The sequence below is a fragment of the Tympanuchus pallidicinctus genome, unplaced genomic scaffold (assembly GCF_026119805.1).
Source record: "Tympanuchus pallidicinctus isolate F22 unplaced genomic scaffold, pur_lepc_1.0 scaffold4, whole genome shotgun sequence".
NCBI classification, from domain to species: domain Eukaryota; kingdom Metazoa; phylum Chordata; class Aves; order Galliformes; family Phasianidae; genus Tympanuchus; species Tympanuchus pallidicinctus.
Window position 1 is genome coordinate 1,379,611 of NW_026294758.1, and position 144,179 is coordinate 1,523,789.

A 144,179-nucleotide genomic window follows, 5' to 3' on the forward strand; every position below is an offset into this window, starting at 1 on the left:
GATGGTACTTGAAAAGTCATAGCAGTCAGGTGAAGTTCCTGGTGACTGGAAAAAAGGCATTTTCCCCCATTGTTACGAAGGGCAGAAAGGATGAACCAGGGAACTACAGACCTGTCAGCCTCACATCTGTGCTGGGGAAGATCATGGAATCGATCCCTCCTGAAGCTATGCTAATGTGCATGGAAGGATGATGTCCCTCTAGTGATGGTGTTTCGTATCTTCATCAATTACACTAGCAGTGGGATTGAGTACAATATCAGCAAGTTTGTGGATGACACCAAGTTATGGCATGCCTGAAGGATGGGATGCCATCCAGAGAGACTCGGGTAAGTTAGAGCAAAGCCAAGGGCAAGGTCTTGCACCTGGGTCAGAGCAATACCCACTCTGAAGAGAAGCTGTGAGATGAAAGGAGAGATTACAGCAACTTGCGCTTGCTACAGAGAAAGCCAAACGTATCCTGGGCTGCATCCACAGAAGTGTGGCCAGCAGATTGAAGGAGGAGATCCTGCCCCTCCACTCTGCACTGATGAGACCACTGATGATACAGTAATCCAGATGTGGAACCCTCAGTACAGGAGAAAAATGGGTATCCATAAGAAGGGCACAAAAATTATACAAGGGATGAAATGCTTTCTCTATGAGGAGAGGCTGAGAGAGCTCAGGCTGTTCATCCTGTAGAAAGGAGGGCTCTGGTGAGACTTGAGAGCAGCTTTTTTGGTATCTAAAGAGGAGAGAAAGGGAGAGACTCTTTTGCAGTGTAGGTTGTGATAGGATTCTATAATTCTGTGATTCTATGTATGCTTTGGACTTCGTGTGCTTCTGTGTGGAGCCAGTGGTTGGACCTGGTGATCCTTATGGGTCTTTTCTAACTTGGTATGTTCTATGGTTCTGTGGATCTACTGATTCTGACAGATTCTTCAAGAGTTAATTGTAGCAAACCATAAGTCTAAGGTGCTGCAGCAAAAGAATACTTGCATTTCAAGACCTCTTCCTCATCATATTTCCCTCTTCATCTGTTTTAGCTTTTATTTTTTCCTTGGGTCTTAATTCTTAGTCAGCTGTAGCCTTTTCTGTGCTCAAAGACATTCTATAGGAGAAAAGTAGATGATAAAAATGCATGTCTCACTTAAGTGATTCTCAAGGACACTTATCTTAAGATTATCTAAGTAACTTATCAATTAAACTCAATGTTAATTTTCTGAGTTCTAAAAAACTTTTAAGAATTCTGTGTGGGTGTAATATGGCCATTGAGATGACCAAAGGAGGACAGCACTCTGTCCATGAGAGTAGAATGGGAATAGAGAATAGTACTGAGAATGGTACTTTGCAGTGTTCTTCACCTTGCTGCTCACAAGAAATGTTTTCAGTGAAACTGTGAACAAACACAAGTTTTGGTTTGTATGATTTTCCTCTCTATATCCTACAAAAGCTATTCTTGCATCTTCTCCTCCCTGATCCTCAGACCCTGATCTGAGGGTCTGAGATGAGTGCATCTGAAGCCTCTCCTTGACGTTTGACTGCCTGGGAATGGGCCCGAGTCTAAGAAGACAGCTATGCAGCTTGCTTCCAGGAGGTTTGAGAAGTCCTGGTCAGGGATCTCACTATTCGTTCTCTTAGAGCAGGCTTTTGGGCTGAGCTCTCACCTTTGTTTTCCACCTGAGCTGTGTTGCAGGGACGCTGTGCCCTCACATTGTTTTTCTTATGTGGGCCTGATGGTGCTGTACCTTTGTTGATGAGTCATTGCCTCTATTGTCCTTTTGGTGCTCAGCTGTGGTTTGTCTTCCTTGCAGAACAGCCTGACCTTGCTGCTTCTGGACACTCAGGTACAAACCTATCAACAAGAATGAATCAGTTTAAAGCAGCGAATATTGTCTAAGGAAAGCAGAAGCGCTTATTAATGCATTATTCTCAAGCACACAGCCAGGCAGAGCAAAAGGGCAGAAGAGTGAGATCTTATTATTTTTCTGAGTTCTCTGTTAGCACCTGGCAAGCCGAACATTTCTATTTTGAAAGATTTTAATTTCTTTTTTTTTTTTAATGCAGCTTTTTTTTTTTTTTTTTTTTTTGACACTGGAAGAATGGTTTGGAGAGCTAACTATTGTATAAAACATACAGGGAGCTTCAGGGAAGACTTTTGTGTTGAATTTGTCATTTTTCCTCCAGATTCTAGAAGGTGGGGAAGAACCATTATTCGTGGAATATGCAAACTGAAATGTCATCCTTCATTTGAATGTAATCTTTGACATTTCCCTTTTAACGAGACTGTGGTTGGATATTAGCACAAGTTGACAAAGGTCTGCAATAATTAATATGTATGAGAAAAGATGCTAACAAAACAAAAAAGGAAATAGCTTGTAAATATTAAAATCAAAAGGGACTTTGATATAAATGTTGATGACAACACCTGCTTACAGATGGGAAAAATGAATAAAAAGCAGAGAAGGAAAGAGTAAAACTGTATTTGTCTTAACCTTTTAATTCAAAGTGTAAGCAGCCTTGAGTTCTACCCATAATACATTTTCATTTAGTCATCAAAATTGATAGCTACAGGTATTAAGCAAGAGGGCAAAAGAAACTTTTTTTTTTTTTTAAAGCCCCTGTATTTGAGAGTTTTTGTTGAAGGTTTGGTTTGATGACACAGAGGAGCAATTACATACACTGCTCCAACATGCACATTCAGCATTGGGTTACCAGAAAGCTGAGATGCCTGGTGACTGGCAGTCTCACATCCTGTTAGTACTCTGTCATGATACCCTGGTAGGGGAAAATCTTCTGGAAGGGAGGGAGGACCACTTGTTCTAACCTCTTAACTTGATGGCCACACTTAACTATAGATACTGTTTTCTTGATCAAATGTGGAATGGATGCCAGAGTGTCCATCCCGTCAGCTTTGTACAGACATCATGGGCTCTAAATCCTTCTTTTTATAGCCACCTCTTCATTTTTTCCAGCTCAAATTATATGTACATACGTGCATATTCCTTTGCACATCTGATGAAAATCAGATATTTTTGCATCTGAATTCGTCAGTGGATCACATGGTTAGTTTCACTTAGCCACAATGCATTATTGTCTTCTGGAATACTAATGGGGGAATAAGAATTATTTGAAAAATAATAGAGTCCGTCTAGGCATGTAGTTTACTGAACATGGGGTCTTCTTTTGATCTGCAGTAGGCTTTACAGGTCAGCTGAGGTTTGCCCTGTACCTGTGATCTCACTTACAGATATGTGCAGAGAGATGATGGTGGTGGAATGACTGGGAAATAAATACAGTTTTTCATGTTCTCTGGATAACATTCTCTGTGAAGGTGGACACTAGACCTATTTGTGAATGAAGTTGATGTCAATTTTACATAATGAGTCAAGCCAACAAGTGTTTGATTATCTGACTGTATCATTGACTTACAGGAAAAATAACTTTTTGACAATCCTCAGATAATCTAAAACCAGATTTCGTTCTGACCTTCAAAAATTATACAATACTAATAAAACCATAAGGTTCAGTAAGTAACTCTTCTCGTAATCAGAAGTAATTTCCAATTCAATATAAGCCCTCTGTTCATTTTTAATTTTGTAAGTATCCTGCAAGCTTTAAGTTGATAAAGCATCAATATTCCTCTGTTTTTGAGCAGTTTTGTACTTGGCACATTTCACAGATGCAGCCTCTACATTTCCCTGTGGAAACTCAAATGTGACTAGCAAATTTATGTATGGAATAAAGTTCCAGATCAGCTTAATCAGTGCAGAGAGAATAAAAGAGCAGTATGTAAAGACTGAGTGACAAAGCTCACAGGCGCTGTGTTACTGAATGGTTGATGTGGATGAGAAGTATTTTGAAGGTCAGTTATCTGTGGTAGGAATGATTTCAAGGGGGAAATACAGGTATCAAAGGCTCTCTTAACAAGAAGGCTGGATAAGGTAAATGGTTTCAGACTAAAAGAGGGGAGATTTAGATTGAATTTAAGGAGAAAATCTTTTACAATAAGGGTAATGAAGCAGTGGAACAGGTTTCCCAGAGAGTTAGTGGATGTCCAATTCCTGGAGACATTCAAAGCCAGACTCTGGGCAACCTGATGGAGCTGTGGATGGTGGATGTCCTTGCTGATTGCAGGGGAGTTGGACTGGATGACTTTTCTTTCAACTTGAACGATTTAATGATTCCATGATTCTTTATTCATGCATTTAAAACACCCAGCTTAAAAAGCAAATGATCAATCTTGAGGACTGAAGCATTCATTAACTTGGTTATGCTTGTAATCATTTGAAAAGCTTTGGATGTTGTTAGGTAATATACATGCTCATATTGTCTTGGAAGAAGGGGGTTTTCAAACTACACTATTTTATAGCGAGTGATAATGAGATAATGAAATTAAGTTTATCATTATTCTGTTTTCTGCTGTTTCATTTCTGCTGAGGTCTCATTCATCTTAGGGATACCACTGCATCAAGTGATTTACACTTTCTTTGTGTCTGACAAATTCTGTAATAGCATTCCATGGTGCAGAAGTGTACCATGGGGATGTATCATTTTCTTTCCGTCCTCCACGAAAATAACTGCCCACAGTTGCAAAAACTCCATCTGTTGTAGAGAACAGAGCCAAACAATTGCACAGTTTACAACTTGGCTCTAGTGGAATTACCTGGGTTTTTTTTGTTTTGTTTTTGTTTTTTTTTCCAGTTGTGGTTCCCTTTTGAAAAACCACTCTTTTCCTTTCTTTCTTTCTTCCTTTTCTTCCTGACTGTAGATTTCACCTTCCTAACTCAGCTAAATTACAGCTTTACTTACAAAGAGTAAGTAAAACAGTGAGCAACAGAGAATGGATCATTGAAGGATTAGTGTTACCTTTCAAATGCAAAACAATTTTTTCTTATTATTCCTTTTGGATCAGAGATCTTTGGTAATACAAAGAAGAGCATGTGCAAGTCAGGCAGGCTGGTGCACTGATACAGAGAAAGGATAAGAGATTCTATATGATTTATCAGATATTACATTTTTTACTCTTTTCTTTCCTGAGTGCAAATTCCCACCTTCCCAACCTGCTAGAAGCAATCATAGTTTATGGACATCAGTGTGGACCAAAGGTCTCTTACTATCTTTTTTTTTTTGAAGAAGAAGAAGAAAAAAATCCTCCCAAATTTAAAGGAAAAAATTAAACTATTATGAGAAGTGAAATGGCTGATGCAGTCTACATACTCTTCTTCGTTGTTGCTGTTGCAGTATTCAGATACCCTTACTGATGATCCATAGCATTTAACTAAGGCCATATAGAATTATTTCATCAATTGAAAAGCTGTTTCTCACTGAAAAAGAAAAAAAAAGAAAAGAGATAGAGTGATAGGTAAGAGGTAATTATTTTCAGATTCCTCTTTTGGCTGCAACATGTGACCAAAGGCTTGTATCAGGTGACAACCATGGGCTGACGTTCTCTGAGATGCACGTCTTGCATGTCCTGAGTGTAAGTTTTGGCTCAGCAGCTGAGGAGAACTCTGGAGATTTCAGTCTGAAGTCACATCCTGCATACTCACTTTTTCAGTCAAAACTGATCTGTGTCTACCTAAAATTCAAGTTTCCTTTTCTTCAAAAAAGCTAATTTATCCACAAAGTCTTTTCTCCACCAAAGCAATTTAGAAACTCCTCTTCAGTTGCTAGAGGTTTCCTTTCACTTCACTCTGCCCCTCTAAGCAAAGATGAACTATGAGGAACAGTTTTAATTACTAGAGTTTCCATAAAAACTACAGCAGATAAAGGACCATTTTGTCTGACAACCCTTCTGCTGCCATCTGTTGCATGGCAAAATATAAAAACATATAAAAAACCAAAATATAACAGGATACTGGAGGAAAGATTCAACCCAATGTCTACTTCTGGCATCCTGCGCCAACAAAATAAAATAGGAGGCATTACTTTTGGAACATCCTTGTGCATTGTGTGTATGCATATATCTGTATGAGCTGTTATTTGTTTACTAATAAGCTGTTTTAGGACAGGCAGGCCCACTGCCTTCCAGGCATTATTTGCTCCTTATTCTTCAGGCTTTGCAATTCCTCTCTGAGGGTTTGTGGTGCATTTCCTGACAGTGTGGAAGTTAAAATACTGACCTTCAAGGTTATCTCATCTCTGGGATGCTTTTTAGACTTAAGCTAATGCCAGTAGGTTGATTATAAATCTTGGCTCCGGGAATACCTAAGACTAATGCTTTTTTATTTCATGAATAGTACTCCTTACTGATGCAACACCTTATAGATTCTTTTGGATCACAGATGATAAATACACTGTCTGCTGAGTATGTGTGTGTCCCGGTTTCACCTGGGACAGAGTTGATTTTTTTCCTTCAAAATGTCTGGTATGATGCTACATGTTGGCTTGTTGGCTTTGGGAATAAAAGCAATTTTGACAACGCAGCAATGTTTTTGTTATTGCTGAGTAGAGCTGTAGGGAGCCAAGGTCATCACAACTTATACTGCCCTACCGCTGCAGAATGCTGAGGGGGCACAAGGAGCTGGGAGTGGGCATAATAAGGACAGCTGACCCAAACTGGCAAAAGGGATAATCCACAACATATGATGTAATGCAGAAAAAAAACAACCCAAACCCTTAAAATCAGTGGGTAGTTGGCAGGGGGTGGGAAAACAGCAGCTGCCTGGGGACTGCATGGACATTGGTTAGTGGGTGTTGAGCAATTGCACTGCACTTCACTCGTTTTGGAAACAGATAATACATTCTTGTAATTACTACTATTTTCCTTTACTTTTCCTATTCTGCATTAGTATCTCTCATTTTAGAAACCTATTATATTATTATAATTACTATTATTTTGGTTTTTGTCTTCCTTTTCTGTATTATTAAGTAGGTTTTATCTCAACATACAAGTTGTAACTTCTTGTTTTTTTTTCCAGTTCTCTCCCCATCCCAGTGTGGGTGAGGAGTGAGCAAACATATGGTGCTCAGCTGCCTGCTGAGTTTAAATGTACACTGGCACAGGCTGCCCAAGGAGGCTGTGGATGCTCCATCCCTGCAGGGCATTCAAGGCCAGGCTGGATGTGGCTCTGGGCAGCCTGGGCTGCTGGTTGGTGACCTGCACACAGCAGGGGGTTGGAACTGGATGAGCACTGTGCTCCTGTGCAACCCAGGCCATTCTGATTCTTTGTTCAGAGATAAAACTGGGAGTTTTGGGAATGCGAGTTATTTGGATTGGTTGATTTGCTGGGTAAGTGGGAGGCAGTGGGGCACTGAGGTGACTTACTGAGTCAGAGTTACCCTGAGTTACTGAGTTAGAGAGATAGGGCTCACTGGAAAGCAATTTAGTGGTTTGACACTGCAGGCAGACAGCAACTCTGGCAAGGAGCAGGACAAATCAGTTGTTTCTCAAGTTACTGATGTGACAAACCTCCATCTTGTATTTTTTCCTCAGTGGAAGAAGTGCCAGACACAAGAAGGCTTTCAACACATACCACTTATTTCATTAAAACAAATCAGAATGAGGTGGCTTTCAAATAAATTCAGTTTTGCTGCCTGAGATGTAAGTCTTCCAGCTGTTCCTTTGCAGGATAGGTGCTTCTACTTCCTGGTCAGCAAGTTTAAATGAACCAACTCCATATCGTGTCCTCCCAAAGGAAGGACTCACTCTCTTGACCTGCGTTGCTCAGTGGCAGACATGCTTTGGCTTTCTGCATGTCCCCACACTGAAGGCACACTGTGGGGCTCCTGCATGGTGGAACACACTCCTCTGCCACTCTGTTCGAGGACAAGAGGAACACCACAGCTGTTGTTGTGTTAAATGTCAGAGGCTTGGATAAGCAAGCTGCTGTAAACAGTGGGCTTATAGCACTGTAGTTTGAACCTGACATTTTCCCCATCTTTTTCTTGAAACATGGCTGATGTTTCCCATGCATTCTTCTAAAAAGCTACTTGTGAAACACTGTCAGCCAGTTTGTGGGCATTTGTACCTCTGGGATTCCAGCACAGGCATGTATTGCTTTACAACTGGAGTCCCAAGTTTTGCTAATTTTAAATACTGTTAACCCAATTTCAGGACAGCTGACCTGTTTTTATGTCACTTTTTGTACCTATGATGTGCTGTTTCTTTTCCTTTTACCTTTTCATCTCAGCCTTCACTGGAGACAGATTTCTCCATTGCACTGAATTTTCTTTGTTAAGCGCCTCCTTTCCAGCTTTGCTGCTTTGCATTTGGATTTGGGCTTATTTGCATTTTTTTGTTTTACTTCTAGATCAGAGGTTTATTATTAGTTAGTAGCTTCCACTTTTGTTGTCAGCCTGTTTTTACCAAATGGCTTCCTTTCACTTGTTTATTTCAGGAATCTCCAGAGGTTATACAACTTTCCTTGGACTAAAAGTACACAGAAAACTGAGTGGACTCGAAGAGAAACAAATTTATGATTACTGTGGGAAATAAAACCTATGATCATTAAAAGGGAAAAAAAAAGTCTTGTACGACTTAGTGAAATATGGTGTCTTTAAAGATAGGCCTGCTAATAGTTGTCTCCACCAGAAAGTTGATTGGTGTCTTATCTCAAATGTAATAGCAGTCACAGTACAATGATTACCTTGCTCGGCACAGATGAAAATCAGCAGAAGGGTTTTCATCCAGAGCACTTTGTGTATACAGAGACAATGACAAAAGTTAGTGAGATACAGAACAATCTGTATTGTTAACTTGCTAAGGAGCTTAAGAAGTAACTGATTTTTATTTATTTGTTTGTTGGCTATCCTGACTAGTTTTTAAGTATCCATGTTGGATGGGAGGTTATGTTTCTGGGTGGTCTGTGTGATAAATGGCAGACTGGACTCTCCTGATCACATGCCAAGGTTTTCCTTTAGATATAAGCAAGTACTTACAGTCAGATGCTGCACTCACTGAGAATTTCAAAGGGTTGAGCATCTCTGCTAAGTCTGTGACAACCCTTGGTATGAGATGGGTGACAAAGAAGGATAGGAAATGCTGATTTGTTGAAGCAGGTTTAGAAGCCAAAGAGACATTGTCTCTTAAGGGTATGAAAACAACTACTATTTTTATATCCAGGTGCAGTTGTAGGGCAAAGAACAGAAATCAAAAGGAAAATGGTTCTTCAGGCTGCCAATCATGCAAATGTTTTTATAGCCATCCCCCTCCACTTCAATAAACGGTTTTCCTGTCAGATCTCTCTCCTGAATGCACAGAAGTTCCCCTTTGATATTTTTCCCTATTCCTCTCAGTAGCTGAAAGAAGCTGGTCTTATTTCTCAGAAGGTTTCACTAGTACTCTTTAAAAGAAAAAAGAAAAAAGCAACTTTACATCTTGTGTACAATTGATCTCTTTTTCTTCATCTGCTGTTTTTTCACTTTAAAGAGACAAGATAATGTTTCAGTTGGAAATGGGAAGTGAGTGAAGTAAACCTACAGATTTTGCCCCCTCGTACTCTAACAGGGGACTCCTTAAGTGACAAACACATGAGGATACTGGAAGGCTGAGTGTCTGCATCCCATCTGCACGCTGGGAGTAAGAGCTCTTAGGGGGCAGTCTGACCAGTCTCTAGGTGGAAAGACAAGGTATCAGAACAGCATCCCTCTGGACTAATAGTGGGACAAACAGGTAAGCTGAGAGATGATTTCATATTTAGGTAAACTTGGAGTTTGCCAGTTAGATGCCTTTATCAGCTGAAAAATCTTTTGAGGTAAAGGCTCAAACAAGGGAGAACTGGATTATAAAATTCTTACTTACATCCCTGTTGAGCATTTGTTATTATTGTGCAATCTGTTTTTCCTAAAGCATATCTAGCTCTTTGGTTATCTGATGTTCATTTAATTTGAATGTGCTTTACTTGTTAAGAGTTTCCTTTTCCAAATCTGCATTTCTACTATGTGTTGAGGTGATAAGGAATATCTAGATTGTGGGATGCTTTTCATACAAGTGGAATGGCTGCTTTGGAGCCTTGCTGGATCAACAACACCTCTCAAATGTTAAAAAAATATTGCTCAATTGCTAAGTAATGAGCAGTGTGCATTTATACTGTAGCTGTATGTGGGGATAGCACCAACTCTAAATTTGTTGAATACTCTGAAACACAAGAGGAACATGGAAAATGTTGTCATGTATCTCCTATTAGCCTATGCAATTTGGTTTCAGTGAAAAAAGCAAAGCGATGAACTTTAAAAGGTTCATTTTTCCCTCAGTTTTACTTGTGGAGAGGATGAACGAAGCAATGCAGGTGTTAGGAACTGTTATGAATAAAACAGAAACAATATGCATTTTCTTGCTAGAGGCATTTAGGCAGTGAATATTATTTATTTTAAATTCAAAACAACACGAGGTTGTAATCAATGAGATTAATTAGAAAGTTTGGTATCTTTACTTTTTTTTATGTCTTTACTTGTCTTGTCATGAAACCATTTCAGTTTTGGCACCATAGATCTTAGATCTACAGCTAATTAATATATACACCAACATTATTCTCAAATTCTGGGCTGTGCTCTCTGTCTTGTAGTCTCAGCACAGACTTCTCTTGACCAAACTTAATTTCACTCTGATATCACTTTTCCATGGTCTTCTCTATCTTAGAGCCTTTATACAGTGCTATAAAATCAAAGATGTTCCGTTGCCCCAGGATTCAAACAAGATCAAAGCTGTAACATTATGTTTGTGTCTGTCAGGCTGCTAAAAATGCATCTTAAAAGATTTAATTTGCAGGAAATCACTTCCCTAATTGAGCTTCAGTATACATCCACAGAAGTTTTTTAAAGTGCTTTAATCTTTGCTGAGTGTGGTGCAAAGAATGGTGCTTTCATGGTTCTAACCTGATTGAGAGTATTTTCATAATGACTTTGCATTGTCAGTGATTGTCATATAAACATATCTGTAAAATATTAGTTAGCCATTTTTAACTTTATTCTCCTCACAAGTGTTATTACTGCTATAATACAACTCACCATTTGTATTTAAGCAGCCTAGAACATGCTCAAGCATAGTCATAGGTACACAAAGAAAGCTACTGAAACAGTGACCATTTTGGCTTTGTCTTGCAAATGTGCAGCTTAAGTGCATGAACTTCTTGATCTGAACTTCTGCCATGACCTACCATTGCTGCCACTTGTGCATTCTTAAAATCAATTCAATCATTTGTGCCCTAATAATGAGCACAACACATATTCAACCAAACAGATTCTGAGGGTACGGGAAATTTGGAACAAGTGCCTCACAACCTGACTCTTCCTCTGCTCCCCAGAAATGCAGGAAGCAGTGGCCATTTGTAACTGCATGCTGTAGTAGATTCATGTGTGTTCTGCCCTAGTAGATAGCTAAAACAATGCTATAATAACTGCCAGTATAAATACCAGGGTTTCTATTGCATAACTGTGTACAGGCTTTAGATATGTTATTCAAATTCCATCCTAGTTAGTTTAAATATGCTGTGGCTGAGGTTTATTTTCTTCTTCTGACACAGATACCGTTTTTCACCTATATGTAATAAAAGTTAAAATATACCATAAATGAATACCTGGTGACTGTTCAGAAGGCATGTAGAAATTTTCACAAAACGTAAGTTTTAAGACCTTTTTCTTTTTTTTTTTTGCTCTCCTGCAAGAGTTAGATCTTTGGATTGGACTGAAGATGACAAATCTGAGTGTAAAAATAACAAAACATTATTCTGGCGTGGTTTCTTGACACTCTGCAGATGCTATTTATATGAAATGCTGCTGATGTGGCCCAGCGTGCCAACAGTACTTACCGAAATCAGCCTCTTCAGCCCTACCATACAGAGCCAATGCAATGATTCCTTTGACTTTGGTTGAGGCACTTGGAATCATGGGTTAGCCTGAGCATTCGAGCTCTTGTCTGCTGCTTCCTGTCTGTACTTTGATGATGTTTTCTGTGCACGTCTGTATGAATTGTGTTGTCCTCCTGCTGTATCCAGGAAGGATAAAGAACTGGCAAACACTAAGACTCACAGGCATGGGAAGGCAGAGAGTAGAGTTTTATTCTTGGCTTTGCTGCAGTGAGTGGCTGTGTGATCTTCAGCAAGCTATTCTGGTGGGAAAGCTCTGCTGCTCCTTCAGACCCCCAGTTCCTTTCTTTGCCAGGCTCAGTCTTACTCCTTCATCCCTATTTTCTGCCTCCTCCTCATTCCTCTGAGATAAGTACCAGTTTGTAAAGCTTGCAGCAGACCCACCTTGTCCTCAGGCCATTGCATGCCATGTCTTGAACTGCATTACTACTGGCAAAGAGGAGCATTTCCATCAATCACAAAATGAAATGAAAATACATTAAAAATATGCAATATCCTTCTAGTAATTGCACCAGAACTCTGTCTGTGTGTGATTTGTCAGCAGCTGTTCTACAGCTACCTTATGTAGGCATCCTATTATCACAGACATCTCACTAAAGATAACTCATATTCAAATCCCACAGCATGCAGCAGGGTCATTGAAGCATGCTGCTGCTTGAATTTGAGTTAGTGATAGGTTAGTTTTTTATTGTCATAGAGATCCTTAAACTAAAAAGAGCTGAGGCAATAATTGAAACCTCACAAAGACATTTCACAAATCTTCTGACGTTAAGTCAAATCGTGGGGCACGATATCTGATAAGAAATTCACGTTCTTTTAAAGTACTATCTTTGTAATAAATCCAAGCAAAAATGTTTATTGTCAGACTGCTGGTGGTTGCACAAGACAATCTGCATCAGGGCCAACAGGTGCTTTTCAGCAAGCAGTATAACCACCAGTTTTTCTGATCTGTGTCTGTACTTGTAGTACATTCTCTGTCTCAGTGATTAGACATTTCTCAGGGCACTGCGGTGTCAGTTTCTTCTAAAACACAGCTTCTAAGACTCAGATGTTATACCTCAGAATTCCTCACATAATTTCTCCTTTTTTCATAAAAGTGTCAGTTGCAGTAAAGGAGGAAGGACAACAGCTGTCTCAGTCCTTCTTTGATGAAATGCCATTTGAGAGCCAGTTTTCTGAAATTTAACTTCTGAATGGTTATGTAAAAGGGGAGGGTGAGAGTGTATTTGCTCTTGATAAACAGTCATCTTAATAATGATAAGTCTGAATGTACCCAGTAAGTTTTACCTAATCCCTAGAGCTATACTGTTCAAATACTCTGTGTCAAATTGAGATAAAGTGACTGTCTTTTTGTGAATGTTCTTTTTATTAACACAGGAATTTATGTGCTTTCCCTGAAAGGAGAAAGGTTTGCTTCTGTGGCAGTCCTAAAAGATGTGAGCGTCACATATTGGAACCCAAGGACACCCTCAAACCGAAGTCACTTGTATTTCTTATGGAAATGTTGTGTCAGATAGTGAGACGAAGTTTTACTTTGAGTTTTGTTTTGCAGGTTATCTTTCATTTTTATTTCCAAGTATAAGTGATGAGTATAGTGCCAGGTTATCCAGTCTGTAAGCCAGCTTCAATTAAATGGATGTAATGTAGCAGAAGCTACTACTCTCATACTCATTCAAGGCCAAAGAGAGGGTAGTTATCTGTCTTTTTTTTTGCTTCCTGTGCTCCATCCCCTTTACCCATCTCTTCTTCCTATGTTGCGCTGGCTGAGTTTAATATCAGGCTCTGCTAAGGAAAAAACTGTGATAAAGACTTGGCAGTTAATAAGAGATGTACTGAAAAGGTATCTGCTGCAGGGAGGCAAAAAACACATGGGAGGCTGTACTCCTTGACAGTGAGAATGAGGTTCTTCACTGCATCTGTTTGCCTTGTGACTTTCGACAACTCAGGGCAGGGGGGCTGTGCCCCAGGGGAACGAAGCTGCTATATGAGGAGCAGCTTACTCTTCTTCAATGAGGGTGAAGGATTCTGCTCCTCACACCCATCTCTACATTAAAACATACAAATGGTGTAGACTTTTGTTTTGTTAAGCATTTTCAACTTTTTGAATAAAAAAATTACCAAACTCATACCCACAATCCTCCTCCATTTAAAAATACACTCGTGTGTGTCTGTATTACTTTGTTTCGTGCTACATCCACTAGGAGTATTTTGATCTAAACTTTTATCAGTTTGGTCCAACATAATCTCCTGTACATTAGTGTTGCTAAAATACCATCACTATGAGTATGGAATCATCACAGGATCACAGAATGGCCTGGGTTGCAAAGGAGCACAGTGCTCATCCAGGTCCAACCCCTGCTGTGTGCAGGTCGCCAACCAGCAGCCCAGGCTGCCCAGAGCCACATCCAGCCTGGCCTTGGATGCCTGCAGGGATGGGGCATCCACAGCCTCCTTGGGCAACCTGTTCCAGTGCCTCACCACCCTCTGGCTGAAAAACTTCCTCCTAAGAGCCAACCTAAACCTCCCATGTTTAAAACCATTCCCCTTGTCATGTCACCGTCCACCCTTGTAAACAGTCATACCCCCTACTGCTCATAAGCTCCCTTCAAATACTGGAAGGCTACTATGAGGTCTCCTCAGAGCCTTCAAATCAAGCTCCATCTTTGAGCTGGCTAGAAGTAAAAGTAGCAGCCTCTGGAGTGCTTTCAACTTCTTTTGGGCCCTCCCTCTATTCTCCAGTCCAAATGTATTCATGGCCTTTTTATACCATCTTTTCTCCATCTCCTCTTATGATTTGGGCAAAATAGCACTCTGAGTTTTTCCAGATATTAACATTAATTTCCTGCAGTCTTTCCATCCTTCAATGCTATTCCTAACTACAGAGAGAGGACTTTTCCTGTACGAAAGCTCTGCTAATGACTTGATCTAAAAAAAAAAAAAAAAAAAAGTATATCTGGGAAGTTTCAAGAGGAATAGAAAATACCTTAAGGTCAAAGAAAATATTTTCATCCTTGTAGTTACACAACCAGAGCTGCAGTTGTTTCTTGTCATGTTACACTTCAGCTGTGTTTAGATTCCCAAGTATCATAGCCTGGCAAGAGCTGGCCTGCGGACTAAAATGGTGAATTCTACAGGCCTGATGTCAACAGTCTACCATTTTGGGGAATTAGGGTGAGATGGTTTTTAAAAAGCACTAGTCTGCTTGATTCATGGTTGGAGTATATAGGTAATTTCTTGAGGAGCATTTGCATCTCCTACATCATCCAAACAGAATGCAGATTTTAAGGCCTGAGCTTGCTCTGTGGCATCAAACAATGGGTGTGGACGCAATTGGAAAATTCCCTTCCAAAGCCTACTACCCATCTGACATAATATGCTCATGTGCCTGCATCTTTACATCTTCTTGTTAGGGAATACTATTGAAGGCAACGTTCCTATAATAGGCATTTCTCTTATGCAGGCTTCAGGTGATATCCCTGGAGTACTTGAAACAAACTGCTAGGATTTCTGCAAGTGGAAGCCCAGATTTATGAGTTTAATTACTGTAGAGAGATGTTAGTATTTCTTTCAATATGAAGTGAAACCATAACATTTTGTGCTAGTTGCTCCCTCAGTCCAGTTTGTACTTGATCTTTTTAAGATTAATTCTCAGTAAGTGTTGTTGATTTTTTTTCTCTATTTCTTTTCCTTCCTTCCTTCCTTCCTTCCTTCCTTCCTTCCTTCCTTCCTTCCTTCCTTCCTTCCTTCCTTCCTTCCTTCCTTCCTTCCTTCCTTCCTTCCTTCCTTCCTTCTTTCCTTCCTTCCTCCCTCCCTCCCTCCCTCCCTCCCTCCCTCCCTCCCTCCCTCCCTCCCTCCCTCCCTCCCTCCCTCCCTCCCTCCCTCCCTCCCTCCCTTCCTTCCTTCCTTCCTTCCTTCCTTCCTTCCTTCCTTCCTTCCTTCCTTCCTTCCTTCCTTCCTTCCTTCCTTCCTTCCTTCCTTCCTTCCTTCCTTCCTTCCTTCCTTCCTTCCTTCCTTCCTTCCTTCCTTCCTTCCTTCCTTCCTTCCATTAGTAGAGAAAAAACTGATGTTGAAACTGCCTTTAGATGGAAAGTCATTACAAAACAGGCCCTCTCTACTATGACCTCTTATACATCGATATAGGCCACATTTCCTTTTCATTCATTTCATTGTTGAAATACTGAATGAAGGTGTCATTATTATTGTTATTATTTTTGATATTTCATTTTCCATTTCTAAAAGTGGACTAGAATACCATTATTTGTCAAGGAAACAGAAAAACAAAGGACTTGTAAGTCCTGGGTGCTTTGTGCATCAATATAAAAGCAGAGGATGGCCTCCTCTCAAGTGGTTTGGCACGTTTAGTCTACCGTGGAAATATTTCACCCCTCCTGTACTGTTTTTCCTTCTAAGTTATAATATATTCTATGATAAAATTGTTCTTGTTTACTCCTCCTGAAGCTCCTCGTTTCAATGAACAGACAACACCAACAGCTCCATTCGCTCTGGAGTATTTCCAATACAGAATTTTCCAAAGGAAATACTGAAGAGGACATGTACAGTTCTTCAGTATCATTTCTTATTGCTCCTAGCATTGATAGAACAGTCAACAGTTTTCTTTACTTTGCCCAAGTTCTACCACATTTACTTCCTGAAGAAGGCTGAGCTGAGCATCTTTCAGACATTATCTGCTGCTTTTTCTCTGACATCCAAGTGCAGTGTGATTGTATGTCTACTGGGTCTCATAATTAGGCAAAAATTACAGTGATTAAAAACTTCAAGTAAGGTCCTCACCTAAAGAAACCCGAGATAGGACATGGCACCAAAAGATTGATATGTGTTTTATTTCTGTTTTCAGAGGCCTGTCTTAGAGAAAGGGTCTTACTATCCCTGCCAGGCACTGTCCATGTACCTTGAGGAAGTCATTCTTGCCCAGGAGAGTTACTCAAGTATAATTCAAAAAAATGAGTGGATGCAACAAACAAGAGAACAAAGGTGAAACACCAGTGGAATAAAATTGGCTGGTAAAATTAATAAAGGTCAAAGCTCACCAGCTGCTTTCCTGCAGAGCCTATGATTCGCTTAACAATGGCTGGACTGAGTTTAAGAGCATCTGAAGAAATGCAATTACTGTTGCAATGGTTTCTGAGCATTTGGAACAGAATAGATTCCAACTGTGTTCACATCTTTTCTAGTAACTCACAGGCTATTACAATCCCATCTATTCAGAAGTATTTGTATTTTTGAACCAAATTTCTGCTGGCTGAAGAAGCAGCCATGTTTATAATTCAGAGGCACAATAACTCTGCTGTTCAAGGAAAAGCAGCTGTGCTTGAAAGCTTTACAGGAACCAGTGGTACTTTCTTTCTTTTCTTAAGAGATGTGTTTTGAAGCTGCCATGACTTGTGGTATTTTCTTCCTGTAAACTCATGGAAAAATGACTACCTTCAAGATGACAGTCTATTAAATAAAAAATAATGTTCACAGGGAGGCACGTCATTGAAAACATGCCCACACAAAAATAATGTGTTCCTCCTTCTGACAGCTTCTGTGGGAGGTGCGTTTGAATCAGGTTACGTATCTGTGTTGCTCTTCACTAATGTCAAATGGTTGTTTCTTTTTTATCAAGAAACATCATAATACAACAGGCACTATGAAATACTCCCGTACTTCTCAACTCTTGCAATGATTCAGAATTCAGATGCTAAACAACACTGTTTAATTCCATGCCAGATACTTCAAAGAAGTTGCCAGTACGGCTATTGATACCCACCTCAACATTAGGAAGATGGTGCCCAAATCTGTTTTATGCTGTACATATTTGATCTAACCAGTCATCTGTCAGCTATGAGCCCAGTGCCAGGCATTCCTCTCCCTGCCCCTGCATTTTGTTATCATGCACTTTAGAAAGCTGCATTCTGCCAATTTGATATTGTCAATAATGGCAAGGTGCTTGTGCTGTCATGTTGTTGTTAAATTAGGGTTGGCTCTGGTAACTTTTTAAAGACTTTTGTCACACATGATTTCAGTTTAGAAAGTAGAAGTGTTAATTCCTGCTGGATCTTCCTAAAACTCCATGCTCAAGTATAGCTGAGCTTCATTAACTCTGCTCTTCACCTCCTTCCTGTCCCTTGAACTCTGTTGTAGTTGCAGTTTTTAAAATAAATATAAAATAATGCCCAACAGCAAGAACAGTAGCACCTCAAATCTCCCCAGACTTGTTTATTTTGTAGAGTTTTTTCAATGATTCAGATAATAGGAACCTATTATATATACAGAATTGCAAGGAAGGAAAGGAAGATGCAGAAATATCCAGAATTTAGGACTTTCAGTTCTGGAGCTAAAGTTTTGTTCTCTAATTTCTGTCAAGCTGTAAATTTTAAAGCCAGACAGATAGTACTACATTTTGTAGTTAATGATAACCAAGTTTTCTGCCCTTTCTGGTCTAACTGCCCTTTGTTGCCCTCCTGACAAGGAGCTGCACCTGCTGCAGGCTTTTTAAAACAATGTGTGGATCCAAGAGAGAGCACAACAGAGACCTGAGAGAAGTTCTTTGGTATTCCATCTAATCTGGAACTATCGAGGGCTTGTGAGTGCAGGCTGTGAGAAGTAAAGGATCAAGCACACAGCTCTCATAAAGCAAAGCTGCAACTGTTAATTATTTTTTGTGGAGTTCCTTTCATGAGATAAGAAGATACATTAGCATTTTAATTTCTACTTTTATTGTTGTCTGATGCATGCAAGTAATTATTCTGCTTACTCACATGACAATTTCATCAAACAAATAAAAGAGAGAGGCACGATGCAAAAGAAGAGGGACTCCTTTAGAAAAAGGAAATGCTTTCAGAGCAGCTAAAATGTCACTCAGGTTGTAAAAAATTAAATGAAGGAAAGTTTTAGTAGAGAAATGTAAATCCCTGTTTTGAGTGCTCAGATAAGACATCAGTGTGCAGAAAACCAACAAAATGAATGCTTTGCAGATATGTAAATTTTAAACACATATAGAAGGATAATAATATGATAAGTAATTGCTACGTGTTGCAATATTGCCAGTGACTGTTGGGTCAAAGACAATGAAAAAAATTGATGATGCATATCACGTTGTAATAATGAATCTACTCATTAGCACATACTTTTGTGTGCTAGCTTGTCAGTAGAATAAGCAGTTCACAGCAGAATTGCCAGAGGCCTCCATGTTCAGAATTTGGTTTTGAATTACTAAATAAGATGTTCCCCAAGTGTTAATCCACATTAGTCACCTAAGTAATACCCTAGCAAAGGAGATTTACAAGGCAAGAATGTCTGAACTGTGAAGAACTTTGTTGTTTCGATCTTTGCTTGAAGGAAGTGCTTCCAAAGCAACTGCATCTTTGACAATCTGCAGTGAAAACCAAACCAGGAGTCTGTAAGCCAAATTTTAACAGGGCATGTAATAAACTTTCCATACTTATATTCATTTTCAGATGTGTGTTTTTATGTTTTTGATTTTGTTCTGTTGTACTATGCTTTCCACACTCCTGCATAGCGAAGATATGTGTGGCAAGATCAAGGTGGTTTTCTTGGAGGATCAGTGATTTCTAGGCAAGTGGAGATATAAAAGGGAAGCTGGTATTATCATATCATTGCTTTGGTTTACTATTAAATTTTATTCCTTTTACATAAATGGAGGCAATTGGGGATGAACAATTTAAATTGGTCTTTTAATTAGTTTTTGTAGGTAGTCTGTTCTCTGACACCTGTTACTTCAGGCTTGACTCACATCTGCAAGCTGAAGACTGGCTTCAGATGTCTGAATTAATTTTCATTAATTTTTAAGTGATTTCCTGAAGAAGTGAGTTTGAAGATTGAGCAATAGCTGTATTTTCTGTATCTGCTATTGCTGTAAAGATCAGAAAGGATGAGAAGCCTGAGACTTGAAAGTATACCAGCAGTGGACACTGTTTTTCCCTCAACAGAAGTGAGGATCATTCTTGCAAAGTAGGACCAGAAGTCAACATCAGCAGTGTTTTTTTCCATGGGGGCGAGGGAAAGATGATTTGGTGCCAATTTAAGAGAGATAGCAGTGAGAGAGGAGAAAAATTGTGGGTTCTTTTTTCTTTTTTGAATGGATTACCTGCGCTACATTTAAACCATCTGTGTCCTGTAGCTGTTTTTCTGTAGCAGAAACAAAGGAGAAAGGGTGAACACATATCTAAGTTCTCTGCAGATACCAGTCAGGACTAACTATAGTTGAAATAAAATAAAAAACATTTGCTGCTCTAGAATAGAAACAGCAAAAAGAAACATGTTGTTATGCTGGTACTTTGTTGTACTTGTCTCAAGGAAGCTTTGCCATTGACAGGCTGCAGGCAGAAGGTGACACGTGGCTTTGTGCTCCATAGCATATTGTGTCCCTTGAGGCACGCCAACACATGCTCACATTTGCATCATATGGTGACAGTATAAGGCCAGAAACCCGAATCACTGAGTAAGCAGAACAGTTTGTGTGCCATTGTAAATTGTGTCACAGCACAGGGCCTGGATGCACAGCTCTGTGGAGAATTTGGCTAGAATTATATATCTATATCTATAGCATTTCCAATTTGAGAAACTCTGCCTGAAAGTTTCCTAACAATTCTCTTTTGTTGGAGTTGTTATAATGTTTGCGATCCATTCTCTTCCTTTGCAATGCACACAATTGAAAAATGCCTAATCTGTATGCAATTCAGAGCTATTTCTTCTTTTCCTTCATCCAGGAGACACAGGGACATAGTTATTAATTAATGCAGTACAGTCCCTAAATCAAAGAAATATCCCTATGATCTTGGTCCTCACTCCTCCACTCTGACCCTTATGTTTCCAGTTACTCCCCTCTGAAAGCTTCCCACTCATGCAATAATTTCTAAATGGTGGTGCTACAAGTAGAGAACTCCCATTAATAACTGTTATATTCCTGTGCGTCCCTTCATGAGTACTGATTATTGACACTCTTATTAGTACCTGATATGAAGTCTTACTGCAAAAAAATCTGAATTGATAAATCTGGTCCCATAGAGTCCCTCTATGTCCTTTCTGAAAAGCTTCATGGTGTTTCTTCAAGATGAATTTGTGTTATTGATTATTGGCACTGAAATATAATACTGTGCACACATTGTTTTCTCCAGGTGTCGGGTTATTTCAATGCTCTGTGCCAAAATGAGGGCAATCTTTTCCATTTCAGACACACAAAAAGCTAAGCGCACAATCTACTCAAGAATTCCAAGAATTACTGGGAATACAAGTATTCTAACCACTTTTGTGTATTTTTCATTGTAGCTCCCAGACAGGCTGTATTTCTACAGTATACTTACAGAAAGGTCATGAGAGAGAAGTCAGCACCTTTTCTAAAGTAAGAGATATCCTCTGTCCATTTACAAAGCTTGCGAAGGCTTTGTTTTTTAATCTTTGTGGACACTGTCTTGTAGGCCAACATGCTTTCCCTCACTTGTGTTTTTTAGCTATTGTCAGGACTGCCAGAAAGGATTTGGCTAAGAGAATTAATGGAATGATATCTTGAGGTCTGTTTGATCCCTCTTTTCTGTGGTAGAAATCCTGTGCTTCCTACCCGCTAACCCTATCTAAGGCTAGTGAATCCATCCTACAGAAATCCATCACATAAAACTCTGTTATTTGTCCTGCAAGGAAGAGCTGGAACAAAGACATGCATTGGGTTATTAGTGAAAAAAAAAATTTTGGAAAATAAAAGAGCTTATTGACAGAGAGCTGTTGGAGAGGGTCCAGAGGAGAGCCACAAACATGACCAGGGGACTGGAGCACCTCCCCTGTGAGGACAGACTGAGGAGCTGGGCTTGTTCAGCCTGGAGAAAAGAAGGCTGCAGGGTGACCTCATTGCAGCCTTTAGTATCTAAAGGGAGCCTACAAACAGGAGGGGAATCAACTCTTAGAAAGGGTAGATAATAGCAGGACAAGGGGAAGTGGTTTGAAGTTGAGGGAGGGGAGATTTAGGCTGGATATCAGGGGGAAATTCTGTGCTGTGAGAGTGGTGAGGTGCTGGAACAGCTGCCCAGAGAGGCTGTGGTGCCCTGTCCATCCCTGGAGGTGTTCAAGGCCAGGTTGGATGGGGCCCTGGGCAGCCTGGTCTAACATTAAATGTGGAGGTTGGTGGCCCTGCATGTGGCAGGGGGCTGGAGCTTCATGATCCTTGAGGTCCCTTCCAACCCTGGCCATTGTGTGATTCTGTCATTCGGTCATTTAGGAACACATCTCATCCTTAATTAAGGGTCAATCGCATAAAAAAGTCTTAGTTGAATCTCTGCTCTCATATCTTCTTTCTAGTTCAGAAAGGTTAGGAACTTGCTAATTTCACTGGACTTACTTAGTAATCCTCTGTTCTGCTGCAATTTTTCTACTTGCAAATCCTCCAACAAATATCAAGTACTTTGACATGGAAGTTTTGAACTCAACACAGTTATTTGTGCATCACTGCTTCAGGCTTGGGTTTATGCCTACTGCTCTCATTGCAGATGTGAGATACTGTACACTCTGTGTGTCTTTTCAGAAGGAATGATGGGCAGAAAATGTGTAGCCATGCTGTAAAGACCAGTGTGTTGAAAAGAGACATGATAAATGTTTCTGTTTGTGGCTGTCAGGATGAAGAGAAAGATGGGGAAAGTATGGAGAGGACAAACATCTTTTTCACCTGTATATGATAACTTTTGGTAGATGTCAGAGGTGCAGCCAGCCTACTCTAGAGTCAGTACCTACTTTGTCTACAGCAATTACTATCAGGCAAGAGAAGAACTAAATACCCCTTAATACACACAGCTTAAAATCTGTGACTTTCCCCTACCAAAATCCAGCTTTATGTTACAATATATTTTTAAAATCTGGTCCCCCCTCAGTGACCTTTAAAAATAATTATACAAAATGTAATAGTATGTGCAATAATGCCTGATACATTAGTGCCATGTTTCCCACTGCACAAGTATGTCAAACATGTAAATAAACAAAATTACACAAGAGTTATTTTAATAGTGCTTCAAGCCTTTTACAGCAAGATTGGACTCCACAGGAGGCAGAAAAATATAGTAAGGACTGCTTCAACCCAGAACTCCTGTTCACTGGGATGTTTCTTCTGTTCTTTGTACTTGGAAACACATACAGGGATAGTTTTGCAGTTCTCTGCTGAGTTTAAATAATATTTTAAGGTGTATCTTAAAGGAGTATTAAATAATGGCACGCAATTTTTTTTCCCACTGAGCTGTAGGGGTGTTAGGTATCCCAAAGCTAGACAACTCTGTGTTATCAGAATGCCAGTTTGCTGTGGAATGACTTCACCTCCTGAATGAAACAACTTTAGCAATGAACAGAACCTGTCCCAAGCTTTCATTTCATTTCTAAAATATTTGGCAGCCATTACAAAAATCTGAAAACTGTATAATGATCTTTAGCAATCCTGTGTTGAGAAAGCATTTTTGTTTTGTTTTGTTTTTTGTTTTTCAGCTCACAGTAAATGATTTCACAGAAGGTGCAGAAATATTTGTGAATAAAATGCATCATATGAGTCTCTAGCTTACAGTTGTCAGTATGCAAAAACAATTCAGATCCGCTGTGGAAAATAATGGAAGTCCAGTAGTGTCAAAAACAAGTTTCAGTGGTCAAATCCCTCTCAATACTGGTGCAAACTGGGGCTATCTTGTTTAAAAGGGTTAGGAAGGAAATGAGGCATGAATATTACTTGCAGCAGGATGGATGTTGCTCTCCCTAGTCTCTGCCTTTCAAAACATGCTCTCAAGGAGTCTGTGCAGAGCTGTTGCCTCTGAAGACTAAGGAAAAAAACGTTGCTGAGTAATTCAGCCTTCTCCTTGTCCATAGTTACCAGACTGTCTCTATTATTCTCTGGAGCACTACATCCTCCTTGACTTTTCTGGTTTAAGTGCATGCAGAAGCCCTTCTTATTCTTCTTTTCTCCCCAGTCCAACTCCAGTTTCAGGTGGGCCTCCACCTTCCTCACCCCATCCCCACACAACCTACTAGCATCCCTGCATTCCTACCAGGGTACCTATCCCTACTTCCATGAAAATGCCTGCGCGTTTTCTTCTCACTCTCCAGTTAGACCAGGAGGCCCCAGTTCTCTTGCCTTCCTTTCCTGTACACAGAATCACAGACTCACAGAATCACCTGGGTTGGAAGGGACCTCAAGGATCATGCAGTTCCAACCCCCCTGCCTAGCAGGGCCACCAAACGTACACATTCAGATCAGGTTGCCCAGGACCCCGTCCAACCTGGCCTTGAACACGGCCAAGGACGGGGCATCCACAACCTCCCTGGGCAGCCCATTCCAGGGCCTAACCACTCTCCTTGTGAAGAACTTCCCCCTAACATCCAAGCTGGGAAATGTACAGCTGGGGACTAAGAGCTCTTGTTCCCTAAGGAAAACTTCCTTAGAGATCTGTCAGTTCTGCACCAGTGCCTTCCCCTTGAGGACAAATTTCCAGGGGGTTTTGCTGGCTAACTCCCTGGAAAGCTGGAAGTTGACTTTCTTAAAACATAGGGTCCTTATTTTACTCTTTGTCTGTTTGACATCCATCAGGAGTGTGAACTACACAATTGCATCACAGCTGTATCACTACATCCCAGGCAATCTCCAATCACTTCACAGGCGTTGATAAGCAACAGATCCCCCCTGCTTCAGTGACCTATATACTTCAGATTTTATGATGAGATTGATATTTATTTTTGCAATTGCAGGGAAGGCAGTAAGACCAACGCTTTCAAGAGCTTGCATTGGCTTTGGAACCACTTCTGGTATTCAGCCTCATGCATTCAATTGGGTGGGTATTTCAGACAGGATCCTAGTATCTTATGACAGTCGAGTATAGCTGTCAAAAAATTAGGCAGCCAAAATTTAAAGCCATTTCTAAAACAAACAAACAAACCTCGATTGACCAGTGTGGAAATATTAGGTGTTTCAGCAAAGTTTCTTCATACAGGCACACTGAACTTAGAATGAATACCACAAATGAACATAATGTATGCTTATACATGTAGTGGGATAGAAAATACATGGTGTCATGCAGCTCTCAATTTATGAAGAGATCTAGAAGAATTATTCATTTCTCTGATTTGTCAGTAATTTGCAATTAACCTCCTTTAAATTGAAATCAAATCTTTTGCAACTCATCTGGAAATACAAAGTATTTGCAGAAGAAGAAGTAGAAAACAGATTTTTGCCAGAAATACTGAGAATATTGAGTGCTACAAAAGCTATAACTGATCTAAAATTGATCCCCTTTTTTAAATTTTTTTTATTTTATTTTGGAGTACAGCAATACAAAGGGAGTAGAGAACAATTTCCTGCATACTTATGGACTGGATATAAATAACCCAGCTGCCAATGTTAAAGTTCAGTTTTTTCATCTCTGCTTTATTTTTCAAGGATCATAACTGGTTTTGTGTAAGTTGCCAGATGAAGTGTACAGAATTTGAAGAAGAAGAAATTAATATAGAAAGCGGATTCGACTTAGTTTCCATATCTCCAATACAGAAGAGTTTCTCTTTCCATAAAATCAGCATTTCTGAGTATTGTTCCTCTTTTTCTCTATTAATAATCCATCTAGATCTTCCCTGTTATTGTAATTTACCTAAAACATTCCCAAATCCATTTTGCTGAAGGAGAGTCTGCAGTGGAAAAGGAGCAAAATCCTAAGAGTTGATTTTTTTTTCCTCATGGTAAATACATGGTGGGCATAAGATTCTCTTTTGGAATATGAAGAAAAGTGTTGCACGAAAAATACTGATCAGCTGTCAGCTGAAAAGTGACACTAAGGATCCTATCTCGTTTTCTTTTAAATATTAAACACACAACTTTCAACTGCATGTAGTTATGTACAACACGCTATTGCTGCTAGCAAATAGAGCAAAAGGGAAAGGGGAAAAATGTGCTGTAGAAAGGAAGAAAACATTATGTGTATCATCCTTGATGAAGCAATACTTTTTTTGTTGCTGCTTTAAAATCTCATTGCTCTGATTATTCAACTAACATACTCAAGTGAAGTATTTTCCTCAAAAATCAGAAGAAAGACTTTTGTAGGATATAATTCATGAATAGTTTGCTGGGAGAATCTCTCCCTTTGTGCACTGACTGGTCATTGGACTTTGTGACTGTGCAGCTATCTCACCATCTTTGGAGAGGTGTTCCTGCCACACCATCAAAATGGAACGGGCAGGATGTTAAAAAGTAAAATAAAATAGGTGCACTGCATTTTATGGCCAAGCTTGTTAATATTCAGCTGCCTTTATTTGATTTACTGTCAGTGGAAGAGCAGGTAAGACTGCCAGGGCAGATAAGACTACTATGCTGCTATGTGTTACCTTTCTACTTCCTAATGTAATCTCAAAGCCCATATGCAGAAATAAAGAAACACTGAACAACCCATAGTATTTGAAATGCTTTCTTGTAGTGACTCACTATTTTGCCTCAGTAAACAAAATTATTTAGTAAATATTAGTGCCTTACGTCACAGTCTATTTTAATGCTGACACCAAATTCTACAGTGGGACTGGGGACAGAATGATGTCTTACCACAGAAAGAACTTGATTTCAGATTCCCTCTGAACTGCCTTTTGAAAATCCAGATGTATGAAATTGTTCTCCTTTCTTAACATGTTTTTTTTTTTTTTTTTCCCAAGGAAATCCATCAGATTTTTAAATATGTCTGCCTTTACTGGGAAAGCAATTGGGGATCCAAACGTCAGTCGGGATAACTCCTTTACTGAGGACTTGTTGAAATGTGTATGATCAGTATTCAAGGTTTTGAGGCCTTGGGTCTGGGAGTATCCAATAATCCCTGAATGTAATGATTGGATAAATCCCCAGCTTACATCTATGTCTGGCCAGAAACAAGCTTCTCTCAACATTATGGCCAAGCCCAATAGGCATTTTTACAACTCACTGCCAATTTCTGTTCTCACTTTCTTCCTTCTACACAGGTACTGCTAGCCATTCTCCAAAAATAACTTACTAAATACTCCATATGGCTAGGTCTGTCCCCTAGCATCTAAGAGCACATAATCATAGGATGGCTTGGGTTGAAAGGGACCCCCAGGATCAACCAGTTCCATCTCCCCTGAAACATGCAGGGCCACCATCACCCAGATCTGGTACTAGACCAGGTTGCCTAGGGCCCCATCTTACCCAGTTCTTAACACCTCCAGGGATGGAGCATCCACAGCCTCCCTGGGCAGCCTGTTCCAGCACCTTACCACTCTCTGTGAAGAACTTCCCGTTGACATCTAATCTAAACCTTCCTCCCTTGAGCTTAGCACCATTCTCCTTGTCCTATCACTGTCTACTCAAGTAAAAAGTTGATTCCCCTCCTTTTTGTAATCCCCTTTTAAATACTGGAAGGCTGCAGTGAGGTCTTCTCACAGCCTTCTCTTCTCCAGGCTGAACAAGCCCAGCTCCCTCAGCCTGTCTTCGTAGGGGAGGTGCTCCAGCCCTCTGACCATCTTTGTGCCCTTCCTCTGGACCCTCTCCAACAGCTATATTGGGTGCCCTAAATCTGGATGCAGTACCCCAGGTGGGGTCTCATGAAGGCAGAGTAGAGAGGTCCCTGCTGGCCACCCCCTTCTGATGCAGCCTAGGTCACCATAGGCCTTTTGAGCTGTAAGAGCACATTGGTGGCTCATGTTCAGTTTTTCACCCACCAGGACCTCCAGGCCCTTCTCTGCAGGGCTACTAGCAAGGAGTTCTTCTACATATCTGGGATTACTCCAACCCAAGTGCAAATCCTTGCATTTTGCTTTGTTGAACCTGACTATGCTGCATGTCTCTCTTTTGTGTCTTGAAATCTTGAAACCCTCTGGGCTGAGTTTCCTAATTGTCAGAATATAGAGTAGGGTTTCCTCAATTACTCTTACTGTGAACAAAATAATTCAATAGCGGTTACAAAGCTCTACAGACTAATGGCCGAGGAAATTGCTTGGGTCTTGGAAGCCTGGATTCTTGTCATTGTACTAATGAGTGTTTAAATTATATGCTATTAATAGCCCAGTTTCAGAGGACTGTCTAGGTTAGTGGCTAGAGCAGTGAGCTACAAGATGCATATTACAGTCATCAAGCAGAGGAAGATATTTGTTCTGCCTCTCGGATGAACGCTGAGCAGACAAAGCATGGTGCAGGCATCATCACATTGTATTCTTCCTTGCATTTTGTAGGGAGCAGTGATGAATACTTTGCCCCAGGAATCAGCTTGGATCTGGGAATGTATTCTGAGCACTGTGCGGTGTATTCTTCTGCTATGTGCCATGATGCTTCAGATGGAATCTCTTTGCCAGTGAGACCAGGTTGCCACATTTCTTCTCAATTTCCTAGTTAGATGACCAACTCTTTCAGTGTAATCCACAAAGCTTATATTTGTAACATACAGGGAAATATTATGGATCACCTTAGGTGCCTAGACAACAGAGAAATGTTGCAGCGCTAAGAAATACGGCATTTAATTAGATGGTTGGTGTGATGCAGAGTTAATAAGCCTCTAGTTCTTGTCTCAGAGGTTTAAGTGATTATCTGTGGAGTGGAATGGATATTCTGAAGAGAGAAATCTCACTAGGTAAACATTTCTTGTATTAAATAGTTTATGTTCCAGTGTAATAGAGTTTATCTTTTTGCACAATTACTGCAAAGATTTCCTCAAGTGACAGATAATTAAAAAATCATGATTAAAAAAATCCCATCTACAAGGAAACATTTTGGTTTAGGAGTAACTTACACCATGCAAGACACTGAGCTACAATGTAAAACAGGCAAATCTTAAAATAAGACAAGACATCCCAGGATCCATGTATTACATATTTCTATCATGAATGAGCACCTTTCAATTGAATTTTTGAAACCAAGTAAATACAGACTCATAGATATTCGAAGATAAGATTGTGAGGTGTTACTGAGCTACTAATTTAGATTCTTCTTCTATTAGCTTATCATACAGTGGTGGAGTGGGTAGGGATGGGCTGATTATTTACCATTTCAACATCTCATTTTCATTTCCATGGAAACTACAACAGATTCAAAGACCACAATAGAACAGATACTGAGACCACTTGATAGAAAAAAGTAGTGGCTACAAAACACATTTTTTCAACAGTCACCACCATTAGCTGTGCATTTTCACAATGAAAAAGAGCCTGCATACTGCACTTGTAAATATCTGCTTTGCCATCTAGAATGTAGCTTGTTTTCATGTCACTGTCACAACTGCTGAAACACACCATCCACTGCTGCAGTGTGACCACATCCACTATATGGTCTCCATCAATGTTCAGCAAACACCGATGGATGTTTATGGATGCAATTTTTTTTGCATGGAGGAATTCAGTTAGACACCTTTCCTTCATACACAAACCCATGTCAGACACCATGCTCTCAGACTGCTCCATCTTTCCTGCCATCTTTCACATGGCAACAGCATGGAATGGAATATTGGCAGTAAGGTTTAACATCTATTGCCATACCACCACCATCTTACCTTGTGTGCCAATGACACAAAATATGAAGCATTACTTTTGGAGCAGCCCTTGTGTGTTTATTTGTAGCTAAATGGAGCTAACCTGTTGTTAAACGTCTTAAAATTCATCAATGACCTTATCCTTTCATTATATTTCAGCAAGGTAAAACAAGTGGGACCCTCCTTACAGAAAAGGATGCAAAGGTTTTACTCCGTAGCACTGGAAATTTCTGGATTTATAGAAAATTGCTATCAGACAGTTCTATTTTCAGAGATTCCTAAGATGCTATATTGTGCCAGACAGCTTTATAAGCCCAAGTTAAAGATCCACTCTCTGTAAGAAACAGATATTGAGTTTTTTCCTTTGAATCTCTGTTTCATTTGTTCCCATCTAATCACAAACATATACAAGAACATGTTAATTCCTTAACCACATTTATTTAATGTCTTCATGCAGAAACATGAAGAAGGTAGAAAAATATAATAATATGCACAGTTCTTCAACATCTAGATGGAAATTTCTCAGCGTTGTACTTTAAAGTTCTCATTTAACATGTCTTTTAACCACCAGACTACTGCTATAGAGAAAGTGCTCTCCAATTATCTGTTGCCTCTGACAGCAACACCTACTCCCTCTTTCCATAACCAGTGTAATTCAAGTAATCTATTTTAATATGTTTATATTAATTTAGTGCTCTTACTACAATGCTACAAGAGAATGAAAGCCACTGTGAAAAATAGATGTCTTAATGCCTTCTGTGCAGTTTGCTAAACATATGTCCTGTTCCATAATCTGATGAAAAACACTGTCAAATTTATGTTATTCTAGAAAAAAAGGTTTATATCCATGGAAATGGCCCCTGTTTGCTTGCTCAGCACCATCCCACCACTTTGTTCAGATCTGGAATACATGCACCCTCCAGCCAAGTTCTAAGAGATAAAAGCTCGTACAGGAACTGAGAAAGTGTACTAGCTGTTAGTAGCATAGAACTTAGCTTAATTTTCAGAATTGCTATGCAGCTCATGTAATGATCATTCTGGCAAAATAAAGGAGCTAAAAAGTCCCAAAAGATCTGCCATGCTGTTTCTAACAGTCTGATATAAGTTGCTGATTGTGTATGCCATGTTCTTCACAAGTACAACAGAAAAGGCTCTGCCCACTTGACTCTACTGGTCTGTTACACATACATTTAGAAAAACTTGAATATTTAAAAGTCTCCTGAAAAGTAAATTGGGTTAATTCTTGCACAAGCTGAGGATAAATTGTGTTAGGGTGAGCTGGTCATTATTAATTATGAGTTCTTTGCTTGGACATTGTACATAAGCTTGGCTTAAACAAATGTTATGAAGTTGGAAACCTTAGGAAACTATTGCTTTAGTGCAGCAATAAATTAACAATTTTAGTATTCTCTTACAAAATTACCTGAGGAAGGAATATTGCTTGTCACTGCAGGTAGATCAGTTACAGCCAAAGATACACAAGTACAAATCACAAGATGAAGAATAACGATGAGAATAGTTTAATAGCTTTCAACTGAAGGCAATGTGGCTTTCTCTTAGTTGCTACACTGGACATTCCCTTTCAAGCAGGGCACATCATTGTCAAAGGCTGGGCAAGGATAAATTTTGGCTAGCAAGGCATGGAAAACACTTATGAAAATACGCAACACACACTCCTCACTTAGCTGTTCTGAGTCATCTTCTAAGTATTTGCTCTCTGTAATGCTAAATAATAGAGCCTAGGAGTAAAATACATGACACAGAAAAACAGAAGAGTCAGAGATTATCCCTCTGCTTACTGCCAAGTCCTTAGTGCTCTTTGCCTTCATGGTCTGATTATCTCCCAAGGGAGAAATACTCATCTAATCCTGCCCCTGGAGGGGCAGCTTGGTGCTCATGAAACTTATACATCTACAAAAACTGAGCTGAAGAGGAGGGATGTTGCAGCCCTCTCCTCTGTCTGCTGAGGACTCACATTGTTTGAGAAGTAGCAAGATCACTGGTAGAATTGTATTTAGAGAACATACATCTTACATCAGGCAAACCAACTTTTGTCACTCAGGACTTGGGCCAAAATGATATTTGTACTCCACAGGGATAAAATCTGTTCCTAGAGTGTGTCACTGTTATTTAATTACTGACATTCTTGTTGTGGCACATCAAATTTAGACAGTTTCTTTTGTCTGTATGCTGTTCTTTTCGCCAAAACATCGCATCTCATTTTTATAATTGTACTCTTCAATTCCCATGTGTCAGATTTTTACTTTTTTCCCCAAATATCTACTGTTACTTCCATTTTGGAAATGCAGTTTCTTTTTTCTCACTCTTTACCATTTTTTCCACCTCATATAGCTCATCTTTACAGTTTCTGTATACCGTCATCAAGGAGGGAAATTTAGGTTGGATGTCAGGGGAAGTTCTTTACTATAGAGTGGTGAGGTGCTGGAACAGCTGCCCAGAGAGGCTGTGATGCCCCGTCCACCCCTGGAGGTATTCAAGAGCAGGCTGGATGGGGCCCTGGGCAGCCTTATCTGGTATTAAATATGGAGATTGGTGGCCCTGCATGTGGCAGGGGGCTGGAGCTTTGTGATCCTTGAGGTCCCTTCTAACCCTGGCCATTCTGTTATGCTGTTATCGTAATGACTGTTGTCTTAATTTAATTTCTGTTTCTACTCTCATCACTTTTCCATTGCAGGCCAGAGACCAAGGAACAACACTCATCAATTTGCATTGCTTGTAACTAATTACAAAGGTTTTTTAATGAGCATAGTTGGCAGCATTGCTGTGCAAGTGCATGCATTGCCTCACAGCATGCATAGGTGCCAATCCTCCCTCCAGTGTGTGAACCGCGTGTGAATTCTCACAGGTTGAGCACTTCTAACTTTCTAGTCTGCTCACAGTGCTGAAGTCACTGTGGCACACACAGACACAAATGTACTGGCAGCATTTTTGCCTACAACACAGCAGCCATCTTTCTGCAAACGTAAGCCTTTGTGTTTCATGAGAAAAGCATGCCTCTGCACAAACTGAGTAATGCTTCTCACATTTTACTTGCTATAGATTTACCCTCCTAACCCAGCTTCTGCAATTAAAACTGCCACTGTCTTTTAGGACAGTTTTCAAAAACAAACATTCAGGCTAGATTTAAAAAAAGTGTATATGTTTATTATCTGGAAAGAGATCTTTGTGTGGAAAGACAGGAACATCTTCTGGCAGCTGCATTTGGTCTGTGCAAATTCCTGTGGAAATAAAAATGCTGTGCTTGAAACAGAGTCGAACAGGTTGGAAGGTGTGAGTAACACTGAGTGAATAATTTATTTTTCAGCTGTAGAATTGGGAATTAGGAAGTTTAGGTTATGATGAAACCATGTTCAGGAGTTTCTTTTCAGCAGATGGAGCTAGAAACTCTCAATAAAGTAATTACAAGTGGATTGTTGCAACAAAAGGAAAAGCATGAACATAGAACTTGACCGTACGTGGCATTATTCTGTTAGTCTAAGGCACACAGAACATTGCAAAGTCTGAACACCTTTCTGGCCTTACTGGGGAGTCTTGCCCCACAGGACATCAGAATGTGCTCCAAGAAGAGACATGCTCATGCAGTTCTTTTGGAACTTTTTTGCATTGGAAGAACAGCTATTCACTGGTGCAGGAAAATACATTATGGTCATTGGCTTCAGGTCTTACCTGTCAAACCACAAAAGCATGAGCACATTGTGAGGCATTTTTGTTTAACATCAAATTTAACAGCCTTGGTAGGCGAAGTAGAAACATTTTTGTTCTAGTTAACTCAAGCAGAGAAGAGAGCATGAAAAATGTGTAAAGTAGGAACACTGAATAACAGTTAATTATTAGAGAAACCGGAGCTGGACTTTAATGATTTACTTTTGTCAATACAACTTCAGATGATTTACCTCTGTGTTGTAACAGCTTGGAAACAGGTTGCTAGTTAGGGTAAAATCCTGTATCAGTCAGGGGAGAAACTGCTAACTGATGAACTTTGCGGGACTGCAGTTTTCAACCAGGCAGAAAAAAATGTGAGAGTTCATTGTAACTTGCATGGCAGACATCCTGATAGCATGGCACTTTTGTCCTTCATCATATTTCTAGACTCTGTAGAAATGTCTTAGCACATAGTTTTGTAGTCTTACCTACTTATGTTGATGCTGCTTTCGTTTGCATGGTAGCACCGATCAGTTTAATAGTAGATACCATCTACACTGTGCTTTCTGCAAAGTCACACTGATGAACAGGGCATTAGAAACCTGGTCCACATTCACCGAGTCAAAAATAATAATAATTAAAAAAAAAAAAAAAAAAAAAAAAAAAGTAGAACCAAATTACTACCTTCTGCAGAACTGGTCACTAGGGTTAGAAGATAGGAAAAATTCAAGAGGAACAACTGTGAAACTTCCTTTTAGCCACCATTACATATTGACTTTCTAAGTTTTCTTCGTCAGTTTAAAGAATAAGCTTCTGGTAAACAGAGCAAAAATAGGCTAGGTGGTTTTTGTGAATAAAAAAAGGCAAACATTTTACAATGTGGCATTTTTTATCATCAGTGCATCACTCAACATGTTATAAATAAAGAATGGATGTTTTATGTCAGATAACAAGTCTGTTCTCTTTTGTCTGTTATGAGCAAAATATGCTCATAATGTACAAATTACAAAAAAGCTTGATGAAGCTGAAAAAAGACTTGCCAAAGCTGAAGTGGCTCTACAGCATTAATAAAGAACACTTGCAAACAACTAAAAATTGGTTTAAATTAGCAGCAATGTAGCAGCTTCACAACTTGGGATGACAGCCCTGTCAGAGATATGATTTGGGCATGGGAAGGGCAGCAGGATTAAAAAAAAAAGGCAACTCAATGTTAACTCAGTGTTAATAAAAGGCAAATGAGCACGATGGCGTTAGCTTGTAGTGAATCATCCTTTTTCAACATATTCAATGGAAGAGAGTAAATGCTGAATTTTCACACATGGAGGTAACAGTAAAAACAGTTAGGGGTATTGCAAAGGATGAGGGCTGCTCTGAAAGGAATGCCTCCTGTTTTGTAATGTAGGCCCACAGCAGCATTAGATGGTGGTATGGCTGCAAAAGTTGAACCTACCCATCAATATGCTCTTACATTTTGTTGCTGTGTGACAGATGGCAGCACAGGGACAGTCTGCCAGAATGGCATGTGGCAGACATGGAAGTGTGTATGAAGGAAAGGTGTCTAATTGGATTCCTCCATGTAGAAAAAGTGGCACCCATTGACATTCATTGATGCTTGCTGAACATTTATGTGTCAGCACGGTGAGGTGGTGAGTAGTGTGTTCCAGGAATGTGCAACAGCAGTGTGAAAGAAAAAGCCATGTTCTGGATGGCCATGAACAGCTGCCACACCATGAAATGAAGAGCTTATCAGTCAGCTCATCTATGCAAATCAGTGGATTACAAACAGGGAACAGTGTACAGAGGTGAATATTGGCTTCAATGGGTTGGAAACCATGATTGCAACATTGGAATATCACAAAGTTTGCACCAGGTGGGACAGAAAGAACACTGTATCCAACTTTGTAAGGACTAACTGAAGCAATATGAGGATGAAAGTGACAGTTTCCTGGATCTCTTTATTAATGGTGATGAGACATGGCGGAGTCAAAATGAAATGAGCTGGAGTCAAAACGGCAGTGCATGGAGTGGAGACATGTGGATTCCCCATAGAAGAAAACATTCAAGATGCAGCCCTGACTGGGTAAAGTGTTGTGTACTGTATTTTAGGTCAGGAAAGGGGTGATCCTTATGGATTTTCTGGAACCCGGACAAACCATCAAGCCATGATACTAAACTGAAGACTCAAACTTTTGGCTAGGGCAGAGAAGAAGATAACATTTCTCTTGCAACATGATAGCGCCAAGCCCCACGGCATTGTGAAGATTGCAGAGCACACTGCCATTCTTGGCATGAGGTGTGTGAAGGCTAGCTAGATCTATGCACTTTGGAGAAGACTGGCTGGCTGAACAGAGGGATTCTGTCCTTAAAAATAAACTGTCTGCATTGCTGAGTAGTATGTGACAGAGAATTAGACAGTATGTTGCTCATAGCATTGTCTGACATTTGCACTGTCATACCTGAGGCAGTACCATTTAGCTACACGCCATATTTGTTCTGCAGTAAGGATGACAAAGTGGAAAACATATTCGTCCATATCTATGACTGGTGGTGATAGGTCTGCATGAGATGTAAGATTATAGAATCGTAAAAGAACTAGCTTTATTCAAACTGGTTCAACACTGATACATTTGAAATAGGAAGAATAGCTTGAGGAAAAACTTTTGGGACACACTTGTTAAGAGCTCCACCGAGTTGCAGAGATGGATTTTACACAGCTGAAATTCAAAAATTTACATCCTTAAAAATATCCTCTGAACATTAAAAGTGTCTAGCCTTTTCCTCAGGAACACATTTAATTTTTGGCTAAGTAATATGGAAATAGAGTGGATAAAGGAGAGAAGTGAAGAGAATTACATGTCCAAGAACAAAAATTTCATAAAAATTTAGGAAAGTTTCCTAACATTTCATATGCTTCATTGAATTTCATAAAACTGTCTATCACTTCAAATAGCTGCTTGGTTGCCAAGCTTATGAAACAATAGCCACACTTCTTTTATAACTACCTCCTTTCCCTTGCTTCTGTTTATTCTAAGAAATTTTGCACATTTCTTTGAGAGACGATTGCTACAAACAGAAGCACTACATAAACGGATATCTGAGCACAGCATATCTTAAGCTGTGTTATGAACACAGCTTAAAGGTTTTAGGTATGATGGTGACAATAAGCAAAGAGAATTTTGTGATGTGGGATCTGAATGCACTGCCGAATTTGTACAATCTTTCAGGGAATCAGAACTGCAGGACCAATCAAAAACCCCAGTAAACACAATCCAAGAAGCAATCTTACACTTCATATTCTGGTTTTGGAGGAGTACTGACTATAGGTACCTACACTGCATTTAAGATTTGAAAGCAATCATACATGGCAGGCATCTTCTAAAAGCAAAGCCTTTCGCATTTCATAGTAAAGTAATATTAAAAAAACATAGTAAGCAATCATATTATTAATTACACTAGAGGGAACTTTCCAAATATAACTTTCCAATATAACAACTTCGAAATATAACCACTGCAATATTTTGATGTTAAATGGAGTCGCTGATGATAAATACCAATGGAAAAATATTTATTATTCAAATAAGGGTAAATGAAATTTATTTAGGATATCAATTGCTACCTGAATAGAAATGACATTTAGATGAAAAGCTAATACTGGTTTGTACACTGCCGACTCTGCAAGGCACAATCTTATAATTGGATGAAAACACTCTCACTGGCCTTAAAAGACAACAATTTTTCTAGTACTGGAATCTGTAAAATTAAAACTCTCACAGTTGATAAGTGCTGCACACTTGAAGTCTCTGTTTTTGCACAGGTTATAGTAGAAATAGTGCATGTCAGAATCCCAGTAATTGTGCTGAGCCAAAGGTCTGTTACAAAACTGCAGTCAGATAAAACATAACACAGTAGTGCATGGGAATCAGGTTGAATCACAGCCCAAACCTCTGACTGACCAGCTGAGGCGAGCAATAAGTCAGCCAAGGGAGCACAGGTGAAGGTATTTCACCTGTGCTACCGGAAGGGGTGGATCCTGGCTCCACCTCTCCTAGATCCCATTTAAGTGCTGGCTGCCACTGAGGAAGGGATCTCTTCTAGAGATCACTCCTTGGGGAGGATGTTGTGAGCCTACAACATCGGTAAGCATTTTCTATTTATTGTCTTGTTGTGATAATCCTACTTAGCCTAAAACTCTGTACGCCGATTGATTTTACACCCCTGTACACTTACTGATTGTACGTATAGTCACCAGCTCAGCACCTGTGATGGCTGTGCAAGATAGTATTAGCACTGATGCCTTTAACTAGATGAGAAATGCCTTTTAGATGGTAGTATTTCCTGATAATGAGGAAGAAAAAAAAAAAAAAAAGAGTAGGAACATGAGAGGGAGTCATTCAGCTTGCACGATATCCAAATAGTTTCAAAACACCCAGAAAGCTTGGAGAAGTAACTTAGGGAAAAATACTTTTGTGAACCCCATTTCACATTTTCAACCTGTTTAACAGTAATAAAAATTTTGCTGGAAGAAAAAACAAATCTAATCTTTTAGGGGGAAAGGCGAGCAGCAATTATAGATATCTCTACAACTGCAACCCCAAGAATTAAAGCATCCCCTCTTGAAAATTTCCAATCCAGTGGCCTTGTCTTTAGAGTATAATGAACACCTTTTCTAAAGGTGAAGGTTTTGAACTACAGTGAATCTGCATTTTTGTTGCTAATACACTGAAGGAGAAGAAGAATATGCAGATAAGTGGGCTAGCATAAAAACAAAAGTAGAAACTGTAAAGCATTCTTCTTTATAGCATGTGACAATACAATCTGCATCGTATCATCATATCTCTTCTCCTGCTGCCATGGAATGCTTTCAAATGGTCTTTGAAATCAGAACAGGTCCAGTAAGGGTGAGATGCTCACAAGTACAAGATAGAAGTGGCAGGTGTATGTAGAGCCATCTGGTACTTGAAGCCCTGCCAGATGTTATGCAAAAGGTAACTTGCACACATGGCACATACACGTAGTTTCCATCTCACCATCTTGGCAGCAGCACTGTGCAACTGTTTTGCTGTTGTCTCACAAAGCACTTTTTTTTGCTGCAGTCTGAAGGATCTTGCAATATCATATTCCTATTTGTGCTAGCTCCGTTTCTCTTACTGTGACTCTGCTTTCACTAAGGGCACCTTTATGTGTATGTATATGCTCAGCCATATACCAGCTTGTTTTTTGCCATCTAAACGAGGCTGTTTGCTTTAGTGATTTGCATTCTAGAAAACCCTAGACCTTCTGATTTCAAGATACTGAAGAATAGAATTTCCTAGTTTTTTTTCTTATTCTTTTTTTCCCTTTATAGTATTTTTACATTCTTTGACTTTTTCTACAAGTACAGAATTTTTAATAATTTTAACAGGGGCCTGGCAGGTGTACAAGCAACAGGATAGCAGCCAAAATAGCTTTCTAATACATTTTGTTGTAGCCTATGAATAGCTGCCACCTCAAATATTTCACAGTATTTCTTCTTCTCAAAAACACAATTCTTCCTGCATCTGTTGATCTTCCTGTCCCACTGTTTTGCTCAACAGCATTAATCTTCATCTTGCAATTAGTGAGCTTAGAAAAAATAAATCTATTTTCCAAACATCTGCAAAAATCATCATTGTAAAATGAGACCTGCAGCAGCTGTCTTATTTCATGCAAAGATGCATGTGCACTCATTGACACATGCATATACATGTGTAAAAATTGCCTATTTGGCAATGCAGCAGGATGGTAATCAGTAAGAGCAGTTTCATCCAGTAATAACAAAAAGGTGAAAAATGACAACAGAACCTCCAACATCAAACAGCTCATGCTTTATCACAGGGGTTCAGGGTTATTATTTTAGTATGCTTTAGCAGTTCAGAGCTGTTCGTGCAAATTTATTTCTGACACAGAGGAACACAGCAACTAAATTCATGTGAAATATGTATTCTATTTCCTAAATTAAATACATTCATTTTTTCAAAGTGAACTTTAAAATTACTTCAGAAGGGAAGATATTTGATTAAATAGCATCTGTGTATTTACCTGTGTCATATAGAGGAAGGCTTACCCCCCTACCTATGAAGAAGTACTCTCACCAATTCCCTCCATAGACCTTGAAACTGCAGTGTCCCATCCAGGCTGAACAACAGAACTGAAACAAAACCAGCAGCAGTTCCTTAACATGCTGTGTGATTAGTATGACCTCTTGTGTTAAACATGGGAATACTCATTTGTTTGGTCACATAATGAATCTATCAAGCCAGCAGATGAAATATCTACAAGCAAGTAATAGCAGTGTCCTTGCCAATTCTACTAATAAACAAGATATCGGCAGGATGTTAAAACTGGGATTTGTAACTGATGTATGTGAATCAGATAAATAAGTGCAAACGTTTCCCTGTAGAGAACATAGCCACCATGTATTTTAGTCCACTGAGACTTTTAAAAGATAATTCTTTCCTTTACAATTCTAACAAAATTGTGCGTGATCAGAGTAGGTGAAATTACATGACATTGATTTGCTGACTTCTAAATACAACATGCAGATTTACAAATTTTCTAAGAACTCCGTTGTGGTAAACTGGGTTCTGAGTATTTTATTTTCTGTTGATAGAAATATGTAAAATTGAATACCATTAAGAAAATGTTGAAGGCATGACATGAACGGAGCAGGAAAGATGAAACCAATCCTCATTAAAATCTTTAGCTAGTCTGCAGAACATTCTGACAGCAAGTCACTTACACGGTGACACAAGCATAGGTTCCCCAAGACTTTCATGCTTCAGATTCTATGTGATTTGTATATCTTTGGAAACAGACAAAATAGGATCACTGAGATATAACTGAATCTGCTTTTTTTTTTCTTCCTCTGACTTCCATAGAGAGCATCCAAATAGAGTTTGATATAAAGCACAGAGTGAGATAGCAGGAAAGTCCCTCATCATTCATGCAAGAATGTTGGTGGATTCTCCTTAAGACTTCATTGTTGAAGAAATGTGGTATACGACATCGTATACCAGGCACTTCTATTATGGGTGCTTCTTTCAAAATAATCTTCGCTGTACCCAGGGATTTAAAAGTTTTTGTTCACTCCCGTCTATCGCGGTTTTAGAACCACGATATGCCAAAACAAAGCTGAAGTCTGAAAGGAAACTGAACGCGGTACGATGTCCAGCAATTACACAGCTGGACAGCGTTAGTAAATTCGGCCCCGGCTGCCACAGGTCGGAAAAGCGCCGCGCACGGCCCAATTCCCGCGGCCCGGCAGCCGCAGCACGCGGGGTGGGAGGGGGGGGAGTGAGGGGCACGGGAGGGGGGCGCCCTGCTTTGCTGGACAGCTCCGGGGAGCGGCGCTGCGCCCGCGTTCCGCACACGGCGCAGACGTGAGCGCCGCCGGGCGGAGGGAGCGCCGGTACCGCGGCGGCGCTCCCTGCGCGGGCCCCTTCCGAGCCGGGAGCTCCCGGGCTTCCTCGGCGCGGGGCTCCCCGGCAGGGGTAGGGAGGCGGGGGCAGCCCTCACCTACGGGCGGCGGGATCCCGGCAGGGGCGGGGCCGAGCGGTCCCAGCGCCGCCTCCGCCGCCTCACGCCACGGCCGGTCCCCCCCCCCCCCGCAGGTGACGCCATGCCTGTTGTTTTGGTCCGCCCAGCCAATCGGACGCGGCGGCTGGATTCTACGGGAGCCGGGATGGGCCCGTCGTGGCGGCAGCGGGACTCTCCCTTACCGACCATAACGCATTGCGCAAGGTGCAGCACCGTCCGGTACTCCTGCGGCTTTAACGACCCGGGCATGGAAGCGCCGCGGCACTTCGCGCCGGGTTTCGGCCCGGAGCAGCAGCAGCAGCAGCAGCAGCGCCCGCCGGCGCCGCTGCACTGCCGGCAGAAGCTGGACAAGGCGAGCCTCCTCCTCCAGCAGCAGCAGCAGCAGCAGAGCCCGTGCCTCCAGTGCAACAACTGCGCCTACTACGGAGCTGCGGCGGCGACCGCCGGGGATAACCTGCCGCTGCTGCTCCGCGCCTCCTCGCCGCTGTCGGGCACCTTCCGCACCCGCTCCTCGCCGCTCTCGTCTGTTGCCTCCTCCCGGCAGGGCAGCCAGCTGAATGTCAGCGAGCTGCCCTCAAGTCATGCTGGCGCAGCGAGGCAGCCTTCCCAGCACGCTCCACACCACCAGTGCCACAGCCTGCAGCAGGCGGCGAGCCCCGGCAGCAGCGGCAGCAGCGGCAGCGCCCACCACCACCAGCAACAGCAGCAGCAGCCCCAGCAGCGCCGGGAGAGCAATCCCTTCACCGAAATAGCTATGAGCAGCTGCCGGTACAACGGCGGCGTCATGCGGCCACTCAGCAACCTGAGCTCGTCCCGCAGGAACCTGCACGAGATGGACGCTGAGTCCCAGCTGCTGCAGCCGCCGCTCTCCAGCCCCAACGCCGCCGGCCCGGAGGTCGTGGTCTCCAAGCCCGAGCACAACAACTCCAACAACCTGGCGATCTATGGCCCCGCCGGCCCCGGCCCCGGCCCGGGCGGCCCCAACAACGGCGGGAGCAAACCCGCCAAGAAGAAGAATCAGAACATCGGCTACAAGCTTGGGCACCGCCGGGCTCTGTTCGAGAAGCGCAAGCGCCTCAGCGACTACGCGCTGATCTTCGGCATGTTCGGCATCGTGGTCATGGTCATCGAGACCGAGCTGTCCTGGGGCGCCTACACCAAGGTACTCGGCCCGGCTCCGGGTCGCTCGCTCTCCTCGGTCACGCCGCTCCGCAGCCCGGCCCGGCCCCCCGGTCCGCTGCCACCCCGAGGCGAGGCGAGACCGGCCCGGCCATCGGGGCACTGCGGGTTGGCAGCGGCCTCGCGCGGGGCTCGCTGAGGGACGGTGGTATTTTTGTGTTGCAGGAATCGCTGTATTCCCTCGCTCTGAAATGCCTTATCAGCCTCTCCACGATCATCTTGCTCGGACTCATCATCGTGTACCATGCACGGGAGATCCAGGTAATGCTTCCTTTGGCGGTTTTTCGGAAGGTGGTAAGTAGCCTCGGGAAGCACGAATTATCGGTAGGCACTAACAGGAATTCAGTGGAGAGCAAGGTGACAGGCAGCCTGGTCACATAGGAGCCGGGGAGCTTTGCCTCTTTGGAAGCGGCAGCAGCAGTGATGCTGTAGGACCGCTCAGCCCTAGGTGGTAATGCACTTTGTGTGTGACATGCCTGCTGTCTTCTGTAGTAGATGTACAGCAACACTCTTAGTTTTCCAGTGAATAAACTTCATGCCATGCATTTTCCCTCGGTGGCAAGGTTAATTATCGGAGATGTGAGTTATGTAATTTTTGCTATGCTGTCTCAGAAACAACATACTTTAAGAGTATATTTAAAAAGAGGAGGAACACTCATGTCTGACCTGCTTTATTTAATGCCCTGGGATGGGATGGAGGAGAACTGTCAGGAAAAGCTGGGCGAAAGACAGGGAAACATACCAGCTGAAGTGTATATTAAGTCTAACAAATACTGCCATAGATTCTGTCTGAGAGACTTATTTATAATACCAGTTGTAAATTTTTTTGACCCAGCAGTTAAAACTTGCTAATTCAGCAAAACCAAAACATAAAAAAGATCTATTTAAAACTTCTGAAGTGAAAAATGCTGTACTCATTGGTGCTTTTGATTTTTCTAATTAGAACTATCTTCAGCTACAGGCTGAAATGACAGTCTTCAAGGGCAAAGGTGTTTTTCAGCAGTAGCAATCAATAAAAAGGGAATTTGACAGTTAAAAGTCCTGGTGAAATGGGAAGATTAGGGGTAGACTTGGCTGCAGCAACCATGAAGTAATAGAGTTCAGGATCTTGCATGGAAGAAACAGAACAATTAGTGTGATTGCAACCCTTGACTTCAGGAGTACCAACTTTGACCTCTTCGATGAGCTGCTTGGAGGTATCCACTTGGTTAGAGCACTGAAAGCTAAGGGAGTCTAGGAGAGTAGGTTAGCGTTCAAGCACCATTTCCTCCATGCTCCAGATCGGTGCATTCGTAAGAATAAGAAAAAGAAATCAGGCAAAGGTGGCAGGAGACCTCCGAAGATGAGTAAGGAGCTAATGGAAAAAGCTCAAATAGGAAATCAAATTTTATGAAATGTGAGAAAAAGAGTCTGGCCGCTTGGGAAGAGTATAGAAATGTTTTCAGGGATCTCACAGGGATGCAGTGAGAAATTAAATCTGACAAAGGAGGTTAACAATAAGAAGGGCTTATCTAAGTAGATCGATAACAAAAGGAAGAGTAGGGAAAATGTGGACCCGTTAGTAAATGAGGTGGGTGCCCTGGTAACAGGAGACAATGAGAAGGTGGAGTTACTGAACACCTTCTTTGTTTTAATCTTCAGTGATAAGAGCGGTCCTCGGGAGTTTGAAACCTTGCAGGTAAGAGAGAGAATCTGAAAAATGAAGACCTTCCCTTAATCGGGGAGGATTTGGTCAGAGATCACCTAGGCAAACTCTATACACAGAAGAAAAATCCATGTACCTCAGTGGAATGCACTCAGAGGTATTTAGGGAGTTGACTGAAGTTATTGCTGAACAACTCTCTGTCATCTGGGCAAGGTCACTGAGAATAGAAAAGGTACCTAAAGTCTGGGGATAAGCCAGTTTCACTGACAAGAACGAGGTCCCAAGAAGTGACAGGCCAGACAGGTTCACCTCTGTCTTTGGGAAGGTGGTTGAGCTATTTATTGTGGATATCATCTCCAACTAAGTGAAAGAAGAGAAGGTTATCAACAAATCAGCATGGGTTCATCAAGGGGAAATAATGTTTGACTTATTTAATAGACTTCTGTGATGGCTGGCTGGGTAGATGAGAAGAGAGCAGTGAATGTTATATATCTTGACTTCTGCTAATGTTTTTGATACAGTCTCTGATAACATCTTCATAGGTAAACTTAGGAAGTGTGGGATAGGTGAGTGATCAGTGAGGTGGTCTGAGAACTGGCTGTCTGTGTGATCAGTGGCTCAAAGTCTAGGTGAAGGTCTGTAGCTAGTGGTGTTCCCCAGCAGTTGGTACTTGTTTAACTAACTTCTTCATTAATGACCTGGATGAAGGGATAAAACACACCTTCACCAAGTTTGCTAATGATATAAAGCTGGGAGGAGTGTCTGACACACCAGAAGGCAGAGCTGCCATTAAGTGAAAGCTAGACAGGGTGGAGAACTGGGTGGAATGGAACCTTGTGAGGCTCAGCAAGAGCAAGAGTAGAGTTCTACACCTGGCAAGGAGTAATTGCACTCAGCAGTGCAGGTTGGAGGCTGTCTTGCTGAAAAGGAGCTCAGTCGAGAAGGACCTGAGTATCATGGTGTGCAGCAGGTTGAACATGAGCCAGTAGTGTGCTGTTTTGGCCAAGAAGGCTAGGGTTATCCTAAGGACCATTAAAAAGACCATAGCCACCAGGCTGAGGGAGATTATCCTCTTTGCTACCCTTTTATGGAGTACTTTGCCCAGCTGTGGAGTCCCCAGTTCAAGAAAGACAGGGAACTTCTAGAGGGAGTCCAGTGAAAGGCTACATAGATTTGTTAGGGGCCTGGACCTTGTGAGGAAAGTCTGAGAGACCAAGGACTGTTTATCCTGGAAAGGAGAATATGGAATCTTACAGTGCTTATAAATATTTAAGGTGCAGGTGTCAAGTGGAAGAGGCCAGAGTTTTCAGTGGTGCCCAGCAGCAGGGCAAGGGTGATGGGGACAAACTGGAACATGGAAAGTTACACCTGGATGTGAAAAAGAGCTGCTTCATTCTGAGGGTAACAGAGCACTGGAACTGCTTAGAGAGACTGTGAAGTCTCCTCTGGATGTGGTGGAAACCCACACAGACACTTTGCTTTACAACCTACTGTAGAGAACCTGCAGCAGAGTTGGTGTAGATGATCGCCAGCTGTCCCTTCCGACCCCTATGATTCATTTTAATTCCCTTCTATGCAAATGAATGGTGTAGCTCCAATGTTAGAGGATATCATAGTCTCCTACTATAAAGTTGGAGAAATACTATGTAACTGGAGACTGTTTTCCAGGCTGCTTCCTGTCATGCTGTTCTTCCACATGCAAAACTTCTGATTCAAAAGCCAGTTTATTTGCTATACTATAGTTTTATAGTATCATGGGTATCAAAATCTGTTTTATAATGTAAGCAAACATTCTTCTGAAGTAGTGTCTCTGTGAGCTACTTAGAAGGACGGTTTTCTTAATCTATTGCTGTTCCAGTGTGAGAGCCTCCTTTTCTGATGCGCTGTCCTACAAGTGGTGCTTGAGGCATTAGGAACAAAGATTAAAAGAATGCACTGCAAATAACTCAAAGCATTTCCCAGAAACTTTGGAAAATTTTATGCAGGATAACCAAATATTTGTAGGTCTCTATTTGCATCAGCTTGCACTATGTAGTTACTTTGAGACTTGGGTTGTATTTTTGTTGCAAATTTTGCATTCTTTTAGAGTTGTGTTGTGGATCAGACAAAAACAATCTTTAAAAACCTTTAATAGTAATTAAAAGTAATTTCTTTATTTATTGGTTGTTCCAAACTCTGTCATTCATCTTGAAAATAAAAGTTCTGTGTTCAAGGAGCCTGTTAGAAGGGAAGGGCATAATGTCCCTGAGCTGTCCAGTATCTGACAGCTTTTTACTTTCAGAGCAGTATGCGTTTGTTTTCAGTCTTGACTTTTTAAAACAAGGTGAAGAAGATGCTGAGCAAAACTTACATCCCTCTGTGCTGACAAACTTGTGTTACACATGGCATCTGAAAACAGGAAGTTCCTTTAAAATACTTAGGCTTAAGTGGATATGGAGCCTAGTCCAGATGAAATAAAATATTCTGTAATGATGATAATTGGTTGTTTTAAAATAATCTTTAAAGCTGTCTCTATTTTGAAGGCGAACTAATTTTTAATTCAAGCAAATTCATGAATTATTTTCTGTAGAATCCTGCTCACAGATGGCTGTGTCCTAGAGGCACCAGCTATTCGTCAGTTGTGTGCAGGTTTAAGCCTTGTGGTTTAATTCTTCTCTGAAAGACTTTACAGGGGAGCATTGTATAAACTAGCTGGACTGAGCAGAGAGAAGAGTTCTGTAGAAGAGAAGAATATTGATTCCGCACTGTTACGTGTGGTATGTTTTTAAAATTTGAGTGTAAACAAATCGCCCTAGCTAAAAGTAGTTTTTTCTATGAAGAATAAAACAAAATATGAGTAAGAGGATGACGATAGTAATTATTAAGGCTAGCTGATTTAATATTCAATGACCAGAAATGTCCATTCGTGGCAGTCAGCTTCTCGATTCTTTTTAGTAGTCTGTGACCTTAGTGGAGAAGGAAGTCCGAACAGTCATGCTGCCAGCAAGTCAGTGGGAGTGCCTCACAGCACAGCAGGTGACTGCAGTCTTTCCACTAACATCCCACATGCGTTGGAAAGAGGTCACGCAGTCAGCTAAACCAAACCCTTGAATCCACCTGCCTCAGCCCCGTTGCAAGGGGACTGGAAGGGAGATTTACAAAGACTTACCGGAATTCTTCCCGAGGGCTAGGAGTTGTGCATGTGTGCGGAACACGTCCGTGTTCTATGCAGATAAATCTTTCTTTCATCCCGCTCGGAGCGCGCTTGGTGAGCCCTAGGGGAGCGGCGGCACCTTCGCGGCCTCTGGGGGAGGAGGTTCACCCGCCGCCCTTTCAGCACCGCGGACAGCTCCACGCGGTGCGCCTGCCTCGGCGCTGCCTGGCGGCGGACAGCGCCGTCCCGCGGCTCGCGTTCCGCCGCGGGGCGTTCGCTGTGCCGGCGCAGCGCCGCGCTTCTCGAGGTCCCCGAGCCTGTGCCGAGCTCTGCAGTGGGAAGACGAAAGTCTCCCGTGAAGCGGTGGTTTTCAGGCGAGAAGTGGTGTTTGGATGCTGTGTTGTCCGGTGAAGTACTGCAGGTGCTAACTTGTTTAGCGTCTCGACTATTATACTGCGTTATCCTAAATCTGCAGTGCGAGCTGTTGCTAAGCTTAATCAGTGTGTTAAGACATATAACATGTACGAGGCATCTTTAAGCCAGAAGTCATTGCTCACATTATTGTTTCCAGAAAAGAGCATAGAAATTACCAGCAACATTCCTTCCAGGAAGGAATTCTGTTTCCTTCATCCTCCCTTTGAAAACAAAAAAACCCAAACAACTGAAAACTAAAAACTAAAAATGCAAATGAACTACAGTAACGAGGGTGGCATTGGATATAGGAACAACCTCAAGTTGGTTTATTCTCCTTTTAGCCCACTGATGTCATGTTTGTAATATTAGAACATTGGTTTGGGAGACTACAGAAATTTATAATTCTCCCTCCAAATTTTTGTGGTTGATTAAGTTCTTCAGAGCAAGCGTCCTGTGTTTGGAAGATTTCTTTCATCAAATTCATGATTATCACAGCCTAAAATGGGTTTTTCTCTTACTGTTTCTTCAGTTGAGAGCTTGGAGATGTGGATGAGGGAAAAGTGAAGAAAGCAGCGTGATCCAATTATCATAATAATGTACACTGCTCTAATTACCCACTTAATGCATAAATAGTTTTTTACTTGAATGCTATTTTACATAATTAAAGCTGCAGTGTGCGACATGGTTACAGCTACTGTTTCTTGGCAATTTACTATTCTATTCCACATTTCTTTAATGGAATTTGCTTTTAGGTTAATAAAGTGGAATTAAAAAGTTCACATGGCAATTTGACATGCAGTTCACATAGTAAAACTGCATGTCCTTAGGGAGGAGGTGTATGTCCACAGAAAAACTTTTGTTTTTGGTGGACTACTTAGGTTATCCACTCCGTAAATAAAGGACTTTATGTGCCTTTTTGTTGCTCTCCTGGACAGAATCTGGACCTCTTTTTCCGTCTCCCTGAGATAGATGCTCTCACTTGTACAGGAAATACAGTAATTGGTGCTGGGTAGGAGTGAATAAAATCATTATTTTTCTCCGATAATTGACAATTTCTAATCAATTCTAAAATATACTGCTAGTTCATGCTGAGGTAGAACTCTTGCAAAGTGCAAAGCTGAGGGTAAGCTGTGGCTTCCACAGCAGAACAACTGGATCTGCTTGGATAAGGCACCGTCTGTCCTTATGTTATTTTTCCACCACTTCAGAACAACGTGATGCTAATGGATTTGGAGATAAATATATATCTTGACCTTGTTATTGTGCAAATTAATTATGTAATACATGACTGTAATAAAAAACTGTTCATGGGACTTTCCTTATCCAACCAACATAAATGGAAAGTTCTTTAGTAAAAGTCCTGCATTCACTAACAAAATTGAAGTCAAACTCTCTTACAGTTACTTATCACAAGGAGTAATGGGTACTATGCAGGCCAGATTACTTTTTTATCTATGTGGGTTTTTTTGCTTTTCTTTCGTGGTTTACTTGCATCTCATTGGCTGCTTCTGCTGACTTTTTGCAAAAAGTAATGATCAGACATGCCTTTGCCTAGGTTATGTTGAGTTATGAGGGCTAACAAACATAGACTAAAACTTCTGCTGCTGCTGCAGCAAAAAAAAAAAAAAAAAAAAAAAAAAAAAAGGGAACTACATTGAATACACGAAAATTAAGAAATAAGCTTTGATAATTCTCATCTACAGTTTGTTGAGAAGTAGTGATTTCTTTCTATTTATTACTGTTGATGTGTAATTCAGCAACTTTATTTATAGACTTGAAAATTGCTTTCTACTTGTCAAGTTCCAACTCAGTTCTGTAGTTTTATGATTCTGTTTGTTTAATACACATTTGATGCAGCAGAAAATGAAATAAGATTCAAATTAATGCAGTGAGTGTTTATGTGAAAAATACTTGGTTTCAGTTCCGTTCAATACATTTTAGAGTACCTTTTGTCTGCAGAGCCTTTTGACCTCCAAGGTGTTACAAGAGCCCAGTGTCTGCAGAAAGGAGCACTGTTGTGTACAAGATGTGGAAGGCAGAATAAGAAATCCTTTAATGTTCAACATCCAAAAGGATTGGAGGCGTTCTGCACTGAAGCTGTGTGTGTAAGATGCTTACTTCCAACAGCCTCTATGAGGGTTTAGGAGGAGTTTGTCTATGATGTACAGACCACTTAATGGTTGGCCTGACACTACTTATGACTGCCTGTTCACAGGCACTGTTGTTTTGAGTGTCTTTCCTGAGAATGTGTCTCATGCAGACAAGTTTGGCAGAAAGCAAACACCGTTGCTTTCCAGCTTGTCCTCAGATATGAGAGGGACTGGGGAGACTGGGGTTACATTCTGAGTAATACAATTCAGTACAGTAAATCAAAACTGCTGGCTCAGGAAAACAGTTTATCAGTTCCGAACATATCAACGAGTCTTCATCCTTGAAGGATGATCATGGGGTTTGGCCATGGGATCTCCACCCCACTCCACACTGTCACAAAGTCATTGTCACATATCCTTACTAGAGGATGACTAACTGCTCTAACCCCATGAAGCTCCTTTTAAAACATCAAACACCTCTAAGAGGAGAGGCTATAATTGATATTATAATTAGCTTTCAGGTAAGATGAGCATATCGTTCATTCTACAAGCATTCTTTTATTAACTGACAAGGAACTCCAAAAGTTTGCAGCAAAACAAGAAATGTTGTGGGGAAGTAAATTATGTTCAGTTAAATGAAAAATAGCACTTAACTTTTCATGGTGATTTTTTTTTTTAATATGAACTACACAGAACCGAAAATATGAATGGAAATACTTCCACTCAGAAATATCATGTGTGAAACATCTATGTGCCACAGTTTATTTTTATTGAAGTTGTGTAAATTGGCTTTGTCCAGTTATTTAAATGAAAGCTTCGTTAGATAATTTCTTCTTGTGGCTATCAGAAGATTGAAAGAGATAATCACAGGAGTGAATCTATAGCTAGAAAAAATAATTACTGTGTAAGTAATGTGGTAAAACATATGCGTTTTACACTTGAAACTGATGTATTTTGCAGCCAAATATAAACACATCAGTATTTTATATAGTATAGTTTTAATGTAGATGCTGGGGATCATACATTTGTAACTTACTGATTCATACAGCTCTTGTCTCCTGGTGTCTGCAATTGCATTCATTCCAAGGTGTGAAAAATATTCCTTAATGAAAATTGTTTTATTTTGATATTTTAAGTTAGATACTCCATGAAAGAATGAATAGGGGAGATGAATTCTGAATAGAGATGTGCACACCTAAGCTGCTTCATTATCTCATTCATTTTGCTGGAGAGTCACAGATCATTCATAATTAAATCCTTTTTGAAGAAGTACCAATCTTTTTTGTGACTGAAAGGAAATGCATCTGTGAATTGCATGTAAATTAAAACCAATGGATGAGCTTTAATGCCTTTACATTTTAGAATAGCTACCCACTCTTAATCTTTTTAAGGTTTGTTTTTTTTTTTTTTTCCCTTTAAAGAAACAGATTTATGACAGAAAAGCTCATTCTGTCAAGGGGCCATCTTCTAAGCTTTTATGCTTGTCAATGTTGTAGAGCTATTGAGATGAAAAGGGATGAGCTGGGTTCTGTATTTCTGAGCAACAGATTTGGTTTCTGATTGAATACACATAACAAAGTTTTAGGCAAGAACAGGAGCCACAGGCTATCTATCATAATAGATAGTTTAAAGGCTATTCAGGCATAATTCCCAATGTAATATGTCTTGCAAAACCACAGCCAGTGATAAGGGTGCCTCTCTAGGAAAGTATCTAGCTTGATGCTGAGTCTGTGTATCCATGAGATGATACCAGAGGCAAAGAAAGAGCTTATGCTTTTAGCCAGTGTATTTGAAATAAGAATTGAGAAACAAATGTGTGTGGGCTCCTGTAGCACCATTTTATTGTCTTCTTTCAGTGTTCATCCAACTTTTCGTTGCTGTGGACTATCATATTGAACATAATAGTTGTGAAAACAAAGCTGCTTAAAACATCTTGAGTAGCAACTTTTTAAGGTACTAAAGATGATAGTGTTGGTAGCACGCAGTGCAAACTTGTTTCACTTATTTGATTGCAGGCTCTTTTGAAAAATAGTAACTTAGGGGATGGTGAATCTTTAGTTCCAATTAACCAGGCAAGTTTAATAAAGCTGTAACATTCAAATAATTAAAGGGCAGCAACAAGAATAATGTATGCCAAGAAATGTTGGAATATGCTGGTTGTTTGGTTTTTTGTTGCTCTTGTTTTTCGTTTGAAATGGTTTTTATTTTTCTATTTTGTTTGGGTTGGTGAAGCAACTCCAGTCATAATTATTAGTGATCAAATGAAACAGCATTTTGCTTATAAACAAGTCTAGGTAAATACTTCTAAAGAAACTTGATTTTATGTTGTTTAACCTGATGTTGAAAGTTGCTTTCTTTAAGGTACTTTAACTTAATCTTTGAAGCAGCTCAAAGACTTTATCTGCTGCATGGTTTATCCAGAAACTCACATCAGGCCTTCAGAAGTAAAAGGTATGAAATAAACAGCGGCTGTTTCTGCTTTGTCCCAGTTTTACCTGCCAGGGTGAATGACAGAGGCAATTGCTGCAGGGATGCCTCTATACAGTCAAGATTTGTGCATGACTATGTTTATGTAGATGTTTAAATTCATGACAAATCAAACCCCACTCTCTCCTGCTGCCCTGTTCTTGATATTCAGTAGTTAGGTACAATGGTTAAATACTTCATACTTTTCTATATTTGGAGTTTCTTCAATTTTAATCGTAAATAGTATCTTAAAGTATCCAGTTTAAAGGTTTTTGAAGTGGCGAAGACTCTACAAAAATGACTTTATGATTCCCGTGGTGCAAATGTGTACTCACTCATGGTCAGTTAAATAAAAAAACCTCATCGGTTAAAAAGCAAACACACGAAATTTCCCAAATACCCAAAGAATTTATGTCAAATGCAGATGATAAGGAAGGGGAAGAGAAAACAGATACTTGTATATACAATGTGTTGGAGCCAATTTTTCCTTAGAAATACATTCTAAGTTTAGAATTGCAGGTGCTCTCCTTCAGCAGAACGAATGAGTAAGCTCATTTTATCCAGCTTCAGATTCAATGTTTTGCTCTGTGATTTCCGTGTCCCCTATTTGCATTCAAAAATAGTGCCAAATTATCCAGCAAATACATCCTTTTTTTAGTGGGTTGCACTTTCCCTACTAGGAAGCTGGTCACGTTTGAAGATGGAGGCTTCTTTCGCATTGGAAACAGTGGCAGGTGGCAGCCATTTTGTGTAGTGGCAGTTCTTCGTGCAGTGATCTGTTCAACATGTTACTTTTAGTAATGAATGAAGAAAAACAAGTGCTAAATGAAGAATTTAAAAATAATTACTTAATATAAAAATAGCACAAAAACATTGAAATGCAGGTAGTTCTCCCCTTTGATATTTGCTTCTTTATGTGGATAGAATCAGAATTTCTTTGTTACTTGGAAGGGAGCAAAATGTAACAGACCATCAAGTGTCTTCAGGGTTCTAAAAATCAGTTGGGTGAAATAGCTCTGTTACTTTGTCATCAGTTACGCTTTGTGTTTCATAGACAAAGTCACAGAATTGCTGATTCAGTGCAAAACTTAATTTGGTCTTAACTTTGGAATGAGACCAATGTTTCCATCCCCATACTGCCTACATTACTCTGCTAATTGCAGCAGACCACCTAAAAGAGAAGTTTTTGGAGGTTTTTTTGTTTTGTTTTGTTTTGTTTTTTTCAGTTGTTTTGGGTTTCTTAGTATGATAATCCATTCATGGTGACCACTTGTTTATACTGGCGAAAGTGCAAAGAGAATCTAAGTGATTCATTCAGTATTTCTTTGCAACTTGCTCTTGCAGATGTCATGAAGCTGGCATAGCTTATGTCCTGCTGTACTCTGGATACTGAGAGCAAGAACCAGTCTGGAGAAGCAGAGTGCCATATGGGGTGGTTACTGATGGAATCTGGGTTCAGAGCAGGCTGTATTGTGGTTAGCTTAGCTGGTGATATGTTTCCTGGGACCCTGTTAGATCCAGACAGCCTTGTTCCATCCCTAGATTGTTGGGAACAAAGCTAGGTTTTAAAACTATGTATATTTTTAATTCTATCTTTGTTAAGTGGATTAAGCAGCTGTTCTAGATTGCTCTGGATCACCCAATCTGTTCTCTAGTAAACATGCCTGTTATGTAACAACATGTATTTCTTTTTTTTTTTTTTTTTTTTCCCTTACTTTCTAAAACAAAGCAAGAAATGCTATAAATCAAGAAAACTGACTTTTTTTAGTTAGTTTCATATTGTGCAGAGGAAAGAAGCAGAAGTGTAGTCTCCACTCCTCTAAATTGTTCTTCCTGCACTTACGCTGTCTTCAGATCTTTATTATATGCTTGGAGAACATTTTTGACTGTCAGACTTCTGGGAATCCTAGGTACCACATGGAAGTCCAATTCCTTATTTGAAGACCATTGCAGGACACTGCTTAAGCACTTACCTTGCATTTAATCCCTAAAATAATAATTATAATAAATTGGAAAGCTATCAACAGACATAACATCTTTGACCTCAACTGGAGTTTGGCCTTGTTTGTGAAGCACGGGACTCAATTGTATAGGAGGACTTTGTTCTTTTATTGTGTTCTTTTTTATATCACTAGCATGATTCACCATTCAAACAGGAGTAGATTCTGAAAATTAATGCATGGTTATTGCATGCATTATTATTAGTATTGGGATGCACTATTATTATTAGAATTGACTGAAAGCAGCTGAGAGCGCTTGTGCATTTGTATGTGCTGTTCTTTCCCTTTTCATTCACTTACCTTTCTCACTTTCTGAATAGGAAATTTACTCAAACAAGCAGGCATTCACAAATACCTTCCACAAAAAAAACCTGAAATTTGCATTTACAAGATTGCATAGTTGCAAATGTATAAAATGTACACGAAAACCTGCATCTGTGATGTTTTTTTTTTCCCTCCATATGTCCCAATTTAATTGTTACTCACAGCCTTTATTACAGGCTAGTGTTTGTGAGTACTTGATAGCCATCATGGTTTGAATGTAGAGACACAGAATTTTTTGGAAATTTACCTAAAAACATGGTTTTGAAATATTAATATCTTTATGAAATATAATTTTTTACATGATCTGTTGGTCATTTGTAGATTCTGCTGTTTTCTACCTTCCAAGTTTTCACCTTCTAAAGATCATTATATGATATCTGAAGATATTACCACTTTCAGGTACTATTTATCTTAGAAGCAATTGGTACATCTGAGGTCGAGGAAAGTTGATAGGCAGCTCCTGTGCCTGCAAAGCATAATCCATTCTATTGAGCAATACTGAGAAATTTCTTTTTTTGTAGCATGTCAGGATTTATTCTACTGAAAAGTGAATATATTCTCAAGTATTTTAAAATGACACTTCAAAGTTGTTGGGTTGTTTTTTGTTTTTTGTTTTTTTTTTACCATATCAATGCTTACATAATACTTCTCTTCCATAAAGATTGTACGGTCAACTTCTAATGTAGACATTCTTTTATTCTCATTTTTAAATTGAATCTGTACTTAAGATACCATTTTTCATGAACTGCTTTCTCCATTATGTATCATTAAGTACAGTTATTCTAGAAATCTGTGGAGAAGTTGGGTAAAAAGGGCAGATGAAAACCATTGTATTTTTCAACTGATTTTGTAACTCTAAAAGAAATTTTAAAACACTGCCCACTTAAGGTATATTTTAGAATACTTGGCCTTGCTATTCACTTGGTCTTTTCATCAGAACACTGTACAATATTTGAGAGATTTGGCTATATTTTTATATATATATGTAAATATTCTTTTTTTACGTAGGTCATTGTGAAGATAATGCCTCCTGTTTATTTCCATGGAAACTACAGCAGATACAAACAGCACGATTACATTATTTAATACAGAGAATTCCCAGCTACAAAACACTTTCTCAACATAGCTACCACCATTAGCTATGTATTTTTGCCAGCAATGAGCAACAGCCTTCATGATGCTCTTGTAAAAATCTGCCTGAGAGGAGGTGACCCAAAGCCATCGTCAGCTGAAACGGAGCACCCATCGCCTCACTGTGCTCACATCCAGTGTCTGGTCTCCATAAATGTTCAGCAAGCATCAATATGTCAATGGACACATTTATTTTTTTCTGCATAGAGGAATTCAATTAGGCACCTTTTCTTCATACACGCTTCCATGTCAGATGCCATTTTATCAGACTGCCCATCTGCTGCCACGTATCGCATGGCAACCTTATGTCATGGGATACTGGTGGGAAGGTTCAACCTCTATTGCCATGCCACCAACATCTGCCTTTGACTCTGGCCTGATGTAGTAGAATAGGAGGCATTACTTTCAAAGCAGCCCTCATGTGGATAATCATCTGTATTACAAGGTCACCTCTCGATAGCCATACTTTGATATGACTGGCATTGAGAGACTGATCACAGGAACCAAATGGGCTAGAGCTATAGTGTAATTTGAATAACAAGTAATACTTCCACTAAGTTAATAAATAAATTAATAGATTGGTCTTCCTACCAGTATCAATTTTACAGTTATTTCTAGTATACAAAATGATCTTATGTGAAAGAAGGTGCATGTGCTCATGTTAGCAAACACTAAACCCAGTGTGTTTCTGTAGCTTAATTGAACACTTTGTATTTCTTTGCTATTAATACTGTTGCAGTGGAGGTAAGATCTATGCATTAGTGCAATGGGCAGAGCTTGGCCAGCAGCCAAGTGCCAGCTTACCCCCTCAACAGGAAAAGGAAAGAAATTAAGAGGAAAACTTTATGGGCTGAGATAATCGGGAGATCGCTAATCACCACTGGAAAAACAGACTGATTTGGGAAAATTTGGCTTTCTGTCAATTAAAAGTAGAGTAGGCTGTTAAGTAACAAAAACAAAACCCCCCCTTCCTGTTGATTGTTTCCAAGCTCACCTTCTCTCCTTCTGCCCCACCTCCTCACCAAGCTATGCAGAGAGGTGGGGGATGTGGGTTGTGATCTGATTATTACAGTTCTTCTACCTGTCCTTCCTCCTCACACTACTCCAGCATGGGTCTTTTGTGGGCCATGTCAGGAGAATCTGCTCCAGCCTGGGCTTTTCACAGGCAGCAGAGCCTTCAGGAAATGGGCAGCTGCTCTGATGTGGTTCCTTCATGGACTACAGTGAATACCATTCTCTCCATAGTCCTCCATGTGTCTTCTCCATGTGTCTTCTCCATGGGCTGCAGTTCTCCATGTGTCTTCTCCATGTTGCAGTGCCTGGAGGACCTCATGCCCCTCTATTTTCACTTTAGTGTTCACCAGGCTGTTTCACACACTTCTTTCCTTACTCCTCATTGACTGTTCAGTGTTTTGGCTTTTCTTAAACACATTTGCATGGAACAGGCACCACCTTCACTAACAGGCTTAGCTGTGTCTCATGGTAATCAGGGAGACCATCCTTGCAGCTTCCCCAGCTATCAAAACCTTGTCACACATACCCAATGAAGTAAGACAGAAGGAAAGAGCATAAAGGAATGTAAGATATGACCACAAATACAACGATCTATTTTGTGTTGTTTCTTACTACAGTTAACTTCTTTGTTTCTTTCAATGTCAGTACAACTACAATAAATTTATAATTATCATTTTCAAAAACAAATTACTGGAACAGTTTTCTGGAAGACAAATGAATTTACTGGAGATTGCAGAGTGTGTTTCTGGTTTTAAACAACTTATACAGAGAGATCAAGCTCCCTTTTCTAAACTCTTGGGATTTCATAGGATCACAGAACATCCTGAGTTGGAAGGGACCCACAAGGGTGACCACACTCCAAGTGCTACACAGGAACACCACCCACAGTTCAAATCCTGTATCTGAGAGCGTTGTCCAAATGCTCCTCGTACTCCAGCAGCTTGGGACTATGACCCTTGCTCTGGGGGGGTCTCTTCCAGCCAACGTCTGGTGAAGAACCTTTTCCTAACACTCAATGCAGTTCCGTGCCATTCCCTCTGTCCCACTGCTGTCACAGAGATCAGCACTGCCCCTTCACTCCCTGCGAGGAGCTGCAGGCCACCATTTTGCCTCCCCTCAGTCTGCTCATCTCTGAGCTGAATGAATCAAGGGACCTCAGGCACTCCTTATACATCCCGCCCTCCAAATCCTTAGTCATCTTCATAGCTATCCTTTGATCCTCTCTAGTAGTTTTAGGTCCTTACATTGTGACGCCTGAAGCTGCACACACTGCTCGAGGTGACGCCATACCAGTGCAGAGCAGAGCAGGAAATTGGTAGATGGAAAAGATGGGAAGGGGTAAATAACAGTGCAGATGAGGAATTGTATTTTTAGCTGTGTGTAGCATGCTGGAAATAGTTTTCTATTACTGAGGAGAGCTTTATTTGTGTATTTATTTTTTTTTCATTCTTTAAATTGCTTCTGATTTTTTTTCAGTAATCCAATTTTAAGTTATTATTGTTTTTTTAATTTTTCCTCATGCATATAATGAACAGCTCTGTCTAGACTACTGCTAAAGTGAGTCTTCTCCTGTGATCATGTAGTATCTTCTTAGTCACAACGTTCCCTTTTTGGCACATAGCCTGTTTGCAAATTCTTACATACCCCTTACTCACTACTAATTAAAAATATTATTGAAGTATTAATTTCACAGTTCCTTAGGAATTTACTAAACAGTGTGAAATGTGTCAGTGCTTTTGTTCCTGGTTGGCGAACTGAGGGCCTGATTATACAAGAACCAACAAGTGCATTTGATTTTCAGCTTCTAATAGATGTCACCTGCCTGCCTGGTCTGCTCTGATGTTTGCAGGCTTTTCAGGTTTTCCTTATGAGATATCTTTTTGAGTTGTTCAGCTTCTGAGAATGTTTTACATTATCAATCTGTTTTGGTACTTGAAGACTGAAGTAAGCTTGCACAGCCTTCAGAAGCTATAATATCGTGATGGCTGAAGCATAGGTATGTTCTAGAGAGAGCTTAACCTTAGAATGTTCAGTTTGATATTTACCTCTGCACTCTAAAAAAATCTTCTTCATTTTTTCTCCAGTTTATGAACTTTTAGCTAGCAATTGATTTTGAGGTTTAGTTGATCCAGAGTTTTGCTTTATGAGAAATGAAAAACAATGAGGAATTTTTAGGAAATCATGCATCAAAATACAGTTTTTTAATGTATGAAAATATACATTTTTAAAAATGGTGAAAAAATATTTTTGGTGTAACCAAAGTTATGTTTCACTTCGTAGCAATGTAGTAATATGATTTGTTGAAATGGCGTATTTATTTTTTTTTAGCAGTCATTGGTAGCTCTGAAAGCTGTGGTATTTTAAAATGGAATTATAAAAATGGTTTGTTAATGACACACTGAAGTTAACTTTATATTTTATTATTTCAGTTGTTCATGGTGGACAATGGAGCAGATGACTGGAGAATAGCCATGACTTATGAGCGTATTTTCTTTATCTGCTTGGAAATACTGGTGTGTGCTATACATCCCATACCTGGGAACTATACGTTCACATGGACAGCCCGACTTGCCTTTTCTTACGCTCCATCCACAGCAACAGCTGATGTGGATATTATTTTATCTATACCAATGTTCTTAAGACTGTATCTTATCGCCAGAGTTATGCTCTTGCATAGCAAACTTTTCACTGATGCCTCATCTAGAAGCATTGGAGCATTAAATAAGATAAACTTCAATACTCGTTTTGTTATGAAGACTCTAATGACAATATGTCCAGGAACTGTACTGTTGGTCTTTAGTATCTCATTGTGGATAATTGCTGCGTGGACCGTCCGAGCTTGTGAAAGGTAAGATTATTCTGGTTTTTTAGTATCGTTGTTTTTGTTGTTTTTTTTTCTCAGTTTGCTTTCTTAGTTTTTATTTTGGGGGGATCTAAACATGAAATGGGATGGAACTTCTGGGTACTGAGTATTTGAAGTGCTGTCAGTGTAGCACTCTGTCACTGACTGCCAGGAACACCTTGCCTTTAATCTGAAGGAACTGCAAAGAGAACTTTGTGCTGCACTGGTTACAGCAGAATTGCAATTTGATTTAAGTGTTTTGGTCTAACTTCAGATATGTTGGCTAAAACACAGGGGACAGATGCCATGCAATATATTTAACTGTGCTTGTTGGTATTCTGCATTGATATTTGCTTTTGTTTATTTGTGTAAGAGTAGGAATTTATTGAGAGTAAAATAGCAGTGTAAAATTCCAATGAATGTATTTGTGTATGTGTGTGTGTGTGTGTGTGTTCTTGCTGTTGGTTTTTTTTTTTCATTCCTGAGTTTATTGTCCTGTTTAAAGAAAACAGAAAGGAAATGTATCTTTCTGGACGCCGGCAAAATCAAGAAAGGGGAAGAGCGATAAGTTGCAATAATATAACATTTAAGGAAATGCTGATGCCTTCTCTTAAAAATCAGAATTGCATTTGAGACTTAGATTGTTTGTTTCATGTGATTTTTTTTCTAACCTCCCCTTCTCACAGTCCTCAGTGTAGGTGCAGAATCAGTTCTGCCACCTTGAAAATGAGGTTTTTGGGCATACCTTTAACAAAAAAGGTAACAAACTTTTGATTGGATAGAATTATCTAGGAACATGAGAGCTAATTTTAAGGGGAAATGATGATTCTGAAAGACTTAACAACTTGAGCAGATCCTGTGATAAATTTCTGCTAATGTTGACAGGAAGATTTTCTTCAGCATATTTAAGGCATTACTATTGCTGTTTGTTGACCATTTTGTTTTTCCTCTTTCTTACCATGTCTGCCAATTTTGGAAACAAGGTAGGGGAGTTATTTGTGTAGTTACCAGCTAACTGATTTAAATCAGCAGCTAAATTGCATGCCAGCTGCGAGGTTACTTGTGGATGTTATTCCTTGCCATTTTACTTGATTAAGAAAAAAGCCAGATTAACAGTAACATACTTCCAGAATATTCCCTGCAGTGGAGGCTGGTAGAGCACTCTAGGTATTGAAACTAGCTATGGCAGTTATATTTTAATAAACACGTTCTCATCTCCAATGTGACTGACTTTTGCAGAACTTCTCCCCTTTTCTCTTGCATTCTCTGTTCCTGTTTTTGCTCCACAGAAACACAGCACAGGAATTCATGAACGTCTACTTAAGAATTTCCCAAATTGTCACTTGCGAAGTGGCTCAGAGAAACTTCAGCATCCACTGCTGTCTCTGTTTTGCATATTACTGGGTTTTATTATTATGAAGTAGCAATGAAGTGTCATGATGTTAATTTTAAAGAGATGCACATTCAAACATGTAGAACTTGTGCATGTCACAGTGAAAATTGTTGAGCAAGAACTGCATCTTTCTGCATCTCTTGTGATACTGAATCAGGGACACTGAACTCCACAGTTGCAAACAGAACTGACTTTTTTTTTCAAGTTGATAACAAACTGGTTGTGAATTTTCCACATTTTAAATTGAAGTTGGTGCACCTACAGTTACTGTTATTGTTGGGATAGTAAGCTGCATAATCAGTCACTTCTTAAAAGTAAAGCAAAATACAACTAAAACAAGTTAAATGTGGAAGTGACTGTTAGATTGATGTATCTCAAGCGTAACTAACTAGTATCAGTGGAGTCCTATCAAAGGTCCTGCTCCTTCAAACATGACAGACTTGTTATTTTTACATTTCAGAAACACTAGTAGAGATATGTTTTGGCTTTGGGAATTAGTTACTTGTGTCATTCATAATTGTTTCACAGTCAATTTTGTGTGATCTGCCTTCTAGTTTTCTTCGAAGTATTAGGTAAGTACTTTTGCCAAACGAATGATAATGGCTCTAGCTTCCAGTTACTAATTAGTCTACTGAATTCTAGTAAATTCATAGCCCATATAGTAGTACATCTAAAAAACTCCACAACTTCCATATGAGAAACTCCAGACCTCACACGTGGGAATGCTCTCAGCACTCTGCTGCCTAAAGTGAAATGTCCTGTTTGGCATAGCTGTAGACAGATATAAATGCCATTTGTCATGGGAAAGGGCAAATATGGCCACTAAATCTATTTGTGCAGGGGCTGTGGTTCCAGGGGATATCCCCTGAGAGCTTAATGGCTTTGATTTGCTCCATGGTTAAAGTTTAGTTTACACTAATAAGATACGTTTATTTCATCTGTTCTTTTTTTTTTTTCTTTCTGGGTTTTAAGCAGAGGAAATCTTTATTTGTTAGAGTAGACTATTTTATGTACAGAAAATTATTCAGAAAATAAATGTTACAATTGCAGTATTATAAAAATACAAATAATATACATTATTTATTATTATATTACTACTGTAATATAATGTAAATTGTAATAATATATGTAATAATATAAATGTTACCATTGAAGTATTTGCTATTGAGCTTGACAGAATACGTAGAGCTGTAATGTATTTTGTTACGCTTAGCAAAAAATAGGAAACAGTGAACAGTGTGGTGCTTTTTTTCTTTTTTCGTGAAGGGGAGATTTACATGAACAAAATCAAGTGGTGGTGAACAGTTCTGAAAATCACTCATACTACTGCTATGTTGTGGTTTTATGGAAAGCTTTGCAGATTGTTTTTGTATTTCTGTACTGTTTCCTGGCCGTCCAAATCAGAGTCATACCATGGAGATAGGACTTATTATAATAATCAGATCAAAGCTGTAACATGACAGAATGGAATTTTAAAATTCTTACACTACTTCCAGTGTCTTTGATGAGGGGGCAGGTGGCTGCAATTAATGTCCTTACCATGAAGTTGTGGTTTCTCAGCAGGTAGCCCTGCTACTGAATGACAGCAAGATTTTTAGACTGTTGTTCTATTCAAAGTCAGATTTATGCCCTCGCAGGCTGTCCTGTGAAAAGGAAGAGAGTTGGAAGCGCTGCATTTCTTGGTGAGGAAGATAACACAAAGGTGCATCTTCATCTGTTTTTGCAGGGAGGGACAGTTTATATGTGTTGAGGCAGATGAGCTCACCTTCCTGTGTTGTTTTAAGTAAAGACCTCACTACTTTCATGATCATCTGACAGATCACTTGATGCACGCTGAACTAAGACAGAGCATGTGTCTATCTCAGTGCCTTAATGGCTGTATTGTTAGCTCGCAGAATGCTAATTATAGCAAGTGACACTTTGGGTTGATGAGCAAGGTATTTTCCAGGATTGCAGTTTAAGGTCATCCACAAGGGCAAGAATGTGGCTGCGATAATTATGGTGGACAGCCCTCATGCAGCTGGGTTGCCAGGGCTCCAGAGTAACATGCCTGCAGAGTTTGAGGGGAAAAGGTGGTGAAAACACCGAAGTGTCACTGTGTACTTCAAGTCAGGCACTCTTGCTTTTTTATTACTTCTGTTTCTATGTCTCATTTGCAGGGAAGATTACATTACATGTGTAAATATCTGCTTGTTTATTGCCAGCATTAATATATTGCTGCCTATCGTATGTGAACTTCATAATGGAAACCTAATTTCTTATTAGTGCTTACTCAGTATAGGTTAGTGTTTATAGTATCTGTGAGACTCGTGATCAAGAATGCTTATGATACATCGCTTCTGTAGATAAATCATGAACTGTGTAAGCAGATTGCTTTTTGCAGTCCCTTGTACTTGTTGCTGACATACCTCTATGCATGGTAGTTAATTGTAGCAGTTAAAATAGAGGTTTTCTGTTTCTCAGGAATTTGTGCTACTGTGCATAGCATTCATCCTTGAAAGGTCTGACAAATACACTTTAAACTTTTAGAATAGTTACCTCTTACATGAGATTTGTGTTTTCCTGGGTTACGTAGAGTGTAGTTGCTGTTTTTCTTTGAAAAAAAAAAAAAACCCACAAAAGCTTGCCTTCTGAATGCATACATGGCTGAGACATACCCTGTGTATCAGGATGACATGTGCCATGTTTACCCACATTACACTGTTGTATGTCCATAATGGCTCATATCACATGCCGAGAGTTCGTATGGATTTACAGCAGCAGAACTGAAAACAGAGCTGGATTTTCTGCCTCCCCAGAGACTGCCTTTATGGCACCATTTTTAGTTCTGCTTGTACTTCTCTCTAACACCTGGTAGTGAAGTCGCTTTGGACTAAGTTGTTTAGTCAGCATATTTTTCCCCTATCAGCCTCTGCTATGTTTTTTTTCCCCTTGATTTAACAAAACCAAACCAAAACAAAGAAATCCATCAGCATGTGAAGGCGATATCACATAATCGTAGGGGTTGGAAGAAACCTCTGGAGATCATCAAGTACAACCCACTGCTAAAGAACGTTCCTTATAGTAGGCTGCATTGGAAGACATCCATATGGGTTTTGAATATCTCTGTAGAAGGAGACTCCGCAGTCTCTCTGGGCAGCCAGAGTGCTGTCACCCTCACTAAGGAATTTCTTCTTCATGGTTGTATGGAACTCCCTCTGTTTCAACTCCTACCCTTTGCCCTTAGTGCTGTTGCTGCCACTGAAATGAGCCTGTCCCCTTCCATGTGACTTTGGCACTTTAAATGTTCACAAGCAGTGCTTAGATCTCCTCTCAGTCTTCTCTTCTTTAAGGTGAACAGTCCCAGGTTACTTTTCCTTTCCTTGCTCCAGACCCTGACCGTCTCTGTAGCTCTCTGTTGGATTATCTCTAGAAGATCCCTGGCATCCTTGAACTGAAAAACCCAGAACAGGACACAGTATTCACAAGTATTCACAGCACTGTGAATTCTTAGGTTTAAAGCTAAATATTAAAAACAAAAAACCACACACACAATTTTTTCTGTCCCAGAAGTTCAGCAGCAAAGATATTTTGTTTTTATTTTTTGTAGCTGGTGAGTCTAATTACTGACAGCAGATAAGATGTTTGTGCATTGGTGATACCGTGCTGTTCTTTACCTTCTCCTGTCTTGCTGAAACTAACATATGTTACTTGCAGTCACATTTCTTCAGTCACGATAAAAGTTAACTGTTTAAATATTCAATACAACAGTGATTCAGTATGGTTCACTATCATCTTGAATCTGTGCTATAAAAGGCTGAATTATTCTGTTTCCAGTCTTCATTTTTGTTTTTTCAAACTGCAGATTAACTGTAAATGTTAGGTTAGTTTTTTGTTGTATTTACATCTCAAAATCAACTTCTAAGAAAAAACAGATGCAATTTTAAATAAAATTATCATTTTTTAAGTGTCTGATATTTGCAATAGACATCAGGTTTATTCTTTGATCAAATAGTGAAGGCAACAAAGGAGTTCATCATAGAAGTACATCAGTGTATGTTCAATATATATAAACCAGGCCCCAAAGAGATCAAGTGATCTAAATAAAACATTCATTTTCCAGGTGTATCCAGAAGAAGTAATAGTTGAGTGCTTTCTTCCACAGCTTTTCAAAGGCATGAAAGTATTTTAATGGAAGAAACAGAGGGAGTTAACCTTGTAATTGTGACAGGTACCAATAACTGGTACAGTAAGCCAGGGGATATAGTCATCATCCTTAACAAAAGATTTTCAAGCCAATAGATGGGTGTTTCTGTAGTCCAAAAATAGCAGGCCTAACTTGGGAGAACGGGGAGCAAAAGGCAAAATAGAATAGGAAAACAAGAACAAGCAGATCTCCTTATTCTGAAGAAAGATCTTATGATTGCTTTATATGTTTTCAGGGTCATCTAACTAGAGTAGGAAGACTTTCCATTTATTTATTTATTTATTTAAGGTCATATTCCCTTCTATTTACATGCAGCACTGTAAGAACAGAATGAAGTGGAAGAGTGCATATGTAGCTGCAAAGTCTCATGATACTATTTCTCCAGCAGCAAAAGGCTGAAGAGATGAGAATATCTATCAAGGGCTACTTATCAGATTTCAAGGACAAAATGCTTTTTTTTTTGTTTGTTTTCCATTTGTCTGTAATCTGCAAAACATAATGCAGGGAGTGATCTGTCTTCTGCTCAGCAAGGATGGTCCAAAAACTTCCAGATAAGAGCAATTTATGGACATATTTTTATAACATCATTTCAATGATCAAAGATGATCATTGAGCAACCTCTGGCTTTTGCATTACTGCAGTTTTAAATGCAGTAGTTCACTTTTTCTTCTACCTATTCTAAGCAACACATTAAACTAGCCAGGATGGCTTGCTTCAAAAGGAGTGTTTACTGTACCACTTAAAAAAAGCAGTCCTTAGAAAATGCAGTCATACTGAACCAGAAATCAGTTTGTTATCACTTGAAAATATGATTTCTTGCTCTAGGAACTTAATGCATTTGAAAATACACCCATAAATGAGGATTTATGCTTTACTACTTCCATTAGTTTCCTAATCTGGCTGTCAGGCTACAGCGAGGAGTTTGTATCATGATAGTTAGTACACTGCTAACTCTGTGTAGCAGTATGCTGGCTGAACTCAGACTGTAGGCGTTAAATCATCCTTTCCATTGAGAAATCAAGATTCAATTACATAAATCCAAGTCTGTAAGTTGAATTACTGATGAATTAGAGATGGTTGGCGTGGGAGAAGTTTAAAGAAATTAAAGAAAGGAAATGTTAGAAGGTGCTTTTAATGTATTTGGTATGTTCTTTATTTTCTAGTGCTCTTCTGGTTGTTTCAGCACATTCAGATGTATGTATTTTTGTTGGCATTGTTTTCTACTTTGTGAAGCTCAAAATTGGCTACAGTACTTGCTACAGCTGTTCAGCCACTTGGTAACTGGTATTGCAGAGACATCATTGTAGTGGCCATCCTGCTGCCTAGGGAAACAGCTGTAACAGTTAAGTGTGGCTTCCTGTACAATCCCCATGTAGTTAACGTATATGTGGAAAGTATGTGCAACTCACCAGATGGAACTTTGTTACCCATAGGTGCCATAGCTTTACTTTTATATATATACATATATATTTTTTTTCCCAATTTACCAGGTAATTTACTAGTGGCTTGTTTATTTTCAGGTCAAAAAGTATTGTATTAAGACTGTTTGTAGAGGATCCCTGATCCTGTTCTCTTGCATACAGTTCAGTTGTATACGTGAGCTCACAAACCCACTGGAAACATTTGATATCTTAACATGTAACAAAGCTTAAGAGCAATTACAGAGAGCCCAAATTTTCATCAATGCTCATGCTAAAAACCAGTGCTCTTTGAAGGGAAAGGTCTCATCATTACCACACTGGAATATTGCTGAGATACTATTACATTGATTCAGACTTTTGAAATGGCAGCTTCCTTTTCTGGTGGGGTACAAGTGAGCACAGCTCTGACTGTGCATCTTCCTGCTTGTAGGAAATGAGTGCTGGAGGAAGAAGGCGATGCTGCATTGGAGTGATTTCTACCACATGCATTTGTGAGAACCACCTCGATGTAACACCCGCAAGTCAGTCTTTGAGCTGTGTGCAGTGCAAGAGCCACACCGGTGACTCTGTCTGCTCACTTGCCTCTTCTTTTAGGTATCCTATTATTTATTTTAAATGGCTTTATAGAAGGGTTATTTAGTCAAAAGTAAGTGAAATATTAAAGGGAAAGCTTTCCAATTTCATTGCAAGTGACAAGGCATTTACCTATTTTGGTCCAAAACACAGGGCCTCTTACATCCTTGCAGCAGTATTTATGTAAAGCTTCAGTTGTGTTTGAAATCCTGATACCTATTTCAGCCTGTTTAATCTATAGTAATTTAAATCTTTTCACAAAAATACCCTACATTGTATCATTTGTAGTATGTTTTAAATAGTTACGTTTGGGATCCTGAATGAGGAGGAGTGCGTGATGACTTGTTTTTAGAAGAGCTTGTTCCCCTTCTTCATCTGTTCTTGTCAGTGAGCTTTGTACATGTTCTGGGATCACGGTGTTCTCAGATGCAGTGCTCGATAGCAGTGAGTTTGGTCTGAAGGTTGAGATGCATGACTTTCTTAATTATCTAACCCTGAAGGAGGTAGTGTATTCCATCACATACAAACATGCTTCCAAAAACAGTGATTAACAGTACTCCAGAGCTTGTAGGCCCTGATTGTAGGGACAATCAAGAACATTTCTCAGTTAGAAATTAGAACGTGAATCTTCTTGCAGATATTCTTCTCTGAAACACACAGGGTTTATTGTAGTTTAAATACAATCCATTGGCAACTTTCCTCTTGAGTTTCCACAAGAATAGCTCTCCATATTGAGGTGCATAAGTGGAAAGCTGAAGCTATTGGTACAAGATGAGTTGCTTTTCAGACTAAGCTTCTGGGTCAGGGCTATCAGTGTATGCATGTGCACTGCTGGGCACAGTTATATCTGAGAGTAACTCTTCCATCTAAGATACTGCAGTACTAAGTGATGCTTGTTATGCTTTTTAGTGAGGGAAAGAGACAGCAAAGTACTTCTGGAAAGTACTTATATTCAGATGAAGATGAATGTGGTCACATGTTGCTATGGAAGTTTAAGATGAGCTGTTTGATTTGATGGATGCTGGCCGTGCTGAGAGTTCACACTGGAGAGTAGTGCCAAAGCAGGAGGACAGGGTTTTGCCAGCACCATGTTGTACTTATCCAGCAGAGGAGCAGAAGTGAGCAGCTCCACAGGTGATGGGACCTTAACGTTCACTGCATGGCAGGTGTTCAGCTGTACTGCACAGAGCGATGCTGTCAGTGCACATCAGGTGGATTTGGAGTGACCTGGCACTAAGCTGGTGTCTTTGCAGTGTACTCCTTTATGAAATGCATGATGTAGCATGTGAGCCTGTCTTTTGATGCCAGCAAAAGAGGTTATCTCTGACTGCTGGGAAGGTGCAGTGAAGATAAAAAGTATCTCTGGTGCCCCAGATTATCAGCTACCTGGAAAGGGTGGGAGCTGGGATGGATGGTGTCACTGGCCTGAGGCTACAGCCTTGTTTGGGGTTTGATATGGAACTAGTGGAAGGCAAAGGATTTTCACTGACTTCAAGGGCCTGGAGTGTGGAGCAGAAATGATTGTTTATAAATATGCAGATCATGCCAAGTCGTTAGGAAGAGCTTTGGATGTAGACATAAGTATCTCTTGTAAGGAACTGTGCATGCATTTGAAAGCAGGTGTTGCAACAGGAGGAAATAGGGATGCATGTCTGAAAAGATGTGCAACTAGTCTTACTGGTCCCAGTGTATGTGAAAGGCAATTTAGAATCACCTTGGGTTGTCTACCTCTGTGTGTATTTGGTGAGAGATAAGGGTGTCTGGCAGTAACATCTGTTACAGCTAAACAGTTGTTTGGCTTCTTTGTTATTGTTAATTTTAAAAGACTCATTTTTTCCATTAATACAGTAAGTATTTAAAAGTAAATTGGACTTGCAAGGCAGGTTAACAAGGTGAAAATACTAAAAGTTTGCAACAAAGACTGTGTTTGATACAATAAAACATGTTGTAATGCATTGAAAAGAAATGACAAAATGATTAAATATGTAACGAACTGTAGGACAGAAGATTTTTATTGCTGTTAATGCTAATTAACATAGTCTCTGACAATGATCACCTGGCAGTATAACCCAGCAATTCACTTAATGCAAATGAATGGGATTTATATTACCAAGTATTATGGCTATGCCAGGAGTGCAAGATTATATCCTAATCTTTGGAGTGCATTAGATTGTTCATAGGTGTTTATTTTGTTTTGATGGCATAATAAAGTAGAGGGTTGTCATGTTAGAGATTATTTTTAATATTCGTAAGCTTGAGTAAATATAAATCTAGTCACATAGCATATGTTTTGTCTTATTGGTCAGGTTGCACTAATAATATTTCCAGCCCTCTGCAATTTTGGAGTACAAAGCAAAAAGGGTTTAAAACCCTAGGAATTTAGAGTTGTGTGGGCTGAACAAATGAATGTACTCTGACAAAGACCAGATTTTGCAGAAGTTTAGCATGCTAAAAGCTATCACTTCCAGAGTTTTTGCAATTCAGGGATTGTCACTGCAAGTATGCTTTAATTTCCTTACCTGAAGTGCTGCGACCCCTCTGTCGGGTAAGATTATTTGGGCATTGTCAAAAGGTGCAGAAACACTGTGAGCATGTTGTACAGTACTTGAAAGTGCAACGCTTTTATTACTTGCTGGTGGACCAGAAGCTAGCTGGGCTTTAGTGCTCTGGTAGACTAACAGTTGAGGTATTCTTCACTTCAGTGAGTCTCCTGAGGAGCCTCCTGCTGGCCTGGAAGCCATGAGTTAGATGATGTGGTGAAGGGTCAGCCTCCTCAGCACCCAGCAATTGTCCTGCCAGCTGCTGCATTGCCAGCTCCCACAGTGCCTCCAGTGCTGGTGGATGGACAGTCCTTGCTGACCCCAGCTAGACCAGCAAACATGGTTGCCATCCTATTTTTGTCATTCATCTTGCCTCTGTCAGTAATTTGGCTTTCTCACAGCTCCTTTTCAGGAGTCTGGACCAGCAGAGCACTACTTGGCTGTTTAGAAACAGCCACAGAGGCCAGTAAACCCTGAGGGGGAGGACACCCTCTGTGAGTGGAGAAAAAGTGGATTACAACTGAAAGGAGATAATTATAATTTCCTGCACTCAGACGCCTTCATGTTTATAAAGTCTCAGAGTGTTTTAAGTTGGATAATTTTATGACTGTTGGGAGACTGTGTGTTGTTAAACCTGATGGAGTTAATGAAAGGCTCCTTCACAAAAATCAATTTAATTTCGCCAGAGAAATTCCGAAATGGCAGCTGCCACTTCTCATGCCAGCTGTTTTGCGTTAACGAAGTAACTGTAAAGGCAGTATGTGGTTGCTGGCACTTATGTATTGGAATTCCAAGTATCCTATGTTGCTATGTCCTCTGAGAAACAAGAGTTGGCATGTAAATAAAATGTGTCCCTGTCTGATTCATCTTAGTTGCTTGATGTTTCAAATGCGTTTTTGTGGGAAATGTTTGCACTGAGCGTAATTTGTCTTAGGTCATAAAAGTATGTCTTAGTAGCTGTAATTAGGCAGGTGACAGCATTGTGAACTGCTGTTATCATCAGGAGGGTATCAGTCCTGCTAGTTAGAGGAAAACTCAGTTGTTAAGGCCCCAGGCACAACTATATTATGCATGCCCATTTCAGTGGGTGTTTCCATGTCTTTAATTTGTGGAAAAAGTAAACATTTGCATCCTATCACTCCAGCAAAGTAGCAGAAGTTATGGTTTCTTTCATCCTTGCATCTCTGATAGTTTCTTCCTTAGGATCAGTGACAGAGCAAGAGAGTTGTGAGGCACACTCTTTGAAAGTGCCAGTCTTCTGGCTATTGTGCAGTAGAGCAAATGGATAAAGACTTTTAGTTAATTGTCTTAAAAGCTTGGGGCTTAAGCATAATAACATGGCAGTTCAACTTGCGGCTCAGTGATCTCGTTCTCTCCTAAGACAGCTTGACCTATGCAGATCTGTATTTGGGAACAGCTACAGACTGAATAAATTGATAAATTATCCAGGTTTTTGTAATCTTTAAAGCTTTCTTTGTTGTTGTTGTTTTTTTTTTTTCTATTTTTTGTAGTAAGACTTAAGTCAGTGTCTAATTATTGACTTTAAAATAGCTGATTTTATGTATTTATTTATTTACAAACATGAAAGTTATTGGGGCGGGGAAAAAAAAAAACAAACCCATAACTAAACCCTTGTTTAATATTGTAGTTTAACCCGACAGGTAGCTAAGCACCACACAGTCATTTGCCCACTCACCCCTCCTTGTGGGATGAAGGAGAGAACTGGAAGCAAAATAGAACTTGTGAAATGAGATAAAAGCTGTTTACTAAAACAGAAAAGGCAATGAGAGAAAATGCAATAATAACTGTGCGTATACTGCGTGATATACTATTATATGAGTACTACATAATAGTATGCTACATATTATATACACTATGCTAGGTGTATATATTATATATTATATAAATAATACGTTAATTAATAAATAATAAAATGTGTATATATTTATATATTATATAAACTATACTACGTACCAAAATATATTGTGTAATATTATTATTTAATGTTATAAATATTAATATATTTATTATATTTTAATAAATTATATAATATATATTAATATATGGCATATATTAATGTATATTTATTAATATTAATTTATATATATAGAAAACAATACAGCTACTCCCCACCCACTGACCGATGCCCAGCTAACAACTACCTGCTGTCCAACGTCAGCAACACAAGTTCCATTGACCTCTGCCTGCTCCCCACAGCTGTAAAGTTTCTAATCCTTTCCTGTGGTGGCAAAGGATATGGAATAACTCCTTATTTTATTTAGTCCAGCTGTCCTGGCTCTGCCCTGCCCCCTGCTACCAGGCCATAATGATGGCAGCTCTTTCACCAAGTGGCCCAGTCCTGGGCATTGCCAAACATACTGTGCAATTGACACTGTCTCAGCTGCACTCAGGACACATAAGTACCTAGTCTTTACTTGCAAGAAGTAGTCTGAATCAATGCTGCCTTTTCCTCCCCCCCATTGGTTTGTTGCGTATTAGCTGTCTCATGCTGTTGGGCTGCTTTGAAATGAAACAAACCAACAGAGAGTCAGAAGACAGTGTTTGCCTAGCTGACCGTGCAGGTGTTAAAGTGAAGGAACTGATGTGAAAGGAGCAAGAAATGTTTTAATCCTCTTGCGTGCAGCTTGATGTAGTTTGAGGGGAGCTGTGCAGTTTGGCTGGAGGCATTTTCCTTTTTTGGCTTGTATTCTGCTGCTCGTGAGGACTAGTATAGCACATGATGTTCAGAGAGATGAAATTGCTTCCTTTTTCCAACACAGAAGAGTGTTGAAGGGCATGGAAAGTACTTAATAATCAGTTGTGTCACAGTGTTCAGTGACTTTGTTTTGAGTTTACTATTTGAGTACATCTGAGGGTGAAGCTTAAAGATGGGCTTATAAAACATTGCCCAATCCAGCCTCTGGACTGATTGTGGTGAATGTGACACACTGGTGAAGAGCAAATGTGCTGTCCATCTACTGCTTCAGGCTTGTTTCTGGTAGCTTTGATTATTTTGCCTCTTATTTTAATTACTTTGACCTAAGAATTGTACAAAATGTTTTTCTTTGCGACGTTAGTGTCAGTCCTCAAGCTGGACTGCATCCTTCTAGGCATGCACTAGCACATGTATGACCTTGCAAATGATTGACATTAAGTGTCATCTAACGAAAGCAATTCTTCACTGTGCTTCAGAAAGAACAGTATAACCTTTGCAGGTCATATCTAAAATCATAGAGATGCAACGTGGCCTGAAATTAGACAGTGAGATTTCAGATTAAATATTCATGCTGAAGTACCTATCTTTCTGTTTTTAATCATTCATTTCCTCAGAAAATTGTTATATGCCTTCAGACCAATAAGCTGCTAAAATTGTAACCTTCACCGTTTAATCCTCAGTGGTAAATTGCAGAAGATTTTTTTTTCCAAGGTATTCAAAAGAAAAATATATTTTCCTTCTAGTTAATTTAACACCAAGACATTTGTCAGCTCTCAGTAATATTTGCAGCATTACTTTTCTATCTGTTGTAAGTATTCCAAAGTTTATCAAAGGTGGTGCATGGTAATTTTTAATAATACTGCATTTAGCATGATATTTACTCAAACAGTTGCATCTCCTTGCAATCAGATTGATTTGGTTGCATTCTTTGTTCTTTGTGTGCTGGAAAGCAGAACTGCTGATGCAGTCAATGTTCCACAGCAGGATACTGTTATCCTTCAGTGGTTGTACTTCTGAAGGAAAGAAATGTGATTTCTCTTAATCTTTAGAACAGGATGCTTTGGCACAGATAATTAGTCAAATGCCAAGGATAGATGTTCCAGTGTGTACTGGAGGTGCAACAATCTGTACCAGGAAATGCACATTGGGTCAGCTCATCTTCATTTTCATTTTTAAGAAAAATACAAATTTGTACTAGAAATAATGCTAGCATAGCCTTAATGATGTCAATGATGTTTGTTTTGCTGTTATTCAGATAACAGGCTGTGTTGTGGGTGGGATAGAACATTGAACTGAAGGTCTTGGTATGCCAACATAAAACTCACACATTTCTAAAAATATAAAAATGTGCAAAACTTCAGTGGAAAATGCGGTTAATTATTTAGACTGTTCTGCCCTTGAGCAAAGTTTATGGTTGGACTCTATGATCTTTCAGGTCTTTTCCAACTTGAATGATTCTATGATTCTAAAGTCATTTAAGCTCTTTTGTCTCTTCCATGAAGAGAATTATAAACACATTTGGTGTGTTGATTTTCCAGTGAATAACAAGATGGTTCAAACTTAGCCAGCATAAAGTTCTATTGTAGTACTACATATGGGAGTGCATATCCAGTATGAATAAACCAATTTCACATACAGATTTTTTGCCCAAAGTTGGGTACTAGGTGGGAATTCCACTAAGCTAGCACACCACCTTCTTAAGCTTCATTTCTGTACTGTTTTCACAATGTTAGTTATGGTTAGGATCCACCCAGATACCTGCCCTCTGTCAGGAGACTGGTTAGTGATTTGCTCACAGTTAAGAAACTGTTGATATGACTACATTTGCTCCGTAAGTAAGGGTCTCCAGGGGTGTAATTTTCATGTCAGAGTGAGCTATATTCATCGAAAGGACATTACTTTAGAAGAATACACCGAGTTTTCATAAGCAGTAAGGCTAATTAGGCAATGCTTATCTGGTTTCTAGGACATACATCCTTCTGTTGTTCATAAACAATGTCATCCTGACCCATACCTTATCCAAATGGTTTCAGTTTGGCAACGCTATTAAAGAATGTTAGAAGTGCTAGTGTTTTTATATTGCTTAAAATTATTGAGCGGGTAGATGTCCAACCTAGTTCTACCCATTCTTGGAGGAAGGAAGTGTGTCTGTATGAAAATATAGTTAATTTAATTTATTCTGTATGCTTACTTTATGATTTCTCAGTCTTTGGGAAAAGACATTCAGGAAACATGGGCTATCCCAGGCAGGAAGATTTGTAGCTGTCCTTCAATTCTGCTCATACTTCTATTTTGTCACAGCTCATGTAGCTATGGGAGGAATTGAGTGGAGATGAGTGGTGTGGAGAATCGAGACACTGGATCTGATGTACTTTCCATGGATTTTAAATTAGTGTGTTGAAGGTCACTGTCTTCCTTCACGATGAAGAACACGCAATTCAATTTCTTGAGTGCAGAAATCTAGACAAATCTGAGATCATTATTCTGTAAGATAAATAAGAAGTAATTTTACTCAAACATTTTCTTGAGTTAGTATGTCCCATTAGTACATTTGCATAATGAACACTTTTTAACTGCAGAAATACAATTTAGGTATAAAGTGGTCCCAGTAGCAATAGAGGAAGACATATACTTTGAGTTTGGTATCTAGTTCTTTTCTTCTCTTCTAGAACAAACACTGTCTATTGTGCATATCTGACTTGTTTATTCTTCAGTGTTATGGACTTCTATTGGAATGAGGTGTCTTTGGCCTCCATGTTGTTTGTCATCATTACTTACTTGAAATAAGAGTAAAAATAAATAAATAAATAAATAAATTTCTTCTTCTTCTTTGGAATGCTTTCAAGTGATAATTATCGAAGAAGGACAGCTGAAAGCTAAGACACCGGAAAAAAACTGTAGGTCTCCAGTGGTGTTTGTAAGTTAAAATTTTAAATTTTAAATTTAAAATGATTTTTATTTATTTATTTTTTAGATGGATTCAGTTCCCTTTATATGTAAAATCTTACAGAAGGACAGTTCAGCCAATAAACTCAGTGGAGAAGGACAATTAGTAGCTCCCCATGGGTAGTTCCCTAGAACTAGACCTGCTCATGTGTATGCACTTCTGTGAGTCTGTCCCATCCATGAGCTCACCTTCTGTACAGGGCTGAGAGACCACTGTGAATTAGATTTCAGGTTTTAACAGATGTCTTCTTGCTCTTGCTGGCTATGTTGAAATTTAATGCTTATTATGTTGACAGCCTTAATGAACACAATCTGGAAAAGAATAATTAGCAGGTGAAAGTAAAGAAAATATTCAAGGCAAATCAATAAAGGTGTAGAAAGAATCACAGAATCACAGAATTATAGGGGTTGGAAGGGACCTCCAGAAATCATCGAGTCCAACCCCAAGAACAAAGTCGTGTGTTCCCACCCTGTACACCTTTACTTCGTCAGGGACTCAGTTCCATGTTTTGTGCTTTCTCACTCGAATCCTGTGCAGTTAAGTATGAAAGTATGATTTGCCTAGGAATTAGCTCTGTTGAGGAATCCATAGACACTAGGTAAATTCTGTATCATTAGAGGATTTTTCTAACACATTCAGCTTGTAAGCCCAAGACGCATGCTGTAGGTGTAGGTAGTGAAAAAGGTTAGTTAAGTTCAGGATGGACACAGCTGTGAATTCAGACTTCTTACCTCCAGTAGAGCACAGTGACTGTATGCAACTGCTCTTTCTTTCTGAAATATCACTAGCTGAAGTTCCTTGAGAGCAAAGAATTTCATTCCTTTCTTTGGCGGAATTAAGAGAGACGAGAGATCAGAAAGTATTTACTGCAAGACAAGTATCAGTCAATAAAAGAATCTCGGCAAGAAGAGTTTGGAGGCTCAAGGAAATCTCTCTAGTACATGATATTTAGAGAAAACATTGCAAGATCTTTTTTTCTTTCTATCTTTATTGCTTTTTTTTGGATCCCTACAGGACAGATGCTCTTTGAGAGTTATGCTGTCCTGAAAAGCAAACAAACTAGAAACTGAAAAACTAGCAAAACCAGTTTGATTTTTATCTTCACTCTGATGAGAAGATAAAAGAAGCAAGCAGAAAACTTAGATTTCATACAGATTCACACAGAATTTGATATTAAGCCATTGTCTAAAACAGAGCAAAGGGAAACTTAACTGCATCTGGCTTTTTTAACACTGAACAGCCGAAGCCTCTCAAGCATTTTCTTTCTATCTGGACAACGCTTCTCCCTCCAAATCTGACACCACAGAGGCCTGTAATGAAGGCAGCAGTCCTTTGTTACCATCACTGTAGCTAAGCACTACAGCTGCATTATGTTTCTGATAGCCTGACTGAAAGTATTATTTCAGTGTGTAGTTGCACTGTGAGACTTGTGACAGAACTTCTGTCCCATATGTGATCTGTGTATGCTTTCACTCCGATGTAAGGCATACAGCAATATGGAGGCGTCGTACCAAAGGGAAACAAAAATTTTGTCTCCTGCAGTAGGTGAGTGTCTCTAGATTTATTACAGGCAATGTGATTTCAGTATTTTCCTAGCCTTTGGATCAGAGATGAAAAGGACAGAATTGAAAAAGAGGAGCACTTTTTTTCTTTAACATTGTTTGCTTCATGCTAAAGCTTCACATGCAAAAACACGTTACAAGTATTTTCTTTGTCTAATACACTATGTAGTATTATATAATTACATTTTATACTTCTTTATATTTCATAATGTCAGTGTATTAATTTTTGCCATCAGTGCATGGATAACCAAGTGGTGGTAAAAACCGGCACAAATTTCAGGTGACTGACATAATGTCAGGTATACAGACTTTATGTTTGGAATTGTTTCATGAATATGCAGTAAAATCTGTGTAGTATCAAGCATTGTGACTTCAGGAAGCTGAGCTCAATGCAACCTGTCACTTTCAGGAAGGATATTAAAATACATTCATTAAAGAAATACATTTTAAACTGATTTAAGTTAAGCACATTTCCAGCCATGCCTATGATACAAATTGCGAGCTTTGTCCAAACAGGCAGTCAGATAATTTTTTTACCACAAAGATCCAGCTGAAAAGAAATTCTGTTCTTTGTAAACTTTTTAATTCCAAGGTATTGCATAGGGCAATCTTATTGTTCTGTGTGTAGCAACACAGCTGTGGGCAATCTTATTGTTCTGGTCCAGTATTAAATGTGGAAGTTGGTGGCCCTGCGTGTGGCAGAAGGGCTGGAGATTCATGATCCTTGAGGTTCCTTCCAACCCAGGCCGTTCTGAGATTCCGTGTGCCTAGAACATTTGAATGAATCTAAGTATTCCACTTTTAGATTCCAATGAAAATGATAAATTCTCTCAGGTCTTTTTTATGGTCATCTGCTTACAATGTGCTTTTCATAAGTACTTACGCTGGTAATACTGTTGACGTTCTCATGTTTGGGCACATAGAGTGGGCATTATGACTTTGAGCTTGTACTTCCTTTTGGTTAGAGGAAATACATCAGCTTCTGCAGTAAAAAGCAAGATACTGAAAAGCAGTAGTTTGCATACCGATAAATGCTATTAGTTCCATGGGAGAAAAGCACCTTCAGAGTGCTTGGTTTGTCACTACGTCTTCTTTGAGAATTCACCATCATTGCTGTGTAATTTGTAGTCCTCCTGTTATCTCCCATTTACCCGTGTCTGCATCCAGGAGGAAAGGAAGGCTAGCTTTTATGTTGTCCTGGCAAGTATGGCACAAAGAAAAGATAGTGGGCTTATTTTTAGATGCGTAATGACTAATTCTATAAACCTCTGTGTCTAAAATTTATATTCAGCAAATTACTTCAGATTCTTTAGGCATCAGTTGATTATATTTGGCATTCTGAACTTAAAAAAAAAAAAAGAAAAAGAAAAGAAAGAAAGAAACAAAAAACAACAGAAGAAAACAGAACAACTCCCAGTTGGGGCTTAAGTATCAAGGTATCTGGAGAAAATAAAAAATGCAAAATAAAGGAAAATTTTAGCAGGGAATTAGTTGCTGCTGAATATACAGAAGGATTAACTGTAGAGCTCATTAAGAAACTTCCTTTGATTTTTCAAAGATTGATATTTCAGTAATTATACAACTTCATCTACTTCTGTTAGAAACTTAGAAAAATTGCAGTGAATCTTTGAAATAATATTCATTCTGACTGAATCCCCAAATTCCAGACTTCGTTAAATGGATGGCTGCAGAAAGGAAACACACATGAATATGTGTCTTATTTTGTAAGATTACAGTATCAAAAAGCATTGCTCCAAAGCCATTTATGTTGCTTTAGTTTGGCCCAATTATATTAATGCATTACAGCGTTCTTTTAACTGGATGTATGTTTGTAATAGCCTCTGTTCTGAACCTCATTTGGTAAAAAATGATATACTGAGCTATAGGAAAAGCATCTACAGGAGGTTTTCTTTTTATTTTTCTTAACTGAGTGTGCTGGTAGTCTCAAGGCTTTCTGGGTTACTTTATAAACTTGGCTTTGAAAGCAGAACTGTTATTTACTGAGAAGTGGTTTGTCTACGTTTGGCACTGATGTGTTTCTTTCCCCAACTCCTCTTCTAAGCATTTTAGGCAGTATCTCTCCAGTAGATTGAAGAGTCATCCTCTCTCGATCTTGAATTCAATTCAAAGTTGAAGTAGCTCTGTTCATTTTTCTCTTTTGCGCCAGACACAATAGCAGCTGCTTCTCTTCAGTCAAGCTCCCTGTGGTCCCTCAGACTGCTTGCATGTGGGTTGTGCCAGAGTCCCTTTGCAGGGTGAGGGCCCCCTGGCTTCTGTTCACCAGCTTTGTCAGCAAGTGCGGTGCCACAGGTCTGGACCTTGTGCTGCTGACAGCGTGGCTCAGTCAGAAACTTGGAGTGCCTGACCCCAGCCTTGTTTGTGGTGCTGTGTCAGGCGGCGGCCCTTCCTGCTTAGCTCCTGCTTGCTTCTTCTGTCTTCCTGTCCTCTGCTGTGATGGACCCGTGCTTTTCAGTCTGTCTGCAGCGCTGCACAGTAAAGATGGTGCTCGGGATGCTGCTGCCCTGCTGTGAGGTATAACTGTAGCTCACTCCTTCTGCCCATGCAGATACCTGTGTGTATTGTTCAACACTGCTTCTGCTTTAAGTCAAATGTGAATCATAAAGAGATTAGCAGATCCGTCACACGTGTTTGTAGGTATAACTTTGTCCTACTGCCTGACATTTACTCTTTGCCTTGTGCTATGAAATTCGAGGATTAATGTCTTGTATACATTTTTGTCTTGCTACTGTAACCTTGGTTGTTTTTGTTATTCATGCTACTGGATTCAGCTTTAAATCCTCCTAAAATATGATTCTTCCATCTTATCTAATGTCAGGAAATATCAATGTTAATAAAGCTACCTCCTTTTATCTGTATTTAACTTGTTCTCCTTTTCATTCAGGGAGTCTAGGAATTCTATTTCCTAAACCAGACACCATTTTTATTTAAAAGATCTTTTCAGTAGTTTTGTTCAAAGAAAAAAAAAACAACCTTCCATGCTAGCTTTTCCCTAATTTTGATAGATTGATGCTAAAACATATTGCAGCCAGATATGTATAATTTTTATTTGTTGCTGGTTTTTTTTTTCCATCACTTTCACAATTTTCTAGAATTATATATAATTTCTGTAGACTCTTTTTCCTTTAAAACGGATACAAACTGATACAGCTAAATCTTATTAGAATCAACAAGACTGGGACAAATATGGTATCACATACGCTTCTCGAAATGTTCAAGTTTATATTCTTACAGTTCATGGCTATAAGCCAATATATTGAGCATATATAGTAACTATAAGAAATGTTTGTTTTTCATAGTAACCATGAAAAAAAAAAAAAGCTATTCTCCTTGTTCAAAAACAAATTGAGTTTTTTGCTGCATTAAAGTAGTAAGCAGAGAGGTACAAAAGAGTAGGAAAAAAACCAAAATAAAAACAGGCTCTGTTTGGATGGTAACTTTCCTTTTCTGGCTGATGATGTAGTCTAAGAAGGCAATGAGGGTGTGCTTTCTAAGTTGAAGTATGCTAAAGCTCCAGTAAAGTATTTCATTTGTATTATTCACCAAACAAACAAACAAACAAACAAAACCTTTTGAAAAGCATTTTATCGCTTATTAATATTTTTCTTCAGAGTTTTCAGCAGTAGAAACACTGAAGATGCAGTGTTTCACCAAGAGGTGAAAGGGAAGTGGAAGCTGTTAACAAGTTGCTGTGCAGAGTGTGGGGTAACAGAATTAGCTGTGCTTCATTAGCTGAATGAAACAGTGCTGCTTCTCATGATGGTGCAACTGGATGACTCCAGGCAGTTTCTCTGTGTGTTTTGTTTTGTTTTCTGTGTTTTGCTTTGTTTTTCTTAAAAGAAAGGCTGCTGGTGACGGGCAGAATGCAGAGCCAGCAGAACTTATTCCGGCCTCCAGCACTTAAGGACAGTTTCTGGTTTAAGACTTAGAAGATAGCTTTCCAAGATCATTAGCTTGTTCACCATTCTACTGAATCTCAAGCACACAGCACATAAGGATATGTTATAGTTCAGTATAAGTTCCCAAATAAGCATTAATTTATTATTAATGTTCTTTATTTATTTATTTTATTTGTAATACTTCTAAATGTTGAAGAGGAAAAGCATCACATTTTACATTTCCTGTAAACTGGAAGTTTAATTAGCTCAGCAATTTTCTTGGAATGTTTCTTGATAGTCATACACATAACAGTGGAGGTTTCCTGGCACCCAGGATGTGAGATGAACACAAAGGCACAGTAAAAATTCTGAAATGGATGAGCATGGAAGCACTAACTGGAAACATTTTAGAAAATGCTCAGCTGAAACTTTGACAAAAAGAAATTGGATTTCTATTTCCTGATCCCAGTGAAGGCAATGGGAATTTTGCTGTTGACCTTAATGGAGATAATGTTTCTCGTTGGTTACACCACTACAAGGAACAAAAACAACTTGACGTTGCTGAAAAGAAAACGGTAGGAGTAAAAGTGTGATCAAGTTGGGGGATAAGCCCTGAAGGGTGAGATTTGTGTGTGTGAGTGCGCTTCTGAAACAAGGAAAGAAAAAGGATCCTTGAACAAACTATCAGAGAACTTCCATGCTACTCATTTTCTTATAGTCTAAGGCCTGAAGCAGTAGTTCTAACATTATTCCCAATAGCTCCTATCTGTGCATGTATACTGAGCACTCACCTGTGCTGCAGTTTCTTAGCAGATTGCTGTCTATCCCACCTTTACAAGTGTACCAGTTTCCCAGCACTTGCAGAATTCCTTTGCAGCTTTCCTTCACACTTTTACATTTATTTAAAAGATAAAGAAGAAAATGTAGGTAACACTTCAAATAACTTTAGAAACATTGATATATTCGATTAAATTTGAAACCAAATGGCTTTTCTTGGAAAAAACATAAACTCTTTCCACCTCCTAGCACTGCAGACAGGTATAGTGATTTACAAGAGTATCAGCTCCAAGAAAGCAAGACAAGAGTGTCAGGAGTGTCAGGCAAATAACTTCAGTGCCTTTTGAAAAGGCACTCTACCCCGTATCCAAACATTGATATATGAAAGTATTTAGGGTTCAAATCCTTGTATGTCTCCACACTTATGTTTAAAATATGATTTATGTTCCAGAATAATGATAAACTTTCTTAAAACGTGCCATTTCACCTTTCTGTTATTGTGTTGATTTCTCTTTCTCCTGTCAGTTGGTGTCTTTTGGATTACTGTTTCTCTCCAGCTTGTTAATATAGTGCACGTGCTGCTCATGTAATAATGTTTACTTAACATTTCCCTGTTGGTTTTGTTAATTTTACATGCATTTCTCCACTGATATTCTTAATAGTAAAATAATTATCATTTTAACCTCTGTAGAAGGAATCCAGGCTGCTTGATCGCAGCAGTTGTTTCGACTGAGTTCAGTAGTGCTACTGGATTAAGTGCTAGTGGATTAAGTTTGGTGTTTTTTGGCAAAGCATTTTTGCTGCTGTTCATAAAACATTTGAAGATTTCAATAGATGTGACAGAAAAAAGAGAAGGTGTGATATCCCCCCATGAAGGTAGGCAGCATTTCTGCCAGTAACACCGTTGGATGAGTCAGTGTTCCTGTTTCATCTGAATGCATTTATGGGTTTCTTTTGGTTTTTTTTCTTTATTTTAACAGAAGAAAAATCTATATTAACAGGAAAAAAGCTACCAGTGTCTACTGTCTAAGACTTTACAGGCACTTAGTAACAGAATGGCCCAGTGATGTAATTGAGTGCTAATAGCTAGTTAGATCAATCAGCGTCTGTGCTGAATCTTGACAAATTTCTGCTTTAATGGGCTGAATCTGTTTCCATGGAATAATTAGTCTGAAATTTTTAAGTCTTCACAGCAGTAAACTGCCCAGATGGGCTTTGTACTGCAAGCTTCAGATTCTTTTGTGATTACTATCAAAGCTGACCATTTTCTTCTCTACAAAAAGGAAAATCTTTTCACCTTCATCTTCAGTTGTTTCACTGATGCGTTAAAGAAAGCAAAACTAAAAAGTTGGAAGTTATCAGAGGCTGGCTTTAGAGGCAAGGTGAATTGAAGTGAATCTGCTAACCGTCAATTAATATGCCAGTAGTTAAGCTAAGAATTATATTTGATTTTCTGTTATTTACTACTTTATAAGATTAATGTTTATTAGATGTCAAGATACTCATTTGTGATAAACTGCATGAGGCTAGGAAGGAGATGATTTATCTGAAATGAAACATCATCAAAAAGGAACATAATTCTGAAGGAGAGCAGAACTGAAAATCATTATACTGATAGTGAAAGCAGCAGAAAATGTTGCTCAGTAAAGAATCTGGAATATAGCTTTGACAACCCTAGCAGCTGAGGAATGTATTTATATCTTCCTGAGATGAATGGTAAAACTCCCACTCAGTTTGGTTTGGAAGGGCATCAAGTTACTCTATTTTTGCACAAGTCTAACGATTCAGCTATTTTTGGTTTAAATTAGAGTAGTTTCAGGAGTGATGCATGCTAGTTAGTGAGAACTGACTTGTGGCATTTCACAGGAGGAGGCTTTTCTGCAGAGTAGCGAGTTCCAGCTGTAGTGCCACCTGCCTGCCAGCACATTCATTGTTGGAGAAGGAAAGCAGAAGCAGTAAATTATACTTCTGCTTGCGCAACTTCAGTCAGGGATTTTCTTGCCTCCAGGGAGTACACAGCTTTTCTAAATGTCCCTTTATTCTGCTACTCTGTGGGACTGGATGTCATCCAGGAAACCAAACTGTGTATAGCTGCAGTTTTAACATAATTAAGTGTGAACGTGTATCTTCAATTTTAAGTGACTCACCATGTTTCTAGTCCAATTTTTTATTGACTAAGAATAGTGGAATTTAAATATTTTTTTCTAGTGATTAAAAAAAAAAAAAAAAAAAGCTATGTTATATTTTCTGAAAGAAAATTTTTATTTACTTTGATTTTCTTCCTCAGCTTTTGAGTTTCCATTTTTTCATAGCTCTCAAACAGAATGAATAGGTAGTTTAGGAAAAGTGTTTTTCTAGAGCCTGTTGTATCCAACCTATCTTTCATGATCCATCTGGAAAGAGGAAATGTCTGTAGAGATTGATGACAACTAACAGTGAGTGAGACAGCATTGTTCCTGTTAGCTGTGGGCAGCTTTTATCCTCAGTGTAATGTCCATTACAACAGCTCTGTTGGAGGTAGTCACAACAGTGAAGAACACAGTGATGTGGCTGGCTTTTCTCAAGCCTTGAAAGACAGACATTAGAGGTGCACTGATTGATGGACATGCTTATTTTCCTGCATGAACAGAGTTCAGTCTTTATAGTTGGGGTGACTTCGAAAGCAAGTCAGAAAGGGTAAATTTTCTGTCTGCCTCCTTGAAACAAAGGAAAAATACCTAAATACCTCCTGACTTTCTTTTCAGTAGTTCCCATGGCTGTACAAATATGACATTGCAATTCCTTCTCTTTTAAGAAATTACTTTTTCTTTTTTTTGGTTAATTTTTTTTTTTTTTTTTTTTTTTTTTTTTTTTTTTGGCTTAATTTGGTTACAGAAGTAGGATAGCCAAAATCCAAACTTGCAGATTCTGTTGTTGCTCCCACTCCATTGGAGGGAGATCTTCCTGCCAGCTTGGTCTTGAACCCAAATAATCATGTTGCATAATGACACAGCATAGTAGTTGGAAGGATATTCTTGTCATCTTACTCAAATCAGAAGGGCTTATGCACGTACCAGAACTGTTCTCCACAAAGACTTAACAATCACCAGACAGATTACCAAAGGAAACAAAATAACATGGCAAAACCCATCCATCTCCCTGTAAATCTGGGGTAGGCGAAGACTATCAGGACAGTAACTCTTCTTTACATTGTCTCAATTTTACTGGAGGATTTTTAATATGAGAAATTCCTCATTTCACAGCTGTGAGAGAAGCACTGTTTGCAGTAGGCTTCTAGCTGGTGGGCTTTGCCATTCTTGGGCAGTTGAGCCCATACAGGTGACACACAGTATTCTTTGCATCTCAGTCACAACAAAATAGTAAGCATTGATGAGGGCTTTTAAATAGTGTGCATCATTTGACTGCTGAACCATAACCTTAAAATCTTAATCAAATGAGAGATTTTGGCAGTTTTTATGTCCTATCAACATTTCTATAGTTAGCACCACACAGCACTGAAAGTTTAAAAGACGTAGAAATTCAGACAAGATGTAGGAAAAATGCATGTTCTTTGTAGGTAAACTGATTTCTATCTGAACTACAGAAATGACCAGGTTCAAAACCCGAAGATGAGCACTAGGGAAATATCTTATAAATACTTATTTGGGCACTTACTGCTATGTAACTGACTTGCTAGCTTTTGAGTATGTGCTATGGCTTTAGTTCACTTATGGTGAAGCTCATCCAAAGCCTCTGGGTCATATCAATTATGTGATACTCTGTAGGAGCTTGCATGATGCACAGGCTCTCTTCCTGCCTCCTGAATGGGATAATTATGTCTCTCTGTCTCTCTGTGCATATATTTCACAGCTGTTATATGCTAAGTCTATAAGATGTAGTGTAGAGCAGACTGGAAAAAAGCAATGCCAGATCTCTTTTTGTTGTGTAGAGCTTAATGGAGATGAGTTAAATCAATTTTACAGCTCTGCTGTTGTTACTACCATTGTTCTGGCTGTATTTATGTAAGTCACTCTCATCATTAGGAGCTCTATGTGAACTATTGCCACATTTCTCGTGATGCAGAACAGAACAAAACACCTTCGAAAGTTTGCATGAAGTGTGTGAGAAGAACAGCACAAACTGACAGAGATGAGGACACAGGCAGACAGTGAAACAGATGGGTTGGGATCAGTTGATGTAGTCGCTGGCAGGTAAAGAGTTTGGAGGTCGGTGTAATCATAGGTGAGGCTTCTAAGAAAATAACAAAGTCATTTTGCAGATACTTGCAGTGAACTGCAGTTTTCCTGAATGTTTCTTTCTGCTTATTCTGCATTCCTGCTCCATTTTTGAGGGTGCATTCCAGGAAGAAGAAGACTGAAGCAGTTATTTTGGTGGTCAAAAGCAGGTTGCTTTCAGATTTATGAGCGTGTCCTCTGATGGCACTGTTTGACCTACTGATTTGGAGACTGGCTGAAATGACACTTGTCATGATCCAGTGGCATCAATTACTAACCTGAGGTTTCACAGCAGCTGTGGGCATTATTGCAATCTTGAGTCTGCAGAAGCTGTTGCAGATAGTCTGTGCTGCAGAGCAGCTCTGTCCATCTGTGTTATGCTATTAGACCTTTTTGCCCCCACAGGATGGGTGTCAACAATAGGTTTTATTCCTAAAACGTGCCATCATGGCTTCCCAGTTGATATTTCTGTCATGTGAAGAGAATTTATTCATCAGAGCTTGTTTTCTTTGAAGGAGACAAATAATTGTATTAAATTTGAAAATTGAAACTAGGACAACAAATGGCACATAGGAAATAATATTTAATTTCACAAAAGGGAGATTTTCTTAAATATGAGATGAAGATGTGCTTTGAGTTCAGCTTTCCCACACATCCTTTTATGTCTCTCACTGCAACAGCAATAGTAGACTGATGTCTTGTAGCACTGCAGAGGATTAGCAGGTTTTGTGGCCAGGTGGAAAAATTTTTATAAAAGCCAAGAGATTTATGCTACTTTGATGATGGTAACAGAATCTAATATAAATAAATACTAACATACAGGGTGTCTGGAGAGTCACTGCTGCTTGTGCTATTATTGTGTCTTCAGATTCCTTACAATTTATGTTCTTTTAATAAGCATTTTATTGAATTCCTTATAGCTGTTTTTAAAAAAACAAACAACTGTAGGATACAAGAGTGCTTATATGACCAGTTGCTGAGATTTCTTTATTACAGCCCTAAAAATTAACTGAAATGTTCATGATAAAAGTGTTTGTTTTCTTCTTCTTCCGAGGTACCATGATCAGCAGGATGTTACTAGTAACTTCCTTGGAGCCATGTGGTTGATTTCAATAACTTTTCTATCCATTGGATATGGTGACATGGTACCTAATACATACTGTGGGAAAGGAGTCTGTTTACTCACTGGAATCATGGTGAGTGTTTTTGAATTTATTCATTGGATATGAGATTGTTTGCTGCAATTAATCCCAAAACTTGTAGTAGTCGTAGAGAAAATTTTATTTGATACCCTCTTAGAGTACGTAGACTCACTTGCATCCTTCTCATGGCCTTCATCCCATGGTAATAAGGGGTTTACTTCCTCTTGATGTAGAATTTAACATACGTGTAATGAAGTACAGGAAAACAAATTCCACCATGACATAATTTTCATCTTCAAAATTTTAATAGAACCTTTCATTAAGTAGTAATAGATTACATCTTCTCAGTTGTCTTTGGACATGTGCAATTGGACCACTGCTACAATTCTGCTTTCTATTTCTGAGATCAGTTGCAAATCTAGAAACATGCTGGCTTGTATTCTGATAAAGCATTTTACTTGTACCTGGTTTTCTGTGCTCTTTCTTATAATTTTGATAACATACTGTACGTAGTATTCCATTGCTTTAAGGGGATTTATGCAGTGCAATTTTTGGCATATTTGGACTTTTTGCTATCATTGATACAGTGCATCATTGGCTAGGCCATGTGTGTTCAGTACATATTAATTAACTGTCCTGCATATGGGTTTAAGTTTTTCTGTATTACACAGAATTGGTCAAACTTAGGGAGTAGGACAACATATGAGTATGTATTACAATGTCTGGGAAATCTGTGTGCATCTACTGTAAATAAGAAAAGCTCCTCATCGTGCCATTCTTATTTGTATTGACTCCTGTATAAATGTGACTGAGAGGAGCACTGTATATCCTAAATACGACAGATAGGTATGTTTTCTGAACTCTTGCCACCGATCACTGATGGAGCTCAAGCATCTACTTTCTTTTCAAACAGAAATATTAGGATTATGGCTGAAAACAAATGGTAGGAAAAAAAATTTCTCAGTTAAACAGACATTTGGAAAATCTGTTTTTTGTAGAAGTGCATTTTATCTGCAAAGAGTAAAATAGATTAATGCATTTTTCTGATGTTTTGCACTTTTTCCTTTTCTTAAAAGCAAGCAAACAAATTAAATGTCTAATAGGGTTTTGGGTCTCTGACCTTTACTAGAAAATATTTCCACTACATTTTTCTGGTAATGGCAAATGCATGGTTTAAAGGTGGTTATCTAAACTCAGATCTGCCATCTCATGGGTTGTGTTTCTTTTTTCCTCATTTTGAGCTGGATTTTGATACTTAAGAGAATGAAAAGTGGTTCTAAGTTCATTAGGAAAAAAGGAGGACGAGCAGGAGATGTTGCCACAGGGATGGATTCAGAACTCTGTTATAATTTCCTTCTTTCTAAGCACTATTGAGAAATAAGAAGCAAATGCTTCAAAATGCAGGTATCAGATCATTATTCCTCCTCATTATCATGTCTGACTAGACTTTCTGATCAGAAGCAGCTAAATTCTAGGTTAGCTTGCAATGAATATGCATTCAAATTGTTCAGCACTATTGGCATTTCAGCATGAAAAAAAATTACTGTAACAAATCTTAGAAGCTTCAATGCTCTGCAGAAGTGCAGTGAGAATTGATGCTAATCCATGGGTTTCACTGCTGTTGGGATTGTGGTAGTGTAAATGGCAGCAGCATCCAATCTGTTATTTTACTGGCTGTAGATAGCCATTTTATTTTGTGAAGATGAAAACAAAGTAAAAGCAAAGCCACAGTAACGGATTATTGCACATATTATTCTGCACGCCTGTGAATTAGCCAGATAGAAAATGAAACAATAAGACATTTTTGTCATTTTGCTTTTCAGAGTACTGCTTACATTCAGATGCAAAATAATATGTCAGTTGTTTCTATTGCTTGGGTGAAAAAATTGAAGTACTGTTTATGTACCATTTACACAAAAAAACATTTCTTTTTCACAGCAGAAACAAGATATGTTCCTTTGAAAACTAAACTTGTAAAGTGTTCTGACACCTTCATGTCTTTAATTGGTCTTGGCTTGTATGGATTTTTGTTGTTTTATGTTTTCAGGTTGTTGGTTCTTTTTCTATGATTAAATATTCTGCAGATACTTTGGAACCACTGAGTCTCTGATCAGAGTTGCATGGTAATGAGTTTGGGATATGTAATTTTGAGAGAGACACTCTTGACAAAAAAATAAAAGGGGCAGAGTCGCTGGTATGTTAAAACATCTCTGAAAGCTTGACATCCCTAATTGCGTTCTAAGAAATTGTCAGCAAAATGACTTTGGCAAATGATGATCTTTCAGAAGAAAATTACAGAGCAATGACAAATTCAGATCTTGGAATTACTCTTTTTCCTCTTTTCATATTTTTTATTTCCTGGTAAAGGATCTGAAAAATATGAAGTATGAAACATTGAATTAATAATGAACTATCCTGCAGCCTGACTTGTTTGAAGGTAATTATTTAAATACAGCCACTCTTCAAAAGCAGCTCTTGAAGCAAGCAATTTGTGTTTGTTGGGGAAAAAGCAGGATATTAAAAGAACAGACTTGTTTTTTTTTTTTTCCTATTTCAATGGGGATGATTAATAGTCTATTTAAAAGATATACCAGGATAACTGTGCAGTGATTGTAAGAAATAAAATCAAGCCATATATGCGATTTGAAGAGGAGGAATGTAACTCCTTAACATCTAGTAGCAAGTACACTGTTAGACTGGAGGGCAACCAATGCAGTGTCCTTTTGGTTAAGGCACCCATTGAAAAAAAAAAAAAATAAAGTAAAAAGGAGAATGAATAGAAATCCTTATGAATGCACATGTAGTGACACAGACCACTGTAGAGTAAATATTGGCTTTGCAAATCTGGTGGCTTCAGCAAGGCTCTTTTGGTGTCTTAACTCCAGAGAAGGAGGAGCCCTGGTACCACTTGTGCCTCAGGAAATGCTTTCTGTGAGATGGAAAATGGACTGCATGGGACAAAGGCTGAACCTTTAATGAAGATACTGACGCAGTGTAGTACAGAAATCGTGCAATGGGTCTATGCAGAAATAGTTTGTATATGGAGAAGTTAAACTGGACTGGGTACCTCACTGGATTGCCTGTCAGTGTCTTCCAATGAGATTTCAATAGGTTGTAGTTGTAGACTGTGAATCAGGTGAAGTATAAATCAGATAATAAACATGCTATCTTCCATCTCTTTGCATTAGGTAGGCCTGCAAAAGAGATGGATAGAAATACAAGTGCCATCCTTGTTGTCAGAGCAGAGTATAGAGGAGGTGAGGAGACCCACACTGTCTTCACTGTGCAGTGGTTATCACTGCACTTTCAAGCAGAGCTCTCAGGTCATGGTCAGCAGGCTGAGCTCAACTGCAATTGGAGTACTTTGTGCTGTTTTATGTATGCAGCACTTCCACCCACTTGATGACTTTATAGAGGCAGGTCCTTGGAGTGGTTTAAAGGAGATATTGGTAGGAGTAAAAAGAGGGGGCAAGTTTGAAAACGTTTGGGAAGTTGTGTAATTATTGACCAAGAGAAGAGAAGACTTTGAATGAATGAATGATCTCAGAGGATACTGAGAAGCACCCGCTCTCATGAGACACCAGGGCATCTACTTATATCAATTCATAATTTTTATGTTTAGAAAAAGTACAGTTGGTTCTTCCTGCTATATTATTGCAATTCTGTGGAGTTTGTAGCACAATTGTTGGCAAGTAACTTTTTTTTTTTTTTTTAAATAATATTACATGTAAAAAATGTATGCCAGATTAAATAATATCAGTCCATTCTTATGACTGCAGATACAAGCAACTTTTGCAAGGACTGAGAAGTATTCTTTTCCCTTTGTGTTGAACTTTATGTGGTGAGCTTGTGCATTTACTATATGATTCAGAGATGAGGATGCAGAATCTTCCTGAAGGGCCAGCTGCCCATAGTTGAAAAGCAGACATGCTGAACTGGTAAGCCAAATTTATCCTGCCAGAAGAAAATTATGAGTGGCAAGGGTATGCAAAGTTGTTGGCTGCGGCTTGGATGAAGATTGCTTTAGGTGAAATAACTGTTCTTTCAGAGTCATGGCACGTTGTTGCCAAAATTGCAGCTTAAATGGTTCTGTTACTGAAAGGAACTCCAAATTATCCTATGAAAGAAACACTTTAAATATGAAGATTTGCTTAAATATAATAACGTTGATGTTTAATCTGGAACACTTTTAAGTAGCATCTTTGAACCCCTTTTGTCTAGATGAAGAGCTCCCACTTGAGTAGTTAGAAAGTAGTCGATGTGTTTCTAGATTGTAGTGTCCAAATACGAAGCTGCTCGATAGCAGAACTCTGTTACAGAACTTCTTATGGATAATGTACTAAAATTGACATTGTGGGATTTTTTATAAAAAGATAATTCTTTACATTGATTCTGTGATGAGTGGCAGAATTATGTAATTTTTTATGAAATGCAGAAACATGTTTTGATTTGCACACTTGTGTACTACTTGTGGGTGGGTTGAACTTGGGTTGATATCTGACTGAACTGATAGAAGAGAGTCCTCATTTTATAGTGGCAGAACAGGAATAATAGTTTGTGTTTGCACTTAAAGGTTTGCTTAGAACATTTTGCACACTGATCTGGAATCTCTAAAATTTCTACCATTTGTATTGCTTGGTGGCAAAAGATAGCAGTGTTCTGATTAATTTTGTTGATGAAAAGCCTATGGGAAGAGTTAAAAACTGGAACACAGCTCAGTTTTTGTTTCCTTAAAAGTATAGAAAGACACATATGAGAAGCTCTTCATGCAAATTGGTAGTGTTTTGGGTCTGTGTTTCAGGTATATGGTATCATTCAATAATAAGTGATGTTAGGTTTCAAAAGAGACTGTGTCTGTTCCTCTTAAAATAAATAGAATGTAACTAGATAGTGTGTCAAGCAGAAACATAAAATGGAAAAGACAATTAAAGGTTTTTGCATTGTGCAGTGAAACTATTAAAAGTTTCACAGATCAGAAACTCTTGAGCTCCTCTAAAAAGAACATCTGAATCCCTCCATTAGAAGTGTATTGTGCTTATATGGCAGTGTTACGATGGTGGGAAGACTGAAGAGGCCAGCAGGTGTCTCATATCCAACCAGAGCCATCTCTAGCTGCCACAAAAGGGACCAGCAATACTGTTGCACTTCCAGAAAGCATATTTAAGAAAGAGAAAAAACTGCTGCACAGGAGCAGATGAGAGTGAAATATGTGAAACAGCTCTGTAGACACCAAGGTCAGTGCAGAAGGAGGACAGGAGGTGCTTCAGGTGTGGAGCAGAAGTTCCTTGCGCCGTAGGAGAGGCCCGCCGTGGAGCAGGGGCTCTGAAGGTTTCCAATTCTGCCTCTTTCACTGCAGAGCAGGGAAGTTTGTGAAGTGTGAGAGGAGCTCTATTTCCCACTCATATCTCATTAGGATTTTTGAAGTTCATAGGCAGACAGTTACTAACTAGAATGAAAAGCAGTTGTCCCATGATATCTTCATTTTACATAAATATGACCGGAGCTGGTTGTTGTAGAATAGATAACCTGTACTTTGTTTTGAAAGTTTGTAAGTTGGTTTTGTTTCACCTGCAATAACTTCGGATTTCACACAAGACCATTAGTATACTTTTTTTTTAAACATGTATTCTTAGGAGAGTTTGTATTTACCATACCTTTTGGGCAAGAACATCATAATTAGGTATCATTCTGTCTAATGGACTAGTGTTCCCCATCAGCTTTGTAGGCTGATGAGCTGCTTGTTAAGTGCAATGGGATTTTGTCTCCTTGCTCAGTAAAAAGTTTTTTTTTTTCACGTTAAGTATGCAGCATCATGATTGCCAAAAGGGATTTTATGGCCACTATAGGTTTCCCAGGAACCCAGCCACCATAGTGCCTTCAGTTACCAGACTCGTCTGAGTTAGCAGCACTGCCATTTACAGGTTCCTTCTTAGAACTGAGATTGTCTTTCTTTTCTCCAGAAGCCTTTCCCTGTACTCAACTTGCTTTACTGAAGAAGACTTCACTTCATCCCCCATTGCCACTTCCCCTTACTGTGTGGGAACATTTAATCAATTTCAGTTATTTTCGTAGGGCATGAAATTCTCATTACTTATTTATTGCATCATTGATGAAAACTTTACGGGCTAATGGGAAGTAGAGGAATCTGCTCATCTGCTGTTCATGGATGAAAGATTTATAATTCAACAGAATTCTAGCTGCAGTGCAAACTCCCCTGAAGACAGTAGTAACCATGCAAATATTGAATATATGAAAACATAAATAATGCAAAACTATTTTTAGTCATATTTTTGGCTGAAACAGTATAGTTTTTGTCCTATTACTCATCTTCCTTTGGTTCAGGGTTGCAAAGTTACGCGTCTTTCCCAGTGAATGCTGACAAATGCAAAATACACTCATGCAGCACCTCTTCCATAGCCTCTGTCTTGTGGATGGAGTCCTCCCTCAACTTTCGCATTGCTTGTTTTGGAGATTTATTTTTTTTTTTTACTTCAAGATTTTTTTTTCCCTTCCCTTTGTGGTCCACTAATTCCACCTTCCAGACAGCCGAGTGAAGAGAGTATCTGTTTAAATTCTTAAAAGCTTTTCATTTTATGCAGAGCAGCAGGAAGAATGTTGCGTCTTTTCTGGTGCAGAGCTAGATTTCCCACCAGAGCCATGTGTCTGCAAAGCAGACCTTCTCTCTCTCCCAGTGGATCCCAAGGGAAATGAGCAAGAAATGTGGCAGCTCTCTCCTTTCACCTTCAGGCAAGTTTAGCAGGACACGTTCATGACAACAACAGCACTACAGACTGCACTTCACTTCCAGTCCAGTAAACCAAAGCTGCCAGGAGACCTTCAGCTGAAACACTGATACCCCATGTTGCTTCCTTTTTCACCAGTAGAATCCTTCAGGCATATGTGTTATATATATGACCTCCAGGCTGCTGTAGAAATTTCTCAGTTCACTGTTGTCTTGTAAATGTATTATGGAACCTTACCGAAGAAAGAACCAACTGGAAATGCCAGATGCATTTACTTGGAGTATGGGGTTTCTCCGAATCACAGCCTTCTGAACTGCTGTTGTTCGCAGTGCAGTTCATCAGCCAGTGTTAACTCTCCTTCTCTTAGATTGTGAGATAACGAAAGTAACCACCAAACATAACCCTTTAGTTGAAGATTCTTCAAGAACCTCTCTGGTTTTCTCTGCAGCAGCTCCCTTGAGGGCACTCATTGCAAGCAGTAGGTTTTATTACCTCTTAATCTGAACCCTGCCATTTTGGTGTCACTGTGTGTTGTGTCAGTTGAGTGGTAGGAAAGGCATGATCTCAGCCAAAACTTCATAACCTCACTATCATCAGATCTGATTTCTGTCATGTTAATCACTCTGGGCAACAATAGATTTTACCTCTAGCTGACATGACTCTGTCTGCTGTGGTTTGCCATAGTGTACAATTTCCTATCAGAACTTGAAGCTAGCCAGCTCTGGACAAGCAATCCTGATAGGGATGGAAAGCTGAGGGTGAGCTGCTTCAATAAAGAGAATGATAGAGGGCAAAAGGCACATCATCTGCTATATGAAAGAATGCATTAATGCATAAGCTAAGCAGAATCTAGAGGAGAAGAAAGACAGTCAGGTCTGGCATTATGATGTGTTGTCTTTAATGATGTTGGTTAATACCCACCATATTCATTTATTGTCATTTATAGTACTGCAACCCTTCAATACTTTTAAACATGTTACCCTATTGGTACCGTATAAAAATACTGCAAAGAAGATACTCCAAATTCCTGAGCAGTTCAGCATCTTAGTCATGTAAAATGAATGGGGAATGGTGGTATTGGTGGTATTAGGTGATCTTAGCATAGCATGAATCCTCAGTATTGTTTTGTTTGGATTTGTAGGAATAGCCTAAAAAAGACTGGGATGCATGGTGGGGGAGGATGTAACTTGAAAGAAAACTACGTATTAGATTTGTGCTTTCTGGGGAGAAGTTTTTCTTAGCAAAGGGACAGTGCAAAGGATTTTGTCTGAAAAAGGGATTATCAGAACTACAACACGTTGCTTCCATACTGATGAGTTGGAAGAGCCTAGAGGTGTAAAATACTGAAACTGAGGTTAAATATTCCTGTATGATGCCACTGAGAAGGGAATTTGCTTTATTCAAGCAGATGAAGCAGTGTTTAGAATAATTCAGATCTAAATACCAAGAGGAAAGTTTTAACTGTCTGAGCAGTTAGGAAATGCTGCAGTTTGAGGTCTAGTGGCAAAGTGAAAGGCAGTGTCAAGTCACGGTTACTTTGTTCTGAATAGAATATTTAGGGTTTTTTTCAGCTGGTAAATTTAAAATATAATTTAAAATTCAATTAATTTCACCTTTCTTGTCTGTTTTTTGTAATAGCATAAGCTTTATGTCAAACAGCCAGTGCTTGTTGACATACTCTATTTTTTTGGCTCAACTTAGTCCATGCTACCACTTTTTCAGTCATCAACTAGGCTTGTGAAACTAAGGAAATAAGCCTACAAGTATTTAACAAGTGCATAAATACATGCGTGAGCCCATATATGTATAACCACGCACACTTCTATTCATGCAAATTTATTTTGATTATATGCAGTAAAAATAGCTAAGGAGAGCTTTCCTGGATTATTGCTTACTTGTGTGAGCATCTAAACTTGAGTCGTCATTCTTTGTTCTGGATAGAATAGCATGCTTAGAATATTAGATGCAAAGAGTGTGCTGAAGTTGTTCACAGGTAAAGCAAAATGTTTTCATGCAGGACTGCGGCTGTAAGGTTTGACAGTCAAAGGGTGTTCTGCCCAGTGTAATGGCTGTAAATCTTATGCTTCCAGATTTTACTGATCATGAATGCAAGTTTTAAATGAAAAAGAGAGATCTGATGATCAAAAGGAGAGATATGATGCCACTATGCAGTCAGATCCAGGCCAACGTTTGTTTTCAGCCCACTTGAAAGACTGAGCATGGTGTTATCTCTTTGTTTTCAGACTTTGTGCTTTGTGAACACCAGCGGAGAATCTTTTATATCAATCAAGCATTCAGAAGATCTGTGTCTGTCAATGCTAGATCTTTACAGCAATAATATAGGCTTCACTCAGTTCATTAGCAGAGTCTTTGTCATTTTAGAGAAGCCAATTTTCAGCTCATATCTTTTATGCTTCCCCTGGTTTGGTAGTTAAGTTTGTTCAGCTACCACATTTTTTGTGAACCTAATCAGATTCAACAAGGGCAAATGCAAGGTGTTGCACTTAAATTGAGCCAGTCCCATGTATGCACAGCAAATTGAGAGCAGACCTATGGAGAAGGGTTTTGGGGTGAATGAAAAGCTTGATTTGAGCCAACAGTGTGTGCTCACAGCATGGGAGACCAACAGCATCCTGAGCTGCATCTCATGGAGCCCATCCGGAGTACTGAGTCCAATACAGGAAAGATGTGGAGCTGTTGGAGGGGGTCCAGAGGAGGGCCACAAGGGTGATCAAAGGTCAAAGGGCTGGAGCACTTCTCCTATGAGGAAAGACTAGGCAGCTGAGAGTGTTCAGCCTGGAGAATAGAAGGCACTGGAGAGGCCTCATTGTGGCTTCCAGTACTTGAAGGGGATTATTAATAGGAGGGAGGCTGTCTTTCTGCACAAACTGATATGCCAAGAGGGAATGGTTTTAAATTGAAAGGTGTTAGGAGGAGATTTTTCTCACAAGGTGGTTAGGTGCTGGATCAGGTTCCCCAGAGATGTTGTGGATGCATCATCCCTGAAGGTGAGGCTGGATGGAACCCTGGGCAGCCTGATGTATTGCTTAGCAACCCTGCCCATGGCAGGGCGGTTGGAACTAAATGATCTTTAAGGTTCCTTGCAATCAAAGCCATTCTGTGATTTTTCTGTCAAGCAGAAAAATTCAGACAGATTAGTTTTTAAACTTTATGATTGCTGACTAGCTCTTTTTCATACAGCACGTGAAAGAAATGCTGGATGGTTAATTCTGTTTTATCTACTTGCATGTTTCTAGCAAATGGAGCAAGTTACCAACATGCTCAAACCTCCATCATGCAAAATTTTTCTGCAGTTTTGAGAAACTGTGAAAGCTAAAAAGCCAAAAGGGGTAATTGCATCTAACATGCTGCATGATTGCAAGAATCTGTTCTGGTGGTAATGGCAATAGGAATCTAGTATTTGTCTTTCCTTGGCACAAACAGCTGTTTTGTACTACTTTGCCAGACCAGACTTTTTTAACCACCTCAACCTATTTTAGCATTCTTGCTGTAAGCAGGCAGAAATCAGATTACGTCACTGGAGCAACATTTGGCCTGTTATTCTGAGTGGGCCAAAAGATTTCTGCGTTTCCCTTTTTTTTTTTTTTTCTTCCTATTGTATGAAATTCTTACTCTTTTGCCCGCAGAGAAGCATCTTGCATGATAGCAGCTCCCTCCTGCTATCCCTCATGGGAAAGAGACTGGAAAAGAGCTGTCTGTGGGGGGTGTAGGGCACACGGTAGAGAGCAGCTCCTGCCCAGACCTCGAAAAGCTGGGTGCATTCCTGAAGCCCTCAGTCCCCAGTGTTAGTTGTCTTTATACGTTCCGTCATAGAATGGGATGTGGGAATGCAAATGAATGGCTGTAGCTGTCCCAGTTCTGCCTTTGTCTCATGAAGAGAGACTTCAAATGTATGACAGCTTTGCTCAACACAGTGGGCTGGCAAGCAGAGGGAGAGGGCACAGCAAAGTTTGAAAGCTTGGGTGGAGGACAGAAGAGAAGCTAGATGGGGAAGTGCAGCAAAATCACAAGGGATACATTGAAGAGAATGTTAAAGAGTGCTGTGCCTTTGCAAGGTAAGAACTGACTGCAGAGATCATGTCTGTCTGAGAGAGCAGGTGATTTTCCTGGAATGATCTATCATTGGAATGGAAGCTTAATTGGAGACATTGTGAATAAGGGGCTCCAGTGAGTTTATTTTCCATTCTGTATGTGTTTAGTAGTGGAATTTGTATTCAGGAAGCTAGCTTCAGAGATTTAGTCTGCGTCTTCTGGAGACAGCAAGGCAAATATTGGAGCAGAAAGAAACTGAGAAAACAAATTAACAAGAGAAATACAGAAAGTGGAAGGAAGTTCTGTGGCTGAAAATAGAGCAAGTTTGAATGTGCAACAAGAGACAGCTTTACACTAGAGAATAACTGATGCAAGTGTAACAACGTGTAGGTGGGACTGAACATGCAAGTTAAATGCAGCCTTATTTATTTAATGTGATTTTTACACTTAAAAAAAAGGAGAACATATAGAGATTTAAAACAAACAACAAACAAAAACCCTACAAACCCAGCTGATTTTAGTAATGATGTTCAAGTAGATGATACCTTGATTGTGTATAATACATGCTGTTTCTCATTGTGTGACAAATCGTTTTTACAATGTCCTTTCCAAGCACAAAGGACACCAACACCAAGTTAAAGAAATGGGTTTATCTTTACTTACACTTAAAGCAATAAAATAGTAAGTGAAATTAGTCAGCAAGAACAAAACAAAGCAAGGTGAAATGAGACAGAAGTAATAGAACATGTCGAGGTAATGCACCTGATCATTACAGTGTAAGATTAATTGCAGTGATTAAGAAAGAAACATCACCAATTGCCCTTAATACATTGCCATCATCCAGATCCACTGGAGAACCCTGGTTACAGCAATGGTTTGGAGAGTCTTTCCCAGCAAATGGGATGTCCTATGTGATGTATCCATCCTTAGGTGAGTTCTCCAATTTCGCTGCAAGAGGATCCAGCTTTTATATTGTTGGATAAACAAGTTTCCACTGCTTCAAGGGCAGAAACATCTGGTATCGTTCTCCTTTTTGGATTCCACCTCAAGCCTGGCCAGTTCTCAAGGAGGAACCAAGGGAGTTTGTGTACTTTTTAAAGTTGTGCCTTTTTCAGGCATTAAATACCATGCTTCTAAACAAGGCAAGGTTAATATTCTCATAACATTTTATTTAAGCTACATCTCTTTCTGATGAGACATTTTATCTAAGCTGTATTTCAGTAATGATCAGATAGTGCTTGGTTGTGAGGTTCATCTAGAGGTCAACTTTGGTGGAGATTATTGTTAAGGTTTTAATATTCTTCCCATTAACCCCTTTAACCACTCCAGTGCCCGCCCCCTTCCCTCACCCCCCCAAAAAAAGACCCCACAAAAATTATAGTGGTAACAAACATACTTTGCTTGGACACTAGGAACAAAAGGAACAAAGGAACTTGGATGCTAGGAGCATGGATGTGTGCATATGCAATGTGTATGCATACATACAGGCAGCACCAATTAGGAACTTGGTATTTTCTCTACCCAGCTTTTACTAGATGTGTTGTTTACGTGTGCTGTTTCAAATGGTAATAAGCAAAGCAGAAGTATTGTAGGAAAAAGTCAGTGAAGTCTCCAGAGAGCAACTTAGAAGTATATTAAAATGAATAAATACTGCATTGATAATACATTTATTTTTGGCCCATATAACAAAGTCTAGGAAGCTTTTTTTTTTGTGTGTGTGTGTGTGTGTGTCCTAGATGCTCATCTAATCCTGTTTCATCTTTTGCAATTGCTGTAACTTTGAGACAGTTGTTAAGAGCAGGGTATATTTTGCATTTCTTTACTAACATTGTGGGTTTTGGAAGGTGTTTTGTTCACCAGCCTCCCTTTCTTATGCACCAGAAATGGGATGTCTTCAAATTTTTAACCACTGGAGGAAAAATACAAAGCAGGACTTTTAAATGATGCTGCTCACTAATTATTTGGATGCTTTGACAGTTTACCAGCCTGTAACTGCTGACTTTTTCTATTACTTTCAATAGAAATAGCTGTAGCATCTTCAGTGTATTTAACAGGCTTGAAATACCTGATGCTTGCTATATTTCTACAACAAAGGAGAAACTTCCACTAAAAACTCTGCAAAATGCAGTAGTAACATTTTGGGGGTTTGTTTTATTGTTTTCAGGGTGCTGGGTGCACTGCACTGGTGGTAGCTGTGGTGGCAAGGAAGTTAGAACTTACCAAAGCTGAAAAACATGTGCATAATTTCATGATGGACACCCAGCTAACTAAAAGAGTAAGTCACACTTTATATTCACAACTGAAAAGGAAATGTATGTTAACTTACTTTTGCATTTGTTTTAAGTGGTCTCCTGCTCCATTCTTCTACTGGACTTTTTCATAATTGTGATTTTGAAAGGAGGAAATTGAATGCTCTGAGCTTTTCTTGGAATTGAGGATAAATGCAGATTTTTGATGATTTGAGTATTCTTCTGTGGAGGCTCTTCCAGCTGTATGATAATTGGAGTAAACAACAGCAAAATATGGTGAAACTAGAGGGCTATATGTTAAAGAAATCCAAAGCATAGGAGGAGAATTTATAGCTAAAATAGGTAAAATGACTGAAAAGTAAGAATTTCAAGCTATACAGGATATTCTTAAAAAAAAATAATCCCAATTCATACCTTGTGAATGAGGGAGTCTTTGCAACTGCTTGGTGTGCTCAGCACAGCATTCATTCAGCTACATACAGTAATGAAGCACCCTGAAAGATGCTTTGTAGATAACAGAAATACTTCAAAAGCGATTATTTAACAAAACGAAACAAAAAAGACTTCAGAAGTTGTTAGAACTCGTTAAAGAAACACCAATTTCAATTTGTATGAGACATTCCTATTTTTTTAATTCACGAATAACATCTTAGAAAATGAAATAAGTCCATTATAGAAGAAAAACAGGTCACTGGTGAGGAAACACAAAAGGGAGTAGGAGCTACAGACAGCTTCAGTGCTTGCCCATGGTGAGGTAAGAAGTTGCTGTTTGGAAGAGCTGATAGGAATATTTTTTCATTGAAACCGACAACTGAACTCTAAATGTCCTGTAGGAGAAAAGAAGGCTTTGCAGAGATTGGCCAGATTTTGAGCCTAGTGTTCACTTGTGCTGTGTAAAGCTTCTCCTGTATACCTTCATGTAAATCTAATTATCAGTCTCATAGTGTACCTGAGTGGTGCTTTGTAGCTTCAAACTCATGGCACTCAAAGCAAATGAAAAAGCAAACAAGTCTGAGGTGCACGACAGATTACTGGCCAGCATTACACAGACAGTGCAGAGGTTTCCACGTCACTTGGAGTTAGCCATATCTTCTGGGAAAACTGCAAGGGCTAGGCAGAGGTTGTGCAGCAGTCCCTAAAATGTGACTTAGCTCCCACTGAAGTCAAGCCCAGGGTTCTGCAGTGCACATAGAAGGTGGGAACCTCCTGCTGGATGGAGCTGCTGCTTTGCATTCCTACAGTGCCATTACCTATGCAGTGGCTTACTTTGATGCCACAGCAACTGGCATAATGTACAGTTGGAAGGAGAAAATATAAAGATCAATAGCCTTTGCAACTAACCTACTAATTCTGTTAATAAATACTGCACTGAAATTCTCTGTTGGTTGTTTTCAGTCGTTCTTGAAGGTAACGGAGGAAGGAACTGTGGGTACTCTTTAACATTTTATGGAAAGTCTCTTTTAAAGAAAAAAAAAAAATCAAAACCCTTAAGAAACAAAACATTGTCTACATTAATTAGGGAGTTTTGTTTTCTTTTCATCTCCTCTAAGAATGGTAAGGAAAAAACACGACGGAAAAATGTAAACAACAAAAACACGCTCAAGCAGCTCTGGATGTTTAAAAGGCTGTAAAAACTGCGAAGAGAAAGAAGGTAATGACAATACAACAAGAACGAGAAGAACGTTATGACCTGATAAAATATTGTAGTGAATTACCATGCAGATAATTATCGGTATTTTCTTGCTGTAATTTGTATTGCCATAAATGCCGGGTCGTACAAGCTCTGTTAGAGAAGGACAGGTGATTCTCAGATGTAAAGATAGTTGGTAGCATTATTGTAAGTAACAACACAGAAATTGCTCAGCAGTGCCCTTGGTCCAGCTTCTGTTCTCTGCTGTTTCTGCTGCAGCTCCTTCATGTACCCATTTCCCATGTTTTGGCAGGGACATAATGAAAAAGCAACAGGAAAACAAAACAAAACAAAAAAACAACAAAAACATGACATAATAATATTTTTTGTCAGGTTGGTGTTTTTCTTTTATTAAACAGGTGAAAAATGCAGCTGCCAATGTACTCAGGGAAACATGGTTAATTTATAAAAACACAAAGCTGGTTAAAAAGATAGACCATGCAAAAGTAAGGAAACATCAGCGCAAATTCTTGCAAGCTATTCATCAGTAAGTACTATTTTGTTTTGGTTTTCCTTTCCAGCTATTTTCTCTCCCTTTTCCCCTTCTTGTCTCTGTTTCCTTTAGTTTCTACTTCCTACGCTCTCTTTCTCCCTTTTCAGAAAATATTGCTCTTGAGTTTTTTATTTGAGAATGACAAAAATAAGGTTTTACTGTATACCTGCTTTCAACAGAAGGTATGTTAACTGTGTATGCCCAACGCAAGTTAAATCAGAGTTGTTTGTAGTTTTCTTAGTTTCCCATGCTTCCTAAAATAGCTAAGACATATTTGTCTTTTGCCACTGTAACTGTCCTTTGCTGTTATGTATTTGTTTACAGGTAGTAAGATACAAGCTACAACAGATAGAAGAAAAGAAAAAAAAAATCATTTGTAGATTTGGTAATTTCAGATCAGAATGAAATAGTTGAAGAGAGGATATGAGTATTTATGTAGTACTTAATTAAGAGTGTGCATCAAGCTTCCTTTTCACAGCTTAACAGCAGTTTGCTTCTGTTTCCTCAGTAGAGGAGGTCAGGTGTTGGTGTGCAAGGTATGAACCCAATACACAGAAAATTATCATATTCCAACAGACATTGTACGACCCTTGAATACCTCTGCTGTAATTCCAATGAGTTCTTCCTCCCTAATGAACTCCCAAATGTTTGCAGACAAGCATGAGAGCTGTGAGCAGTAATATAATAATGCCAGACTTTAAGTATTAATTGAAATTCATAGTATGTATTTGTCATTAAGCACATAAAGCTCAACGGACCTCTGTGATGATTCCATTACTCTTTGGATTATATGGGGGGTGAGGGGGAAGAGGCTTTTGTCCCCAGGAACCACAAATTCATCATAAGAAATGATCAGCACCCATGCTGCTATTTATCCATGCTGCTCGATGTCTGTATCCAGACTGAGGAAGCCATTTGTTGTAGGGCCTATGAAATGGGTTTTCTGAGATCCTTGGGGAAATGTGGATCAAGTATTTAAGGTTCATTTCGAACTGATATTTTGATAAGTTCTCCCTGAGAGTCTATGTGAGCCAGCCTGCAAGGAGAGTGCCCATGTGATCCACTTCTGTGCAGTGAAAAAGGATTCCTGGCTCATCTTCCATGAGGCAGAGAAAGAAAAGCAAGGTTTCCTTACTTCCTATTAGTAAATATAGGCTTACGGACATTGCTTCTCAGTTTCATAACAATGTTTTAAATGAATAGGTAGTTAAGCCTTGAAGGTATTAAGCATTCAATAACCTTGATTACTACTTCATACTTAGCAAACTTGCAGGATTAAATGTTACTATGCCACAGATACACTTGAGGCAATAAAAAGACTGCAAAAGCTGAGACATTCTTCTCATAAGTAAAAAGTGTATTAGCCTAGTTGAGTTATCCTTTTCAGCTTAAAGGACTGGGAGGCAGGGAGAGGGCTAGCTGGGGTTTTAGGGTAGATGATGGCATGTCCTGTGTATCCTTTGCTGGACTTGAATGCCTTATTGCAAAGATTATTCCTTAACATTTTAACCTCACTGTTTCTTGTGTGTATGTATGCGTGCACTTGTATGCAAATAAGAATCTAAAAAGCACAGCAGGCTCGATCTGCAGCTCATTCAAACTCAGAAGAGCTTCATAGTCTGTAAACTGCTGTCCTGCACCTGCCTTAAAAATTCATTAATTGGGTTGGGTGGAGAACATGGCAGCAGTAAGTTCTTCCTTGCTGTGCCAGCCAAACTTCAAACAGGTGTGTTAATAATCCATGTAACTCTGCCCCTTAGCACTGTGTATCCCGTTGCAAAATGTGTTATATTCAACCACAAAATTTTTTTACAGTATGCTAAGGAATGCCTCATGGATGAAAACATTGCTCTAGCAGTTTGCTTCCCTCTAGCTGCAGCTGAGTAGCTGAATGTGATTTATTTTCTATCCCTGTACATCTCTGAGCTTTTTTCAAGGGTCCAAGAAATTCGTGGTAGAATATGGCTCTCTTCTATCTTTATGGATTCTTATTTTTTTTTCCTGGTCAACTTCCTTCAGCTTTCCAATCATTTGGCTGAGGATAGAAATAAAACAAGTGAAGCTTCAGGGCCAGTTTCATACTTAAAACCAGAGCAGATTATGATAACAGTTTCAAACTCACAAGTTCAGTCCTAATATGGTAATCTCCATGGCTGGCCTAGATGATTTTGCTTTTCATGCATACTAAATAAGGTGAAGGTCTTATTATCATAGTAAACAATAATATATTAGAAGCCACTTTTAAAATACTGTGACTAAGCAAATGTACAGATGATACTCAGTGGGAAGGTTTGAAGTTTCCTTCATCATAACTTCACCTGTGGCAATTGCTGGGAGCAGTGGCAGTTCTCTAGTACTTCTCACCTGCTGAATTGAGCTCACTGTGCTCATCTGGTTGTTTTAGTATCTTTTACAGTTTTTGTTTTTTTTTTTCTTTTGTTTTGTCTTTTTATTTCAACAAAATGAAAATAGAGCTCGGAAGTAAGTTTTATGAGCTATTCCTTTCTAAATTTGCAGAATTTACCACTGTCTGCATGCAAAAAAATAGAGTTTTATTTGTGAACTTCAATGGTCTGATTGCTGCCATGGAAACGTGATCCAGAATCATGATCTTTTGCTGTGATAAGTGAAGTTTATAAAGTCAACATGTTTCGTACTTAAAGAATTTAAGAACAACAATCTGACAGCTTTCTTTATATCTGGCTGATGCAGCTAAAAACTTGCCATTACCTAGGGATACATGTTCTGAGTTGACTGTGGTTAGGAATTATCATGTTGGTGTCAGCTAGCACCTTTTTCTATTTTTTTTCCCAATTTCTAAACGTGTTCAAAATTCTACAGTTGACATGCTCACTTAGCAAGTAGAGAAGGAAAACAGAAAACGTGCTCTGCAAATACTGAGAGCTACTGAGACAGCAGGATTGCCATTCTCTAGTCAAATCATTACATACTCACCTATTGCTAGTTATTCTCTTCTGAGACTGTAATGATACATGTCCATATTTCGGAGATGCCTCCGTATTTTGGTTTCAGATTAGCTCCAGTTCATAAGCCTCTGAAGGCACCATTCCTACAATCTGAATTAATGTTGTGCTCCAAAGGAAGCCTTCAGGGAAAGGCTTCTGGAATGTCAGTTTTTATGCAAGCAATTGGAGTTACTTCACTTTCTTTCTCAGGGAGGTTAGCCTAGATATTAAAGAAATACGTGCTACATATCAAACTACAGATTTGAACAAAAAATTTCCAAATTTTAGAGTATTTTGAAGAAGACTTCTCTTGACATCTACTTCTGTGTTTAGGAGGTCATTTGTAGCCATTTCCCCTGTGGGAAAATTAAGCAACACTAGCAGGGAGTCCAATTCTGCCTCTAGATTAAAATAAAATAACTGTAAGCCCTGACAGAAACATACAGCTGTTGAAGATGAAGAATGTTGTTTAGTTCCAGAAAACTGGCGAAACAACTCTGATCCCATTGCAGACTTCAGCAGTTTTGTCATTAATTTTAAAGGGGATCAGAATTTCCACGTTAGTGTTTAGGGCACTTAGAGGCCCACAGAAAGGAAGAAGAGTAACTCCTTTACAGCTGCAGAGGGTGTGCCACAGTGATACGGGACACTTTGGTGCCACTGCTATGAGTTGAGTTCTTGTTTATACAAAAACAGGTTTATATGCCTGACTGAAATCATGTTTGCTTTATAAGATACACTTAACCTTGTAAGTTGCACAGTAATTGGGAAATAGGCAGGGCAGCTGGCAAATCATATGCCACAAAATGCTGCCAAGTTATTTTCATTTGGTGACAGCTATCAGATGGTTATCTTGGTTGCCCCATAACATCCTATAGACTGCATGGCACCTTATTGTGTCTTTTGTAAATCAGTGTTATTTTTTCAAAAAAGGTTGTATCTTGCAGCATTCAGCAGAATGACTGAAAGTACACAAAATGCTGCAAAGCACTCATGTTTGCACAAGAAGTTGTTCGTTTGTGAAATTCACACCTCTAAACCACTCCTTTAGGAGTTAATGTAAAAGAAATATTTACTTTGATTCAGGGAACCTATACAAATGTTTGTGTGTATATCTTTCAAATATTGTGCATAACTAATTAGTAGTAATGCAGATGGCTAGGTATTAAAGAGAAAAACATTCTCCTTCTTGCATACTTTCTCACTGCTCTAGTTTAAATAGTAGCCTGTAAATGTATGTCTAGTGTGAGTTTAAAATGTAAGCATATTTAGATTCACAAGTTATGTAAGAAAATTAAGCGTATTGGCAAGTGTGCTGATTATTTAGCTGCTAGTCAGATGGGAGTTGTGTTTAAATGAATGTGAAACTCACTTATCACTGTATTTCCATCAGGTTCAAACACCTGCCAACCCAATCCATTTCCGACAGAACAGGGCTAATACCTGTATCTAGTCATGTAGGCATGGGAAGATTCTTGCTTACTGCAACACTGATGGAAAAAAACCCAAAACAGTTGTTCTATGTTTCTTCCTATATCTACTTGTCACGATACTGAGGCTTTGAGGAATGTTTTGGCTTTCTTTCATGTAGTCCGGATAAACTTTTACCTCCCTTTTTGAATTCAACTTTAATCATGGCAAACGGTTTTCTCGAGGACATCACATTTCCTTGCTCTTTCCTTTTTTTGTGGTGTTGAAGAAGCATGCTTCTCATCGTAGCAGGCACATGAACGGTTTTGACTTTACACAAAGTACTCAAGGCATTGTCCATGCAGTTACTTGTTCTTGTGAGTTTCTTGCATGCTTTTTAGAAATCCTTATGTGATCTCTCACACGCGTCTGACTTGAAATTCCACTTTTTAGATTAAGAAGTGTAAAAATGGAGCAAAGGAAACTGAATGACCAAGCCAACACCTTGGTGGACCTGGCAAAGGTTAGTAGGCAATTATTCTTGTTTTAGTATTCATCCTTTCAAAATGGAAGAGTTTGCAAATGCAGGTACTGTTGACAAGTGTGTGTGTACGTTGTGTTTTTTTTTTTAAGGAAATGAAGGTATGGATTTGTTTTGGGTTTGGCTTATTAAATGAAACATCTTCTTTGTGCCCCTGACCAAAATTCAAATTCTTTTTATTTTTTTTTGGCTATTTGAAAAAGAGGTGAAGAGGGTGACCCTGAGAGCTGATGTGACTGCAGTGGTTATGGTAAATACTGAACTGCAGCTGGGCCTCAGCAATGCAATCCTGTGTATTGAAGAGGTTTCCTGTCCAATGAAAGTGACTTTACCTTGAGGAATCATAGCACACAGGCTCTCCCACTGAAATTAACAGTTTAGTGTTTATTTCTCCTTTATTTTAGAGAATCACCTGACAGTTTGAGTTACTGAAAATACATTTCACTCTACTGCTTCCTGATAAGCAGCTGATAAGGACTTTTCAGAGATTATTTAATGAAGAATGCTTCACTTTCGGGGATTGTGTTGGTATCTTGAAAGGAGGGGCAGAGAAATGAGTTGTCTGCACTCATCTGAAGTATTTCATACTTCAGGCAGTCTGTCCTTCAGTTAATTTTTATTCTCTTTGGATGGTTTGTGAACTTCAGCCAGTTTGTCTGTTGAATTATATGCACTTTTAGTTTTAAGTCTAAACCTCAATTTACAAGATGGTGAAATTCAGTATTTTTGACCACTTACCTGCCTCGCACAAAAAAAAAACACAAAAGGAAATGGAAAATAACAGACAGTGATGATCTCTGTGACGTAAATTCTGTACACTGTGACCTTTTAAAGTTCATCCTGTATAATTCCCGTAGCCACCTGCTGTTTTTGTAGAGGGAAGGTGAATAGGAGAACACAGAAGTGGAGGAGTACGCAATTCAGTTGTACTCCTTGCACTGCAATTCAAAGCCAGCCCACTCAACTACTGTTACTACAGGCAGTATAAGAAACTTTGGTCAATTTAAGGAGAAAACAAATGAACAAAATTTGTGTTCTGCTTAAAAGAACGAAAGCTTTTAAGAGGAAATACAGTAGAGTCAAGGGATACATAGCTGCTTTGTCATGCTTAGTCTTATGGCTTACACTACTAACTTTGTTCACGTCTCGTTATGGCGCGTTTCTAAGCACCTGAGCTTCTGAATATAGGCCTGGTGTTTTATCTAATTCATTCACATTTTGACTTTCAAAGTGCTTCTCAACACACATTACATTTCTGTCAACAAATGTAGCAGCAAGTTTATACTGGACGCTAAATAATTTTATTCTGGAAGTGTAATTATTTCACAAGGCTACATCTTATTATATTTTTCTTTTGTTGTGTGTGCTTGTATGTCTGGTGTGCATAAGTAGATTTTACTGCGTGTTGGAGTATTTGCAAGATCTATCTAAACCTTTGCTTACATCCTTCTGCTTTCAGACTCAAAACATCATGTATGACATGATTTCTGACTTAAATGAAAGAAGTGAAGATTTTGAGAAGAGAATTGTTACTCTGGAAACTAAACTGGAAACCTTAATTGGTAGCATTCAAGCTCTCCCTGGACTGATTAGCCAGACGATCAGCCAGCAACACAGGGATTTCCTTGAGGCTCAGATGCAAAATTATGATAAGCATGTTACCTACAGTGCTGAGCGATCACGATCTTTGTCAAGAAGAAGGAGATCCTCCTCCACAGCACCACCAACTTCATCGGAGAGTAGCTAGAAGACAATAAGATAACTGCAAAATAAAGACTTTTTGCCATCATATGGTCAATATTTTAGCTTTTATTGTAAAGCCCTATGGTTCTAACCAGTGTTATCTGGGTTCTGATGTCAGAGTCCTGGAAACCTGAACACAATGTTTTAGGCCAAAACGAGTGAAAACTCTTCTTTTTTCTTTTTTTTTTTCCCCCTCCTCCTCTCAGATGCACAATGAATGCACCTATTATTGCTATATTACATTGTTCCTCCTGCAATTTCACTGACTTTTTATTCATGCATTTCAAACAATCTTTACTTACTAGAATATATAATATAATAAAGAAGTTAATTTCTGCACATTGTTTCTTGATTACTTGAACTGTAACAGTTTTTTAAAAAAGCTCACAATCACAAAGTCTAGTTATAAACCTTTAAGAAACAAAATTGAAGCATAATCATTATCCCTCAGAAGTAATACTGATTCTCTAAACTTTGCTTGCAGTGGAGGGGGAAAAAAATCTGTGTTCATCTAACAGTGTGCTGAATAATGTATAGTCATTTTAAAAGATCAACAACAGCTTCAATTTCAATGGGGATTAATTAAAAATATAGTTTATCCTAGAAAATGAATTATGAAGTGTGGTGTCTTTTTTTAAATCCTTTTAGAGTTTTTGTACACATGGCCATAGGTAATATATACATACACATATGTATATGAAATTAATTATGCACTACAAATGGCAAAGAATTTTTAAACCAAATATTTGTAAAGCTGCTGGTATGCAAAAAGCAGATGTAAGGTCCTGCGAATAAACACTCCTACTCTCATAGTTGTGCCAGGTAAGTAGATCCAGAGAGAAGCATCACTTTTAAAGTGGAAATCTTCAATGAATGCTGTTTTTGTTTTGAAAATAACAGGTTGCTCCTGATTTACTCCTCTCTCTTTTTTTATGTTTCGTTTTCCTGGAGTGAATTAAGGACAACTGGTGTACAACTTGCATGATGGCAGTGCACTGTTCTGCACATTGCATTTAGGTGATCCCTATGGTTTCTGCTATGCAAGGAACTTTTAACTTTTTCCAAAAATTGTAGTAAACCTACTGTAGACTACAGCTACAGCACTGAGGTGTCTGTACGACTTTGCTTCCCTGCAGGAATAATAAGGCCTCCTGCTTTCTTAAAAAATACAGAGCATAGTGTTCACGTATGTGAAAAAGTTCTGCCTCTTCTCCTGGTTTGTGTTCCAAAGTAGCAAGCATAAGTAAGTTTAAATGCTCAGCACATGCAACTTGCATTCTTGATTCTTCTTTATAAACAGAAAGTTATTTGACCTTTGTAATATTTTGTAGTATTCACTGTTTATAAAATATAGTAGCCCTGCCCACCTCCCATTAATTTAATCTCAAGGGTGACACAGGATCTAAACACAACAAGTAGATATACCTGTCTGTTTTAAACAAGTACAATGTCAGTCCAGATGTAAGCAACATCCAACTGAAGGAAGTGATTGTCCTACGGAAAGTTGAGAGGTTTGCTCAGTAGTGGTAGCCAAGGATAACAGTAATGTAGAAAGTCAGGACAGAGCCATGCTAGACAGGACAGGAGAGCAGTTCTCTCCAAGCCCATGAAATTCTCCAAACCATATACATATACACATTCTGAAAAACAGCAGACACTTTGGGACTATTTGTAGCAAGCATGTCTTCTCCAAAAGTAATGCCTCCTGTTTATTTCCATGGAAAATACAACTGATACAAAAACACAGTGACACTATTTGGTGAGGAAAATTCTCAGCTACAGAATGCTATTTTTCAGACTCATCAACACCACTAGCTGTGCATATTTGATAGCAATGAACATGAGCCTGCAGGATCATAGAATCATAGAATCACCAAGGTTGGAAAAGACCTCAAAGCTCACCCAGTCCAACCATTCACCTATTCCCAATAGCTCCCACTAAACCATGTCCCTCAACACAACATCCAGCCTTTCTTTGAACACCACCAGGGTCGGTGACTCCACCACCTCCCTGGGCATCCATTGCAGTGCCTGACCACCCTTTCTGAACAGTAACACTTCCTCATGTCCAGCCTGAATCTCCCCTGCCGTAGCTTGAAGCCATTCCCCCTGGTCCTATCACTAATGACACGAGAGAAGAGGCCGACCCCCAGCTCACTACAGCCTCCCTTCAGGAAGTTATAGAGAGCAATGAGGTCTCCCCTGAGCCTCCTCTTCTCCAGGCTGAACATTCCCAGCTCCTTCAGCCTCTCCTCATCAGCCCTGTGTTCCAGACCCCTCACCAGCTTTGTTGCCCTCCTTTGAACACATTCCAGGGCCTCAGTGTCTTTCTTGCACTTGTACTTGGATGTACTTGTACAGATCTGCACCAGCAGAGGACAACCACTACATCTGAAACGCACCACACACTGCCTCGCTGTGCTAACATGCAGTGTTCTTAGGTCTCCATAAACATTCAGCAAAAGCTGATGAATCATAGAATCATAGAATCACAAGGTTGGAAACGACCTATAGATCATCCAGTCCAACCGTCTCCTCATCACCACTGCCACCACAAGCACTAAACCACATCACGCAGCTCCTCATCCAGGTGCCTCCTGAACGCTGCCAGGGACGGCGACTCCACCCTCCCTGGGCAGCCATTCCAGTGCCTGGCCACTGGGAGGAAAAGTTCTTCCTTATGTCCAACCTGAACCTCCTCTGGCACAACTTGTGGCCACTGGCCCGTGTCCTGCTCATTGCCTGGGAGAAGAGGCCAAATCCCTCTTCGCCACAGCCTCCCTTCATGCAGTTGTACAGTGCAGTGAGGTCTCCCCTGAGCCTCCTCTCCTCCATACTAAGCAATCCCAGCTCCCTCAGCCGCTCCTCATAAGATTTGTGCTCCAGACCCCTCACCAGTTTTGTTGCCCTTCTCTGGACACGCTCCAGGACCTCAACACCTTTCCTGTAGTGAGGAGCCCAAAACTGAACACAGTGCTCAAGGTGCAAATGTCAATGGATGCAGGTTTTTTTTTGTTTTGTTTTGTTTTTTTTTCTGCAAGGATAATTCAATTACACGCCTTTGTTTCATACACATTTCCATTTTGTCAGACTGCTCCTTTTCTGCTGTCTGTAACATAGCACTGAAATGTACCAGAATATTGGCAGGAAGGTTCAACTTTTACTGCCATACCACCAATATTCATCTCTGACTAGGTGGGCAAATGTAATAGAATAAGAGTCATTACTTTCAGAGCAGTTCTCATACAATCAATGAGATCAATGAGATTGTTGATAAACAAGTAAGAGAGGTGATTGCCCCCCTCTCCTCTGCCCTTGTAAGTACTGCACTCTGATCTGGGAAAGAAATTCTTTACTCAAAGGGCACTGAAAGTACCCAGAGAAACTGCAGATGCCCCATCTCTGGAGACGTTTAAGGCCAACCTTGATGAGTTCCTGGGCAGTCTGATTGTGGTTGGCAAAACTACCTATGGCTAGAGGATTGAAATTAGATATCTTTGAGACCTCCAATCCCAGCCATTCTGTGATTCTATTATGCATACTTTTTTTTCTTTAAAGGAAGTCCTCAGTGCACTTCTGCCTTTTCAGATGATTCCAAAATAATTATTAAGAGGTAAAAAGCAGCCCAGTGAAGGGAGAAGAAGACATGAAAGCACTGACACTTCAGTATCATGCCTAGCAACCTGTTTTCCTCCCAAGAGTTTATGTACATGACCAGGTAGAAAGAGTCACAAATTTCTTTCTCCAGGCTACCTTCCTAGAAGCCAGCTGAGCCCAGAGGAGCACTGCCACAGCTGTATATGCTATGGTGAAGCTCACACACATTCAGAGCCAAGTGCTTAGAGGATCAGAATCATAAACATCCAGTCCAACTGTCCACCTACCACCAATATTTCCAACTAAAGCATGTACAACATCTAAACGTTTCTTGAACACCTCTAGGAATGTTGACTCCACCACCTCCCGTTCCAGCCTGACCACTCTCTCAGAGAAGAAATAAATAACATCCAACCTGAATCTCCCCTGGCACAACATGAGGCCATTCTCATCTAAGCTGGGAGGATTGGCTGACAGCCTGAAGGCTGTGCTGCCATTCAGCGAGACCTGGACAGGCTGGAGAGCTGGGCAGAAAAAAACCGGATGAGGTTTAACAAAAGCAAGTGTAGAGTCTTGCATCTGGGGAGGAATAATTGCATGCATCAGTACAGGTTGGGGGATGAGCTGCTGGAGGGGAGCTCTGCGGAGAGGAACCTGGGTGTCCTGGTGGACGACAGGTCGGCCATGAGCCAGCAGTGTGCCCTTGTGGCCAAGAGGGCCAATGGCATCCTGGGGTGCATTGAAAGAGCGTGGCCAGCAGGTCGAGGGAGGTGATCCTCCCCCTCTGCTCTGCGTCCAGTTCTGGGCTCCCCAATACAAAACAGACAGGGATCTCTTGGGAAGAGTCCAGCGGAGGGCCACCAAGATGGTGAGGGGCCTGGAGCATCTGTGCTATGAGGAAAGGCTGAGTGAACTGGGTCTGTTCAGCCTTGAGAAAAGACTGAGAGGGGACCTGATCCAGGTCTATCAGTATCTGAGGTGTGGGGGCAGAATGGCGAGGCCGGACTCTTTTCAGTGGGGAGTGGAGACAGGACAAGGGGAAACGGCCGGAAACTGCAGCATAGGAAGTTCTGCACCAATGTGCGAAGGAACTTCTGTGCAGTGAGGTGAGGAGCACTGGAACAGGCTGCAGGGAGGGGGGGAGTCTCCTGCTCTGGAGATGTTCAAGACCTGCCTGGATGCCGAGCTGTGCGACCTGCTGTAGGGAACTGCTTTGGCAGGGGGTTGGACTCGATGAGCTCTGGAGGTCCCTTCCAACCCCCACAATTCTATCATTCTGTGATTCTGTGATTCTCCCTCATCCTATTGCTAGTTACGTGGAAGAAGAGGCCAACCCCTGCCTGACCACAACAGCCTTTCAGGTAGTTGTAGAGAATGGTAATGTCACTCCTGAGCCTCTTCTTCTTCAGACTGAGCAATCCCAGCTCCCTCAGCTGCTCCTCTTAAGACTCGTGCTCCAGACCCCTCACAGCTTGTTGTCCTTCTCTGGGCACACTTCAGGGCCTCAGGGTCTTTATTGCAGTGAGGGGCTCAAGACTGAATGCAGTACTCAATGTGTAGCCTATGTATGTAGGATGAAATTTATTTAAACTTAGTAATAAAATTAGCCTACATCTCTCAATTATTTAGACTCTAATTCTGTATCTGTTAGCACAAAGTTAGAGAAGACCGGGTTGTAACACCAGTTACCCTTTTTCCTTCAAAACTGAAGAAATATCTACATGCATCTTTGCACTTACTGTAAAACAAAGAAAAAGAGATGCTTAAGAGATGTGCTATAGTGTGTCAAGTGTGTACTGATATGTCTCTGATGTGCATGAGTGGCACACTGCCTGCCTACTAGCCCTCATCCAGGAACTCTGCAGTAAGCAAGCACATTGTGGAACATCATCTATCATGAACAGCATGATGTGCAAGTTGAGTAGAATTAAACAAGAGAGGGGAGTTCTGTTAATTCATGCACATGACGTAAGGCTTAGCACAGCACCAAACCTAATGCAGACATTTGACTTCCTGCCAAGGAGTGCTTGCAGCCAGGCAGCTCAGCATATGGACAGAACAGGTGCAGTACAGTCTGATCTAGCTTGTGTAGACACGCTCTTGAAAAAGCTAGAATGGAATCTGTTGCTGGGACTGGCATGATATACATACTGTGTGTTAGGATTTCTCATAACAATGTAGTTAAAGTTTGACTGGGCCAATAATTTCCAAAAGTTTCTTCTGTAGAGGTGCAAGCCTTTCTGAATAATTTATGGTATGCAACACAACTGGAGTGCTGGAAAAACGGTAATCCACAAACATGAACCTGTTGTAATCAAGCATGGCAAGTATCCAAATGTGATGGAGAAGTGTAAAATTATACTTACTTCCCCTGCATCCAGATTCACTTAAACCCATTAGCGTCTTCAAATATTCAGGAGAATCAAGACATTTTTCAATTATAGATGGTCAATGCAACAACCTTTTTTTCAGAGTAAGGTGTTCTACTTTAGAAGGATTTTTACTCTCACCTTACTGGCTTCCAAACCTGCATTTTCAAATATGCCTAAAGTCTAAGGAGAATCTCCATGTTATGCTGTGTGGTTACAACAAATCAGATCACTGAGCAGAGAATCATGTCCACTCCAGATAAATGATCAGACATCACACGGCAGTGGGAATAACAATGAAGTGAGAAGTAAACGCTGAGACAGATTAATTGAATAGCTACAGGCTTCAGAGCTTCGAAAAGATTCATGTGAAAATGCTTCAGTTCTGAAATTCATAGACATCAAATGAAAGGATTGCAGTTATGTTTCCTGATAAAGAATGGTACTGACACACTTTGCTTAACAGTATCCACCACCTGGTAGAGAGGTCACCAAATTATTACAGAGGTATGAGGGCCCTGTGAGGAATGTGTTATTGTCAGGAAGTACAGCTACCTCCACTGCAGGGTCTTTCTTTGGCCCCAGTGCAGAGTCTTTTCTGCAGAAATGCTAGAAGAGATCTATGCCGTCTGCATTTACCTGGTCAGCAGGCATGGCAACACCTTCTGCTGAGGGTTTATCACCCCCCAGATCAGGTTTAGAGAGAAGCAGATTTCCTGTGAGTTCCCAAGCTACTCTGGGAGATTGCAGAAATAGCTGGCAGAGTTCTGTTCCTTCAGCCTTTTTAGTTACAATTTACACACAAAGAAACCTACTTGAGTATTGAAAGTGCAGCAGCAGGGAAATAGGCCACACATCACAGCTAACAAGTGCATAAAATGAAACATAAAAACTGTAGACTGCTTTCCCAGAGTCCAATACTCATGATTATATTTCCCGGTTTGCAGTTTTCTCCAATGTATAAAATACATTTAGTGATGAAGACACATTTATTTTCAATTTGAAGCAATTGCTGTAGTACAGCAGCATGAAATAGGTGCTCTTCCAGAACTACAGATAGTCTTTTCAGTGGAAACAGGAGAGAGATGGGCTAGCCTTGAGCAGGCTTTGCAATCAAGAATTGCAACCGCTTTCACAGTGGGAGAAATAGGGCACCCCTGGAACCTCCCTGTCAGTGATCACTGCATAGATCTGAATTTCTTTTGGAGGCCACATCCACCCATGATGTGGAGCATACGTGGGCTGTTTCTGTAGACATGCAGACAAAGTTTAGGGCATCATCTTCTTCTGCAGAGAAGGACCTGGGGGTCTTGATAGATGAAAAGCTTAACATGAGCCTGCAGTGTGTCCTTGCTGCTAGGAAGGCAAATGGAATCCCAGGCTTCATCAGCAGAGAGGTGGCCAGCAGGGACAGGGAGGTGATTGTCCCTCTCTACTCTGCTCCTGTGAGGCCCATTTGGAGTGCTGTGTCCAAGCGTGCAGCCCCCAGTACAAGAAAGACAGAGAGCTGTTGGAGAGGGTCTGGAGGAGAGCCACGAAGATGAGGGGGGATTGGAGCACCTCCCCTACAAGTATAGGCTGAGGGAGCTGGGCTTGTTCAGCCTGGAGAAAAGAAGGCTGCGGGGTGACCTCATTGCAGCCTTTCAGTACCTAAAGGGAGCCTACAGACAGGAGGGGAATCAACTCTTTGAAAGGGTTGATAACAGCAGGACAAGGGGAAATGGTTTGAAGTTGAGGGAGGGAAGATTTAGGTTGGATGTCAGGGGGAAGTTCTTGACAGAGAGAGTGGTGAGGTGCTGGAACAGCTGCCCAGAGAGGCTGTGATGCCCCGTCCATCCCTGGAGGTGTTCAAGGCCAGGTTGGATGGGGCTCTGGGCAGCCTGGTTTAGTATTGAATGTGGAGGTTGGTGGCCCTGTGTGTGGCAGGGGGGTTGGAGATTCATGATCCTTGAGGTCCCTTCCAACCCAGGCCATTCTGTGATTCTGTGATGCTGTGATATCTGTTTGTAGCCCAGACTGCACCAGTGCAAATATCTACTCCCTGCCATCTTTCTGTTCAAAGATCTCCAGCTGTTCCATACAGTATTCACAGATGACTAGACAAAAAGAGAAAAAAGACAAACTGCTACTGTAGAAAAGATTTGCTATTAGTTGTTCAAAATTCACCTTCTCTTTCCCCTGCATAAAAAAGATTAAGAAGGAAGATATGGAGAACAGTATTGGTTTTGCTCAGTAAGAACACACTGTTTCCATGACATTTATGTATTAAACTTTTTCTAAATGACAAGCAGATTGGCAAAATCTCTCTCTCTCTCTCTCTGGAGCTGTTTTCATCCTCCACCCATTCATCTATGCTCCATGGCTGTAAGAAAGATATTGTCAGATGCAGACGGTATTTTGTAACCTTCTGGGCTGATGAAGAAAATGTTTCTTATTCATATATGAAGTGCCCTGACAATAGCTGCTGGCATTTGAATGCACGGTTCAAAATGTGCAGTTCCACCTGCCTTGACACACACAATTGCCCCTACATTTGCACTGTGTCAGAAGTAGTTTGTAGTTATTTGAATTGCTGTGGCTTACTCCACCTGAGTGCACAACCATGTAGCCTGAGCACCAAGTCGAACTGCAAGGCAACTGCACAAAGAAGCACAGCGAGGCATGGGGTCACTTTGACCTTCTGGAGAGTGAAGAAGCATTATCCCACTGTTCGATGATTCATTTAGGCAGATCCATAATTTTCCCTTCATGCATACTGTGGCTCCAAGCAATTTTCAAGATGATGTCAGAAAACCTTGATGGCTAGTAAACTCCTATTTCTATTCTATACTGCGGCACTTACTGTGGTCTGGGTTTTCTTCAGCCTGGAGAAAAGAAGGCTGTGGGGACCTAATTGCAGCCTTTCAGTGCCTAAAGGGAACCTACAAACAGGAGGGGAATCAACTCTTTGAAAGGGTTGATAACTGCCAAGGGGAAATAGTTTGAAGTTGAGGGAGGGAAGGTTTACATTGAATGTCAGGGGGAAGTTCTCTACAGGGAGAGTGGTGAGGTGCTGGAACAGCTGCCCAGAGAGGCTGTGGATGCCCCGACCCTGGAGGTGTTCAACACCAGCCTTGTTTAGTATTGAATGTGGAGGTTGGTGGTCCTGCATGTGGCAGGGGGTTGGAGCTTCATGATCCTTGAGGTCCCTTCCAATCCTGGCCATTCTGTGATCCTGTGATTCTGTGATATCTTGTAGAGATATTTCCCATGGAAGAGAAGTCACAGGTAACAGCGTTTATCTTTGTAAATTAATCCATTGGAAATACTGCTTTTTTCTCTGAGATCCCCGGGGAACACCTCTCATGACTGGTCACCAGCTGTATTTAACACCACCAATCTCTGCGCCCAGCCATCCAGCCAGTTCTTTACCCAGCAAAGAGTGTATCTGTCCAAGCCATGGGCTGCCAGCTTCTCGAGGAGAATACTGTGGGAGACAGTACTGAAGGCTTTGCTGAAGTTGAGGTAGACTACATCAACAGCCTTTCCCACATTTGCTGTGTGGGTCACATGGTCGTAAAAGGAGGTGAGGTTGGTCGAGCAGGACCATGACCTATGTTGCCTGGGCCTGATCCCCCAGTTGTCCTGCATATAGCACTACAGTTCTATGTATATATGTATAGTTCTATAACTTTACCTGGTACTGAGGTCAGGCTGATGGGCCTGTAGCTCCCCAGATCCTCCTTATGACACTTCAGTAACATTAGAGTATCTCACTGTTTTTTTCTCTTAAGTGTGCAAAATCACATTTATTTTCACAAATCTGCTCATCTTCACAGGTATCTAACACATTCTGCTTCAAGATATTGAACATCTACCAGAGCACTAAACAAAAAGAGGCATATTAAAAGCAACAGGTTCCTGCAATGAATAGTGTGATAATCAAATACAATTAATCCTCACATCATTTAAAATATATACTTCTGTATGTTATGTTATTTGGCTCTACAGATGGGTTAAAATTCACTGCACTATTTCCCTGTAGACTTTTAAAGAGATCCTTAGGCACTGGAATGGGCTGCCCAGGGAGGTGGTGGAGTCACAGAACCAGGAGTGTCCAAGGAACATTTGGACATTGTGTTGAGGAACGTGATTTAGTGAGAGCTATTGGTGATCAGTAGATGGTTGGACTGGGAGATCCTGTGGGTCTTTTCCAACCTTGGTGATTCTATGATTCTATGATTCTATGATTCTATGATACATACATTGCCCATGCTACCATGTTTTTATCTGCTTCAGTTTTTCCAATACTTGCTGGTCACTCTTTGGTCCAACAGGGAAAGAAAGTAAGAAGTGGAAAGTAAGAAAGTGCAAGATTTTGTTTACTAACAATGCATTGCCATGTCTTATTCATGTTGCTGTTGGAAAAACATAAAACATAGCTAGATTGAGCCTTGAAAATCACTATTCATTGCAGGGGTTGGACTGGATGACCTTTAAAAGTCCCTTCCAGCTCTATGAATGCTATGATTTTATCTGCAAACCTATGAATGCTTTGCATCACAAGGCAGGAGCCCTCCTGCTCAGATGCAATCTCTTGTCAAATCCTCATTGCTGAAGTAAAAAATTACCATTGTTTTTGATGATCCTTGTTGAAACAATAGAGCAAAATAAATTTATGATAGTTAGCAAAGATCAGAATTTTCCTGTCACAATACATGAAGTGTCACAGCACACAGTAAAACCCCCCTCCTCTCCCAAAAAACATACAAGTCTATGCAAATTTGAAAGCCCACCAAATTCACCAGATAAGACTATGGTAGAATTTGGAAGGTGCAATCAAGATCATTATTATTATTTCATTATACAAGACCTTTCCATTAGTCTTTGTTTGTTTTAAGGACAAATATGCAACTGTATCGATTTCATCAACATATTTACCATATATTGAGATCGTGCTTTCAACCCAAGTTACACTGCTGCTTGTGGAATTTCACTTTTCCTTTTGTTCTGATACCTGCCTACACATTCACTGCAATTTTCTTGGATATGGCAAATAACTTGAAAGCGTATCAAATATAATCTACCTAAAATTAAGAAAAAATAACAAAAAGCTCAGATTGTAGACAACCCATTAGCAAGAATTAAGATGAAAACATGTATTGATAAAATTAATCTACCTACAAATTTAATTGTTGGAATTTTCCTTCTGTTTCTTAATTCCTGTGGCCTTCATCTCCTACTTATTTCCCATGCTGCATGCATTGGTGTAGAGATGCTTCAGGACAGTTACTGGTAGCATTACTTTCTCAGACAATCCCTCTCAAGGGACAATCCTGAGGTTTTCCCCTACTGTACCCTGAAGTGACAGCATTTCCTGGCCCTTCTCTGTCACACAGAAGTTCTGTCGTTTCCCTGCTGCAGTCTCCTGAGACCCAACTGGCATGCTAATGAATAGATAGTAGTCATTCTGCTTTCACTGTACTAGTACGTAAATAACCAGTTTAATTTTAGAAGCTAAAGCATTCTGAAAGCTCTATCAAATTTCTTGATACTTCACACATTATAATTCTTGTAAGGTATTTTAATGCCAAAAAACAAACAAACAAAACAAAAAACGAACACAGAATTGTGTCTAATTTAATCAGACATTTATATTGTCTTTTGAGCCCTTCAGAAAAACTGAATGTATTTCTGTCATTGGAGATACAAAGTTCCCATTCTCTTTAATAGGTTTTTCTGAATCTTCTCAACACTAAGGACTAGTGATGTTTTTTAGCTCCTCACTTCAGGACGATCAGCAGCACAAGACAAAATGCTTCTTAGCACTACAGTACATAAAGAAGACAAATGTCCTCCTGCAAGGTCTCTTGAAGTGAAAGGTTTCTGTTGTCTGCTAATGAAGTTAGTAGCAGAAAGGTGAACAGTAGCCATCCTTCCAATCAGTTCAATGATTCCTGGACGCAAATGGCAGGCAGGCCAGTGACAAAACGCAAAAAGAATCTTAAGAGCATTGTCTTTTGTTTCTAAACAGTCTGTTTCAGGGATCAGAGGCTTTAAATGAGTCTTTGTTTTTGTGTATGCTTTCTCTATGAGATAGTGAAGGAAAGGTAACCAAGGGCAAAACCAAATCAGGTTCGTCGTAGCACTGCCCTTTTGCAGTTGCACATTGAGAAGTGTAGGTCAGAGATGCTGCACTTCTTCAGAAGGTGCTAAAATTACAGTTTTAGAAGATGTACATATTAGTGACTGCTGTTATATCTTCCTAACATATAACTCCTCAGTCAAGGCAATGATACTCCTGGCTGTGTTTACACTGGAATAATAACTAATTTCTCGCTACACTGGTAGCATGTTCCTTTGTGGACTATGTGCTCTCACCAACCAGACTTCTGCTTTTCCCAGGATCACTGTGGAATAGTGGAGTTTCTCTGTGCAAAGATGAAGTCTTGCATGCATTCAGAGTGTATCTAGAATAAGAAATACATGCTGAGTCTGTCTTCCTCAATTCAAAGTAATAATAAAGAGAGTCCAAGCTCTCTGTGACATTATCTTGTTGCTCTGCAGTCCTGATCAGAAGCAAATGAAGCTTTGGTGCAGGCTAACTGCAGTCATGAAAGAAGACGAGGTTTAGGAATGCAGGAATGTACCACCGAAGTCTACTCAGCAATAAATTAAAATGTGGTCAAGATGACACAAGTGCCTATCTAGTTTTTGTTAGTCTGGATGACTGCAGCATTTCTGGGCTGGACTGGTATTTCATGGGAGCACACCTTTCTCCTCCACAGACCCAGACTTCAGCAGCTACCCCTGTCTAAACAGCAGAGCTATCAGTAAATCTCTTCTCTCTGCAACATATTGCTCCAACCATGGTATGAATCCTGGCCAAAACAGGAAGTTTTTAATTCAGCTGTAGCACTCAGCATGATTTTTTCAGCGTCCACATAAACAGAGTTAAGGAACACTTGCTATTAGAGGAAAATTTACAGAGTTCAGTAACTGTTGTGACACCACTGGCAACGGCCTTCCAGTTTGCTTTTGAATGAAAAAGCACTCGAGGAAAATAAATGAGACACTAACATACTGCCCTCCAACAGAACATGACCGCTGCCTTGGGACATATGCACACAGAGGAACGAGCAATCAAGAATTGATTTGTTTTCCCACCTTCAAATTTCTTCCACAAGCTTGTGAAGCGTGTGTGGAAATTTTCTATTATATAACTGTGGCCATCACATATCAACAACATTTATTTTTCTATAACTTCAGCAGGTTGAAGGCAACTGTTGTCAAAGAGGCCAAGTGTGTCAGAGAGAAAGAGAGAAAAAAAAAAAACTACACTAATTACCAAAATGCAGACAGTGATACTGTGATCAGCTTTGGGATTGCCCTGAGCCTGTGATGGAGAATCCTGTAAATAAACTTTTGTTTACTTTATTTTAAACTATTATACTTACATGCAAGTGTTGAGGATAGCCAAAAGCAAAAAAAAAGAGAATACAATCTCTTCTTCAAGCATCCATCAAATCCTCCATCAAATACGACGAGCTAAGTAAGAAGATAATATTTGAATTGTGAAGTGATGTTCACAGTCACAATATGCAAAGACTTTCACTGTACTCACAGAGCAGACGAGAGAAAAAAAACCTATCATTTAAATCTTATAGCATCTGAAAGTGGTTTCTTTAACATCACGAGCCCCTGGCCCTGTAGCACACATTCATTTCTGCCAACACACCAAAATCCCAGAGCTTAGAATGAACCAGCTGATTCAGAAAAGAAAAAAATACTGCTTCCAGTTCACAAACTGTACTGCTGTGACCACAGAGCTGCCTTCTGGCACCCGGCTGAGTACCAGCTACAGCTGCCTTCCCATGCAGGAAAATAAGCCTCCTGGGAGATCCAAACGCTTCTTTACGTTTAATATTAACAGCAGATCCATTTGGGGAAGGGAAAACTTAAATTAGGTTGCTATAAATACTGCCTGTCTCAGAGTCATAAGAGGGAAGTTCAATTAAATCAGGTAAGTCCCAAAAAGCGTATTCTGAAAATGAGATAATGACGAAACTTCGTAAGATTTTGTAGCTTCTTTTATTTTATTCTTTTTGGTTTTAAGTTATCCATTCTGTCAGGATCTTAAATGAAAGCTCATCAGAGGCAGGGCAGGAGAGTTGTCTGTTGAAATGCACCAGCTGCTTGTGAGGCCTTTTTGAAATCGCAGTGAAACCTGAACCATTCTGGAGGGAAGACTGAAACAAAATAGCCCGTAAAGAGCAGCTGTATCTGAGGAGTTCAGGCTCAGTGTTGCTGGACTTCTCAGAGAGCTTTTTCAGCCTCCGAAAAGAAATCTCCCAAAAACAGAATCAGAGGAATTTTTAAACTTCCCTTTACTTCACAGCTCTCTGTTTTGATTTTTGTAGCCTGTGGGGATCTCCAGTACTGCTAACAGCCTCCTACTGGTATGTGGATGAAGCAGCCATCTCTTTAATTAATTGGGAAGGAAAGCTCGACCTTGTATATTAAATAAAGAAATTTAACAAATGTATACATCCCAAATTGCTTACAATGGAAGTTCAACCATCTCGAACTCCATGCTTCTACACTACAGAAAATAGAGCACAGGACTCTCCTAAACATTGTCTTTTCACAACAAAGTCAAAAATTTGTCTCTTTTCTGTGTGTTGCCACTTGTGTCTATGCACTCACAATACACGTACCCTTTGCAGAACTTTCCACTTATGCAACTAATATGCACGGGAAGCTTTATCATGCATAGAACATAGCATTGGCTTTGTGGTGCTGGCAAGGAATTGACTTCTACAGAAGCTTGTACAAAAATTAAACCAGGACAATCAACAATGAAAGCAGGCAAGAATTACTTAATCTGCAGAGAGTGCACCCAGACCCCAAGAACTGCCAAGCAGTTGCTCTCTACACAGCATCTGGTTAATTTGGCGTGCCTTCCCTCTGCTGTAAGCATTGGTACAGACAGCAAAAGAGGAGATCTTGCCTTGGACTTAAAAACTAAATGCAGACAGTTCAATGTTCAAAGTGCTGTCCTTCATACTGATATCAGAAATCATGTGAGTATACAAGGGCTGCTCAAATTTCGCAGTAAGCAAAGATGATATGTGCAGGTAAAGCAAACTGGCAGTTTTTGGTCACAATTCAGATTTGGGGCACTAGGGAAGAATAATGCTGACATAGAGAGATACTCCAGCACTCTCCCTGTGCCTGCTGGAAGTGCTGAACACCGCACAGGAGCCTGTGGCTGGAGCTAGGGTGTTACTTCCTCTGTGCATTGCTCTTAGTCTCCGCTGTCGTCTTGCATTCTCTTCCAGAAGGAAGCTGACTGACTGCTACATTCTTCATATCTGAGGTTTTCTTACTGCCTGCATTCCCTCATTGCAGCCTGATGCCTGCCAATCACATCAGCACGGAGGGCAAGACAAAGACTGATTCACCAGCATGAGGGCTATGTCTCTGTCAGGTGGACTTGCAGGAAGCTGCCTCTTTCATATGCCTGATCAAAGCCTCCATCCCATTTACTGCTGCTGCCCAGTCACATCCCTTCTTTGCAACCTGGTTTTACCACGACAGCACCAGCAGGAGGTTTGAAAGAGAAGATAAGGATCCAGAGGTTGACTGTCTACCACTTTCATTTTTGGAACCTGAGAGGAGAGTCAGCAAGGATGGGAGTGGGAATCATAGATCTCAGTTGACAGCACCCTGCTGGGAGCAAGGCAGTAAGCCAACATTAAGTGTTTTCCATTTCTAATTTTTTCTGCCCTGCCAAGGGGAACAGCTCAGAGGAATATAATTTCACAGTACGTGTTTGCTCATTGGCAGCTAAGCATCTTTCTTACCAACTGTGTGGTGAGAAAGAGGTATAACATACTTCATAGAAAGTATGAAGTATCTCTTCCACTTCAGCTCAGGTACCGCATTTAAACTCAGGAACTGTGTTTAAATTCAGGTTTTCCTCCTTGAACCTTGTCTGAGCTGTCTTGCAGATGTGCTCTTCCCAGCCTTGCATCTTGCTGGCCCTGAGCAGCTCCCTTTGTTCACCTTTATTCATGCTTGAGTAGGAATGGGGAGGTGGGGAAATCCATAGAAAGAGATCTTTTGTCTCATCCTCCCTCTAAACTTGCCTGCTAAGCACCCCCTGCAGCCTGTGCAGGTCCCATAAGTTATCAGCAGCAGTTTTCAGATTATCTTTGAGGCAGATGCTTCAGGGCAGGGACATTCCCTCTCACATGTTTGCCCAGCTCTGATGCACTGAAGCCCTAGGCTAGTCAGTGTTCTGTTGGATTTTCAGAAAGTGTCAATGTCTGAAGTCACAGCTGACGGTGAGCTGCAATCATTCCAGAGAATTAAGTGCCTTTCTGGGGACTTGCATTCCCTTAACTTGGTTACACAGGAGAGTTACTCTACTACCAAGCACTTTCAAAGTGCAGTTTATTTTGATTGGTTCTGGTAGACTGTGCACTTGCTACCTTCTTATCCCTGTTCAGACCCCACAGCAGAAAAACAAACAAATAAAAAATATCTAGGGCACTGAATGTTTCCATTTACTCATTTATTTATTTGGTGATCTTTAGAAATTGTTTTTCCTGAAATGCAAGAACAAAAAACCTGCTCTTTCCTTCCTGACCCAACAAATATATTTAGATGCTGGAAGCTGTTTATTCAAACAATACCTCCACAAAAACCTTTACAAAAACATAATGTCACGTTGCAAAAGCATGTGTGGGAGTTATCTCAAGCAAGTTGCTCTGTATCTTTTTAGCCAGTGAAGCAACAACAATAAAAAAATTGCTCTGGTAAGGATGCATATTTTTTCCTTTCTTCTTACAAAATGTGGCTGTCTTACCTAGTCACATAAACTACAGGCTACTGATGTATAAATGTTCCAAGCTACCTTTTGATTCAAATTCAATATTTTTTAACCTGATTTCTTTCAGGATCAGAACTTTTTGCCATGTAGCACTTAATTTTCTGAATGGAAATCAGATGCAAATATATAAGCATTGCACTGCCCCACACAACACTCTCACTTACTGTAAAATGAAAAACAGTTTAAGATGTTTCAGCCATACACTTGGTAGGAGTATGTTAGTCTATCCACACTGTGCAGTCATATGTATCAAAGTATTCACACGTTTTGGTTGAGACTGATCTAAGTAACAACTGCTGTATATTGTCAGGAATGGGGCTGTCAGCAGGAGAGGAGCATTGAGCACTAAGTCCTGTCACTACTCCCCCTTCTTCCAGAGTCACTCAGTGCTAAAAGGAGCTCTTCCCTACCAGATCACGTCTACTTTCATGCAACAAAATAATCTCATCTGCTCTCACACTCTGCTCTGTCTTACCTATTACTACGTTGGTTGACAACATCAGCAGTAGATGTTGGCCATATGGCAGTAAGGGTTGAACCTTCCCAACAATATTCAGTTGTTTCTGTGCAACAGAAGGCAGCAGAGGGGCAGTCAATCAAAATGACATCTGTCATGGCAGTGGATATGAAGTAAAGTTGTGTCACTGAGTTCCTTCATGTAGCAGGCGTTGCACCCACTGACATTCATCAACACTTGCTGAGGTTTTACAGAGACAAAATGTGGCTGTTTTCACAGTGAAGTGGTGTTTCTTGCATTTCAGCTGTGGTGACAGGGACTACAGTTTACCTCAGGTCGTGCAGATCTTCACAGCTGTTGCATGCAGCTGTGGCATGCAGGCTCCTATTCATCACAGGGGAAAATGGTGGTTGAAAATGTTGTAAAACAGTGTTTTACACCTGAGCATTTTCTCTATTAAATAATGTTGTGCTCTTTGTGTCCGTTTATGGAAGTAAGTAGGAGAAATTACTTTAAGTGACCTATGGATATGTTTTATTGATTCCCAAGAAAACATCAGAATGAATCTGGTGTACTAGATACTGTTCTACTCAATGAATTCCTTTAACAGCGCTGCCTTATGATGAGGGTGCTGCCTGAGGATGCCATGGGCCTAGGTGCCATTTCCAGCTTTGTGAGCCCAAATTCAGGCCTCTCTATGCATGATCAATTTGCCCCCTCTTGTTCATCTGAGAATCTGCCTTTGCAAAGCCACTTTAGAGATCTGTTGATGAAAATACTGTGTTAAAGGAAAAAATCATATGTATCAGCAAACATCTCTCTTACTGCTTTGAAAATTTTACGTTCATGTTTATTCAGAAGTAGCTTGGTACACTTGTCAGAAAAAGGTCATTTAATACAAAGCAGAGAACACAACAAATTTTTCCATAATTAAATATTTATTACCAATACTTGTGACTGTGATATTGCTCCCTTTGTGTTTGTTTCCTAAATTATTTTTCTTTGAAATCATGTCTTCAGTTTGGTTCCATAACTTGGAGGCATCTTTATTCTGTTATTGAAATTGCTGTAAAACTGAGAGCAATTTTTAAATGGCTTCTTTGTGTAGAGCTTGTTCAAGTTCAGTCAGACTGCCAAAGAAAGAAGAATGTTCTCTTTCATGGAAACCATATTTTTGTTCTTCATTGATTTTCTTCAGAGGGAAATAAACACAGACAATACTTTAGAGAGATATGTCCTGTTTCCTGCCTATGCAGGAATGTTTATGATCAATATTAAATGAGTTATGAAAACTGCGAGGTTCATAATTTTTCACGGGAGTTTGCAGGGAGAAAAAACCTTGACAATGTGTATTCTCCATTCTCTAAAAGACGAATAAAACATCTTGGAATACTATTTTCTTTCTAGTTTAGATAAAAGTAGCTAAAATGGGTTAAAAAAAAAACTTGATCTAGTTTACCTTTTAAATTCTTAGACATATATTAAATATTTTTACCATCTTCTACATTTTCTGTTTGCATTTCTTTGCAATGGAAGCCAATCTCTGTTCACTTTTAATCGGTAACATAAAGGATTTGAATGTTTATAGGGTCCTTTCAAAATAAAATATCTTTTTTTAATTTGTCCTTGTCAAAAAATGACAGAACGGGTGAGGTTGGCAGGCTCTTCTGGAAATCATTCAATCTAATACTTCTGTTAGAGTGTAAGGGTTTTTTGACTCCAAAGCTTTTCTGAGCTGCCTGTGGTAGTGCTTGGTCACCCATCCAATAGAGTATTTGCTGTTATTCAGAGGGAAAGGACATTCTGTGTTCCACTTTGAGTCCATTGAGTCTTGTCCTTTTACTGAGCATATTTGAGATGAGGCTGGTTCCATCTTTATATCCTCCTTTCTGGTATTCATAGACATGGATGATATTCCCTCTGAGCTTTCTTTTCTCCAGGCCGAATAGTCACAGCTGTCTCTCTGACTTTTCTTATGCAAGAGATGCTCCAGTTCCTTTATTATCTTTGTGGGCCTTCCCTGGACTCTCTTTAATATTTCCATGGCTCTCTTGTACTGGTGCAACCAGAACTGGATGCAGCACTCTAGGTGTGACTTCACTGGACTGAATGGAGCTGAAGAATCTGTTCCCTCTACTCCTCCTAATACAGCTCATGATACAACTGGCTTTCTTTTTCTCCAGGATATCTGCTGGTTTATGTTCAACTCCACGCCTACTGGGACCTCCAGGCCCCCTTCTGTCAAGCTGCTTTCTAGCTAGGTGCCCCCAGGATGTCCTGGTGCATGGAGCCGTTCCTTTACGTGTGCAGGACTTCTCCTTGTGGAACTTTAAGATGTTCAAGTCAGCCCATCTCTCCAGCCTGTGTCCCTTCAGACAGCAATATGAGGCTCTGCCATACCAAACACTCATCCCAGTTTAGCATCATCTGCAAACTTACTGAAAGTACATCTAAGCCCCAACATGCAGCTCATTAATGAAGCTGTTAAATGGAATTGGATCTTGAATTAACTAACCACTGGGGTGCACAGTATTGACTAGTTTCAAACTGGACTTTGTGCCATTGTCCATGATGTTCTGGGCCAAGCCTTCCGTACATTTTTTATCTACCTCACTATCTGTCCATCCAGTTCATACATCACCAGCTTGCCTAGGAAATAGTCTGGAAATAGTTTCCAGAATCATCTGCTTCACCACACTCCCAGGATGCAAGGTATTGCTGGCTAGTCTGTAGCTCCTTGAGTCTAGCCATTCTTGATAGGAGTGACAATATGTATCTATAAACTATGTTAATGCTAAGATTTAAAAATTGAAGTTATTTGACTTATTCAACTCAGCAAAATAATGATAGTAAAGGAAAAAATAAAGGAAAAAGAAAAAGGAAACCAAAATTGACATCACATTATGGATTTAAGCATGTTAAGCACTTATATCTCAGTGTGTTTTCAGATGAATTATCTTCATTCAGTTATTCCCTACCCAATTATGGGACAAAGTTAATCTCTCTAAACATTCTGAGATGAAATCATCAACTTGTGCCTCTTTTTTTTCCCTGTCACTGGAAAAATGACAGTTTTATCAGAATATTTTCACAGGGAATTCTTAGTCATCAGTGGTCAGCATAACTAAATCACTGGGATTTAAAAGCTTTGACATGCTTTGATATCTGATATGTCCAACACAACTGCTTTTGATGCATCATGTCATTAGGCCAAATATCTTACAAAAATAGCAAGGACATTTTTGATGACAGAAACCCGGAAAGTAATTTATTTGTAGTGCTCTTTTTGGTTGTAAATCTCAGTTGAAAATGACGAGATCTCTCATTTAAACATCAGATTTCCCATTAAAGCCTCACTAGGTTATTTACCAGGAGCTTTTCAAATCAGAAAACAAATTATTTTTTACAACTCATTTCGCATTCTGAATAGGAGGTTTTAAAGTTCACAGCCATTACAGTCAAGTTTCTCTTTTTTTTTTTTTTTTTTTCCAGTAGAGCACAGAGTGGATTTTAATAAGTAGAAATGAATATAGAACATCTAGCAATGAGCTGTGCATTTTGATACATATGAGAAGCATTGATTCTGAATATGAACATTCAGTGATTCTTAGTGTGTAGGCTCATATTTAACAGACAATAAAAGCTTGGTATAAGAAATGATCTTGCATCTTTCTTGTGAATACAGAATATTGAGCATTCAAGGCATTTTAATTATTTCTGTATGCAAAAATTTGATTGCATAGATGATTTTCTTCAGCCATTTCCTGAGCGTTTTTCTTTTTATAAACAGACAATGAATTCAGGGGGAAAAATTTTAATTTTTAACATTGTGTAGCACCTTCAAAAACCATTTTATCAGAAATAATGATTAAGAATTTCAAAAATCTGTCTGCAAAATATATGCAGCAGTAAACAAAGGAAGTCAGACCTATCCATAATCTGTCTCTACTGGTTGAATACAAAAAAAGGTTTACTCCCTGACGTTAACAAAAATGATGACATATACTGTCCTTCAAAAAATTGTGGCTTCAAACTACTACAAAACATTTAGAAAGTAAAATGGGTGTAGTCAGGGTGGTGTCACAATTTGTCTGGTGTTACCACAGAGTGACAGGAGCAACAGCACTGGAGGAAAAGAATTTCCTTTCATCCTGCTTCTAGATTATTTACCCTCAGATTCCCTTTTGAGCGAGGCAGGCTTGGGAAACAAAGCTGGTAAAGTTTCAGGTGAATATAGAGAGGACACTTAAGGTATTTATGAACCTGACATAACTAATCACAGCTAACACCTGATCTTGTTTTAGTCAGTTTGCATTGGGGCTCAGATCAGGTCTATAACTTTTCTTAACTTAGAAGACAGCAAAACACCATCACTCCAGACTGGGGGTGCCATCACCCCTAGGGAAGGGTAATTTGTTTTTTGACCAGCTCTGAGGGAGCAGACTCTGCAGTATGTGGTGGGTGAGAGCCCAACATGAAGACAAGTGCTGGGCAGCCAGATGGAGCTGTGCCCTGGGCAGATTTAGGGGAGCCATAGGTGGTTCTTGGAATGTGGGCAGGAAGACAGCAAGTGGAGATGGCACCAGGGTGCACAGAGAAAGGGTTAACACTGAGCTGTTCCTTTGCCAGGAGGCAGGGAGAGCATGGTGCACTTTTCCCTGTGTTCTGCAGAGCCATAAGAGCACTGATCTTTGAGCACAATACTGTGGTACACCACCATGAGCATCAGAAGCTCTCAAGTGGTGAACAACTAACTGCATGGGTTGCTTTTGTGCACAGTGTGTACTGCCCCAACACAGAGACCCTACTTTTCCAAAGAAACACAATGCAAGGTCTTGAGGATGAGGCTTCACATGGACCTAAGCCTGCCCAACAGTTTGCTGCCACAATCACAGGATGTTTGGAGTCCTCCTCCCCCCTCAAACCTCCCGACCAGCCATGTGGTTCTGTTGCCTCATGGGCTCTGACACACTTCAGGCCCCTCCTTGAGACAGGGGGCTCAACATCATTAGAAATTCCCAGTTTCTTCGCTGAGGCTGATGTAGTCTGGACCATAAGAATGGGCCTATGATGAGGAGAACCAGAAGGGGGAATATCTCAGCTTTAGAGTGAAGTGGCCAGATGAATAGACTATTTCTTAGTCTGACTTAGTCTGAGTCTGACCCCTCAGCGTTGCAAAATTTTTATTTCAATAAGCAGTGGTCTAAAACTAAACAATTGTCTATTTGATTATGAAGAAATTAATAAATGCTCATAAATGCTGCTTTTACAGTAGTTACGGAGCTACTGCCTAAATGTATAGTTAGAGCCCGAAACTTTCCAAATTAAAAAATGTGTTTATCTAGTGACTAAATAATTCCTGTCATTGGTGACTCTGAGCACTGTAGGAAGTGGAATCTGAAATGGGATGCCATGGCTGAAGAGCTGTCTTTCATGCGTTACCCTCTTCACCCAATTATTAACAGTCATCACCACAGCATTTGTTGTAACTTTTGGTTCAGCGGGAGCCAAGGAACTCATAAGAGGAGATGGACTGGGGAATGGTTCCCCAGAGTAGCTCTAAGCAGGAAAGCTGCTGTAATACATGGGGGATGAAAATGGCCTTGTTAGAAAAAAATTCATTGGTTTGAGAGAGTAGAGAAATGCAATGAAAAGGCTCCTTGTTTTTAGCACCAGTTTGCAGCCTGAAAAGGTGCATCACCACCTATTTCCAATCCAGGACTCTCATTGTGCATTGTGACCATTAGTCCCGGACCTTTCATTATTGCACTAGAAAAAGATGCCTTGCCTCTCTGTTCTAATTCTTTGCTTTTTGTGCTAAATGAATCAAGAGTAGCTTAAAATCAGACTTGAGCAGACCAATAGCTAGAACACTCATAATAAATTTTTTGTTAGGTACTTCCAGATGGAAGTCACAGCAACTTTGCTTTTATTTTTTATTTTTTATACCAAATTACAAACTACTCTCCGGAATACCTGAGGCTTCATGATCATTCCCAGAATCTGTTGGTGAACGAGTGAAAGTCTGCAAATTTTATTCATTTCAGGAAGTGTTTGTATCTGTTACACAATTTGAAAAAACGTATGCAGATCTAAAATATTTTAGCCTTCCTTGAATCAGTCACATGTAATTACTTGTTGTTTCCTCTTTAAACGTCACTGAGGTGGAGACGCCTTTGGACATCCTGGGACTGGAGTGTCTGAAAGGGGAAGCTGATAATGAAGACAGCAAATGTAATAATGTACCCTATGCCAAAAATTGTACTTCTGAGGAAAGATAACATAACATGTATGGGTTATTCTGATTGAAGTCCCTGTGAAAACTGCTGGATTCCTCATCTGTAGTTGCCCTGCAACAACATAACAACCTTGGGGAGTGAAGCCTGATTGCTTTTGGGGTTTCGGCAACAATGAAAAGACATTTTTCAGTCTAGATCTCTGCAGCATTTTATAGTAAGACATGTAGACAGCACCTGAACTTCATAAACTCTGAAACAAAATCTTGGGAAGCTCTGTGGCAATCAGAAGTGTGCTTTATTGAACTCAAGGACAGGAACAGAAGCAGTTTGGGCAAATGAGTTGCCTAGACAACTGTAAACTTAGGTCATTTTCTCCAGTGAGGTCTATTCATAAAGACCTCCACAAGTGTTTTTTTGTTGATGGCATCGGAGTTAGTTCAGTTTAAAAGATTTGTTCCTTTGACTTGAAAGGTTTTTAACTTACAACACATTGACACCTTCATTGTAGTCAGTGGAATTTCTGCATGTTTGCTGTAAAACTGATGTTGAAGCACGTCCCATGCTGAGCCAGAACTGATTTTCTTGTTGCTTTTCAGTGGATGCCACGGATCAGTATTATTTAAATAAATTTCAGAAAGTCCCAACTGCATTGTTGAGTAACCAAAAAATGGGAACTTCAGTTGCTGGTGACATAGATTTTCTTATTTTATACATCCAGTTGCTACCTTGCTGACCTCAGCTGTTCTTGTGATCTGTGTAACTAAATCAAACCAATTTGTACATGAGAATGCTTTACAATTAGACAGTGATTAATCATACCTTTTGCAATGTCTCCAAGTTAACTTCTCAGATCATAACTCTTCAGCTCTAGGCCATTCCCTAGAAAACACTGAGGGACAAATTAAATCTCTGAATGCACTCTCCAATATATTTCTGGTTATTTTCAGTATAATGAATACTAATTATTTTATTTTTATACCAATTCTAAGAAGCTACAACTCCCCTGCTACAACAATATCTCAGTATGGCACATATGTGAAAATTATACCAGAATATCATGATAATTCCACAGTTTTAACAAGTGGCAGACACAAAAGAAACTGGTATAGTGGAGACTGAATACATTTGTTACACAGGACAATGGTATGCACATCTAGTAAATGCCTTTTTCTGGAGTGAAATTATATCTCAAAACAATGCTTAGTGAAACCATATGGCCAAGAGCATTTCTGTCATCAAAGCAGGTGCTTGTAGCAGCTATAATGATGATAAATGGATGATAAAAATCGAGCTAGAATGGAACTGTTTAAGAAGAAGCCATAATGTAAAAAGAATGAAACCCTCAGCATGTGCAGTAGAAAAGGTTCAGAGACAAAAAGTTGTCTAGAGAATGACAGACCAAATGAAAATGGAGTGTCACATTTGTTAAAAGTTTTTGGTTTGGTTTTTTGTTTTCTGTTTTTTGGGGTTTTTTTGCTTATAAAAGAAAAAAAGGATGTTAAAACGAAACAACAAAATTGTTTCTTAAATTACTCTTTTATCATTTTTTATATAAGGGAATCAATTCAGTGTCTGCTTATAACACAGAAGACAAGAGTCTCCATACATACAATTCATCCAGACGCTCTTTAAAGCAACACAACCTTTCATATTCTCATTGAACTCATGCATACAGCATCTTCATTAGGCTGCTAAAGAGGTGGTTGGATTTATTGGTGTTGTACTGGCTTTGTGTTTGCTCAAGAGAATTCATGCCTATGCCCTGGCTAATTTTCCTGTCTATAGTACTCTAGAACTAAATTTTTATACAGACATCTCACATTTAAAGGCAGACAGTTTCAGCATGGGAATGTATGGATTTGTGTGTGTCTTGGGAGATGGAATACAAATTGCAGTTTGGAAAAGTCTTTAGTAACACAAGTTAGTTCATAGGACTGGAATGAAAGCATTAATTGCAGCAATCATGTAAAAAAATCTTCTAAAAAGACTAGCACTGCTCTAAATAATGTGGCTTCTTCTTGCCACTTCAACTGCTCCTGCTCTCTTCTCCATAATTCCTCCTTAGGTTTACAAAAAAATGAAGGAAACATAGTGAATGCAGAGAAAATAAGAATGGTTCACTGGCAGATACCCCTACAGACCACTGTACACAACCTCCTGTCATCTTTCAGTCATGGTCAAGAGCATTTCTCCTGAAATTAGAAGGAATGGTGGTTAATTTACAGAATTATCCTCCAGCAAAGCTATTAAGAAAGACTGAGGACACTAAAGCATTTCAAATTGTCTACTGAAATAACAAGTACTGTTCAGCTTGTTTGGGGGGGTATCTCAGATGTCACACAAACTGCTGGGTTTCTCTTTTGAGATACCCAGGGATTTATATTGGAGAAAAGATAAAAGCTGTGGCCGTACTACAGCTTGTGGTTCAGCCAGTCTGACATCCAGGTGCTGTCTTTCAGGGAAAAATAAAGAAAAAAAGAGCTGATATTTCGCTTCTACCCTGAATCTGAAGAAGGCACTGTGCTCCAGTGCAGGAGGTGATGCTGAGGAGGTCAGAGGAGGGCAGGCTCACTCCCAGTGAAACTGCTGCTTTTTGTGCATATGTCAGGACACCGTGATCCTCATGAGTCAACAGCAGCTGCCAGAATGACAGATCAGCCCGAGTTTTTTGGTCTGTGTCTTTAGTTTCTTCCTAAGTGCAAAAATCATCAGTTTTAGATGTTTCTAAAAGTGCAAGTTTCCATCTGCAAATTCTGGGTAGCTAAATAACAGCAGGTGACAACATTGCTTCAGTGCTGTTCAGAAATGGAGTCTGTTTGGGGAGAGGGTGCTTGAATGCCATTTCTCGTGAACAAACACTGTTTTCAAACACAAAACCAACCTCTGAAAACATTAATTTCTTTTTTTTGTTGTTTTTTTTGTTTGTTTGTTTTTTTAGTGTTTTTTTTCTGCATCTTCATACTCTTAACCAAAATACTAATTAGCACTGAGAGCTCTACATCAACACTTTACTGTGTTCTGGGATATGTTGATTTGTCCCACAAGTGCTAGCTATTTTAATTTCTGGAGCATCTTGCCTTCAGCTATTGTTCTGTCAGTCAAAGTCTAGGTAATATCCAAAGCAAAACAGATTTTCATCAAAATTATATATTAAAAAAAATGGCTGCAAGCAGAAACAAGTAAAGTAACAGTCATGACAGGTACATTTAGCATATTTCTATGCTTTATTAAACGACTATGTAGCAAGCTATTCGTATGCATAGCTGCTTTCCATGTACAACTATACTGTAAGTACAATTGCTTTTACTAAAAGCCTCTTTTCCATTTTGCACCACTCTCCAGATGATGTCAGAACTGTAACTTTGTAAAACACAAAGTCACACCTTCAGGTTTCTTGCCCTTTCTTACTGCCTATCATTTTGAATTCTATTCCAATTCAACACATGGGAAAATAGTGGCACATCACGCAGCATGAGTCATTAATTGCGTTTGCACAGTAGTGTTCTGTATTTGGGATGTATTTGTCTCCTTCCAATACAGGCACATATAATTCCTGTTAATAATGTTAATTTGCAAGGCAGCTCTGTCTCTCTAAGAGGGGAGTATGGCGCCCTTGGGATTTTTCTGCTATCCTCAATAGTTACATGTTAGGCACTTTCTAGTGTATACTCGAAACCTAATCCAAAAGGAACCACACACATTTTTCCTTCTTTTGTCTTGAAAGTAAAAACTAACAGAAAGCAATTAGTTTTTAGAGGGAAAAATTAAGCATTTTCTGTATAGTGATGCAGCATTTCACAACAGCTAGTATATTTTCCCACTGATTTCTCATTGCTTTTGCTTTGGGTCTTTGTACTGAACTGTCCCTGCATACCAACCTTGCAATGCTCGTAATAACAGCAATTAATCAACATTCAGCACTTACTTGTTATCCCTAGGTCTAAAAATGTTACAAAAAAAAGTGCTGGAGCAAGCTCATGCAGCGGGTTGAATGCTAGGTGAAGAAGGCTGCTAACTTTTGGGTAATTCTCTGGTTTTATCTATCTGTTCTGGTTTTATCTTCATGGAAAGGGTGACAGAGCACTGGAACAGACTGCCCAGAGAGATATGGAGGTATTCAGGACCTGATGGATGCCTACCTGCGTGATCTATTGCAGAGAACCTGCTCTAGCAGGAGGGTTGGACTCAATGATTTCTTGAGACCCCTTCCAGCCCTTGCAATTCTGTGATTGTACTGCTTAATAGAAAAAGGATAAATACTGAACAGTGCTATAAAAGCCTAGAAACAATTGCTTAAACTAGCACTGATTGCTATTAGGGCTTGCCAGCACACCATTGGAGTGATTCAAAACAGAGCCAGGGAGAAGACTAAGAATGAAATCCCATGGAAAGCTGCAGTACCCAGGCACTTTAAGGTATCACCAGGTCCTTTTCTGTAGCAGCATTTGCGTGTTCTTCGCTTCTGGTATCTTTCACCTCACATAGAGAAGTGTACCAATCCCCACTGATAATTTCCAGCCTCCTATTAACAACAGACTACCCTTTCACATATTTTACTATCTATATTTTACTATATTTTACTATCATTGCTATCATTATAAAATAATTGCTTTTCTTTTCTTCTTAAAAGACTTCCCAATCTTTCAGATTCCTTTGTAAGATTATTCCTTGAAATTATGTCTTTTTTTTTTTCTAAAGAGAACACGTCTATTGCTAAGTGGCAGAAAGCAACTAAACTGTGAAAAAATAACCACCAAGGGGGAAAAAATACAAATATTTCAGACTTCTAAAGAACATTCATCACCTCACTGAAGTATTTCTCTGTACTACTGTAGTGGTCTAACCCAGGAGGAAAATGACCACCACACAGTCATTCACTTAGTCCCCTCCCAGTAGAATGAAAGAGAGAATGGGTAGCAAAATAGAATTCATAGGTTGAGATAAAAGAAAGGTAGAAAAGGAAAATAGAAGAAAAAAAGAAAAAAAAAAAACAAACCCAAAACATTCATGTGTGAAACAGAAACAAAAAGGCACTGTCTCAGCTGAAATCAGGGTAATTATAAGAAAGTTCAGAGAATTCTGGGATGTTCATCCTAAATCACGATATATGGAGTTATATTAAGTATGTCTTGTCAACTATTTAGCAAAAAAAAAAAAAAAAAAGTAAAAGAAATGCACAGATAAATGTTGAGATCTGGTTGAAATAACTCAAGAGAAACACATGAACCACAATTAGATGAATACATTACTCAATGTTATCTGTTCAACTGTCTTACTAAAGCAATTAAATCCACCTTTAAACTCAACAATAAAATGATCTACTGAGATGTTCTGTATCACAAGTTATCTACAATGCTTCTTTATGCCTCATAGAGAATGGAAATCCTACAGTTTTTGTCTTACCCTTCATTTTTCTTACTGAGTTTATAAAAAAAAAAGGAAATTGTCAGTAATTATTTCCTCTGTTCTGGCAAATATATATGATCTCACAACTTCTAGCTTTGCTTAGAAATCTTTTTCAGTCAGGCTTGGAAGTCTGGCAATCAGATTCATGTGTGAAACGAAGACAAAGAAAATTCTAAAGAGGCACCATAGCAATAAGGGAAAATGGCTTCAAGCTTGAAGAGGGGAGATTTAGGTTGGAATAAAAGAAAGTCTTTTACAGTGAGGGTGGTGAGGCACCGGAGCAGGCTGCCCAGAGATGTGGTGGATGCCCCATCCCTGGAGACATCCAAAGCTAGGCTGGATGCGGCTGTGAGCACCTGGCTGTGCTGTGGATGTCCCTGTTCACCGCAGGGGAGTTGGGCTGGTTGATCCTTAAGGGTTCCTTCCAACTCTAAGGATTCTATGATTCTATAATTCTAACTGCAAGCCCATTTTGACACCTCTACATTTGCTTGCTGCTTCAGACACACGGGAGGGAGACAGCTGATGTCTACACGTACAGTACTGCCAGCTCTGTGGACTGAAGGCAGTTTCAGATTCTACAAAGAGATGCCACTGTTTCACGTTCTGATCCAGTGCTTCAACTACTGTTAGCTACAGGGAGCCACTATTAACAGCTTGAACACATGGAAGAACTTTTTTTGAAGACAGTTCAAAAGTAGGTTCAAAACAGTTATTTCTAACATTTCTGCATTTCTCTTATGAAGAGAAAAGGCAGAACATTTATTTCAGTGCATGACCTTGCTGAGCTGCTTCTGAGCGCGCAAGGAGAAGAGAGAAAGTTGCGGTGGTTTGTGATGTGGGCTGACGTTCCAAGTGCACAGAAGAAAGAGACAACTGATGCCAAAACTCCAAAAATAGCTTGAGTGAAGATGCAGTTACAGAAAACAAACAATAAGAAGACTTCTGAAGATTTTCCAGTTAAGAAAGCTGCTCAGATTAATGTACCTTATTGAAGAGTTAGTCCATTTATTCTCTTGACACAAACACATATTTAAATCCAACATCCATTTTTGAAAAAAAAAAAAAAAAAGTTTTATTTATTCATTTTCTACAGGAGAGACTTGGAAATATATGCAGTGCTCCTAGTTGAAAGGCTGTCTTAGCCTGGATTTTTTTTTTTTTTCCTGTGCCCTTACATTTTCTAGCAGAATATTATTCAGTTTGATTTTTCTAACCAATCCCATTGGCATAGGCATACTTGTGTGCTTTTAATAGCTGTGAAATGAACTGATACATTTTAGGGAGCAAAAAACGCAAAACTCAGAAGTCAGGACAGAAAAAAAACAATTAAATGTTCAGATCTCTTGAGTGTACAAAACAATGTGAAAAAACCTAATTGAAAATATTCTTTGAGGCCTTTGGGGTTTCAAATAAAATTAGCTGGTTTATGTTTCAATTGAAAATGGAGAACAAATTAAACTTTGCCCTCCTTTATTTTATATTAAGTATTTTCCATCTTAGTGAAAAAGATCTTCTTGGCATTTGATAGTTTGATAACATGTGTTTTGGTGGAGTAGTGTTAACACAGTTTGTTGTATTTTTTATGGTGCAGAATTATTACGAGTTTTTGAAATTGGGATGAAATAAAGGCAGAAATATTCTTGTTGTCGTTAGTTAAAACATACAGGAACAAATTCTGCCATGCTGTGAATCTGTTGTCGAAATATAAAGCACAGGAGTAATTACAAATCAGGATCCACAATCCATGATGTAGAATAGAATATTCTTTCAAATATTTTCTGAACATGAAAAGAAACATGCTCAAGCAACTACTTCATCAGTAACTCTTCAGGATAATTTAAAGAAAAAAACTTCTTTAAATTGCTAATTATCTCTATTACCTATCAATATCTCTATTACCCATGTGAATTCGAGAAAGACCTACTTGTCAAAGCCAGTATATTATGCTCATAAAAGTAACATCTAATTAAAAAGAAGCCTTGTTGAACTGTGGTTCTAGGTTTATTTCATAGGCAGAAGCATATTTAAAGCCTCTCATGATTGAATGTGGCTGAACTGTCTATAAGAGATGGCAACTCTTTTTATTTCAGCTTTTTCAGTGTTTTATTAATGGACTTAGTCTTCTGGCCTTGGCATTTTTGTTACTTGCTTTTGTGGAGAAAAGGTGTTACGTAAAACAATGTATTTATTTTTAATGGTGGTATTCTGTTTCCATCAGCCAACATTCCCAGAATCTTCCAGTCCATTTAACAGTAATTTTCCTGCTCATCTGAAGGCTGAGTGCAACACAAGCAAGACTTTAATTCTAAGTAATTCTAAACCTGATCCCATGAAGTGCTTCTTAATAAATAGGAATTGGTTGCATAAGCAAATAACGTGAAATTATGTGGGCTATAAAGGGAGGTGCTGTAGGGGTGCTGCAAGAAAGAAGGGGACAGACTTTTTTTGCAGGGTCTGTTTTGATAGGACGAGGGGAAATAGCTTCAAACTAAAAGAGGGAGATTTAGGCTGAATATGAAACAGTATTTTTTTTAAATGGGAACATATGAAAAAACGGGGATGTGGACAGCCAGTCCCTGGAGGCATTCAAGATGCGGCTCTGAGCACCCTGATCTAGCTGTAGATGTCCCAGTTCATTGCAGAGCAGTTAGACCAGATGACATTTAAAGGTCTTTTTCAACTCAAACAATTCTATGATTCTATGACAGGAGCAATAATTGTTACTTGTACAACAAATATGAAAATAAAGAGATGAGCTTTAAAATACAAATGGGAAAAACATTTGAACAAGTCGATAGGACTCACTCCGAAATACTAGCCCTCAGTGCCTACTAATTTCTAATCCCTTAGCAGAAGAAAGGATGTTATTTGTTCTGCTGTACAATGGAGCTTCATCATACTCTGACTTTATCTGACAGCCAGTATGACCAAGGTAAGTCCAGAAAGAGCCTGATGTGGTAGATGTTGTAGATTGCCTTTACAAGCAATGTACAGCAGCACCTGCCTGACTACATCAGGACCTTGGTGGCATTCGCATCTCATGATGTAGCTCCTCTCTGTACAGCTGTGGCAATTCTGAAGGCCTGCAAACTCTACTGGGCTGGTGGTGAGGATTCATAGGCATAATTATTACCTAGCTGCACCCAGTCATCTGAAACACCACTCTCTTTCATTAAAGTCGGCCTACGACCATTTTCCTGTCTGTGGTCCTCAGCCCAAGAGAGACCTGACTGTAAGTTACCACTCACTGCTTTTACTCTATTCTCTCTCCCATTCTATTAATAAGGGATCAAGCAATGAGCTGTGTGGTGTTCGGTTGTTTGCCAGATTAAACCACAACACAGCGGTAGGGAAGTTAGCCCTAGCCCAGATACTTTTGGCCCTAGTTGAAGATATTGGGAGGGACTGACATCAAGGAAGATGACTTGCTGATAAGGCTCTGTCTACTGGAATCAGGGAACTGGGACATCAAAAACAGAACGAGACTGTGCAATACAGAACAGTTGCTGATGTCACTACTGGTCTGTCTTCACCTGTTCCTGGAACAGCATCCTTGATCGACCATGTCATCTGAAGTCTCTGCTCCTCCTAGCAGTTCTGGGCCTCCACAGAGTCTGTATCTCTCCTGATGGTCCTCATTAGTGTGTCCAATGTTTTCAGTCTGTCTGATCCAGCATTATTGAAGGAGAAAATGAAGTGCAAAGCCTTCGCTGTTCAGAAGTTCCCTTGGTCCAGTCATCTTCTGCTAGTGGGTGAATGGGGCAAAAATGCTCACACCCAGCTGAATCCTGGGAAGAAATGTCAAATTCAAAGTAATCCAGCAACAGAACTGAATGATTGTAGTCAAAGGAAACAGAGATTTTAAAGAAAGATCACAGTTCTACTCAGTTCTATTTAAGACATTCCATAGCAGCTTTTAAAATGGTAGCAAGTGTCCAAGGGCTGCTCCAAAAGTAGCGCCTTCGATTTTGGTATGTTGCGCTGGGATATCAGAAGCAGGTACAGCTGTTCTGGCAGTAGAAGTTAAACCTTCCTGACAGTATTCCATTTTGTTGCCACAGGAATGACAGCAGTAGAAAGGCAGTCTGACATAACGGTATCTGACATGGAAGGGCATGTAAAGAAAAGGGGGGAAACTGAACACCTCCAATTGGAAAAAATTACATTCATTGACATTTATCAGCAGATGCTGAAAGTTTATGGAGACCAGATAGGGGATGTTAGCACAGGGAAGCATTTCAGCAGTGATTACAACAACATGAAAAATAAGCCATGCTCCAGACAGCCATGCAGGTTTTTATGAACACGGCATGCAAGCTCTTGCTCATTGCTGGCAAAAATGCATTGACAGTGGTAGTGACAATCCTAAAAAATAGCATTCCATAGCTGAGAATTTGCTCTGTCAAACAGCATTGTATCTACTGTAATTTCCACAGAAATAAATAGGAGGCATTACTTCTGAAGTTGCTTAGGTAGAATATTCTTATTGAGACCCAAGGGAAACTGTACATCAGCGGAGAAAGAAGACTTGGAGTTTGTGTTGACATACAAACCACCGTATTTATTGGAGAATAAGGATACTCTCCCTTACTAGCAGAGAGTAAAAAGAATGGAAAATTCTGCAGATTGCTTTCTAGCATTTTGGGAATCACAAAGGACAAATGTAAATGAAATATACTTCTTTGTCATGACGTGATGTAATTCTGAGACGTTTCTAATAAAGATTAAAAAATCACTGAGATTTGAGCAGTTCTTCATTTTTATGAGCCACTTCACCTCTTTTTTACATCCTTGTTTGTTTTATATCTTGTTGAAGTCTCATTTCCTCTTGTGTATGCAATTGTACACTACTGAATGCAAATGAAACAGGAAATTACAAAAGGAAATTTAATATCCTCACTCAGCTTCCATTATTGCTACTCTCACTTCTTCTGTAGTATCAAGATTGGCAAAGAATTAGAGAAGATTAATGATCCTCGCAGCTACATCCCATTCATAAGGATCTGCTAACTACGAAATATTGCAGTATTGCATTTATTGTTTTTCTACGATATTTAATAAATTTAATAAATTTAATCTGGTCCATATTTTCTCCAATCTTAAGAATAGCATTCAATTTAAGTGTATGAGACATTGGTGGGGCCAATCCCCCTTGTAATAGGTATTCACCCCTCTACTGCAAGTACTGTAGACCCGTTTTCTTATGATTGTCATTGCACGTTGAGATAGCTATCAGTTGCATTTCAGTTAAGGCAAGGTAATTTTAAGCCATTTTTTATTTGTTTTAGTGGAAGTCTTTCAGTAAAATCCCATCACTAATTTGTTTTCTGAGAAAATTTAAAGCCTGTCTCCATTTTAGGAAGCTTCCAGCTTCACCTATTCATGATATTAAAAAAAAAAATTATTCAAAACCTGGAACTTGTCACACTTTCTGTTTACTCTACACTTCTGAGACACGCAAATGATCTTTGTTTCCATATTTCTCAATGCTGCAATGATAAGAAATTAAGCAGATACCTTAAAGAACGCAATCCAAAATCTTCACACATCTTCACTGAGCACATAAAGGACAACTGAATTTACTCAGAACTCACCACATGTATTTGACAAACAGCAGGTGGCACAATAAGTGAATTTTAAATTTAAAACTGCAGTACAATAACTGAAATATAAGCCCAGTATGAACTTAATGGATTGCCCCCATGTTCTTTCTCCTTAATTTTAGAACAGTGCGCTCAGGAAATAATGACAAAGTGGTAATCATAACAGCCCTGTGAGATTTTGATAAGCTTTTACCTGGAGTTCTGATATTTAAGGAATTTAAAAAAAAAAAAAAAAACCTCAGTTTTCCACATCAGCTTAGGTAGAAAAATGCAGACAAAGAACTTGAACTTTTTGAACTGAAATATGTTCAAAATTAACTGCACTGCTGGTTGTTTATATCTCTAGGTTTTGTACTGCTGGTAGACACAAACTCAGACTCTCTCACAGGCAATACCTGCAGTGTAGAAGAATAGTATCTATTAACTAGATCTCTATCTACTTTATTCACAGTAACGTGAGTCCAAAAGTAACTATGCAAAACTAAGGATCTGTGTAGCCATGTCTCGTATCCCCACCAGAGATCATAAAATGTTGACCTCCCCTTGTGAGGCCACATTTAGAATACTGTGATCATTTCTAGGCTTCACAGTTCAAACGTGACAAGGATCTCCTAGAAGGAGTCCAGTGGAGGGCTATAGGGATGATAAGGGGCCTGGATCATCTCCCTCATGAGGTGAGGCAGAATAATCTGGGCCTGTTCACCCTGGGGAAAAGAAGGCTGAGAGGGGATCTGATAAATGTTTATAGATATCTAAAGGAAGGTGGGAAGCAAATGGATGAGGCCAGGCTCTTCTCAGTGCTGTGTAGCAGTAAGACAAGGAGTAATTGCCTAGAACTTGAACATACGAAGTTCCATACTAAGATGTGGAAGAACTTCTTTATAGTAAGGGAGTGCTGGAACAGGTTGCCCAGAGAGGTTGTGAAGTCTCCTTCTATGAAGATATCCAGGTCTGGACACTGACCTGTGTGAGCTATTCCCTATTGCAGGGAACCTGCTTCGCAGAGGGCTTGGACTCAATGAGGTCCCTTCCAACCCTGCAATTCTGTGGTTCTGTGACTAGTATCAGGGCTAAGTTTCAAGCTGATAAAGATGAGGGGAATTTTTAGTTTCTAAATGCAGAGAGCGATGCCAAGGTGAGTTTTGAGGTAAACATACACAGAAATTACATGTTTATGTTTAAACTGGTGGGAGCTAGGTTACATGAGTAAGGCAGAAGTTTGGATTGATGCAAAAGGATGGATAGGATACCAATAAAAAAGAGAGAGAGAGAGAAAAAAAAAAAAAAAAAAGACTGCTGAAATAAGGGATTAAAGAGTGCACCATGACACAACACAGAGCAGAGACCAACCTGGTACCTAAGCAGCATCTTGTGTGATGTCAGGTGGGGTTACAACACTGGCTTCAGTGTACAGACACAGTTGTAACTATGCAGATGACACTGAATGATTAATCAATAAGCTGCTGCCAAGAAAATGTTATGGTTTGTGCCACAAAGGATTTCAGAAAACAGAGATGAAAGAGAGAAACCTTTATAATGCGAAAACATTACTACGTTTCTTTGGGATCCCTTTGATTTCCTTGAGTGTCACAAAACAACTTGAAAGTTTCAGTTTTTAATCTGCTTGAAAGATTTGTTTATAGTTGCAATGAA

At 39.5% G+C, this 144,179-nt stretch overlaps 1 protein-coding gene across 4 annotated transcripts; it reads left to right on the forward strand.

Annotated features, from left to right (window-relative positions):
- Positions 1-37,033: 37,033 nt before the first annotated feature.
- KCNN2 (potassium calcium-activated channel subfamily N member 2) lies at positions 37,034-108,588 on the forward strand. 4 transcript variants are annotated; one of them, XM_052701444.1, is made up of 9 exons: positions 37,034-37,065; positions 40,558-41,645; positions 41,828-41,923; positions 58,309-58,727; positions 86,001-86,142; positions 99,049-99,159; positions 101,183-101,310; positions 106,146-106,215; positions 107,693-108,588. In XM_052701444.1, the coding sequence occupies exons 2-9, from the start codon at positions 40,566-40,568 to the stop codon at positions 107,978-107,980; spliced, it is 2,334 nt and encodes a 777-aa protein (XP_052557404.1). In that variant the 5' UTR covers positions 37,034-37,065; positions 40,558-40,565; the 3' UTR covers positions 107,981-108,588. The 4 variants fall into 4 exon arrangements, with proteins under 4 accessions (XP_052557404.1, XP_052557405.1, XP_052557406.1 ...); XM_052701445.1 differs by lacking the exon at positions 99,049-99,159 and having other exon boundaries at positions 37,048-37,065; XM_052701446.1 differs by lacking the exons at positions 37,034-37,065; positions 40,558-41,645; positions 41,828-41,923 and adding an exon at positions 57,772-57,875.
- Positions 108,589-144,179: the final 35,591 nt, after the last annotated feature.

Excerpts from the sequence above, each read along its gene's own strand:
- KCNN2 (XM_052701444.1), top strand. The coding sequence starts at position 40,566 with ATGCCTGTTGTTTTGGTCCGCCCAGCCAATCGGACGCGGCGGCTGGAT. Across the intron at positions 101,311-106,145 it reads TTCTTGCAAGCTATTCATCA|ATTAAGAAGTGTAAAAATGG; the intron begins GTAAGTACTATT and ends TCCACTTTTTAG. Across the intron at positions 106,216-107,692 it reads CCTTGGTGGACCTGGCAAAG|ACTCAAAACATCATGTATGA; the intron begins GTTAGTAGGCAA and ends TTCTGCTTTCAG.